We start from the raw sequence: 144,179 nt of genomic DNA, 5'->3' as shown, positions 1-144,179 counted from the left end.
TTGTGAGTTCGAATCCCGCACTCCTCTTCGCTTCTCAGTAGTGATTATGTGTTACCTGCCCCCAACAATCCCTAAAACGCCTAATAGGCCAAAGGTGGCGGCTTAGGCAGCAGCTACTCGGCGCCTCCTGACGAAGGCTCCTCACCTTCCTCCTTCTTCAGAAGCAAGTCCATCTCGATCCGTCAGTAATTTCTGATGTATCAACCGAAATATCTTCTTTCTGTCTTTCTTTCCTTCTCTCTTTATCTCTTCTTTCTTTCATTCTCTCTTTCTCTCTCCTTTTATTTCTCTCTCTTTCTCTCTTCTTTTATTTCTCTCTTTTTCTCTCTCTTTTTCTTTCTTCCTTTATTTCTCTATTTCTTTCTCCTTTTCTCTTTTTTTATCTCTCTTTTTATTTTTTCTGTCTCTCTTTTGATATTTTTCTCTGTGTGGCCTAACAGTGGTAATTTCTATAATACTATAGTCTATGGTACCTCTTACATATCATGTGACCTTTGATAGGCACTGTTGCCAAGACAGTGTTGTTATATATGTCAACCACTTGGAACACACACAACACACACACACGCACACACGCACACACACACACACATAGGCCTACACACAACACACACACACACACACACACACACACACACACATTTGTTAATTTATTATACAAAACGACGGTAACATATTAGTGGACACTTTTATATCCCAAAAATTTAATACTATTTGGAACACACACACACACACACACACACACACACACACACACACACACACACACACACACACACACACACACACACACACACACACACACACACACACACACACACACACACACACACACACACACACACACACACACACACACACACACACACGAACTTTTCACAGCAAATAAGCAATCACAGAATCTTCATTGCACAAGCCCCGAAACTTCAGAAAGTCGGTGGCGGCATTCTCTTTTCATGAATTTCAGGTAAGAGTCGGACAGCTATCGTTAACGCCTTCAGCGTTTCAGGGCACTAATTGGTTTCTGAAGTGAGGTTACTTGTCGCCGCCTTCGCTGCCGTTGTCGTAGTCAGCTCTTTCCCTCGAGAGACCCGAGGTGGAGAGAGACAGAGAGAGAGAGAGTGGAGGTAATAGAGGCGTGGGAAAAGACATCAGAATGGTGGTCCACAGTTGTACAATGGTGAAAGAAGAAGAGGAAGAGGGAGAGAGAAGGAGAAGGAGGAGGAGGAGGAGAATACGAAGAAGAAAGAGGAGAAGAAAAAGGAGAGGAAGAGGGAGGAGAAAAGGAAGAAGAGGAGGAAAAAGGAGAAGACGAAGAAGTGGAAGGAGATGAAGGAGAGGAAGAAGGGGAAGAAAAAAAGGAGAAGAAACAGAAAAAGAAGGAGGAGGAGAAAAAGAAAAAGAAAGAGAAGTATGGTGAGGAGCCTACGCCAGGAGGAGCTGATTAGCTGCGGCCGAAACCGTCACCTTTGCCCTAAGGTGCGCTTGGGGCACGTGATTGGCAGTTTCTGCTGAGAATCAGAGATTACTGCGGGATTCGAACCCACAACTAGTCAAATGTGAGACCAACTCTCTTCCGATGACGCCACTTGGATGTGGTGGGGTGGAATGGGAAGGTGTTAATTTGAACCATGGATACAATGGGGTAGAATGGGTGACACTGATGAATCGTTGAGGCCTATAGGAGACCTTTTGGTCCATATCGTTCTTCAGGGGATAGAACAGCGGTTCTGCAGCAGACCAAAATGACTGGCCTTATAGCTCGCCCGGTGTTAACCAGTCCGAGCTTAACTCCTTAGTTACCAAAGAGGTTAATAACCCAACATGTCTGAAATAGACAAGTTAACCTCCATACTAAAGGGTTCATGTATAAACGTAATAAAATAGCCTGACGGCAGCTGAAATCAAGGGACAAGAACCACTCGGTACGGAGGGGGCTCTATTCATTTATTTGTTTATTCTATATATCTTATTTTGTTCTTCTATTTATTCTGTTTATTTATCTATTTTATTTATTGGTATTTAATTTACGGAGGGAGGGTGGAGTGCTGGTTTACTAATAGGGTGGTCGACGAATGGAATAAACTTAGTAACCATGTAGCAAGCGCTGAAACTATCAGTTGTTTTAAGAAACGATTAGACAATTTTATGGATGGGGATGACAGGTGGTGATGGATACGGAGCTGCCTAGTGTAGGCCTTATGGTCTCTTGCAGTCTCCTTCATTCTTATGTTCTTAAAGAATCTGATTGGTGAAAGGGTGGAGGAGGAGAAAATTCTAATTGATCCACGAATGTGAGATCACGCCCTTTCGAAAGGATCTTAGATATAAAGTTAAAGATCATCGGACTAAAGAAATGACTACGTCACTGCAAAGCTCACGTAGGGTTTTGTATACGTGCTCTCACGTGAATCCTTAGAAAAATCTCGGGGAGTACGTTGTGTATTTTTAATTAGACTGAACAGAAGAAAGATATAGAAATAGCTAGAATTTAATTCTCCTAGACAGGAAACTTTAGTGAAGTGAAAGGCAAAAGCCTATCAATGAAGAGATCCAATTAAAAAATATTAGTCGCGACAACAGTGGTGGAAGCGGTGAAACTGCGAGGGATATAACACACGCAACTAAACGTCTCCGAAAAGAAGCAGTCAACACACGCAACTAAACGTCTCCAAAGAGAAGCACTCACGCAACCAAAGAAGGCTGCACCTAAAAAAGATAGTGCGAAAATACGTGCTTACACATGTAAAGAGATTTGGTGCAGCCAAGTATTCGTCTCACGCAACGTCTGTGAAGAAACAAAACAAGATACTACGACTGAAAAAAACGCAAGCAACTACTCACGAACTCCAAGCAACATACGGGACCACGTAGTGCACGCAAATCCCCACGCTAGTACGAGGACGAGCTAGTGAAAGAGAGGGATGACTACAAGGACAAGGATGGTGTGTTGCTGAAGTGTGCACCCATACGTACTGAGGGACGACTACAAGTTGAAGAAAGGAGTATATTCAAATCGAGAAGGTAGAAATTCACATGTATTGTAATTAAAAATAAATGTGATAGAAAAGCGAATTAGGATGGCCACGGATGTTCTCCGTCATGTGGTTATTACCTCGCAGTCAGATGTCCCAAAGTTTTCGGGGAAGAAAATGAAATAGGGAAAAATAGATTCTTTAATTTAATCAATACACTAATTATGACAAAAAACATACTAGATAAGAAAAAATAGAGACATTAAAGCATAATGTAGATCCTGAAAAGGGTAGGCCTAGGCTTATAATAAATTTCCAGCAAGTGGAAAATATTAGCACATGTGAAGACTACAAGAAATCAATCATTAAATACTTTAGATCAAAGTGTGATCAGGATACCATCAGGTCTTTGGTTAGAATGAAAAAGACAACAAAAACAAATTAAAGAAACATGGAATATTTAGCAAAAATCGACAGATGGTCTAGGGAGATGATTTATGTGTTGAAGGATTCAGATTGGACAGAAGGTAGATCTAGTGACAAGTTAAAAATTTCTAAGGCTACTAAGTTAATAGCATTTGCACTATTGGTATACAACAGTGACAAGGCGACTGCAGAAGAGCTACACAGGGATCTTAAAGAAACAATGGACTTAGGGGAGGTAAATTATCTTTTACAAGGTTATCAAGAAAATTAGTTTATATGTAATGACATTAGGAACGCAACAGAAAAAAACTAGGAACTCTAGGAGTGATTACAGAAACAGAGGATCCAAACATAGAGTTAGAAGCACTTTAAGGAATACTAGACTTAAGTGCTATAATTGCGGGAAACTGGGACATACAGCACGAGAGTGCTACTATGAGATTATTTGTAGGAACTGCAAATATGAAGGCCATGGTGAATATCATTGTAGAAACCCACCTTTCTGTTTGTATCACAATAGAGTAGGACATAGAACACGGGATTGTAGAGGAATGTCAAACATTCGCATTCACCCAGAAACAAGAGGAAACCCCTAGTCACAGAATGAAACAACACTATGGAGCTAACTCTAGAGCGGCAGACATTAAAGTGTACTGGATAGTGATGAAAAAGAGAACAACACAAGAGAAAATTTAGAATTTACTATTACAATTCGAAGGAATTCTGTAAGACCCATCATTGCGGATAAAGTATCCAATAGACCTATTCAAATATCGATACGGTTTCTGTTGTAACTATTATAAACAGTAAAGTTTTAAACCAGTTGAAACTGTGAGTGAAAATCTTGGAACCAATTCATTACTCATTGCAAGGAGTAACAGGAAGTCAGTTAAAAAATTAAGTAAGACAGAGTTAGATGTTATTTTACATAAAAATTAGTACTTTCATATTCCGGTAATAGTGGTAGAAGAATATGTCTTCCCAGGGGATTTACTGACAGGACTTACAACAACGAGAAAAGAGGGCATGATCATATGTTCGGGTGAGTTAGGGATTTTGTGAAATCACAGTTAATCTCATTTTTAAAGCAACCAGATTTAGAGCCAGTATCGACATAAGAGAACTTATTGAAATAGATGGGGAAGATAACAATGCTAGATTGAATACTAGCGGGGCAGAGCGGTCTATTAAAGAACAGATAATTTTAACACAAGAGAAAGAAAAAGACACTCATAGTGAACACAACTCAGATGCTCAAGAAATTAATCAGAAATTATTAACTCCAAATGAAGTTTTGCTAATGGTGGAATGTGGTGTCATAAAATCGACAATATTGCACTCCAAAGCAATTAACAGAGTAGAAGTGAATTTGAAAGGAGTCACTGTAGAATCTGAAAATTTAACCATCCCAGAATCAATTAGGATAAAAGGTTTAAAATTGGACTAAGGGATTTATCAAACACACAAGAAGGTAAAAATATTAGTGATTAGTACCCTGAATAAAGACATAGCCTTAAGAAAAGGTACACAAATAGGATGTTTTCAAATCTGTCAAAGATCCATTAAGATTTTAAATGAGAGTCCTCAAGAGGTGGAATCATCAATTTCATAAATATATTCAATTCAAAAAGAAGCAGATTTTGGGGAGAAATATAAGTGTCAGCTAGGGCCTACTTGATGCCTTGTGTTAGAATCAAATTTAATTTCATTGCTAGTGAAGCACAATAAAACAATTGCTTTGCCGGAGGACGCCCTGGGCAAAATAAGTGTTTTAAAACATCAAGTCAAATCAAAACCAGGGACTCAACCTATTTATATACCTGCCTACAGACTTCCACATTCCAAGCTAGCCATTGTAGGTAAATTGATCACTGAAATGTTATCGCAGGATATCACAGAACCCAAAGTGAATGGAACTTCCCATTGATTCTGTTGCAAAAATCAGATGGTATCATGCGTCCAGTTATTGACTATTGGGAATTGAATAAACAGACAATACCTGGTCGACTACCGTTACAGGTCACACCAAATATACTTCGTAGTTTGGGAACCGAGAATTGGTATTTTAACACTATAGATATCAAATCAGTTTTTTGGCAAATAGAGTTGTATGAAGATTCTCATCATTATACAGCATTTTCTACAACAATGGGACACTTAACGTTCAAGCGAATGCCATTTGGGTTATGTAACAGTCCATTAACTTATAAGGTATTAATGAATACAATACTAAATGGGTTGGTAGGAAACACAGTCAGTGTATGTCTAGATGATATTTTAACAGTTTCCCAAACAGCAATGCACCTTAAGAAATTAGATTTGGTATTCTCAAGACTATTTGAAGCAGGATTGCATGTGAAAAGCGAAAAGTGTAAGATTTTGCAGGACATTGTAATTTACTTGGAACATAAGATAGATAGACATGGACTTAGTACAGTGAACTCAAAGGTAAAAGCAGTAAAGAACTATCTAGTATTGAACAATGTAGAGGAAGCTAGAATTTTCTTGGAATTGACAGAATATCATAGGAAGTTTATTAAGGGATATATAGACATAGCTAATCCATTAAGTTCTCTGTTAAGGAAAGATAAAAGTTCACTTGGGAACCTGAACAACAACAAGCTTTTGACAAGTTGAAAGATAAACTTACTAATTCTCCAGTTCTCATTTTTCCTAAATATGATAAAGCGTTCATTCTTTGTACTGGTGCGTCAGACACGGGGTTAGGAGGCATATTGATGCAAGACAGAGATGGAAAATTGGAATTGATAGCTTTCACATCGAGACTTTATAATAATGCAGAGAGAAATTATTCCATTACAGAAAGGGAAACATTAGCAATGATATATTCACTGGAGAGTTTTAGAGATATGATACTGGGATATACGATCAGAATGTTGACTGATAATACAGCTATTCAGAACTTATTCAAGCATAAGAATCTTAGAGGCAGATTAGCCAGGTGGTTTACTACACTTCAATGTTACGAGGTTAAGTTTGAATACATTCCAGGTAGGAAGAACGTTGCAGCAGATGCACTATCTAGGAATATTAGCCAACCAACGACAGGGTTCATCAATCTAATCTGGAGTATTAATGAACTAGTAGCATTAGATGAAGAAATGATAATATGAGTTCAAAGAAAAGATCAGACTTGGTCAAAAATAGCCCAGAACTTCATGAGCCCGCGAGGTATTCCTCCAAAACTTCCAAAGGGGTATAATATAGAAGAATTTAATTTAAGTAATGGACTTTTGTGTAAAAAACAGTTGTAAGTGGGAAGGATATTTCTAGGAGCCCAGTGAATCAGTTGGTGATTCCAAAAGTCTTGTACCAGAGGTATTAGAATTATTTTATGACAGTAATTATAGTTGTCTTCTAGGAAAAGATAAAACTTATACACAAGCTCAACTTAAATACTTTTGGCCAGATAAGAATAAAGATATTTACTTACATATTGGTAATTGATTGAAATGTGCTGAGGTAAAAGGAAATGCACATAAGCTTGCTCCTATGCTATTATATCCCATACTACAAAAACCTTGGGAAAGAGTTCACTTGGATACACTGGAGCTATCTATGTCTGAAATTTGACAAAAGTATTTGTTGGCATTGATTATCTGTCAAGTTTTTGTATTTTTAAACGCATTCCAAACAAGAGAGCTGAAACAATCGCTTCAGTAATATATAAACAAATCATCTGTATATTCAATACTCCCAAGCTCTTAGTTTCAAACAATGGTAATTAACTTAATAACAAAATCTTGGAGGAATTATGTAGGATATTCAAGAAAAACAAGAATAATATTCATGGCTAGTTCATGAGTAGGCAGTGCGGGGAGCTACAGACAATACGGGTCAGAGCGCTCGAACAAGTTGGCTTACAAACGATAGCTATAAATATATGGAATATACAAGATATGTAACGAGTAAAAGTATAATGAATGACCTATCCATGTGACAGCTCCAGTATAAATGATGGTCGCCCCCATGTGAATGAGTTCACGATTTGCTAGTAGTTATAAGAGTATATATTTTGTTCAGTAAAGTAATCAAATGTGTTGCATTATGAAGATGAAGTTATGGTCAAATATCATGTATGTTAGATATAAAGTATAAGTACATGATTAACTAATACTGCATGACATTATATAAAAATTACAGCCATTACCATTACCAACACGAAAGTTGTAAAACCAACTTGGAAAGAACTGATCAGGGTCTACTGAAACCATTAGTAAAATATATTAAAAGCTCGAAGTCCATGGCAGTTATTTCCAGTCTCCTTTGGTGGATTCTATTTTAACAAAAAAAAAAAAAAATTGCAGAGGAAAGAAGGATTTCCTCAAACATCACTTTCGTGGTTGACAAACACCAAGCAACATTTACACATTTATTATTATTTATTGTTATTATTATCGTTTTACTATTATTGTCATGTACATATATATATATATATATATATATATATATATATATATATATATATATATACATCATATATATATATATATATATATATATATATATATATATAATTTGCGAGAAAAAAAAACACTCCATTAACAGTTCGAGAAAAGAATTTCACCTATGGCTATCTTATCATATAAGATGCTATGAGTTTTGCCGCCAAATCGGAGTTGGTAACGAAGTGTGGCTCAGTATTGCCATAATCTTCAAAATGTAAACACGCTTTTATTTATTGCAGTAAATGTATCGAATGGTGACTTAAAACACTATTTAACCAGTGTGAAGGTGCCTTTCATTGCTACCCAACACATTTGGTGCCACGCGGTAAAGTCAATTTTTGCATATTTTGAACATTTGAACGTTGTCAAGTGATATGTACTTTGGCTGGCCATCATATGCGTGTGCTTGCGTGTTTTTTCTCATTTTCAGCTAGTTTTTCTAGTGATACAGTAACTTTGGGAATTATATAAACGTTGGTGCTCATGAATAGTGTATTCTACGAGTAAAAGTGCGCCGTATTATCATTATGAGCGCCATATGGACTGTAAGAAGCTCGTAGATAAAGGTAGAAAGAGGGGTTATATTTTTATTGCATCGGCTGTTTTGTAGACAAGTGATCGAAGGTGATAAGCCGGAGAATTTTATTACTTCACTCCCAGCATTATGTTTATAAACAAGTCTTGGGGACTCAATTTTATTGATTTATGTAAGTTTTACTTTTGCTGATGTACACTAAGTCAGTGTGCAGTGAATTCGAGATTGCCTGAGTAAGCAACATTGCATGTAGAGCTGTAACGGCGGATCTATTTGGAAAAGGAGTGGAGGTGGAGAAAATTCAATTGGTTCACGATTGTAGGATAACGCCATTAGGTGAGGTTCTTAAATATGAAATTAATGATCATAATGATCTGAGGCATGGGGCCTACAGACTAAAAATGTGACTAATATATATATATATATATATATATATATATATATATATATATATAGATAGATAGATAGATAGATATCACAGTGAGAAACAATGACAGCTGTGTAAATTGGGAGAAAGTAAAGAAGAGGAGGTGAAAGGACTTTTGGTAATAATCATTGTCTTCTGCATTGATGGAACGTTCGCTTATTGTTGCTTAGTGGCAACTCTTCTGGAGCCTAGATGTGGAAGGGTTATTATTCCAGTCTAGTTTGTGTGAAGAATTTGCCTGCGTGATTGTCGGATTTCAGTACGTCGCCTCGGAAAGACTGGTTATGTGGATTGTTGGTTGTCAATCTTGTGAATATTTTTTTATTTACGCATGCCAGTAATTATATTTGAAGTATTGTGGTTCAATTTTTTTGTGGTTTTCAAATAGTTATTATCCAGGCAGTCATATTCCTTACGTCATAGATAGCCATGTTACCTATGTCACAGGCAGCCATATTGGAACGTCATTCTCTTAGCCATCTTGCTTTCACTTAGTTATTGTATGGTTATCCCTTTGTGGTGGCGTTTTCTTTAATTATCTCTATTTAAGAGAATTGGTGTCATTGCTTACTCTTTTTTAGGCATTTCCCGAGTGTTGTATTCATTTTACAACCGACAGCCTAGATGGGTTTATCTTAAACCTTAAAGGGGCACGTGTTTTTGTAAGCGGTCGCAATAATTAATGTATTAAGATTTTCTTATTGAATTTCCCATTATTGTTACTTCAGAGTGCTACACAATTCTCTAGCCGTCCTTTAACTATGTCTTCTAAACAGAAGTTGACATCATTTATCAGCAGCTAAACTTCGCCTTAGACCATGCCTAATACTACATTTACCCTTTTGAATCAAGACCCTTCCATAGTTAAATTCTCAGCTCAGGACCCTCATTATTCAGCGGCTGCCTTCCTCCAACAATATGAGGACAGCATAGTGAATATTAATGAAATTAATGGTTCTGAAAAAATCTCATTCGTGAAATCTCAACCTGTTCCTAATTCAATGGCAGTTGAAATGATGTCAGCCTCATGTCTTAAACCCAAAACATTAAACTATGATTATGATACTTTTAGAGCTAACTTCCTTAAATTTTTCGAAAATTCTACTGTAGGTGATGTTTTTCAATTGTGTTTCCATTTAGCTGATGTGCTTACATCCCATTTGGGAACACTGAACTCTATGCGTGCTCAAGCTAAGGTCAGCAAAATTGCTTTAAAGGCCTTCAAGTCATTGTTTCAATCAGATTAGGTAGATAGAGATACTATCACTTTGGATGGGTTCCGCCTTATTTTGGAATATCTTTTTTATATCTTGTTGCTGGTGCCTTTTGAGAGAAGAGTAGCATCTTCTCTCAGCTATAAGACGGGTGAGTCCCTATTGTCTTTTGTAACAAGGCTTTCAAGAAAACCAATGGAAGTGTCCTGTGTTTCTTTGTGTATTAGCAATGCACAACAACATACGGATATTCCTAGTTCTCCTTCTCCATTCCTTCAGTCATTAGTACCTACACAAAGCACGCCTTCGTCTATATTATCACCACCTGTACTCACATGTACCTATTGTAACAAATCAGGTCACACAAATAGTTTTTGCTTTCGCCGTAAGCGTCACGAGCACGTAGAAACTTCTCTGATACCTCTTCTAACATGACACATGACCTCTCTAGAATAAAGCTTCAGGATAAACTTTGTTACTGGCATGTCCATGGCCAATGTAAGCATTCAACTGAACAGTGTTTAAAGCTTCTGGAACTTAAATCAGAAACCTCTTCAACTCTTGGGCAAATTCAGCCCCATTTTCACCAGCGCCAAGGGATTGATCAGTAATAACCTGTCTCAGATAATCCATTTGGTGTCTGCTGAGTCTTCTCAATTACTCACCTTCCAATTTCTTACGGAGAACACACCTATCTTCATAACAGTAGATACTGGAGCAGAATGTAGTCTTATAGGTAAAACGCCATATTATGCTCTCAAGCAATTGTACAATGTGCCTTTATCTCCTTTTTGTAAAGGATTGCATTCTGTACAAGGTTCTCCCTTGCCTATTCTTGGGCTTATTTGCATTCCCTTGAGATTTTCTTCCCATGCTACCGCTTTCCATGTTACTTTTGTTGTAGTTTCTAGAATTGCTTTCATGTGTGATTCTCTCTTGGGCATTGATACTCTTACAGCTAATGGCATAGATATATCTCCTAGACGCCGTGTAGTGACTTTTCACAATTCTGTTATTCCTGCATCGGATAAGCCACTTTTGTGCATGATCAAACCATACCGTTATCTTCAAATAGTTCTAATCATCTAGGCTCTCCTATTGTTTCTTGTGCTGCTGTTGTTGTTGTAGGCGAGCATTATATTGGGCCTTCAAGTGCAGTTTGACTCCCGGTGCGCATATCAGGCGCTTGAATTGGTGCTGACTCTGTTCGTGTTCGTCGTCTAGCATTGGAAGGAACTCTCTCCCCTGTTCGTGAGGATCATGTTACCACAGCTATGGTAACCAACGTTACTGGTGCTCCCATCACACTCTCTTCTGGCAGTCATTTAGATTTCTTTGAAGTTGTTGGCGTTGACAGTGTCTAGGATTCGCCTCATACCATAGCAGCTTTCTGTGTTTCGGTCTTCACAAACAACTGACGCAGCTCACTTGGCCTCTAAGTATGTAACGTATGTAGGTGAGATTGATTTTCCTGAAGTGACACCTCGGCTCATTGACCTGTTAGTGCCATCATCAAGGTTCGGCCTTACCTGGTGATCCATAAGGAGTTACGGACCGCATTGTCCAAAGCATTGATCTTAAGCCAGGTGTTCGTCCTGTTTACATACCCTCTTACAGGTTGCCTCACTCTCATCAGCTTTTAGCATAGTCCTTGGTTGACGACTTGTTAAGTGAAGGCGTTGTTCAAAAGTCTCACTCAGAGTGGAACTCGCCGCTCCTCCTGGTGCCTAAGAAAGATGGATCTTTCCGTCCTGTTATAGATTATAGGCGAGTCAATGAGGTCACAATTCCAGACCATTACCCTTTGCCTGTGTTAAGTGATCTTCTCCAGTCCATAGGAACAGGTAACACGGTGTTCACCACCTTAGACTTAAAGGCTGGCTTTTGGCAGATTCCCTTGGAGGAGAAGTCTCGTAAGATCACGACCTTCTCGACTCCATCAGGTCCTTATGGGGTTACGGAATGCTCCCTTGACATACCAACGGCTGTTTAACTCGATTTTTCATGGCCTAGTAGGAAACGGACTTTTTGTTTACCTGGACGACTTAATCTTAGTCTCCAAGGATGTGAAAAGCCACTTCTATAAGTTGTCCCTGAACTTGCAACGTTCTGCTGAAGCTAGATTGAAGCTCAATTTGACCAAGTGTTCATTTTTAAATCTAGCATCCAATTCCTAGGTCATGTTGTAGACAAACATGGTATTCACACCACAGATGATAAAGTCAAAGCTGTTAGGAACTTCCCTACACCTAAGTCAATAGACCATGTACGTTCCTTCCTTGGGCTGGCAGGATACTATCGTGCATTTATTAAGAATTTTACTTCAATTGCATCTCCCCTTACACGTCTCCTCAAGAAGGATACTTCCTTCCATTGGCGTGATGTTCATCAGGAAAGTTTTGATTCATTGAAGCATGCACTTACTGAAGCGCCTCTATTGGCATTCCGAGATTATAGTCTTCCCTTTACTATTTGTATAGATACTTTTGGTACAGGCATTGCAGATGTATTTATGCAGCAAGTAGATAGTTGTAGGCCATATGTTATTGTATATGCTAATCGCATATTTAACAAGCCTGAGTCTCGTTATTCTGTCACGCATTTGGAGGCACTAGCAGTGGTGTGGGCTTTAAAGCATTTTCTTGATATCATTTTTGGATATCCTATTACAGTCAATACGGACCACACTGCTGTCACACAACTTTTCAAAGGCAAAAATCTTTTAGGCCGCCTAGCCAGATGGTTCCTTAATATTGAAGAATTTAACACGATCCTTAAGCCTAGTTCGGGACGTGCAAACAATGTTGCTGATGCACTTTCATGTAATGTACCTGTAGCCGCAGTTGCAGTGATTGACAACTTCTCCCTGCAAGATCTGACCGAAGCTCAACGAGAGGACCCTGTTTGGTCTGCTGTCATTTATGCTTTAGAATCTAGTGATGATACCACCTTACCAGATTTACCCCTACCCCTGTCCCAATTTTTTCTATTGGACAATGTTCTCATTCGTAATGTGGAAGTGTGTGAGCAGGGTGTAGCACAGTTAGTGATCCTTGGGTCTCTATTCCCTGTTGTTCTGTCTCTTGCTCATGATACCTCTCAAGCTGGTCACCCAGGTCATGACAAAACTCTGGCTATGGCTCACAAGAAATATTATTGGCCTAGAATACGACTGGACATTACCACTGATGTAGCCCATTGTAGTTCTTGTACCCAGAACAAAGACCGTGTATGTTAAATACAGATTGGACATTTTTAGAAGCTCTTCTAAAAATGTTCAATCTGTCTTTAACATACACAACTTGTCGGAGGGCTTGGATGAAAATGAGACTAGATCTTCTGATGTTACGTGAAGCCTGGTCGGGGACTTGTACAGTCCTTTTGAGCCATCACATGTAGCACGGTTGCTAGCGTCTTGACCTCGTGATTATGGACGCACGGGTCAGGATTCGAATCCCATGGCAGAGCTCCTAAAAATGTTCAATCTGTCTTTAACATACACAACTTGTCGGAGGGCTCGCCTAATACGCGGATTGGATGAAAATTAGACTAGATCTTCTGATGTTACGTGAAGCCTGGTCGGGGACTTGTACAGTCCTTTTGAACCATCACATGTAGCACGGTTGCTGGCGTCTTGACCTCATGATTATGGACGCACGGGTCAGGGATCGAACCCCATGGCAGAGCTTCTAAAAATGTTCAATCTGTCTTTAACATACACAACTTGTCGGAGGGCTCGCCTAATACGCGGATTGGATGAAAATGAGACTAGATCTTCTGATGTTACGTGAAGCCTGGTCGGGGACTTGTACAGTCCTTTTGAATCATCACATGTAGCACGGTTGCTAGCGTCTTGACCTCGTGATTATGGACGCATGGGTCAGGATTCGAATCCCATGGCAGAGATTCTAAAAATGTTCAATCTGTCTTTAACATACACACACACACACACATATATATATATGTGTGTGTGTGTGTGTGTGTGTGTGTGTGTGTGTGTGTGTGTGTGTGTGTGTGTGTGTGTGTGTGTGTGTGTGTGTGTGTGTGTGTATTTACTTAGTTGTATTATACGGGAAGGGAGCTATGCTCATGGTGACCCGTCTCACACTGTGTGTGTGTGTGTGTGTGTGTGTGTGTGTGTGTGTGTGTGTGTGTGTGTGTGTGTGTGTGTGTGTGTGTGTGTGTGTGTGTGTGTGTGTGTGTGTGTGTGTGTGTGTATTTACTTAGTTGTATTATACGGGAAGGGAGCTATGTTCATGGTGACCCGTCTCACACTGTTTCTTTGTCTAATTTGTTCCAAGTATCTATCACTCTGTGTGGGAAGCTTTTTTTTTCAGATCTCTTCTGTAATTATCTTTTTTCTTTTTTGTGTCCTCTTGTTTTTCCATTGTCCCATTTCAATAAGTCATTCTTATCTAAGATTTCCATTCCCTTCATAATTCTATAGATAGTTAGTAATTCTCCTCTTTCCCTTCTTTGTTCCAGAGTTGGTCATTCTAATTTGGATAGTCTTTGTCCATATGTCATTTTGGAAAGAGTTTGTGCCAGTTTTGCTGTTGCTCTTTGTATTCTTTCGAACTTCTTTATATTCTTTTTGGTACTGGGTGTCCATAGTGTTGCTGCGTACTCGAATTTTGGTCTTATTAGTGTAGTTAAAAAAAAATTATCATTTCCTCGTCCAAATAGACAAATGCCACTTTTATTGACCTCAACAAATTATAGGTTTCTCCGACTATTTTATTAATATGTTTATCCGGTGTCATCTCTTTGGTGATCATCACTCCAAGGTCTTTTTCCGAGTTTACTTTTTTTACCTCTTCTCCACCAATTTTATAATTTCTCGATATTCTGCTTTTACTTTTTCCAAATTCCATTATACTACATTTCTTGATATTGAATTTCACTTCCCACTTTTGAGTCCATTTCCAGATCTTGTCCAAGTCTTGTTGTAATGAGTTGCAATCCTCCTCCGTATGTGTGTGTTTGTGTGTGTGTGTGTTTGTGTGTGTGTGTGTGTGTGTGTGTGTGTGTGTGTGTGTGTGTGTGTGTGTGTGTGTGTGTGTGTGTGTGTGTGTGTGTGTGTGTGTGTGTGTGTGTGTGTATTTACCTAGTTGTATTTACCTAGTTGTATTTTACGGGAAGGGGAGCTATGCTCGTGGTGTCCCGTGTTCATATCTCATTTTATCTAAACTATTTTTAAATTCATGTATTGTTTTTGCACACACCACTTTCTCATCTAACTTGTTCCAACTGTCTATTACTCTGTGAGGAAAGCTGTTCTTTTTCAAATCTCTTCTATAGCTGTCTTTTTTTATTTTCTTTCCGAGTCCTCTTGTATTTCTGTCATCCCATTTTATCAGATTCTCTCTATCAGTAATTTCTATGCCTTTCATGATTCTGTAAATAGCTATCAAATCTCCTCTCTCTCTTCTTTGCTCTAGTGTCTGTAGTTCAAGTTTTTCTAGTCTCTCTTCATATGATAGTTTTGAGAGTGTTGGTGCCAGTTTTGTAATTGCTCTTTGTATTCTTTCAAGTTTTTTTTTATACATTTTTTTGTACTTGGTGACCATATCGTTGCTGCATATTCCAATCTTGGTCTTATCAGGGTGATTAGGATTTTCTTCACCATTTCTTCATCCAGGTATGTAAATGCAACTTTGATTGTTCTTATTAAATTATAAGTTTCTCCAAAAATCTTATTTATATGTTTCTCAGGTGACATATTATTCATAACAATGACTCCCAGGTCCTTCTCATTTTCTACTTTTTTTATTCCTTCTTCTCCCAATTTATATGCTCCTGTTATTCTGTTTTTGCTTCTTCCAAATTCCATTATACTACACTTTTTTGTATTGAACTCCATCTCCCACTTCCTACTCCATTCTTGTACTTTATTTAGATCTCTCTGTAGTGATTCACAATCTTCTTCAGTTTTCACTCTTTTCAGTAGTTTTGCATCATCTGCAAAGAAGCTCATATAGCTTTCAATTCCTTCATCCATATCATCAATATATATAGCAAACATTATTGGGGCCAGAACTGTTCCCTGCGGAACACCGCTTATTACTTCATCCCATTTTGAGTGCTGGTTTCTTATCACTACTCTCATTTTTCTTTCTTGCAAAAAGTCCTCCATCCAATTTAGTAGTTTGCCCTGTATTCCTCCTTCAGTTTCTAATTTCTTAAGCAACTTCTTATGTGGTACTTTGTCAAGAGCTTTCTTTAGATCTAAAAATGCACAGTCCGCCCATCCATCTCTTTCTTGTATTATATCTATTAGCCTTGAATAGAAACATATTAAATTGGTGACGCATGATCGTCCTTGTCTGAATCCAAATTGCCTTGGATTTAACACTTTGTTTTTTTTCTAAATATTTTACCCATCTACTTTTGATCATTCTTTCACAAATTTTTGCTATTGTACTTGTTAGAGAGACTGGTCTATAGTTGGTAGGTTCTTCTTTATTTCCTCCTTTATATATAGGTACTATATTTGCTTTTTTCCAATCTTCTGGAACTTTTCCTTCTTTCAAGGAACTATTTAGTATGCTATGTATTTTGTCTGCCAGTTCATTCCTGCATTCTTTCAGTATCCAGTTTGCTATTTCATCTGGTCCATGCGATTTTCTGACATCAAGATTACTCAAGTGTGTTAATATTTCATTCTTTGTTACTTCTATTTCTTCCATAGGGGGGACTTTCTCTTTCCATTCGTTCTCTTCAGGTTGTATGTTCTCCCTTGTAAACACTGATTTAAAATGTTTGTTCATAATTTCCGCCATTTCCATTTCCTCAGTGTATTCAACTCCCTCCTGTCTTAATTTCTCCAAGTCTTGTTTGTTTTTCAGTTTATTGTTTACAAATCTGTAGAATAGTTTTGGTTGATCTTTACACTTTTCTATGATATCTTTTTCATATTTTCTCTTTTCCTCTCTGCACATTTGTACATATTTATTTCTATAACAGGTATATATTTTCCATTTTTCAGGTCTTCTGTCTTTTTTCCATCTGGTCCAGGCTTTGTCTCTTTTGTCTTTTAACTCCTTACAGCTTTTGTTGTACCAGCATTTTACATATTCTTTTTCTTGTTTTTGTCTTGGGACATACTTTTCCACTCCTTTTTTGTAAATTTTTGTCAAAATATTCCATTTCTCTTCTACTGTTGTTTCTTCTTTGTATATTTCTTCCAAGTTTTCCTTTTGTAAGAATTCTCTTATTTTATCAAAGTTTGTTGTTTCATACATCATTCTTCGTTTTCTATATTGCTCATTTCTTTTCATGTATTTTTCTTCATTAAGTTCCAGTTCAATCAATATGTGGTCACTTTTACTTATTGGTGTTTTATATTCAATTTTGTCCACTATTCTAGGTTCGGATGTAATTATTAGGTCTAGTCTCGATGGCTCTTCTTCATTTCTATACCTAGTGTTCTCCTGTATCCATTGTGTCATTGTATGGTCAGTAACCATCTCAAGTAGAGCGTTTCCCCATGAGCCGTCTCCACCCTTTACTGTCATTTCTTCCCAGCAGATTTCTTTGCAATTAAAGTCGCCCATCATAACTATTTTTCCTCCCTCTTCCATTATCTTGTTTAATGCTATCTTTGTGTCCTCCATACTTTTATGTTCACTCTCTTCCCATGAGGCTGTTTTCGGGGGCACATAATTTATCACAAACTTTCTGCTCTTCTTATCTCTGTCTTCTACTTCCATCATTATCATATCTACTGTATTCTTTCCATATGTGACACACTTCACGTTTATATCCTTCTTAGTCAGGAACATAACTCCACCCCCTTCCTTTTTCACTCTGTTTCTAATCCAATAATTATATGCATCATGTCCTACACTGTTGGGTGGTAGTGGACCTTTTAATTTTGTTTCTACAATTCCCATTATGTCTGGTTCTTTTTCTTTCAAATAATCATTCAGCTCATTCAATCCTGTTATTAATCCATCTATATTTGTGTAAGACACTCTTAGTTTTCTGCCACTTCCATTGTGTTCTCTGTTTCCCTTTTGTTTTTCTCTTGTATGTCGACTTTCTTTAGTTTCATATTCACTACTCTCCAATAGAATCTCTCTTTTTCTGACTCCGTTCTTATCTCGTTTTTTTCCTTTGCTTCAAGTCTTTTCTGTTTTTCTTCCTCACTTTCCTCTTTATTCATTTCCCTTTTTATCCATACCTTTTTATATTGTTCATTTGTTGCTAGTTTCCCTGTTTTGGATAAGATATTCTCAGCCGTAGTTTGTGACCTGAATTTAATCTTAATTGGTCTGGTCTTGTCTGTACTATATTTCCCGAGCCTGAATTTCTCTTCGATTTGTTTCATTATTTCTGGTTCATCTTCCTGAACTAATTCTAGTAAATTTCTTACTTTTTCATTTTCCTCCTTGATTCTTGTGGTTCTATCTGGGTTATGTTTCTCTTCCATTCCTAATATAATTATAAATTTCTTTCTGTCTGCTAAGTCTCTTACTATATTCTCCTTCTGTCTCATCACTTTAATAACTGAGTTTTCAGTTTGTTCATTCATTTGCTGTCTGATTATGTCAGTGAATGCAACTTTGCTATTTTCTTGAATTTTTTTCCAACCCTCCTTGTTCTCCGTATTATTGTCCGTTAAGACTTTATTCTCATCTTTTACTTCTTTTAACTGTTTTTTTAATTCTTCAATTTCCTTAGTTAAGTTTTTGTTCGCCTTCTCTAGTTCTTCCAATTTTTCAACTCTCCGTATAATGTTGTTAACATGACCGAACCTACGCTCCAAGTCCTCGATCATCTTATCGACCTTCTCTTCTAGTCTTGTCAGTCGGGGGGGGGGGGGTTTTGTCCCCCCCACCCTCTTTAAATCCCTGGAAAATATTCTCATCACTTTCTACTGTATTGCTCTTATCTATACTTCTAATCTTTACATTTTTATTAGACATTTCATCGTCGCTCAGCTGGTCGGGGGGTCGTTTGTTTACCTTTCGCCTGTCTGCCTGGGCCAAGTCCTCTCCTTCCTCATTTCCTTCCATTTCCCTCAGCAATCCCTCCCCTTCTCTTTCCCTACTTTCCCACTACCCCACGAGCAATTTCCCCCCACCCTGTAAATACAATAGGCACTTCTCTTTGCGTTGGGATCCACGTAACTTCAATTTTCTTCAGAACGTCTTCTAAGCCGTCCGTTCGTTGAAGTGTGTGTGTGTGTGTGTGTGTGTGTGTGTGTGTGTGTGTGTGTGTGTGTGTGTGTGTGTGTGTGTGTGTGTGTGTGTATTTACCTAGTATTCACCTAGTTGTATTATATGGGAAGGGAGCTATGCTCATGGTGACCCGTCTTTGTATCTTTCAGCATAAAGTTTATTCTTAAAATCGTGAATAGTATTTGCACACACTGTTTTTTTATGTAAGTTATTCCATATATCCAGCATTCTGTGTAGGAAGCTATTATTTTTCCTATCTCTTCTATAGTTGTCCCTTTTGAGTTTCTTTTCTTGACCTTTTTTTTCCATTGTCATTTTCTAGTAAATCTTTTCTGTCAAGGATTTCCATTCCTTTCACGATTCTATAAATAGTCAGTAGATTACCTCTTTCTCTTCTTTGCTCTAGTGTTGGTAGTTCTAGCTTCGTTAATCTTTGTTCGTATGTTAATTTGGAAGGGGCTGGTGCCAACTTTGTTGTTGCTCTCTGTATTCTTTCTAGTTTCCTTATATTCTTTTTAGTACTGGGTGTCCATAGTGTCGCTGCATATTTAAGTTTTGGTCTAATCAATGTGACTAATATTTTTTTTATCATTTCTTCATCCAAGTATTCAAATCCCACTTTCAATTACTTTAGTAGGTTGCAAGTTTCACCTACTGTTTTGTTTATATGTCTGTCCGGTGTCATGTTGTCATATTTTAAGGGTTCAGATGATTCAAATGAGAATGACTCGGTATGAATATATATGTACGTGTACATATATAAAAGAGAGGCGAGAGAAAAACACATCAACACAGATGGGTTTATTGGATAACAAACATCATAACTGTTCTATCTCAACAATGAAAAGAAAAGTAACACCAACACAGGGACCAGTGTGATGGCCTAACAAAACAAATAGTAGTATAAATACTAGATACTTTCCTTTGGCGGCTGACTGAAGAGTCCTGCTCCAGACGGCGTCCTCCCACCGAACTTCTTGCTGCAATGGCGTGGCGTCCTCCCACAGGATCCTCTTCCTGCAATGGCGTGGCGTCCTCCCACAGAATCCTCTTCACTGGATTTCCTGCTGGGTCAAGTGCCGAATCCTCCTCCAGAATCCTCTTCCACTGCAATGGCGTGGCGTCCTCCCACAGAATCCTCTTCACTGGATTTCCTGCTGGGTCAAGTGCCGAGTCCTCCAGAATCCTCTTCCCGCCATGGCGTGGCGTCCTCCCACAGAATCCTCTTCACTGGATTTCCTGCTGGGTCAAGTGCCGAGTCCTCCTCCAGAATCCTCTCCCACTGCAATGGCGTGGCGTCCTCCCACAGAATCCTCTTCACTGGATTTCCTGCTGGGTCAAGCGCTGAGTCCTCCTCCAGAATCCTCTTCCTGCACTGGCGTGGCGTCCTCCTACAGAATCCTCTGCACTGGATTTCCTGCTGGGTCAAGTGCCGAATCCTCTTCACTGCAATGGCGTGGCGTCCTCCCACAGAATCCTCTTCCCTGGATTTCCTGCTGGGTCAAGCGTCGAATCCTCTTCCTGCAATGGCGTGGCGTCCTCCCACAGAATCCTCTTCACTGGATTTCCTGTTGGGCTGGGAGGAGGAGGAGAAGTGGACCGCCACGGAGGCGGCCGACGGAAAAGTGTCCTCGAAATCCTCTGCGCCCTCCCTCTGTAGATCGGGAAGGGGGAGGAGAATCGAAGAGGGGCTATACTGCGCATGCGTGGGCACTCACGTGACATCTTCCATAGGCCTGGGCACTGTCCTGCGGTCAAGAATTTTCCCACGCCGCGCGTCCTCTTCTTCCAACTGTCAGCCCGCTTGGCACCGCGTGGCACCTGTGGTTAGCTTGTGAGCGCGCGGGTCGCCGTGACAAAGAATCGCGTCCTGGTCAAGGCGGCCCTCCTTGGGGAACTGGACCACATGGTACAGCTTGGTGTGCGTATTGGCGGCATTTCGTGATGCTTCTCTGGGTAGGCCCACGTGGTACAGCTGAACTCGGGGACCACGTGGTTAGCTTGGTGTAGGGGCCGTGTCATTATATGACAGTCTTCCATTGACGATCAGCTCGCAGCCTGTCGCGAGCTAAAGAAAAAGTGTGCCCTATTTAGCCCTTGCTGTCTCAAACTCAGGAGTGAGTGGAAAAAAACCTCCTTGAGGGAAAAAACTCTTCCCTGAGTTTGAGGGCTCTGGCTTTCTCTGGCCAAAAACGGCATGACATACAATGTCGAATGTACCTGTGTGTGTGTGTATGTACAAGTGTACTTGTATGCCTAAACGCTGTCCTATTCCTCTGGATCTGGGGACAAAAAGATACAGCAGTTATACGTTCACAACAGGGTTCCCAGTCTGGACAATAAGTCTACCCCCACACTCTCACTTCCTTAATGTTTCCACTTTTATATTCACTGCTGAAGGTATAATCCTCACCTGGTGAGCCTGGCGTTGGCCATCTTGAACGGTTTAGATATGACCGTATCCAAGACGAACTTACCTTCGTGAGGGTAGAAGTGGAATTCTTCATTCCATCTACCAACCAATTACTCACGTCCGTTAGTGCTGTAGTTCCTCTCTCCGCTGCCCACAACTTCCTGATGCGATGAGCTACCGGGTGCATCCATCCGTCCTCCTGGAGTACTGCTCCGACGGCGTTCTGGGTATGTCTTCCCGTAGCGTAAGGAATTGCTGGGATCGGGGGAACTGCACAGACCTACTACACTCATGGAATGCACTCCTCTTTAAAAGGTTATGCAACGGAAACGCTGCCGTAGCGTAATCTGTCAACTCTCCTATCTGAATCCTATGACTGGAACTTCTCTGGTTCCGCTAACTGTCCAAAGCCGGAATCCTTCCTTGGCTCTGCAGGACTCGAACGGTGGGTCTCTACACCCTATCTTGAAAAAAACTGGGTTCGAATAGCTCACTGGCTGAATCCCTAGTCACTCTCTACAGCTCTCTAACTAGAAACTGTCTCTCTCTACAGCTCTCTCTCTAACTAGAAACTGCCTCTCTCTCTACAGCTCTCTCTAACTAGAACTGTCTCTCTCTCTACAGCTCTCTCTAACTAGAAACTGTCTCTCTCTAACTGAACTCTCCTACAGCTCTCTCTAGCTGAACTCTCCTACAGCTCTCTCTAGCTGAAACCTCCTACAGCTCTCTCTAGCTGAACTCTCCTACAGCTCTCTCTAGCTGAAACCTCCTACAGCTCTCACTAGCTGAACTCTCCTACAGCTCTCACTAGCTGAAACTCTCCTACAGCTCTCACTAGCTGAACTCTCCTACAGCTCTCACTAGCTGAAACTCTCCTACAGCTCTCACTAGCTGAACTCTCCTACAGCTCTCACTAGCTGAAACTCTCCTACAGCTCTCACTAGCTGAACTCTCCTGCAGCTCTCACTAGCTGAAACTCTCCTACAGCTCTCACTAGCTGAAACTCTCACTCCTACACATCTGACTGCCTACGGCTCACGCTAGCTGAAACTAGACAATCTCTACAGCTTCACTAGGCTGGAACTAAGCACTCCTACAGCTGACTGCCTACAGCTCACACTAGCTGAACTAAGCACAGATGGCTCTTCACCCTACCTTGAACTACTCGTCACACTCTGACTGTTCAACGGCGACCCGTGTCTCACCTGCTTGACCTGTACTGATGCCGGCTAAGTCCTGCCTATACCGCTCTGGTTAATCCAACAACTGCGTGGACGTACTTAATACTAATCATGCACACTTCACTTGTCCAGCAGTTTCTGTGTTTCTCTCTCTCTTTCTCAACCGAGTCCCTGTTCGGGCGCCAATGTCATATTTTAAGGGTTCAGATGATTCAAATGAGAATGACTCGGTATGAATATATATGTACGTGTACATATATAAAAGAGAGGCGAGAGAAAAACACATCAACACAGATGGGTTTATTGGATAACAAACATCATAACTGTTCTATCTCAACAATGAAAAGAAAAGTAACACCAACACAGGGACCAGTGTGATGGCCTAACAAAACAAATAGTAGTATAAATACTAGATACTTTCCTGTTGGGGCGACTGAAGAGTCCTGCTCCAGACGGCGTCCTCCCACCGAACTTCTTGCTGCAATGGCGTGGCGTCCTCCCACAGGATCCTCTTCCTGCAATGGCGTGGCGTCCTCCCACAGAATCCTCTTCACTGGATTTCCTGCTGGGTCAAGTGCCGAGTCCTCCTCCAGAATCCTCTTCCTGCAATGGCGTGGCGTCCTCCCACAGAATCCTCTTCACTGGATTTCCTGCTGGGTCAAGTGCCGAGTCCTCCAGAATCCTCTTCCTGCAATGGCGTGGCGTCCTCCCACAGAATCCTCTTCACTGGATTTCCTGCTGGGTCAAGTGCCGAGTCCTCCTCCAGAATCCTCTCCCACTGCAATGGCGTGGCGTCCTCCCACAGAATCCTCTTCACTGGATTTCCTGCTGGGTCAAGTGCCGAGTCCTCCTCCAGAATCCTCTTCCTGCAATGGCGTGGCGTCCTCCCACAGAATCCTCTTCACTGGATTTCCTGCTGGGTCAAGTGCCGAATCCTCTTCACTGCAATGGCGTGGCGTCCTCCCACAGAATCCTCTTCCCTGGATTTCCTGCTGGGTCAAGCGTCGAGTCCTCCAGAATCCTCTTCCTGCAATGGCGTGGCGTCCTCCCACAGAATCCTCTTCACTGGATTTCCTGTTGGGCTGGGAGGAGGAGGAGAAGTGGACCGCCACGGAGGCGGCCGACGGAAAAGTGTCCTCGAAATCCTCTGCGCCCTCCCTCTGTAGATCGGGGAGGGGGAGGAGAATCGAAGAGGGGCTGTACTGCGCATGCGTGGGCACTCACGTGACATCTTCCATAGGCCTGGGCACTGGCCTGCGGTCAAGAATTTTCCCACGCCGCGCGTCCTCTTCTTCCAACTGTCAGCCCGCTTGGCACCGCGTGGCACCTGTGGTTAGCTTGTGAGCGCGCGGGTCGCCGTGACAAAGAATCGCGTCCTGGTCAAGGCGGCCCTCCTTGGGGAACTGGACCACATGGTACAGCTTGGTGTGCGTCTTGGCGGGCATTTCGTGATGCTTCTCTGGGTAGGCCCACGTGGTACAGCTGAACTCGGGGACCACGTGGTTAGCTTGGTGTAGGGGCCGTGTCATTATATGACACATGTCATTGCTGATTATCACTCCAAAGTCCCTTTCCGAGTGCACTTTTTTTATTTCATTTTCACCAATTTTGTAATTTTTCTAAATTCTGTTTTTGCTTTTACCAAACTCTATTATGCTACACTTCTTGATATTAAAGTTCACCTCCCACTTTTGAGTCCATTTCCAGATTGTGTCCAGGTCTGATTGTAATGAGTCACAGTCCTCATTTGTTGATACTTTCTTTAATATTTTTGCATCATCTGCGAAGAAATTCATATAACATTCAACTCCTTCGTCCATGTCGTTTACAAATGGTAAATATGGTTGGAACCAGTACTGACCCTTGTGGAACACCACTTATCATTTCTTCCCATTTCGAGTATTTCTCTCTAAACTACCCTCATTTTTCTACCAGTCAGGAAATCTTCCATCCATTTTAATAAATTACCTGCAATGCCACCTATTGATTCTAATTTTCCTATTAATTCTTTTATCTGCCTTTTGTAGATCTAGATAGGCACAGTCTGCCCATCCATCTCTCTCGTCTATTATATCTATTTTTCTCGAATAGAAGCAGATTAGATTTGTTGTACATGATCTTCCTTCTCTAAATCCAAATTGGCTTGGGTTTAGTATAGATTTTTCTTCCAAATGTTTAACCCATCTACTTTTAATCACTTTTTCACATATTTTGGCTACTGTGCTTATAAGGGAGACCGGTCTGTAGTTAATTGGATCTTCCTTACTTCCTTCTTTATATATTGGTACAATGTTTGCACTTTTACAGTCTTGTGGTACTTTTCCTTCTTTGAGCGAGTACTTCATTATAGTATGTATTTTATCTACGAGTTCCTCCACGCATTCCTACAGTATCCAATTTCCAATTCCATCCGGACCATGCGATTTTCTAACATCTAGGATTTTTATTTTGTCACTTATTTCCTTTTTTTGTTACGTGTGTGTGTGTGTGTGTGTGTGTGTGTGTGTGTGTGTGTGTGTGTGTGTGTGTGTGTGTGTGTGTGTGTGTGTGTGTGTGTGTGTGTGTGTATTTGTTGTATTTACCTAGTTGTGTGTGTATTTACCTAGTTGTATTTACCTAGTTGTATATTACGGGAAGGGGAGCTATGCTCGTGGAGTCCCGTCTTCATTTCTCATTTTATCTAAACAATTTTTAAATTCATGTATTGTTTTTGCACACACCACTTTCTCATCTAACTTGTTCCAACTGTCTATTACTCTGTGTGGAAAGCTGTTCTTTTTCAAATCTCTTCTATAGCTGTCTTTTTTTATTTTCTTTCCGTGTCCTCTTGTATTTCTGTCATCCCATTTTATCAGATTCTCTCTATCAGTAATTTCTATGCCTTTCATGATTCTGTAAATAGCTATCAAATCTCCTCTCTCTCTTCTTTGCTCTAGTTTCTGTAGTTCAAGTTTTTGTAGTCTCTCTTCATATGATAGTTTTGAGAGTGTTGGTGCCAGTTTTGTAATTGCTCTTTGTATTCTTTCAAGTTTTTTTATACATTTTTTTGTACTTGGTGACCATATTGTTGCTGCATATTCTAATCTTGGTCTTATCAGGGTGATTAGGATTTTCCTCACCATTTCTTCATCCAGGTATGTAAATGCCACTTTGATTGTTCTTATTAGATTATAAGTTTCTCCAAAAATCTTATTTATATGTTTTTCAGGTGACATATTATTCAGAACAATGACTCCCAGGTCCTTTTCATTTTCTACTTTTTTTATTCCCTCTTCTCCTAAATTATATGATCCTGTTATTCTGTTTTTACTTTTTCCAAATTCCATTATACTGCACTTTTTTGTATTGAACTCCATCTCCCACTTCTTACTCCATTCCTGTACTTTATTTAGATCTCTCTGTAGTGATTCACAATCTTCTTCAGTTTTCACTCTTTTCAGTAGTTTTGCATCGTCTGCAAAGAAGCTCATATAGCTTTCAATTCCTTCATCCATATCATTAATATATATATAGCAAACATTATTGGGGCCAGGACTGTTCCCTGCGGGACACCGCTTATTACTTCATTCCATTTTGAGTGCTGGTTTCTTATCACTACTCTCATTTTTCTTTCTTGCAAAAAGTCTTCCATCCAATTTAGTAATTTACCTTGTATTCCTCCTTCAGATTCTAGTTTCTTAAGCAACTTCTTATGTGGTACTTTGTCAAAAGCTTTTTTTAGGTCTAGAAATGCACAATCAGCCCATCCATCTCTTTCTTGTATTATATCTATTAGCCTTGAATAGAAGCATATTAAATTGGTGACGCATGATCGTCCTTGTCTGAATCCAAATTGCCTTGGATTTAGTACGTTGTTTTTTTCCAAGTATTTTACCCATCTATTTTTGATAATTCTTTCACAAATTTTTGCTATTGTACTTGTTAGAGAGACTGGTCTATAGTTGGTAGGTTCTTCTTTATTTCCTCCTTTATATATAGGTACTATATTTGCTTTTTTCCAATCTTCTGGAACTTTTCCTTCTTTCAAGGAACTGCTTATTATGCTATGTATTTTGTCTGCCAGTTCATTCCTGCATTCTTTCAGAATCCAGTTTGCTATTTCATCTGGTCCATGTGATTTTCTGACATCAAGATTACTCAATTGTATCAATATTTCATTCTTTGTTACTTCTATTTCTTCCATAGGGGGGACTTTCTCTTTCCATTCAATCTCTTCAGGTTGTATGTTCTCCCTTGTAAACACTGATTTAAAATGTTTGTTCATAATTTCCGCCATTTCCATTTCCTCAGTGTATTCAACTCCCACTTGTCTTAATTTCTCCAAGTCCTGTTTGTTTTTCAGTTTATTGTTTACAAATCTGTAGAATAGTTTTGGTTGATCTTTACATTTTTCTATGACGTCTTTTTCATATTTTCTCTTTTCCTCTCTGCATGTTTGTACATATTCATTTCTATAACTGGTATATATTTTCCATTTTTCAGGTTTTCTGTCTTTTTTCCATCTGGTCCAGGCTTTGTCTCTTTTGTCTTTTAACTCCCTACAGCTTTTGTTGTACCAGCATTTTACATATTCTTTTTCTTGTTTTTGTCTTGGGACATACTTTTCCACTCCTTTTTTGTAATTTTTTGTCAAAATATTCCATTTCTTTTCCACTGATGTTTCTTCTTTGTATATTTCTTCCCAGTTTTCTTGTTGAAAGAATTCTCTTATTTTATCAAAGTTTGTTTTTTCATACATCATTCTTCCTTTTCTATATTGTTCATTTCTTTTGATATATTTTTCTTCATTAAGTTCCAGTTCAATCAATATGTGGTCACTTTTACCTATTGGTGTTTTATATTCAATCTTGTCCACTATTCTAGGTTCAGATGTAATTAATAAGTCTAGTCTCGATGGTTCTTCTTCATTTCTATACCTAGTGTTCTCCTGTATCCATTGTGTCATTGTGTGGTCAATAATCATCTCAAGTAGAGCGTTTCCCCATGAGTCATCTCCACCCTTTACTGTCATTTCTTCCCAGCAGATTTCTTTGCAATTAAAGTCGCCCATCATAACTATTCTTCCTCCATCTTCCATTATTTTATTTAATGTTATCTTTGTGTCCTCTAACATACTTTTATGTTCACTCTCCTCCCATGAGGCTGTTTTTGGAGGCACATAATTTATCACAAATTTTCTGCTCTTCTTATCTCTGTCTTCCACTTCTATCATAATCATCTCTACTGTATTCTTTCCATATATGACACCTTTCACGTTTATATCCTTCTTTGTCAGGAACATAACTCCACCCCCTTGCTTTTTCTCTCTGTTTCTAATCCAATAATTGTATGCATTATGTCCTACACTGTTGGGTGGTAGTGGGCCTTTTAATTTTGTTTCTACAATTCCCATTATGTCTGGTTCTTTTTCTTTCAAATAATCATTCAGCTCATTCAATCCTGTTATTAATCCATCTATATTTGTGTAAGACACTCTTAGTTTTCTGCCACTTCCATTGTGTTCTCTGTTTCCCTTATGTTTTTCTTTTGTATGTCGAACTTCCTTAGTTTCATGTTCACTACTCTCCAATAGAATCTCTCTTTCTCTGACTCCGTTCTGTTCTCGTTTTTTGCCTTAGCTTCCAGTCTTTTCTGCTTTTCTTCCTCTCTTTCCTCTTTATTCATTTCTCTTTTTATCCATATCTTTTTGTATTGTTCACTTATTGCTAGTTTCCCTGTTTTGGATAAGATATTCTCTGCCGTTGTTTGTGACTTGAATTTAATCTTAATTGGTCTGGTCTTGTCTGTGCTATACTTTCCGAGTCTAAATTTCTCTTCGATTTGTTTCATAATTTCTGGTTCATCTTCCTGAACTGATTCTAGTAATTGGCTTACTTTTTCATTTTCCTCTTTGATTCTTGTGGTTCTATCTGTGTTGTGTTTCTCTTCCATTCCTAATATAATTATACATTTCTTTTTGTCTGCTAAGTCTCTTACTATATTCTCCTTCTGTCTCATCACTTTAATAACTGAGTTTTCAGTTTGTTCATTCATTTGCTGTCTGATTATGTCAGTGAATGCAACCTTGCTATTTTCTTGAATTTTTTTCCAACCCTCCTTGTTCTCCATATTATTCTCCTTTAAGACTTTATTCTCATCTTTTACTTCTTTTAACTGTTGTTTTAATTCTTCAATTTCCTTAGTTAAGTTTTTGTTCGCCCTCTCTAGTTCTTCCAATTTTTCAATTCTTCGTATTATACTGTCAACATTACCGAACCTACGCTCCAAGTCCTCGTTCATCTTATCGACCTTCTCTTCTAGTCTTGTCAGTCGGGGGGGGGGGGGGTTGTGTCCCCCCCACCCTCTTTAAATCCCTTGAAAATATTCTCATCACTTTCTACTATATTGCTCCTATCTATACCTCTAATCTTCACATTCCTATTAGACATGTCATCATCCAGCTCGTCTTGCGGTCGTTTGTCTACCTTTCGGCGGCCCGTCAGGGCCAATTCCTCCACCTCCTCATTACCTTCCATTTCCCCAGCAATCCCTCCCCCTCTCCTCTTTCCTTACTTTCCCACTACCCCACGAGCAATTTCCCCCCACCCTGCAAATACAAAAAGGCACTTCTCTTTGCGTTGGGATCCACAATCTGCACTTTTCTTCAGAACGTTCTTCAAGCCGTCCGTTCGTTGAAAGTGTGTGTGTGTGTGTGTGTGTGTGTGTGTGTGTGTGTGTGTGTGTGTGTGTGTGTGTGTGTGTGTGTGTGTGTGTGTGTGTGTGTGTGTGTGTGTGTGTGTGTGTGTGCGTGTGTGTGTGTAATCACTAACAAAATAATATATACATACATACATACATACATATACCAAAGGCTTTTTCCCCCTACATGGGGGGTAGCCAAAAAGGAAAAGGCATAGAAATCACTCCCACCCCTTCCATTTCCTATATATTCCACCCCCTCCACCCTCCTCCCTCCCTCCCATCTTGGCACCTCCTGGATGACGGGTCATCCCTCCATCCTATCCACTGCCCTGGATCAGAAGCAGTGTCGCAAGACACAGCACATCCACAGCAAGGCCGCTTTATAGATTCGGCGACCCCCACTCTCCGTCCCCTCATGCAGAAAAGGAGAAGACGGGGAGAAATCCCTTCGGGCTGCGTCATTTTTTTTTTTTTTTTCTCATACATACTTCCTTACCCCCCATCCCCCACCCACTCCCCCTCATGCATCACAGCATCATCTATACACAACCCCTCTCCATTCACCCCTATCCTCTGTCCTCTCCCATCCTTCCTCCACAGACATTCCTCTCTTTTGTAATGCCCCTTTCACCCCATCCATCCATCTCATCCTTGGACGCCCCCTCATATTCACTCCTTCCACCTTTGCCTTCCACACTTCTTTTGCTAATCTTTCTTCACTCATTCTTTCCATGTGTCCAAACCATCCTAATACCCTATCATCAACCCTATCTCCCAGTTCCCTTTCCACCCCTGTTCTCCTCCTCACCTCCTCATTTCTCACTCTATCTAGCCTAGTAACCCCTATCATACTTCTCAGACATTTCATCTCAGACATATTCAATCTCCTTCTCTCTTCCTCTCTCATGTTCCATGTTTCTGCCCTGTACAATGCTGTTGGCACAATCATTCCTTCATATAACCTCCTCTTAGCATCCATTCCCAGATGTCTATTTCTCATTACACTTTTCAGTCCACCAAGGCATTTACTCGCTTCTCTCAATCTACATTCTACCTCTATCCACTTCCTCCAGTCTCTCTCCCTTAATGCTCACTTCCAGCCTGCTGTCACTCTTTCCCCTTGTACATCTCATCACCTTACTTTTACCCACATTCATCTTCAGCTTCCTTCTTTCACACACCTTCTCAAACTCTGTCACTAACTTCATCAATCCCTCCTCTGATCCTGCTACAAGCGCAGTGTCGTCAGCAAACAACAGCTGGCTCACCTCCCACTTTTCTCCCTTTTCTTTAATCATCTCCAACCCCTGACCCACTACCCTTGCATTCACCTCTCGCACCACCCCATCCATGTAAAGATTGAATAGCCAGGGCGACATAACACATCCCTGACGAAGTCCCACCTTTACCTCAAACCATTCACTCTCTCCATTTCTAATCCTAACACAAGCTCTACTACTCTCGTAAAAACTCTTGACTGCTTTTAACAGCTTTCCTCCTATCCCATATATCTGCAGTACCTCCTACAGTGCCTTCCTATCTACACTCTCATAAGACTTTTCCAGATCCATAAAAGCCCAAAAAACATCCTTACCTTTTCCAATAGCTTTCTCACATATCTGTCTTACCACAAAAATATGATCTACACATCCCCTACCTGTCCTAAAACCACACTGTTCCTCACCAATTACTACTTCTCTTCCTCTCCTAATCCTCTCAATCAAGACCCTCCCATAAGCTTTCCCAACTACATTCAACAAGCTGATCCCTCTGAAACTACTACACTCACACTTGTACCCCTTTCCTTTGTAAAGCGGAACTATACAGGCACTCCTCCAGTCCTCCTGCACTCTACCTCTCTCAAACAAACATTAAACAACCTCACCAGCCAGTCCACCATAACTGTACCTCCTTTCTTCAGACATTCTGCATGGCATCCATCCAGACCAGGTGCCTTACCTGCTCTCATCATCTTAACAGCTGCTTTCACTACATCCTTCCCTATTTCTCCTTCATTTTCCTCACTCATCACTCTCATTTTCTTAGCGTTTCCCACTGCAACTACCTTTCCCTCCCTATCCTCCTTCACATTTAGCAACTCCCTAAAATACTCTGCCCACCTACCTCTCACTGCCTTCTCTTCCATTATCATCTCTCCATCTGTACCTTTTACCTTTTCTTCTCTACTTGATTCGCCTCCTTTTTCTCTTTTAATTTCCTTCCAAAACATATTTTTATTACTTTCAAAATTTTCTGTCATACTCTTACCCCATTTCACATCTGCTCTCCTCTTTGCTTCCTTTATCTTATGTTTAGCTTCCCTTCTCTTTACTTTGTACCTCTCATACGATTCCCTCGTCCTAATTTGCAGCCAATCTATGAATGCCTGCTTCTTCTCTTCTACACCCTTCTTTGCTTCCTCATCCCACCACTCACTACCCTTCCTTCTTTTTCCTCCCGCTCTCCTTGTTCCACACACCATTTTTGCACACCTTATGACTCCCTCCTTGAACCATACCCATTCCTCCTCCACTCCTAGTTCTACTCTATCCTTTACTCCCTCCCACTCCTCTTTCAGTTTCTTCTTAAACTCACTCTCCCTTTTTTCCTCATTTAAGTAGTTCACTCTAAGTACCTCCCTACCTTCTGCCCTTTTCCTCTTTCTCCACCTATTCTCCACTCTCATTTTACCTTCCACCAGAAAATTATCTGATATTCCCCCACTCTCTCCCCTTAGAACATGTACATCCTTAACTCTTCCTACCATACTCCTGGTCACCACTATATAGTCCATTAACGCTCTATTTGCCACCCTTCCATCCACCACCGTCTCCTATGTGTACTTATGCTTGACTTTCTTCTTAAACACTATATTTGATATCATCAACTCTCTTTCAAGACACATCTCCACCATCATTTCTCCACTACGATTTTTACCTGGAACTCCATACTTCCCAATCACTCCGTCTATTGGCTCATTTCCTACCCGAGCATTAAGGTCTCCCAATACAACTACATTGGCATTTCTCCCTAATCCCTCTATGCACTCATTTATATCAACCCAAAAAGCCTCCCTTTCCTCTACGCTCTTTTCACTACTAGGTCCATACGCACTTACAAAAACCCACATCTCCCTTCCCAGCTTCACCTTCATCCACATTAACCTTGATGAAACCTCCTTCCACTCCACTACCCGCTTACTTATCTCTTCACTTACTAGTATAGCCACCCCTTGTCTCCCTCGTCCCCTCTTCACTCCTGAGTACCTCCCAGCTGCACTCCCAAACTCACAGTTGCCTTTTCCTTTCATTTTAGTTTCACTCACAGCCAACACATCCATCTTTCTTCTCACAAACATACTGCCTATCTCTTCTCTTCTACTCTCATCTGTATCACATCCACGCACATTAAAAGACCCAAACCTTAGGGTACTGCTTGGAAAACTCCCAGACCCTCTTATGCCTTTTCTTTTGCTTCCTCATCCCACCACCTCATCCTTTCGGGGCTACAGGTAGTAGGACTCAATCCCATCCCCGTCCTGTTTTTTGTCGCCTTTTACGACTCAAGTGGAAAGACTTTGTGGTAGCAGTCTCTTCCCCTATCACAGGGTCGGCGAAAACAGAAAATGAATACTCAGAGAAATGGTACAGGACAGCAACAAGGGGTTTGGGGGACAGCATAACGGAGGGACAGTCGTAGTATAAAAGTGTCATCATTTCTCTATGAATAGAGTTTTCCTCTATCATAGACAAAATTATGTGTGGCTCTGGTCCGTAGGGGCGCCCCATATAGACCCTAAAGTATCAACTGCATGCTACTTTGCCACAATAACATGCAGCCAATACCCCAGACGGGGTGTTGTTGACTGGAGTTTGTCAGCCACTAAAGTAATGTCTGAGAAAATCCTTCTTTCCTCGACAATTGGTTTGTTAAAATAAGATCCACCAAAGGAGACTGGAAATAACTGCCATGGATTTAGAGCTTTTAATATTTACTATTGGTTTCGGTACACTTTGCTCAGGTCTTTCCAAGTCGGTTTTACACCTTTCATGTTGGTAATGACAATGGTTGTGAATATCGTGCAGTATTAGTTAATCGTGTACTCATACTTTATATCTAATATACATGGGAGTTGGCCGTAACTTCATCTTCATAATGCAACGCATTTGATTTCTATACTTAACAAAATATATATAACTACTAGCAACTCGTGAACTCATTCACAGGGGTGCGACCACTGATCTATATAACACCTGGATAGCGTATACGGGCCGTGGGCTGCCCCAGGAGTGAGGCCGGCAGGCGGGACATGGCCGCCATAATGGAAGTACCAAAACAGCTAGTGTGAACCGCTCCGCCGGTCATTATAACACCATTTTTAGATCAGTGTCATGGGAGCTGTCGTGTTACTCTCGTGGCCTGTGATCCAAGCATGATTGGGTATATAATGGCCACACAATTCGTCGCTGCTGGGCCCTCCATATACATACATACATACATACGTACGTACATACATATACAAGGTGTATATCAAAATAGCATCATCACAATAAAACAATATATTGATATTTATTACCTCTAGCAGAAATAACCATTTATATACATAAACTTGTGCATGTATATGGATGAGTTGGCACTGACAAATTATAATTCCAGTATATATTATAACTTCAAGGGAATGTTACACAGACAACAAATGGGATAATGATATATAGTCAAAATATTATAGGGATAATAATAGATCTATACTAGCATTTAACGGAATAAATATCCCTATAACATTTGATTACTGTACTGCTTATCGTTATTGGTGCTTGAATAAAACAAGTTTTGATAACTCCTTCCTCACTTTGACACCGGTTACTTTTTGAGAATATAATTTGGAGATATGATGGAGCCTGATTTTGCAGAAGCACGTGACGATACACTTGATCAAATTGACGATGTGGTTAGAATCCGGGGTTGTGTCGAACATGTGGAAAGATAGAGAAATTGTCATATCTATGATCTAAATTGTTTCAAATAGTAAAATATCGCATTAAAGTGGTGAACATGTAAGGGGCCATTCAAAGAGTATGTAACGCTGGGGGGGGGTGCATGGTAGATGCGATGCGTTACGAGGATGTGGGGGTGTTTTCAACAGCGCTACGCAACGCTAATAATGGTTATTTATATTCATTTATTAATTTATGCCATAAATTATGCACTGAAATAGCATATCCTTAACAGATCGAGCAATAAATATCGAGCAAAAAATCCAAAAACATCATACCATGTTTCATTCTTTGATGCAATCGTAAACAATTTCACACATGACAAATAAAAATGAGTATGTTTTGGTGAGAAGTCAAGGGGGAGGGGTGTTTGGCGGATCTGGCCTACACTTGATGGGGGTGCCGAGTTGTAATTAGTTGTAATCAGTGTTATGTAATACAGGGAGATGTAACACCCAGTGTTACGCAATGTTACATGAGGTGGGGGGTGTCGAATTTCACCAGAAAAAACGTTACATAATTTTTGAACGGGCCCCGAATAGTAATTCAGCCCATCTAATATGAATTCCTCACACTTCACAATATAGAAAAAGCCTACACATGTAATCAGGAAGAACAACTGGTTCTATACACCTACACAGCTCTGGACAGCGTTTGAGCCTTATAAGATATTTTTAAATGATAAATATCTATCCTGCTATTGCCACGATTACATTCGTGACAAATGGGTTGCTGCTAGATCTCTATTTCTTACGATAATAAATACAAAGCATTAACATGACAACAATTAACAAAACAGTTGGTGGGCAACATTTTATGGCTCCTGATGGCCGCATCATTTGTTGATGGGTATCGGGATGTTTTGGGTAATAAAACTTTAATTTACTTACGAGTGGAAGGACTGCTCACATCCACCTTTTCTCCGGTTGGTGCAGTTGAATGCAGCACAAGTTGGCATTGTAAAATGATCGTTGAATATGTATATGGGAGCGAAAGCTGCCGAGAACTGTAATTGTATCAGATCAGTGATCGCGTGGCGCGACTTTGTTTTGGTACTAACATCATGGCTGCCGCCGACCTCATAATCTCGACAGCGATCCGTGATCCAGTTATATCTAGATCAGTGGGTGCGACCATCGTTTATATTGGAGCTATCACATGCCGTAATATACTGTAGGTTATTCATTATACTTTTACTCATTATATATCATGTGTATTCCATACATAAAGCTATGTTTTGCAATTATGATATCAGAAAGAGTGGGCCGAAACAATTAGTGATTTGGGAATCCCAGACCTGCATACCTAACTACCGAATAATCGCTCACTGAGGAGTGACCACGTTGAGAGGGGCGTGGTAAGTCAACTTGTTCGAGCGCTCTGCCCCATATTGGCTGTAGCTCACCGCACTGCCTAACCACGAACTTTCAGCCATAGCTGTACTTTAAACACTTCGCCTCCACCTTTTCGGTGTAATATTGTCCCCAATTATAGAGGCGCTGGTTATTGTCGACAAAATACAAACACCTCTCATCTCACACCGTCCAGTCACCCTTTGCTTCATCTCTCATTCTCCTTTTTGCTTACCTTTCCTGCTCAATTCTACTTCCATTCCTTTGCTACATCTGCAATATATTTCACTCCAGTCTGCTCCCTCTCTCTCACCCACCTCATACCAATAACAAGCCTCGAATTCAAATCTTTCAGGCAAGAGGTGCGACTGTGTTCATTGGTATGTATATTGTGTGCGTGCGTGTGTACTGTGTTCATGTGCATGTGTTCATGTATTTGTATTTACCTAGTTGTATTTTACGGGAAGGGAAGCTATGCTCGTGGTATCCCGTAAATGTGTGCACATGTGTGTTTGTATGTGTATATTTGTATCTGCCTTTTCAATTTTTCAATTTCAATTTAACAGTTTCTTCAACAAAATATCACACATTATATTTTCATGTTGAAGATGTACAGATACATACATACATATACCAAAGGCTTTTTCCCCCTTACACGGGGGGGTAGCCAAAAAGAAAAAGGCATAGAAATCACTCTCACACATTTCATTTCCCATATATTCCACTCCCCTCCCTCCCTCCTATCTTGGCACCTCCTGGATGACGGGTCATCCCTGCATCCTGTCCACTGCCCTGGGTCAGAAGCAGAGTCGCAAGACACAGCACATCCACAGCAAGGCCGCTTCATAAATTCGGCGACTCCCCTTCTCCGTCCCCTCATGCAGGAAAGGAGAAGACGGGGAGAAATCCCTTCGGGCTACGTCAAATTTTTTCTCATACATACTTCCTCACCCCCCATCCCCCACCCACTCCCCCTCATGCATCACAGCATCATCTATACACAACCCTTCTCCATTCACCCCTATCTTCTGTCCTCTCCCATCCTTCCTCTACAGACATTCCTCTCTTTTGTAAAGCTCCTTTCACCCCATCCAGGGTGACATAACACATCCCTGACGAAGTCTCACATTCACTCTCTCCATTTCTAATCCTAACACAAGCTCTACTACTTTCATAAAAACTCTTGACTGCTCTTCACAGCTTTCCTCCTATCCCATATATCTGCAGTACCTCCTACAGTGCCTTCCTGTCTACCCTGTTGTAAGCCTTTTCCAGATCCATAAAAGCCCAAAAAACATCCTTACCTTTTCCTATAGCTTTCTCACATATCTGTCTTACCACAAAGATTTGATCTACACATCCCCTACCTGTCCTAAAACCACTGTTCCTCTCCTAATCCTCTCAATCAAGACCCTCCCATAAGCCTTCCCAACTACACTCAACAAGCTGATCCCTCTGTAACTACTACACTCACACTTGTACCCCTTTCCTTTGTAAAGCAGAACTATACAGGCACTCCTCCAGTCCTCCTGCACTCTACCCTCTCTTAAACAAACATTAAATAACCTCACCAGCCAGTCCACCATAACTGTACCTCCTTTCTTCAGACATTCTGCATGGCATCCATCCAACCCAGGTGCCTTACCTGCTCTCATCATCTTAACAGCTGCTTTCACTTCATCCTTCCCTATTTCTCCTCCATTTTCCTCACTCATCACTCTCATTTTCTTAGCGTTTCTCACTGCAACTACCTTTCCCTCCCTATCCTCCTTCACATTTAGCAACTCGCTAAAATACTCTGCCCACCTACCTCTCACTACCTTCTCTTCCATTATCATCTCTCCATCTGCTCCTTTTACCTTTTCTTCTCTACATACATTTAAATATTAATTTGTTGAAAAGGAGAGAGCGGAAATAACAGGCCATATAATTATGAACTCTGAGCTCTCATTCAGAAGTGTATTTGCTGTCACACACAAGTCCAACACGATCCAAGACCGTGGTGAAACACCAGCTCCTCCTTGAGGAGATCAAAGATCATAATGGCACTGTGGCGTAAGGTGATAGGTGTGGGTCAGTGAGCAGTTTTGCGGTAAATATGTAAGGATGATAGTACTTACTTATACCAAGGCTTTTTCCCCCTTACAAGGGAGGTAGCCAAAAAAGAAAAAGGCATAAAATCATTCCCACCCATTCCATCCCTGAAAACACTCCACACCCCTCCACCCTCCCTCTTATCTTAGCACCTCCTGGATGACGGGTCATCCCTGCACCTTGTCCACTGCCCTGGGTCAGAAGCAGTGCCGCAAGACACAGCACATCCACAGTAAGGCCGCTTCATTAAATCGGCGACCCCCCCTCTCTGTCTCCCCATTGCATAAAATGAGAGGACAGGGAGAAATCCCTTCGGGCTGCATCAAATTTTGCTCACACATACTACCTCACCCCCCATTCCACCTCATGTAATCACATCATCATCCATATACAACCATTCTCCATTCACCCCACAAATCTTTGTGAGGATGATAGTATTCTACTGTATTTACTTAATTGTAGTATACAGGAAAAGAGCAATGCTCATTGGGTCCCATCTCCTATTCTCTAATTTTATAACATACCTAGACTCAAATCAATGTGTAGTTTCAACTTAATCTATATCCTTGATTTCCAATTATCACATTCAGATTTGAACTCATGTATTGAGCTTAAAATGGGGTGTATGGTATAAGGAGGGTTTGAAAAGAGAGCAATATCTTTTGAAGGAGAGCACAGAGAGAAGATAGGGGCAATGGTTCTAAAACAAGATACAATATCCGTGGGAAACAAATGGATGTTGGATGGGTGTATCATCCATTTGTAATCTATACACTTTGTCTCTTGCACACTCTCCATCTTTTCAAGTAACGAAAAGATAGTCCCATTAAGCTGCCTCTGACCCAGGCAGTGGCCAGGAGACTGGGAAGACCCTTCATCCACGAAGAGCTGAAATGAGAGGGAAGCAATGGTTGGTGGATGGGAGTGGGTGTGTGCCTTGGCTGGTGACCTACCTTATAAGAGGGAATAGGCCCGTGGTACATAGATTGATCCTCTATAATTTTCATTTTGGGTGTTAAATGATGATTGGGTTGACAACTACACACACGAACATCTTCCACAGATGAAAAAATACACAAACATCTTGTAAACAGACAGGTTCAATGTAAACACAATCACTGTGCTTCAGAATTTTTTATTTTTCATGTATGTTTCCATAGGATACTTTAATATGATGCATGTATTCATTAATGGGTACAGTAAAATTAAGCAAATGTTCTTATGAATTTGCGTATGATGAAGTTACAAATAAAAAAAGTTCTACATAAATACCTTAACACACAAAATACTAAATACCCAAAAATTCTTTAAAAAAAAAAAAAAAAATCTGGCTAGAATATGTGAATACAAAAAATCAAAATCATAATGTACATATGCTTGACAATCAATAAAAGGTATGTACCAGAGAGCAAAAACACATCTAACCCTTTTCCATGACATTTATTTCCAAAATATAAACAGGATGAAGAAAAAACTGTTCATATTCATCTCTCACAATGATCTTTTGCCAACTCTTTTTAGCCAAGTCTATATTATTCAATGCTTTTGACGTGCAGTTACTCTTCACACACAAGAATATGAAGCAAATCCTGCATGCAAATGAAGTGAATAACATTATTCATAAAAGTTAACATCATTTTGTTAGTAAGTACTGACCAATGCAAGCTGATTTTCATATTCTCCATATTCATTCATGTTAGGTCTACCATCATCTTTATTAGGTCTATCAATGCTTTCACAAAAATACGTAGGCTGTGTTTCTAGCAATGAATATGCCAACTCCTCAAAGTAACCACTCTTCTGATCACAAATTGCATAAGAAAATGCAGAAAATGAGTGAAGTGTAATTACTACGTACACACAAAAAGCTCCAAATCATCTACTTGCTTCAAGGTGCCCATCTGTAACTAACCTTGCTTCAAGGTCCTCCACAAATCAAAATAAGAAACATTTCTGTTACTAGTCTTTGCAAAATCTACATATGGGTAGTCCCCATATAATCAACAAGGATGGGGTAACCTCACATATTGTACATTTTCCGATCACTTTGTAATATTTAACCACTTCATGCAGCAGCCTCCTTAATATATCATTCGAGTAACTGCCTACCAACTTCATTCAACTTATGGAAACCCTTGGCAGGCAAAGGGTTTAAGATAATTGTTTATATATTTCATTCTACCTATTGCCAAACAAAACCAATTGAACAAGGGAAACCATTAGCAAAGGGTCCAGTTCTGCAAATGCAGATATGCTACCAGTTGTGTACATCCTTACACAAGTCATCTTCCAATCCATGTATACTAGCCATGTGCATATCTACACTATATGTATCTTACCAACTAGGCAGTTGCAACTATTCATAGCACCATCTGATAGTTCACAACAAAACTAAGTTCACATGTTCACCTCAATAAACATGTCCATGTTCATGTACGCTCATATGCCTGTGCAACAATTTTGCAAGCCGAAAAAATAATCATACCTGCACTGCAATATCCAATATACACATCCATCTCCCACATGTATGCCTAGAAAACCACCCAACATGTACACACACCAATTTAAAACTCAGACCAGTTCACCTCCTTCAACTTCAAAAACTCCTTTTTATCAAGCTGGTCATGATCTGCATTTCTTTCACTGGAGTTTAGCCATGTTTAGTAGTTTGAAATAATGAAGCACAGGCACCAAACACGAATACAATCACCTTTTCATCCCACCAAACATGAACCAAATACACTCACTCAAGGTTGACTGATGAGGTCAACTAAAATGGTTTGGCTATTCAAGGAGGGGGGTGGGGGAGTTAGTGGGTTAAATAATAGTGACACATCAATATCTCACCAACATTTTATGGTATGTAGATTTAGAATAGTTTCAGCGTTTGAGGCACTATTACACATTATTTGATGCAATTCATTCAATTGCATAATACTGAAAAAATACAGAGGCCAACACAGAAACAGTACCAAAACTTATCTTTCAGTTATGGCAGATTCAAATATGTCGAGTTGTAATTTTACAGTGGGACTAAAGAAACCAAAAGTAACCATTTTGCTATCACAAAACCTATTTCTAAATTGTTCATTAGAAATATACAATGCATTTGTAGTTATACACATATCTGCAATTTAAATTACTGTAAAACAGAATATCAATTATCCTACTTATGGATTATGAGGTAAATGAAAAGTTGGAAATGTAAAACCCGAATATATGCATAACTCATTGTGAGCCCATTCCAGTATATCACAGTCCTCAGTAGGAGAAGCTGCTGGGCACCTTGCAAGGTAAAGCAGGTAATCAATACACTTTTACCATTACAAAGGTAATGATATCAAAGAATAATTGACGGGTACTTGCAAATGGTGGTTCTATAAGACAAACACTGGAGAGAATTATTTACCTGCTGCCAGTCTTCAAAGCCCATCAACACCCTCAACTCCTGAAAGGATGGCATTCTTGTTTACGGAGCCCAGACCTCTCTTTTCCCTCAACTATTTTCCCTAAACCTTTACTTATATGGAGAGCTGACAAGTGATAAATGCTACTCCACTTCCCCAACATTTACATATATGGAGAGCTGACAGCTGGTAACTGTTCCCACTCCTCTTACTAACCAGTAACACAGACCCAAACTAATACAACACAGCAGCCCAATGTTTCTTCCCAGAGATCTGTGAAAGGCCCCAAGGAATATTGCTGGTCATTATGGAGTTGTGGGTTTCCAGTCAAACATGAGACACATTATTATCATTATCAATAGTTCAAGTCCAATCCATTTCAACAGCTGAATAACTAATTCATCCATACAAAAACTGCAAAAAATGTCAAAGGTTGGTAAGACACCAACAAAACAACATTATTCCATTAAGGAATTACAGTTGGCTCTCCAAAATATGGCTAAAGGTAACTGATAGCCATACAAGATTTAGTAATTCCCTGGTTCAGGGAAGCAGAATTTTCATATTGTAACCTCAATGCCCTACATTTTTCTAGATTGATCACTTCTGAGCTTTAAACTTGTGTCAAATTTATATTATGTTAGTAATATGAAACCGTCATATTACACTCATCCAATGATGGTTTAAATTTTAATGAATTGCATGCATCTACATCATGTCCTATTATATTATTTCAATGAGTTTGTGAGGTGGTCCAGATACAAGTGGACAGACTTGTTTATGGTTTCGTCTTGTATGCTTTTGATACAAGGCAATTTTGTGTCATTATTGAAGCTGTACTACATAGAAGGCCCTGTCCATCAAATTTAAGAACAATGTACTGGTGGCATGCTGTACAACATGTTCAAGCACTGCTAAACGCTCAAGATCTTTTCTTCTCAAATCTATTTTTGGAGTACCAGTTTTTGGAATCAAATAATTTCCAAGAATGTATTTTCATTCACATAAATTATGTTCTGTCAATGATATTCACATAATCATTAAATTTCACATTTAATACACCACCAGGCAGAATATCTATACAAATGGATCCTTGAGTAAGGAAAGGTAAAATTTTTGTTATATTCAAAGCATATATTCAGGATTAATGACAATAAGTTACAAAAATAAATAAATCAATCAATCAATCAATCAATCAATCAATCAATCAATCATTCCATTCCATCAGCTTCACCATCCTTCCATTTCTCCAATGTTCTTGAAATTTTTATCTCCCCAATGTTGCATCTTGCCTTTTCATTTTTCCACAAGAAACTGCCTCAAACCTTGCGTTATGTCTAGCGTTTTCATTTTCCCACAAGACACTGTCTCAAGTCCTGCCTTATCTCTGGTGTTCTGCTGTTCCCCCAGTGCTGACTGCCACCATTCTTTGATGCTAGTTTAACATGCCTAACCTATTGACACATGAAAAAGCAATCAAGCTAAAGATGATCCAGCTCATTAACAAAGTGATCATTCCAGAGTCAAGTAAGTTCAACTGTACAAAATCCAACTTGCACATTTCAAAGTTGTGAATCATACTAACAATTAGATAATCTGATATGTACTATGTCAATTTAATCCTGAAGCTAAATTCAACATAACTTATACAAACCCCATTAATCCATAACCTAATCATTGGCTTAAACATTTCTTCATTTTCGGAGGAAAACTTACATAACAAAAAGGATCAGGAATATAAAACTTTATGTCCTGTGATGTTTAACCATCTTGTGTTTGTGTATATACATATACCTATAAAATACATGTATATATCACATGCAAATCCATCCTCTAAGACACCTTTCAAGCACAAAAGCAACAAACTTGGTTAGACAAGTCAATTCACTTCCTTATTTACAGTCTGTATGGCTGGGAGAGGCAAATAAATCAAGGCTGTAGGATATGCAAGATCATAACAGATTTCACAGGCATAATTTAAATTTATTAATGGTATGATGAAGTATGGAATTGTTTATACATGTACAATTATACATTTATCTTAATCACCATCTGAAGAATAAATCTGCCGTTATTCCCCTTTGACCAAGAACTTCAAGCTCAGAGCTCAGCATTATTGGGCTGTTATCTCTGTAAGAAGCTTTTTGCAGTCTTCTTCCAGGTCCTGTGCCAACGTACTAATAGTGTGCGGGTGCTGGGACTGCTGCAGGCGCATGACCTGTTGGCCAAGGAAGACACGCAGGCTGGTGGTGTGCACAGGATCCTGTTGTGCCATGGCCTTGCTTCTTGCACCATGTTCAGTTTCAACCTCATAAGAACTAGGTGACCCGCCTCGTCCACCACCAACCACCTGCAATGGTAATTGTATATATAAATCTGTTGCCTGGGATTTCTCTCATACGAGTATAGCTCCAAGGAATACAATGAAGACCACAATGTTGGCCCATAAACTCCAGTTAGAAATTGGGTTGTCTGTATGTCTGTCTGTGTCTGTTCAATCTATGATGTTGTGTTCAGTATTTTCTGTATGATCATTGTATCTGGGGTAGTTTCTGTGTTCAGGCCTATTCAGAATTGGTACTGTCTTAGTGCTGGATGATGACCTGAACAGTCATGCTTGTGTAGTTCTTGATTCTCTGGGGAGGGATCTTTCTGTGGGACTGTAGCATGGAAAGATTTGATGGAGCAAGGCATTTGGTGGTCAGTCTTGGAGTGCTTGTTTTGTGACCTGTGAATGTGTTTTTGTACTGAAGATCAAGAACGAAGTAGACAGATGGGAGTGATGGAGGTATTGGATCCAAGACAAATGACCGTTGACAAGGAATAGAATTCAAAAGATAAGAGTAAATGGATGAGAGAATGACACAGCCCTAGGGGATGGGATATTCCCATCCACTCCATAAATTCTCAAGTGGAGGAAAGGAAGAGGTCCTTAAAATAAAGCAGTGAGGATAAACCAACTTTGCCAAAAACATCTGTGGGAATTAAAAAGGTAAAAGCAAAAACATTCTCAATTTCTATATCTATATACTAAAAGCCCCCTTCTTTAATAATTGAGGTAGCCTGCTAAGGTACACCCACCCTCCACCTCCATTTCAATATACAGTACTTACCAGTTTATCATCAGTACTATCCTCCAATGTTACATCGAATACAACTTCAGCCACAGCAGTAACTGCTTGTGCCCACACTTTCAACACAGGTGGCCAACCACTGCCACTTAAATATGCTAGCCCTAATGCACACAATTTCTTTCTCTCCTCTGGTGTCACAAGGGACAGATTGTCGGACCACACTGTTACGAGCCGCTGCAGCACCTGCTCTGGATCTTGCTTCAGTTCCATGGCAGCCTTAAATTGAAGAAAGTAAAATGATTAAGGATCTAAATTTTGTACTAAAGTTTATAGCAATCTTCTATTTATACACCAAGAGCTTTTTCCTCCTTATAAGGAAAGTAACAAGTCAAAGGCATGTACTTATTCCCACCCATTCCATTCCCATCCCTTGCCCCTCCCATATTAGTTCCTTATGGATCAGAAACAATGTAGTAAGACACAGTACATCCACAGCAAGCCCACTTCGCTTAATCGGCGACACCCCTCTCAGTACCCTCATGTAGAAAAAGAGAAGACCGGGAGAAATCCCTTTGGGCTGCGTCAAAATATTATTCACACCCCTTAACCCCCACTCCTCCCTTCTTTGCGTAACAGTAGAGATTACAAAGAATTACAATGGTGGAGCATGCCGACAGGAGACCTTTTGGTACATATCTAGGTCCAATGTGAAAAAAATATATAATGATAAATAAATAAATGAACAAATAAAAAAACATAATAATGTAAATAATAATAAAATACATAAATAAATGCATAGGTATAGTTAACAATGAAAATTATTTTTTCGGTTGGAAAAAATAAATAAATAAAATAAAATCAGCAGGTGACATCGTGAGGGATGTGGGGACGTATTGCACCACCCTGCCAGACACTAGAAAATTGTTTTGACATTTAAAAGTCTAAATGTCTACTACCTTATGTGGTGGGGATTTAACTCTGATTACATTCATACTGTTGACTTCTCTTCTTATATCTTCTGCATCTTTTTTATTCAATTTTTTTCGTGGATATATGTACGTATGGTAGTGTACGATATGTTTTCCACCAACACCACTTAGACTCAGAGAGAGAAATGCATGTAGAAAAAATAAATAAATAAATAAATAAATTTTCGTACGAGTGTTTTTGTGTTTTTTTCGTGCTCTGTTATTATCTAGTGCATTTTTCTCATTACATAAAAATGGGAAAACATAAAAATAAGTTTATGGCATGGAGTCAGTTTGCCAAGAAAATGAAATCACGTTGGGATAGAGTAAAGAAGGAACAAAGTGACGAATCGGCACCTCAACCCAGCACTACTAGCATCTTGTGTGTGGAACAGATTCATCAACTATATATACTTCTCTTCGACATCTGAGGCAAGAAAGACAATGAAAATCATGGACAAGGCCAGAATATCCCCATGCCAAGTCAAACTGAAGAAAAGTGCAAGAAAAACCGAGTCTGCAAATTATCAGCCTGGGGGCTTTTGATGCATAGTACATTAGGGCTATCCTGGCAACAAGGAGTTGGGTGGCATCCAATGATACCATCCCCTCTGAGGGATTAGTATTCTGTCTTTTAGAATACATCTGCATTCATTTATGTATTATAAAAGACAAAAGGGGACCAGGTGCCTATATCAACATAGATGTTCCCCACACACCTTCCCCATAAAAGTGACCTGAGGTGACCTGAATGACCTTCCTTGAAAATCTGACCTCTTGACCATTATCAGGTGTAGGGTAAGGAACAAATCATAGTAGTATTGCTCTAAAAAAAAAGTTATTAATGTACTGTGCATGGTCACCTCAACATAAAAATGCATTTTTCTCAAAACTAAAATTTAAAAGTTAAAATTTTTATCTCGACTTCTATTGCTCCAATTTTAAAAATTCTTGTGGCATAAAAAACAGAAAAGAAATCTCTTCAAAAATGCAAATATTCCTTTTTTCTAAATCTTGCAGGATCTGTGATTTCTTATCAATATTTTTTGGAAAAAAAAAAAAAAAAAAAAAATCCTTTTATTGTGTGAACATACTATTCATTGTACACATACATATACCAAGGCTTTTTCCCCCTTACAAGGGAGGTAGCCAAAAAGGAAAAGGCATTAAATCACTCCCACCCATTCCATCCCTGAATACACTCCACACCCCTCCACCCTCCTTTTCTTAGCACCTCCTGGATGAGGGGTCATCCTTGCACCTTGTCCACTGCACATCCACAGCAAGGCCGCTTCATTAAATTGGCAACCCCCCCTCTCTGTCCCCCCATGCATAAAAGGAGAAGATGGGGAGAAATCCCTTCGGGCTGCGTCAAATTTTGCTCACACATACTAACTCTCCCCCCACCCATTCCACCTCATGCATCACATCATCATCCATATACAACCATTTTCCATTCACCCCTGTCTTCTGTCCTCTCCCATCCTTCCTCAACAGACATTCCCCTCTTCCCCAAAGCCCCCTTCACCCCATCCATCCACCTCATCCTAGGATGTCCCCTCATGTTCACTCCCTCCACATCTGCCTTCCATACCTCTTTTACTAGTCTTTCTTCACTCATTCTTTCCATGTGTCCAAACCATCCCAATACTCTTTCATCAACCCTATCTTCCAACTTCTTTTCCATCCCTGTTCTCCTCCTCACCTCCTCATTTCTCACTCTATCTTGCCTAGTAACCCCCATCATACTTCTCAGACACCTCATTTCAAACACATTCAAACTACTTCTCTCTTCCTCTCTAATGTTCCATGTTTCTGCCCCATACAGTGCTGTTGGCACAATCACTCCTTCATACAGTCTCCTCTTAGCATCCATTCCCAAATGTCTATTCCTCATTACACTTTTTAATACACCAATCCATTTACTCACTTCTCTCAATCTACATTTTACCTCCACCTTCACTCCACCTTTTCCTGCCACATTTGCACCCAAGTATCCAAAACTATCCACTTCCTCCGGTTGCTCTCCCTTAATGCTCACTTCCAGTGTACTGCCACTTTCACCCTTTGTACATCTCATCATCTTACTTTTACCCACATTTATCTTCAGCTTTCTTCTATCACACACTCTCCCAAACTCTGTCACCAACTTCCTCAGTCAATCCTCCGATCCTGCCACAAGCGCAGTGTCATCCTCAAACAACAGCTGGCTCACCTCCCACTTTTCTCCATTTTTTTTAAACCATCTCCAATCCCTGACCCACTACCCTTGCATTTACCTCTCGCACTACCCCATCCATGTATAAGTTGAACAGCCAGGGCAACATAACCCATCCTTGACGAAGTCCCACCTTTACCTCGAACCACTCACTCTCTCCATTTCTAATTCTGACACAAGCTCTACTACTCTCATAAAAACTCTTGACAGCTCCTAGAAGCTTTCCTCCTATCCCGTATATCCAGAAAACCTCCCACAGTGCCTTTCAGTCTACCCTGTCATAAGCCTTTTCCAGATCCATAAAAGCCAAAAAAACATCCTTCCCTTTTCCTATAGCTTTCTCACATATCTGTTTTACCACAAAAATCTGATCTACACAACCTCTACCCATCCTAAATCCGCACTGTTCCTCACCAAAATCTATCATCAGAGATGCTATCAAACATCATTTAGAAAGTAAATGATAAATGATAGCCATCATGGTTTCAGACGGAAACATTCTTGCATGACTTACTCGAATTCTATAATACAGTCATCTCGAATTATGTCAAAAGAGACAATATATCTAGACTATGCAAAAGCTTTTGAGACTGTCACCACAAAAGACTACTTACTAAATTAGCTTCACATGGAATAAGTGGTAGCCTATTAAGTTGGACTAGTAAATAGTTGAATGATTGAAAACAGAGTTGTTTTAAATGGAGAAACCTCTAGATGGAAAAATGTTATGAGTGGAGTTCCTCAGGGTTCGTTCTTGGACCACTTCTATTCATAGTATATATGATATAGACCATGGACTAAAATCTATTGTTTCCAAACTTGCTGATGATACAAAACTGTGTGGAATGGCAAACGGTCACTTAAATCAATTAGATATTAAAGAAGATTTAGATAAATTACAGGAATGGTCTGAAAAGTGGCTAATGAAATTTAACACAAATAAATGCAAGGTAATGCATACATACATACATATACCACGGCTTTTTCCCCCTTACAAGGGAGGTAGCCAAAAAGGGAAAGGCATAAAATCATTTCCACCCATTCCATCCCTGAATACACTCCACATTCCTCCACCCTCCCTCTTATCTTAGCACCTCCTGGATGACGGGTCATCCCTGCACCTTGTCCACTGCCCTGGGTCAGAAGCAGTGTTGCAAGACACAGCACATCCACAGCAAGGCTGCTTCATTAAATCGGCGACCCCCCCTCTCCGTCTCCCCATGCATAAAAGGAGAAAATGGGGATCACAACATCATCCATATACAACCATTCTCCATTCACCCCAGTCTTCTGTCCTCTCCCGTCCTTCCTCAACAGACATTCCCCTCTTCCCCAAAGCCCCCTTCACCCCATCCATCCACCTCATCCTAGGATGTCTCTTCATGTTCACTCCCTCCACATTTGCCTTCCATACCTCTTTTACTAGTCTTTCTTCACTCACTCTTTCTATGTGTCCAAACCATCCTAATACTCTTTCATCAACCCTATCTTCCAACTTCTTTTCCACCCCTGTTCTCCTCCTCACTTCCTCATTTCTCACTCTATCTAGCCTAGTAACCCCTATCATACTTCTCAGACACCTCATCTCAAATACATTAATGCACATAGGTAAATATAACAGTAAGTACAATTACAATGCAAGGGTAGTGGGTCAGGGATTGGAGATGGTTAAGGAAAATGGAGAAAAGTGGGAGGTGAGCCAGCTGTTGTTTGCGGACGACACTGCGCTTGTGGCAGGATCGGAGGAGGGATCGAGGAAGCTGATGACAGAAGAAAGCTGAAGATAAATGTGGGTAAAAGTAAGGTCATGAGATGTACAAGGGGTGAAAGTGGCAGTAATCTGGAAGTGAGCATTAAGGGAGCGCAACTGGAAGAAGTGGATAGTTTTAGATATTTGGGTGCAAATGTGGCAGGAAAGGGTGGAGTGAAGGTGGAGGTAGAATGTAGATTGAGAGAAGCGAGTAAATGCCTTGGTGTATTAAAAAGTGTAATGAGGAATAGGAATCTGGGAATGGATGCTAAGAGGAGACTGTATGAAGGAGTGATTGTGCCAACAGCACTGTATGGAGCAGAAACATGGAACATGAGAGAGGAAGAGAGAAGGAACTTGAATGTGTTTGAGATGAAGTGTCTGAGAAGTATGATGGGGGTTACTAGGCTAGATAGAATGAGAAATGAGGAAGTGAGGAGGAGAACAGGGGTGGAAAAGAAGTTGGAAGATAGGGTTGATGAAAGAGTATTGGGATGGTTTGGACACATGGAAAGAATGAGTGAAGACTAGTAAAAGAGGTATGGAAGGCAGATGTGGAGGGAGTGAACATGAGGGGACGTCCTAGGATGAGATGGATGGATGGGGTGAAGGGGGCTTTGGGGAAGAGGGGAATGCCGGTTGAGGAAGGACGGGAGAGGACAGAAGACAGGGGTAAATGGAAAATGGTTGTATATGGAAAATGTTGTGATGCATGAGGTGGATTGGACGGGGGAATGGGGGTGAGGTAGTGTGTGTGAGCAAAAATTTTTGACGCAGCCCGAAGGGATTTCTCCCCGTCCTCTCCTTTATATGGGGGGATGGAGAGGGGGGTCGCCGATTTAATGAAGCGGCCTTGCTGTGGATGTGCTGTGTCCTGCGACACTGCTTCTGACCCAGTGCAGTGGACAGGGTGCAGGGATGACCCGTCATCTAGGAGGTGCTAAGATGGGAGGGAGGGTGGAGGGGTGTGGAGTGTTTTCGGGGATGAAATGGGAGGTAATGTTTTTGTGCCTTGTCCTTTTAGGCTACCCCCCTGGTAAGGGGGAAAAAAGCCTTGGTATATGTATGTATGTACAATTACAAGTTATTTGGAAATTCGTTAACAAAAGTGGATAATGAAAAGGATCTCAGCATAATTAACAGTAACAATCTCAAATCATCAAAGCAGTGTATTTCAGCCTCTGAGAAAGCAAATAAGATTCTAGGACTGATTGCACAATATTCTGACTTCAAAAATCCATCACTCATTAACAAGTGATATAAATCATTAGTTCATCCACATTTGGAATATGCTGTTTCCATATGGTCGCCGAATCTTATTGAAGACGTTGACAGATTGGAAAAAGTACAAAGGCGAGCCACAAAACTGATTTCAAATATAAAAAATAAATTGTATGAAAATTTACTAAAACATATGAATATGTTCTCCCCAAAAAAGCGTAGACTCAGAGGTGACTTGATACAGGTCTTTAAGATTCTAAAAGGAATTGACATCAAAAGTGACAAAATGAATGAGAATTAGACAAGAAACAATGGTCTCAAACTGCCAGGAAATAGATTTAATGTGGAAGTGGGTAGAAACAACTTTGCCAACCATGTAGTTAATGAATGGAATAAACTTCCTGCAGAGGCAGTGCAATGTAGTTCAGTTCGAAGCTTTAAGAATCATTTAGATAAGCACCTAAGCAAGATGCTGTAATGACTGTCATTTATTTTATATTATTTATTTGTTTTGTTATCATTTGTCTGTTTATTATTATTTGCTTGATTTTTATTTATTATTAGTTATATGTCAATTTATTATTATTAACTAATTACCTGTTTGTTTATCATTTAACGACACAAGTCATATTCCCGATTTTCGCCGGACATTTTGCTTTCCTGTGGCCACATTTTTTTGTCTAGACTAATGATTTTTCTACAGCTTAAATACAAAAGTATTATGCACCCTCAAGATTTTTACCTAGGCCTAAAAAATTATATGTTCATTGAAAACTATTCAGAGGAAAAGAATCCCCTTTGTATGAGAGTTAAGACACCAAAAGGAAAAATACTACATATTCTCATTTGTGTACAACAAATTGGCAGTTGTTAAGATGATGAAAGCAGGTAAGGCACCTGGTCTGGATGGATGCCATGCAGAATGTCTAAAAAAAGGAGGTACAGTGATGGTGGACTGGCTGGTGAAGTTATTTAACCACTCCACTCCGGGCCAAAATCTTGCTGGCAGCATTAGCTGCCAGACGTACGATGTTGCATCATAATACTCACATTATAAAAAATAAATTCACGGCTGTATCGATCGTTCTCTCTTTCACCCGTGAATTTTGATAACCATAGAAAATATGATGAAGCCAGTTTACAGAGTATGGGGGTCACGCAGGTACGACTACAATAAATATAATCAAGATGCCGACATCGGCATCCTCACGTACCCACTTGCTCCTCATGACGTCTACGTAGGCGTCACCGTATGGAAGGGGTTAATGTTTGCTGGAGAGAGGGTAGAGTGCCTGAAGACTGGAGGAGTGCCTGTATAGTTCCACTTTACAAGGGAAAAGGGCACAAGTGTGAATGTAGTAGTTTCAAAGGGATTAGCTTGTTAACCTCTTCACTCCGGGCCAAAATCTCGCGGGCAGCATAAGCTGTCAGACGTACGATGTGTCGTAATAATACTCGCATCATAAAATATAGTCACCGCTTATATCGATCGTTCTCTCTTTCACCCGTGAATTTTGATAACCATAGAAAATGTGATGAAGACAGTTTAGAGAGTATGTCATTACGCAGGGGCAACTACAATAAATATAATCAAGACGCCAATATGGCAGCCTCGCGTATGCACTTGCTCCTCATGCAGCCTACGTATGCGGCACCGTATGGAAGGGGTTAAGTGTAGTTGGGAAGGCTTATGGGAGGATCTTGATTGAGAGGATTAGGAGAGGAACAGAGGGAGTAATTGGTGAGGAACAGTTTGGATTTAGGATGGGTAGAGGTAGTGTAGATCAGATTTTTGTGGTAAAACAGATATGTGAGAAAGCTATAGGAAAAGGGAAGGATGTTTTTTGGGCATTTCCCACTGCAGCTATCTTTCCCTCCCTATCCTCCTTCACATTTAGCAACTCCCTAAAATATTCTGCCCATCTTCCCCTTACTGCCTTCTCTTCCATTATCATCTCTCCATCTGCACGTTTTACCTTTTCTTCTCTACTTGATTTGCCTCCTCTTCCATCTCTTAATTTCTTTCCAAAACATCTTTTTATTACTTTCAAAATTTTCTGTCATACTCTTACCCCATTTCACATCTGCTCTCCTCTTTGCAACATTTACCTTTTGTGTTACTTCTCTTTTCTTTTCTTTGTTACTCTCATATGACTCCCTCATCCTATTTTGTAACCAATCTGTGAAAGCTCGCTTCTTCTCTTCTACAACCTTCTTTGTTTCTTCATCCCACCATTCACTACCCTTCCTTCTATTTCCTCCTGTCCTTCTTGTTCCACACACCATCTTTGCACACTTTGTGATGCTCTCCTTGAACCATCCCCATTCCTCCTCCACACCTAGCTCTATTCTATCCTTCACTCCCTCCCACTCCTCCTTTAGCTTCTATTTGTACTCCTTCTCCTTTTCATTCAAAGAGTTCACTCTAAGCAACTCCCTACCTTTTGTCCCTTTCCTCTTTCTCCATCTATCCTCCACTCTCAACTTACCTTCCACCAAAAATTATCTGATATTCCCCCACCCTCTCCCCTTAGCACATGTACATCCTTAACTCTTCCTATCATAATCCTATTTAACACCACATAATCCATTAACGCTCTATCTACCACCCTTCCATCCACCACCCTCTCCCATGTGTACTTATGCTTGACTTTCTTCCGAAACACTGTATTTGCTATCATCAACTCTCTTTCTAGACACATTTCCACCATCAACTCTCCACTACGATTCTTTCCTGGAACTCCATATTTCCCAACCACTCCATCAATTAGACCATTTCCTACCCTAGCATTAAGGTCTCCCAGTACTATTACATTGACATTTCTTCCTAAATCCTCTATGCACTCATTTAAATCTATCCAAAAGGCCTCTCTTTCTTCTACACTCTTCTCACTGCCAGGCCCATATGCACTTACAAAGACCCACATCTCCTTTCCCAGTTTCACCTTCATCCACATTATCCTTGAGGAAACCTCCTTCCACTCCACTACATGTTTACCTATCTCTTCACTTACTAGAATAGCCACCCCTTCCCTCCCTCGCCCTTCTCTTCACTCCTGATAACCTCCCACTTACATTCCCAAACTTACACACACCCTTCCCTTTCAACTTAGTTTCACTCAAAGCCAACACATCCATCTTTCTTCTCACAAACATACTACCTATCTCTTCCCTTTTACTCTCATCTGTACCACATCCACGCACATTAAAAGACCCAAACCTTAGGGTGCTGGTCGGAAAACTCCCAGACCCTCTTATGCCTTTACTTTTTCTTTTAGGTATGTCCCCTGTGGGGCTACAAGGAGAAGGATGCCTAGTCCCAATCCCCGTCCCTTTCTTCTCGCCTCTTACGATCCAAGTGGGAATACTTGGTGGCAGTATTCTTTTCCCCCACCACAGGGAAATTCACCCACCAAAGAAAAAGAATACTCAGAAAAATGGTACAGGACAGCAACAAGGGGTTGGGGGACAGCATAACGGAGGGACAGTCGTTGTATAAAAGTGTCATTTCTCTATGAACAGAGTTTTCCTCTATCATAGACAAAATGATGTGTGGCTCTGGTCCGTAGGGGCACCCCATATAGACCCTAAAGTATCAACTGCATGCTACTTTGCCACAATAAAAAGCAGCCAATACCCCAGCCTAGTAACCCCTATCATACTTCTCAGGCACCTCATCTCAAACACAATCAAATTCCTCCTCTCTTCCTCTCCTATGTTCCATACTCATACTTCCGCCCTACACAAAGCTGTCAGCACAATCACTCCTTCATACAATCTCCTCTTAGCATCCATTCCCAAATGTCTACCTCCCATTACACTTTTCAATCTTCCAAGGCACTCATTCACTTCTCTCAATCCACACCCCACCACCTCCACTTCTCTTTCCCACCACATTCACACCCAAGTATCCAAAATTATCCACTTCCTCCAGTCTCTCTCTCCCAATACTTACCTCCAGTTTGCTGCCACCCTCTCCTCTTGTACATCATCACCTTACTTTCACCTACATCCATCCCCAACCCCCCCTTGCACACCCTCCCAAACTCCATCACCAACTTCCTCAATCCCTCCTCTGATCCTGCTACAAGTGCAGTGTCATCAGCAAACAACAACTGGCTTATCTCATACTTTTCTCCATTTTCTTTAAACATCTCCAATCCCTGACCCACCACCCTTGCATTTACTTCTCGCACCACCCCATCCATGTATGAATTGAACAGCCAGGGTGACACAACACATCCCTGACAAAGTTCCACCTGTACCTCAAACCACTCACTCTCTCCACTTCCAATCCCAACACACTCTACTACTCTTGTAAAAAATCCCGACTGCTCTTAACAGCCCTCCTCCCATCCCATACATCTGCAACACCTCCCACAGCACCTTCCCTATCCACCCTGTCATAAGCCCTTTCCAGATCCATAAAAGCCCAAAAATAATCCTAACCCCCTCCCACAACTAGGTAAATACTTAACCCAAAAACACCCCTCTCTTTCAATTTAGTTTCACTTAATGCCAGCACATCCATTTTCTTCCTCACAAACATTCTGGCTATCTCTGTACCACACCCAAGCACATTAAAAGACCCAAACCTCTGAGTTCTGGTTGGAAAACTCCTCCCAGACCCTCTTATGCCTTGACCTCTCACAGGAATGTACCCATAGGGCTACAGAGAGCAGGATGCCTAGTCCCATTGTGGCAGCCTTTACAACCCAAGTGGGATGACTGTGGCAGAATTCTTTCTTCCCACTACCACTGGAGAAAGGCAAAAATGGAAATATATACTCAAGGTAATGGTACAAGACAGTATATTAAACATAAAAACTAGGATAATTTAAATTTTTACAACATTACACCTGACACCCATTTCACGCTCATCCAATACCGTTTTTGTCACACACACACCCTTCCCCACAATTTTACCACATTGGGCATGAAGAGTCATCCCTGTCCCTCATTACATTACTCTGGTCAAAGGCAATGCAATGAGAGACCATTTCCACAGCTGGGTCTGACAGCTCATGCTAGTTTAACTGAAATCATTTCATTATACAGTGATACCCTTCCTCATTCCTCAACATAATCTACAACAAAGATGATGAGACTATTCCTTTGGGTCACTTCATTCTTGGTCTTCCTCTCATGTTCATTCTATCCACTTCGGTTTTCCACACTTTTTTGTTGGTCTGCTTATTACATACCTACATACATATACCAAATGGCCCTTTCTCCCTTAAAAAGGAGGTGTCTGAATCAAAGCATAGACCCACCCTTCACCCATCCAAAATCAACTTGTTGTCTTTTGTATCTTAGCTCCTTGTGGATAAAGGGTCATCCCTATTTTTTTTTAATTAGCCATGGGGGTATGGGGTTGGGAAACTGAAGATCCTGCAGATTAGCAGTGAAGTTAACAACAAATTTCACTCTTCTTGATAAACATGAGTACTGAAAGAAAGTACATCTATCTGTATATCAACAGGCTTCTTCCTCCTTATAAGAAAGGCAGCCAGCCAAGGCATGCTCCTACGATCATTCCTAAGGAATTCAGCACTCCAATAAACCCTGCATTTCTGTAGGATCTTCCAACAAGTACTAACAATTACATCTTTGTTGAACATTATTCATAATTAGAAAGGCTCCTCCACCTACCTGATTGATGGCCCATTTAAATACTGGTTCAGCATACAAGATAAGCCTGGCCACGACAGACAAGTACATGGACATAACCATTGGATACTGTTCTCCCTCCAGAACAACTCGGACTATGCCAGGCAATAGAGGCTGGATCAATGTGGCAGCCTCAGATGGAAGAGCTCTCAACATCATTTCCACTGTTCTCAGGATCAACACTAAACCTTCACTCTTCATGTCAGTTAACAATGACTTGAAAAGCTCCACAAGAGAATTCCCATACCTGGAATACAAATAAAACTGTATATACTACAACAATTATGATGCATAAAGAATTCCTTCACTCTTAGGTGTTTTCGACATTAACATGTTCTTGTTAAATGTAGAACAGAAGTGGGAAATCTGTAAATCCAATAATTTTCTTTATCTTCATGTCATTTTTACCAACCATTGCCAAGGTATTCAAAATGATATCCACAGATATGGTTTAGAGACCATTGGCTAGAGATTGACTAATTGTCAACCATGATTTATAAACAACAGTATGAAAATATAATCTCATACAATATCCAAAGTGCCTCTTCCGCCTTACAAGGTGGGTAGTCAAGTATACATCTATATCTTTATACTACATATCTACACTATATACGGAGATGAGGAGGGGGAGGGGTCACCAATTAAGTGAACCAGCCTTGCTGTGGATGTACTGTGTCTTGCTACATCATTTCTGACCCAGGGCAGGGTGGGATACAGGGATGACCCATCATCCATGAGGAGTTAAGATGAGAGTGGGGAAAGTGTTGTGGACGGGAGTGGAATGGATGAGAGTAGGTACGTACCTTTGACTTGGCTACCTCCCTTATATGGGGGAAAAAGCTATTCATATATAGAATATACTATGTATATGTTATCTATCTATAAGGCTTCTTCCCCCTTATAAGGCAAGTAGCCAGCCAAGGAATGCACCCACTACACCCAATTCCATTTCCATCCATCACCAAGATCTTCTTCCTCCTTAAAAGAGAGGTAACCAAGTTAAAGGCACCCACTCCTTCCCACCACCCCTGCACCCCCACTTCGTCTTAGCTCCTCATGGATGAAGGGTCATCCATCTCCTGTCCACTGCTTGGGTCAAAAGCAAAACAGTAAAACACAGCACATCTACAGCAAGGCCATTTCACTTGCACAGTGACCTCCCTTCTCTGTCCCCTAATATGGAAATTGGAGAAGATGGGAAGGAATCCCTTCAGGCTGCATCAAAATATCATCCACACACAACCACTCCCCATTCCTCCCCATCCCCACCTTTTCCCTTTCTTGACAGAAAAGAGAAGACTTGAAGAAAATCCCTTTGCACTGCATCAAAACATCATCCATACACATTCTCCACTCAACCCTATCCCATCCCTTCTCCTTTCTTTGCTCAAGAGACATTCCCCTCTTGTTCAAACCCTCTTCACTCAATCCACCTCTGCCTTCCACACCTCTTTTGCTCATCTGTCTTCACTCATTATTTCCAATAATTTTTCATCAGCCCTATCTGCCAGCTCCTTTTCCACTCCTGCTCTCCTCAGCACATACATACATATGTTAAAAGGCCTTTGCCCCTTTATATTAGGCTTGGCCAAGTTATAATATCCACCCACTCTGCCCTCATTTCCCAAGTCATCATCTAAGTCAGTGGTTCTTAACCTGTGGGGAATTCCCCACTGGTGGGGAATGGCGGAGTTGCCAAGTGGGGAATGACCGGTCGGACAGAAGAACCACTGTCTTTTTTTTTTTTTTATTGATGTGTTTTTGTTTCTTTTTGTTTGTTTCTGGTGTCTTCTTGTTGTCACCGATGCTGTGGTGGGAGATGGAGAGTTGGCTCACTAAAAAGTGGGGAATTGGAGAAAAAAGGTTAAGAACCCCTGATCTAAGTAGTGGGAGGGGAGTAGCTCTTAGCTGTCAGTTCTTTTTGTGTTTAAAGATGGAGGATATATTACTATGACAGAGAGAGATCTTGCACCTGGTTCAAAGATTAATCATCAGTCCCTTGGGGTTATACTTCCAAATGGAAGTTAGGAAGTTGATAATTGCTGGATGGCAGATAGGTCCTTCTTGCAGGGCCATCTCATGAAGGTACATGTCATCAATCCCTGAATCTGTTTATCTATGATGGCTTCTTCCCCCTTATAAGGGAGGTAGCCAAGTTAAAGGCAGACATCCACTCCTATCCACCACCCTGATTTCCCTCTCATCTTAGCTCCTCTTGGATGAAGGTTCATCCCTGCCTCCTGTGCACTGCCTGAGAGAAGCCATGCAGGATGACACAGCAGATCCACAGCAAGTCACTTCACTTACACATCAACCCCCCTCTCCATCCCTTCATGTGGAAATTAGAGAAGACAGGGAGAATTCCTTCCATCTACATCAAAATATCATCCACACACAACCATTTCCCCCAGCCCCACCTTCTCCCTTCCTTGTTCTTCAGACATACAATTATATTCCAGGGCTGATTTTTTCTACCAATCCCTGAATACAATTATAATAAAATAAAACAAATAAAATAGCACATGAGCTTACTTTGCTAAAAACTGCTGAGGGCAGAGAAGAACATAGGCCATTGTAATCTGCAAACACAGGCGAAGATTATCCACAGACATCTCGAGCAGTGGAAGCATATTAGCATACAAATTCAGGAGAGCATCATGAGCCTGTGCTGTGTTCTCCAATGTCGTTAGCCACAGTTGCAATCCATCCTCCAGTAGGTAAACATGGCAGTCCTCTCGCACATCCGTGGAGATGTTTATTATGCTGATCAGGAACTCATGCAAGCTTTCACTGCTCCTCTGAAAATTTATTAAAATGGTATAAAATGTTTGCCTCCACTAGTAACATGGTTTTGATCTGGAAAATAATGCATACCATTCTCCAACTAAACAGAATTGAAATATTCATGCACAGACACTATCCATCTATATACTAATAGGCTTCTTCCCCTTTGTCAGGGAGGTAGGTATGCACCTACTCCTACCCATCATCCATTTCCCTTTTATCTTAGCTCCTTGTGGATAAAGGATAATCTCCACCCAAGTCCACTGCTCAGGTCAAATAAAGAGAGACCTTGGTCCCAGTCTGGAAACAGTGTGTCAGACCCTCTGGGTTGCAGTTCTTGGTGGAAGTGAGGCCTAATCATTATTTCTTTCCAATCAATCTGTTGCCCTTGGTCTCTCTTACATAAGACATGCAGCCTCCAGAAAAAAGGGGCCAAAGATCTTTGGGGAGGTGGGGATTCTTGATGTTTGTACATAGACATAAACATAGACATAGACATAGAAGGGTCCCGGAAGAGGCTATTGAGCCTGTGACTCCGGCTCTAAATAACTAATACTTAGGCCATCTGGGGTCTAGTGGTCACTGTGGTCTAGGTGTTTGTTATTTATTTGAGCTGTGTAATCGAATATTTGATCTTGATGTTTCCATACACTATCCAATCTCTTTTCAAAACTCACAACTGAATTTGCATTCACAACATGATCAGGAAGACTATTCCAGTTGTTCACAACACGACTGCAGAAAGTGAATTTCCTGATGTCCAATCTTGGGGGCTGCTTGTAGATCCTCTTGGTGTGTCCTCGAGTCACCGAACCAGCAAGTTCAATAAATAATCCCCTGCTCACTTCACTATCATATAAATTATTCACAATTTTAAAGGTTTCTATCATGTCCCCTCTTGATCTACGGTATGATAGTGTAGGAAGGTCTAATTTCCACAATCGTTCAGGGTAAGGCAAATCCTTCAGGCTAGGGACTAACTTTGTTGCTCTTCTTTGAACTGCTTCTACAGCCTCAATTTCCTTTTTCTTGTATGGACACCATACCTGATTAGCGTATTCCAAATGTGGTCGGACTAGTGCAGTGTATAATGACTTGAACATGGTCTCGTTCAATGTTACAAAAGTTCTTCTTATTAGCCTATACTAGGCAGTTCCATGTCCATTACTACCTACTATTTCCATCTCCATAAAGTTGTCTAATCTTGCTTGTGGACCTCTCTGGCAGCATATTTTTTAATCAATTTTCTCTCTAGAGAGAGGTTGGTTTCCCCTTCACACTATTTGAGGGTTCCACTAGTGCAGCCTCTTGTAGGCTGGGCACAGAAGCATCTTGCTTCTTTCCATAATGTACTAAGCAACCATACGCTGAACCTGAGCAAATGCTAGTATGGAAGTCTATCTATATACAAAGAGCTTTTCTCCCCCAATAAGGGAGGTGACCAAGTCACAGGCATGTACCCACTTCCACCCATTCCACTCCCCTCCCTTCCACCACCCTTTCCTCCCTCTTATCTTAGCTCCTCATGGATGGTCATCCCTGTATCCCACCTACTGCCCTGGGTCAGAAGCAAGGTAGCAAGATGCAAGATTATGGAAGTACACACAATAAACAGGGTTACATACCATTAGTCCCCAGACCATATGCACTAGGGTAGTAAGAATAGCACACCGAAGCATATTGTGATCTGCTGACTCATTCCACAGGTCTGGCAGGTACTGGGCTAATGGGGCTGCATGGGGTTGGATGCCCACACCAACTACTTCAATCATGAATGACATTATATGAAGTACCTGTAAAAACAAAGAACAAGTCTGTAGTATTTTCACATGTGACAATCTCAAGTTGTATATCTAAAATCTAACAATGTAAACTTGTGCCAATCAACCTATTATTATTTCTCCTTCAACAAAGATTAAGTTTCAATTATTTTTCTTAACCCCTTGAGTACCAGATGTGTGTTTTGTGACACCTGTGTGTCACGGCTGAGTGCACCCGCCAGGAACCGAGCGTGCTCCTCGTGACATGCACGTGTCACAGTTATAAGCTGTGTATATTGAGGGCTCTCAAGGCCTTGGTTTCTGAGTTATTTCTACCCACATGGTGGCAAGTGTCTGTTTACAAACATAAGGCTCCAGCCATTCGTGGGACGGTTTGAAACGTTTGTTTATGTAAGGTTGACGGGTCGGTAGCGAAGGGTTTAAATAAATTCACAAATCTGAAATTAGATCTGGCAGACCAACACCTTACCCAGGCCCCTATTTCTAGACTCAATATCTTAAAAGACAATATACAATCCCATAGTATACCTTACCTGCATTTTGGTATCACATTCATGGGCTTCTTTGAGCAAGTTGAAAAGCAGTCCAAAGATGGTGGGCAAGTATGGCATGAACTGTGATGGATCAAACTCAAAGTCATCCACAGAATGCTTCAGGGTCATCGCAGCACTCAACCTTACTACAAAGTCTTCATTGGCATCCAGAAGGTGAATGCAAGCTTCATAGAGTGTAGGCCTGTATTCAGGAGAAAACTTAACACTGCTCCACTGGCCAATCAACCAAATCACTCGTCTCCTTATGATGCGGTAGTTGGAGCTCTTCTCGTTCAGCTCCTGAATGAGTGAAGAGGTGAACCATTGGTCAAAATCTATGTCATCAAACAATTCAAAGGCAGCCAGACCAACGGCATTATACACAGCATCCTTTTGGAGAATACCAGCATAGTCTGATGGTTCTACTGGTTTATGGGAAGATCTAACCATCTCCATTAACACTGGAGTGAGGGCAGTCCTGTACTCATGGAACAGGGATACAAACAAGGTCTCCGTGCATGGCCGAAGACTGTATTTCCAAGATTCTCCACCTTCCACCTCCATACAAAACCCTTCTGGGTCAGAATCCCAAACATCAAGATCTTCTTGTGTAAGTAGAAAGTAATGGGATATGAGTTTATGACACATGCCAGCTAGGACTGAGTCGGTAAAAAACTCTGTCTTTATTTTGTAAGCCTCAACAGTTTCTGGTTCCTTGGTCTCCTCTATAACCTTGCATGGCTTGTACTCTGGACAAAGTAGAATAGCCTTGATCAAGTTTAGACACTGAACAATAAACCGCTCAAAGAGCAAGCCATCCCCTGCTGGAGTGAAGACATAAAATGTGGTAAGATCTAGACTGGGTTTGATGAATTTTAGATAGGCAAAGGGGAAGTTCTCCAGCATGTCCATTAGCACCTTCATAAGTAGCATCACATACTTCTCACTCATCACTTTAACGTGATCATCACTTTCATGCTGCTTGCGGAATGTCAGCAAGACCTTGATCCTGTCAAATATGGACTCCAGAAAGAGCACAACATCTGTACATTGATGTGGCTTCTTAAATCCATGTATGACCAGTTTGCGGAGAACCTTGAGTGCTAGGTGGGATCGTTCCAAACTCTTTACCATAACATCGTTGTTGTTTCCACTAGCAGCAAGAAATGATTCTGTCTGTGATCTCCAGAGTTCCAGAAGAAAGGTGAACATCTGGCCTGTCAAATCCTGAAAAGGAAAATTAAATAATAATAATAAAAAAATATATATATACAAACAAGGTCTGTAACCTTGCTGCTCAGCCAGCGAGGTTACATTAGAATAAGAACATTGTGAAACATGTTTTGTACATACATATACCAAAGGCTTTTTCCCCCTTACAAGGTAAGCAGCCAAAGTCAAAAGGCATAAATCCACTCCTACCCATTTCATGCCCACACACTCCACTCCCATTCATCACCCCTCCCTCCTTTCCTCTTTTCTTGGCTCCTCCAGAATGATGGGTTATCCCTGCATCTCACCCATTGCCCTGAGTCAGAAGCAATGCAGCAAGATGCAGCACATCCACAGCAAGGCCACTTCATTTAATTGGCAACCCCCCTCTCCATCCCTTCATGCAGTAAAAGAGAAGACTGGGAGAAATAAACATGTTTTGTACAAAACTTGAAAAATTTTGCTCCTCTCAAGACAAACATCTATATACAGTGCTCGACAAGGAAGTACGAACGGTTAGCGAGAATGAGTGATGAGAATGAATGAGTCATAAATCAATAAACAAAATTTCACTTCGTACCTCTAATACAGGAGTCCCTCAAATAATGCGGGGGTTAGGTTCCTGAAATTACCACGTATGACCAAATCCGCGTATGCTGACTTTCCATATTAAGTACCGAGAACCGTATGTATGTGTATGTGTGCGTGTGTGTGTGTGTGTGCGTATGTGTGTATGCACACGTGTATGTGGTGTATGTATGTGGCGTATGTATGTGTTTGTGCGTATATACATGTGTGTGTATGTGGCGTATATGCATATGTGTATGTGGCGTATATACATATGTGTGTGTATGTGGCGTATACACGTGTGTGTGTGTATGTGGCATATGTATATGTGTGTGTATGTGGCATATGTATATGTGTGTGTATGTGGCGTATGTATGTGTGTGTGGCATGTGTGTGTGTGTGCATGCGTGCATGTATGTGTCTGTGTTCACATGTACAAGTAAGCATGTATGTGCGTGTGTCTGTGTTCGTATTTGTGTGTACACGCACGCGCATTCACAACATACACTGGTTGTCTAACACGTGTCTACGTGTGCGTGTCTACACGTGTGTAAGCGTGTATATGTCTGTTTTTGATCTCCCAAACCACCACTGCCAGTAACAACAAGAACCTCATGAGAGAAATTAAGACATGACAAGTGCAGTCATTATCAGACTTATTAGTTGTGTTCCAAACAAAAGAAACATTACACTTCAATAGGTTAGGGCGGTAAAATTTCACGACAGCACGCCGCAGGTGGTGGAAGCGACAAGCTAAAGCTTGTTGGCTACCCCCCTACCACCCCCTCTCCTCCCCTCCCTCCCTCCTGAATCAGTACCCGGAGGTTGACACATAACCGCAGGCAGCCACCCACGGCTATCCCCTCACCCCACACCCTTGTTTGAGTATATGGTAAAATAGAAAGCAGTCACCACAAATGTTTGCGATGTTGCCGCGTGTGTGCATATGCGTGCCCGACTCGGCGCGAATTTTAAAACGGGTCTCTACATTTGAGATGGTTTTGAAATAAAATCCGCATATGATTGAATCTGTGTTATTCGAATCCCCGTTATTTGAGGGACTCCTGTACTTTGATGGGTGGCCTTTATGTGCAATGATCTCACGAAGGCAGTTTGGAATGGAAGTGGCGTACTTGGCAAGATGTGCAGGGGTTATACTAGCCCAGGATTGGCAAATGGCTGCCTCGAGCTTGGGCACAGAGCTCGTATCTTTACCCTGCAGGTCTTGTTTAATGTGGTTCCACAGGTTTTCTATTGGGTTTATGTCAGGACTATTGCCTGGCCAGTCTGCTATGTAAGGTATATGACAGTCTTTAAGCCACTGAGTAACATTACGAGCAGTGTGGGCTGGGGCATGATCTTGTTGAAAGATGTTAGCACCTGAGCTATTAAAAGAATCCTCCAGGGGGGTAAATGATATGGACAAGGAAGTGTGAACGGACAAGAGGACGGAGCTAAGGGTAGGGTTTATGACGCATGCTATCAATCATCCCTCAGTTGCCTCTTAGCCTTCGTGGGGAGGCTTTTTGTTCCGTGAGTGTTCTGACACCACCTAGGCGGTCAGTGTTTTCTGCAGACAGAGGTGCTTTCTAGCCTTAATATGGGCAAGAACAAGTATTTATCACAAGAGACAATAACCCAGATAATAGCTTTACATAAATCTGATCACCAAACAAAGGAAACAATAGAGCAGGTTGGGGTTGGCAAGACGTCTGTGTGCAAGTGGGTTGCAATTTTTAAGAAGGAAGGTGGCTGTGACACACCCGGTTACAAACCAAGGAAAAAGTACCCCAAAATGACATCCCCTCATGCTACTAATGTTATCAAGAGACAGAGCATAATCCACATGTTACCGCCAGAAAAATAAAAGAAAGTAACCCAGGGCTCTTTGGGGAGGTTAGTGTGCGAACAGTTAGCCCCTGCATTCACGACCTTGGGTACAGAAGCCACCGCCAGGTGAAGAAGCCTCTTCTCACTCTAAACCAGAGGCGTCGTAGGGTTGAGTTTTGCAAGAAATATCTTCAGTGGGATGATGACAAGTGGCTGGATATTCTCTGGACCAATGAGTCCACCTTTACTGTGACTGGCAATTGGGGTGGAAACGTGTAACAGCATGCAGGTAGCAACCCTCTTGACCCCCAGTACGTTCAACAAACAGTGAAACACCCTGATTTTCTCATGGTATGGGGAAGTTTTAGTGGAAGAGGACTTGGGAGCCTTGTTGTATGCTACTACCGAAAAATGTAAAAGTGAACCAATATGTTTATTATGAACTCTTAAATGACCACCTGGAGGATTCTTTCAATAGCTCAGGTGCTAACATCTTTCAAGAAGATCACACCCCAGCCCACACTGCTCGTATTATTACTCAGTGGCTTAAAGACTGTCATATACCATACATAGCAGACTGGCCAGGCAATAGTCCTGACATAAACCCAATAGAAAACCTGTGGAACCACATTAAACAAGACCTGCAGGGTAAAGATACGAGCTCTGTGCCCAAGCTCGAGGCAGCCATTTGCCAATCCTGGGCTAGTATAACCCCTGCACATCTTGCCAAGTACGCCACTTCCATTCCAAACTGCCTTCGTGAGATCATTGCACGTAAAGGCCACCTATCAAAGTTTTAGAGGTACAAAGTGAGCTTTTGTTTATTGATTTATGGCTCATTCATTCTCACTCATTCTCGCTAACCATTTGTACTTCCTTGTTGAGCACTGTACATATACCAAGGTCCTCTTCCCTCATATTAGTGAGATAGCTAGACAAGGCACACACCCATTCTCATCCACCACTCACTGCTTTCTACACATCTTAGTTCAGTGGTTCTTAACCTTTTTCCTTATTCACACTCCTTTCAAATCACAAACCAGTTCTAGCACCCTTCTAAAATTGATCAAAAGTAGCAACATTGATTATGTGTAAATGACAAAAATATCATGTTCAACCAACATGTGTGTATGAAAGTGGCAGTTGCAGACAAGTCTATCAAAATAAACACCATGCAAGGATGGAGCCTTTATTAGTACAACATTTCACTTGTTACAGCTTTTTAAGTAAATACCGTATATACTCATGTACAGGTCGCACTTTTTTAAACTAAATATTTTGCCAAAATCAGGGGTGAGACCTATCCACTCGACACTAATGAGGGGCAACACTACTGTCACTGAAGTCACAACAATTGGCAATTTCAATGTGACAATGACATGGAATTTCAGTGGTGTTCTTACAATATGCATCAGAAAGTTTTTCAAGCCTTTTGTATGCATAAAATATATATATCAAAGGTTCCTACCAACTTGCTGCTTTAAACTGAACTATCGCTGCTAGAAAATCATATATCAATTACAATAAATCATAAAATATTCCCTTTTCCAACACTTTCGTATGTTTTATAGTGTTTATAAGCAATGCTACTTTGACCCTTTGTTTACTGTACATTACTGTACATCACCCGTTTCACTTGTGACTGCGTTTCTATGATATGTGTGCAAATTATGTTTTTGTAGCAAAACATAACATCTCGTAATGTAACTTAAATAAATTTATGATTTTCATAATAAAAAAAATTATTTTTGTAAACTTTCATTAGGCCTACCATACTGTTAGATCTATGGTAGAGCGCACAGATTTTTAGGCCTAATAACTGCAAACCCTAATCATGAGTACCAGTAAGAGAGAGAGTTATGACGTAGGTTTTAAGCTGAAAGTGGTGGATTATGCAGAACATGGAAACAGATCTGCAGAAAGGGAGTTTGGGGTTTCAGAAAAGGTAATGAGGGGATGGAGAAAACATGAAGATGAGATTAAAGAAATGCCGAAATCCAAGAGAGCAGCAAGGTTTTCAGTATCTCCATACCAAAGTCTTGAAAAAGAATTATTTGATTGGGTTGTAGACCTTAGAAATAATGGCAAGGCCGCTTCACCAAATCGGCAACACCCCTCTCCATCCCCTTATGCAGAAAAGGAGAAGACAGGGAGAAATCCCTTCGGGCTGCGTCAAATTTTTCTCACACATACTACCTTACCCACCATCCCCCCACCCATTCCACCTCATACATCATAGCATCATCCATATACAACCATTCTCCATTCACCCCTATCTTCTGTCCTCTCCTGTCCGTTCTCAACAGACATTCCCCTCTTCCCCAAAGCCCCTTTCACCCCATCCATCCACCTCATCCTAGGTCACCCCATCCATCCACCTCATCCTAGGTCACCCCCTCACGTTCACTCCCTCCATATCTGCCTTCCATACCTTTTACTAGTCTTTCTTCACTCATCCTTTCCATGTGTCCAAACCATCCTAATACTCTTTCATCAACCCTATCTCCCAACTCCCTTACCACCCCTGTTCTCCTCACTTCCTCATTTCTCACTCTATCCAGCCTAGTAACCCCTATCATACTTCTCAGACACCTCATCTCAAACACATTCAAACTCCTTCTCTATTCCTCTCTTATGTTCCATGTTTCTGCCCCAAACAGTGCTGTTGCCACAATCACTCCATACAATCTCCTCTTAGCATCCATTCCCAAATGTCTATTCCTCATTACACTTTTTAATCGCTTCTCAATCTACATTCTACCTCCACCTCCACAACACCCTTTCCTGCAACATTCACACCCAAGTATCTAAAACTATCCACTTCCTCCAGTTGCTCTCCCTTAATGCTCACTTCCAGTCTGCTGCCACTTTCACCCCTTGTACATCTCATCACCTTATCTTTACCCACATTTATCTTCAACTTTCTTGACAGCTCCTAGAAGCTTTCCTCGTATTCTGTATATCTGCAAAACCTCCACCTCCAACAGTGCCTTCCTATCTACCCTGTCATAACCCTTTTCCAGATCCCATAAAAGCCCAAAAAACATCCTTAACTTTTCCTATAGCTTTCTCACATATCTCTCTTGCCACAAAAATCTGATCTACACAACCTCTACCTGTCCTAAATCCACACTGTTCTTCACCAATTACTCCCTCTGTTCCTCTCCTAATCCTCACAATCAAGATCTTCCTATAAGCCTTCCCAACTACACTCAACAAACTGATCCCTCAGAAACTAATACACTCACACTTGTCCCCTTTTCCCTTGTAAAGTAGAACTATACAGGCACTACTCCAGTCCTTCAGCACCCTACCCTTTCTCCAGCAAACATTAAATAACCTCACCAGCCAGTCCACCATAACTGTACCTCCTTTTTTTAGACATTTTGCATGGCATCCATCCAGACCAGGTGCCTTACCTGCTCTCATCATCTTAACAACTGCCTTCACTTCATCCTTATTTCTCCTCCATTTTCCTCACTCATCACAGTCATTTTCTTAGCACTTCCCACTGCAACTATCTTTCCCTCCCTATCCTCCTTCACATTTAGCAACTCCCTAAAATACTCTGCCCATCTTCCCTTTACTACCTTCTCTTCCATTATCATCTCTCCATCTGCACCTTTTACCTTTTCTTCTCTACTTGACTTGACTCCTCTTTCCAAAACATCTTTTTTTTACATAATTATACCAATAGCTTTTTCCTCCTTACATGGGGGGGGTTTTTTTTTGCCAAAAAGAAAAAGTCATAGAAATCACTACATATTCCACTCCCCTCCACCCTCCCATCTTGGCACCTCCTGGAGGATGGGCCATCCCTGCATCCTGTCCACTGCCCTGGGTCAGAAGCAGTGTCGCAAGACACAGCACATCCACAGCAAGGCCACTTCATTAATTCGGTGACCCCACTCTCCATCCCCTCATGAAGAAAAGGAGAAGACGGGGAGAAATCCCTTCGGGCTGAATCAAATTATTTCTCATACATACTACCTCACCCCCCATCCCCCACCTGCTCCCCCTCATGCATCACAGCATCATCCATACACAACCCTTCTCCATTCACCCCATCTTCTGTCCTCTCCCGTCCTTCCTCAACAAACATTCCTCTCTTTTGTAATGCCCCTTTTATCCCATCCATCCATCTCATCCTAGGACGCCCCCTCATATTCACTCCTTCCAACTCTGCCTTCCATAAACCTCTTTCACTATTCTTTCTTCACTCATTATTTCCATGTGTCCAAACCATCCTAATACTCTTTCATCCACCCCTCATCTCCCAACTCCCTTTCCACCCCTGTTCTCCTCACCTCCTCATTTCTCACTCTATCCAGCCTAGTAACCCCTATCATACTTCTCAGACATTTCATCTCAAACACATTCAAACTCCTTCTCTCTTCCTCTCTTATGCTCCAAGGCATTTACTCACTTCTCTCAATCTACATTCTACCTTCACCCCCACTTCTCCTTTCCTGCCACATTCGCACCCAAGTATCTAAAACTATCCACTTCCTCCAGTCTCTCTCCATTAATGCTCACTTCCAGCCTCCTGTCACTCTCTCCCCTTGTACATCTCATCACCTCACTTTTACCCATATTTATCTTCAGCTTCCTTCTTTCACACACCTTCTCAAACTGTCACTAACCTCCTCAATCCCTCCTCTGATCCTGCCACAATCGCAATGTTGTCAGCAAACAACAACTGGCTTATTTCCCGCTGTTCTCCATTTTCTTTAACCATCTCCAACCCCTGACCCACCACCCTTGCATTCACCTCTCGCACCACCCCATCCATGTATAGATTCAACAGCCTGGGCAACATAACACATCCCTGACGAAGTCCCACCTTTACCTCAAAACATTCACTCTCTCCATTTCTAATCCTAACACAAGCTCTAGTATTCTCATAAAAACTCTTGACTGCACTTAACAGCCTTCCTCCTATCCCATATATCTGCAGTACTACCCTGTCATAAGCCTTTTCCATATCCATAAAAGCCCAAAAAACATCCTTACCTTTTCCTATAGCTTTCTCACATATCTGTCTTATCACAAAAATCTGATCTACACATCCCCTACCTCTCCTAAAACCACACTGCTCCTTACCAATTACTCCCTCTCTTCCTCTCCTAATCCACTCAATCAAGATCCTCCTATAAGCCTTCCCAACTATACTCACACTTGTACCCCTTTCCCTTGTAAAGCAGAACGATACAGACTCCAGTCCTCCAGCACACTTCCCTCTCTTAAACAAACAAATAACCTCACCAACCAGTCCACCACAACTGTGCCTTTCTTCAGACATTCTACATGGCATCCATCCAACCCAGGTGCCTTACCTGCTCTCATCATCTTAACAGCCGCTTTCACTTCATATTTCCCTATTTCTCCTCCATTTTCCTGTCTCATCACTCTCATTTTCTTAGCGCTTCCCACTGCAACTATCTTTCCCTCCCTATCCTCCTTCACATTAGCAACTCCCTAAAATACTCTGCCCATCTTCCTCTGACTGCCTTCTCTTCCATTATCATCTCTCCATCTGCATCTTTTACTTTCTCTTCTCTACTAGATTCGCCTCCTCTTCCTATTTTAATTTCTTTCCAAAACATCTTTTTATTACTTTCAAAATTTTCTGTCATACTCTTACCCCATTTCACATCTGGTCTCCTCTTTGCCTCCTTTACCTTTTGCTGTACTTCTCTTTTCTTTGTACCTCTCATATGACTCCCTCGTCCTATCTTGTAACCAATCTGTGAAAGCTCGCTTCTTCTCTTCTACAACCTTCTTTGTTTCCTCATCCCACCATTCACTACCCTTCCTTCTATTTCCTCCTGTCCTTGTTCCACACACCATCTTTGCACACTTTGTGACTCCCTCCTTGAACCATCCCCATTCCTCCTCCACACCTAGCTCCACTCTATCCTTCACTCCCTCCCACTCCTCCTTCAGCTTCTTTTTGTACTCCTTCTCCTTTTCCTTTTCATTTAAAGAGTTCACTCAAAGCACCTCCCTACCTTTTGTCCCTTTCCTCTTTCTCCATCTATCCTCCACTCTCAACTTACCTTCCACCAAAAAATGATCTGATATTCCCCCACCCTCTCCCCTTAGCACATGTACATCCTTAACTCTTCCTATCATAATCCTATTTACCACTACATAGTCCATTAATGCTCTATCTACCACCCTTCCCTCCACCACCCTCTCCCAAGTAGAGAAGAAAAGGTAAAAGGTGCAGATGGAGAGATGATAATGGAAGAGAAGGTAGTAAGGGGAAGATGGGCAGAGTATTTTAGGGAGTTGCTAAATGTGAAGGAGGATAGAGAGGGAAAGATAGCTGCAGTGGGAAATGCTAAGAAAATGACAGTGAGGAGTGAGGAAAATGGAGGAGAAATAAGGAAGGATGAAGTAAAGGCAGTTGTTAAGATGATGAAAGCAGGTAAGGCACCTGGTCTGGATGGATGCCATGCAGAATGTCTAAAAAAAAGGAGGTACAGTGATGATGGGCTGGCTGGTGAGGTTATTTAATGTTTGTTTAAGAGAGGGTAGAGTGCTGGAGGACTGGAGGAGTGCCTGTATAGTTCCACTTTACAAGGGAAAAGGGGACAAGTGTGAGTGTAGTAGTTTCAGAGGGATTAGCTTGTTAAGTGTAGTTGGGAAGGCTTATGGGAGGATCTTAATTGAGAGGATTAGGAGAGGAACAGAGGGAGTAATTGGTGAGGAACAGTGTGGATTTAGGACAGGTAGAGGTTGCATAGATCAGATTTCTGTGGTAAGACAGATATGTGAGAAAGCTATAGGAAAGGGGAAGGATGTTTTTTAGGCCTTTATGGATCTGGAAAAGGCTTATGACAGGGTAGACAGAAAGGCACTGTGGGAGGTTTTGCGGATATACAGGATAGGAGGAAAGCTTCTAGGAGCTGTCAAGAGTTTTTACGAGAGTAGTAGAGCTTGAGGCAAGATTAGAAATGGAGAGAGTGAGTGGTTCGAGGTAAAGGTTGGGACTTCGTCAAGGATGCGTTATGTCACCCTGGCTGTTCAACTTATACATGGATGGGGTAGTGCGAGAGGTAAATGCAAGGGTGGTGGGTCAGGGATTGGAGATGGTTAAAGAAAATGGAGAAAAGTGGGAGGTGAGCCAGCTGTTGTTTGTGGACAACACTGCACTTGTGGCAGGATCGAAGGAGGGACTGAGGAAGTTGGTGACAGAGTTTGGGTGTGTGTGTGAAAGAAGAAAGTTAAAGATAAATGTGGGTAAAAGTAAGGTGATGAGATGTACAAGGGCTGAAAGTGGCAGCAGACTGGAAGTGAGCATTAAGGGAGAGTGACTGGAGGAAGTGGATAGTTTTAGATACTTGGGTGTGAATGTGACAGGAAAGGGAGGAGTGGAGGTGGAGATAGAATGTAGATTGAGAGAAGCGAGTAAATGCCTTGGTGTATTAAAAAGTGTAATGAGGAATAGACATTTGGGAATGGATGCTAAGAGGAGATTGTATGAAGGAGTGATTGTGCCAACAGCACTGTATGGGGTGGAAACATGGAACATAAGAGAGGAAGAGAGAAGGAGTTTGAATGTGTTTGAGATGAGGTGTCTGAGAAGTATGATAGGGGTTGCTAGGCTGGATAGAGTGAGAAATGAGGAAGTGAGGAGGAGAACATGGGTAGTAAGGGAGTTGGAAGATAGGGCTGATGAAAGATTATTGGGATGGTTTGGACACATGGAAAGGACGAGTGAAGAAAGACTAGTAAAAGAGGTATGGAAGGTAGATGTGGAGGGAGTGAACATGAGGGGGCGACCTAGGATGAGATGGATGGATGGGGTGAAAGGGGCTTTGGGGAAGAGGGGAATGTCTGTTGGGGAAGGACGGGAGAGGACAGCAGACAGGGGTGAATGAAGAATGGTTGTATATGGATGATGTTGTGATGCATGAGGTGGAATGGGTGGGGGGATGGGGGTGAGGTAGTGTGTGAAAAATTTCTCGCCGTCTTCTCCTTTTCTGCATGAGGGGACGGAGAGGGAGGGTTGCCGATTTAATGAAGAGGCCTTGCTGTGGATGTGCTGTGTCCTGCAACACTGCTTCTGACCCAGGGCAGTGGACAAGATACAGGGATGACCCATCATCCTGGAGGTGTCAAGATAAGAGGGAAGGTAGAGGGTAGAGGGTAATAGAGTGTATTAGGAATGGAATGGGTAGGAATGGTTTTTATGCCTTTGTTTTTTGGCTACCTCCCTTGTGAGGGGGAAAAAGCCTTAGGTATATGTAACTAGGGATAGCTTAAGATTTTGTTGGCAAACAGGATCAGTAGCAACCACTTGATGGACTGAGAAAATGCATTACTTCTGGTACATGAATCCAACAAGATCCATAGAAAATGTTTGGAAGCAGCCATCATACAAGGAACCAACACTGTTGAACAAAATAGGGGCATGTTCGATACCTCACCCCAGCTAATTCCTTTAATACCCACTGCCAACAAAATTTTAAGCTATTCATGGTTGTCCTCCAAAATCCCCTTTTTTCCTCTCAAAGTCATTGTCAACCCTCAGTAGACAATTGCTCACCCTTCTTATTTTCTTCTTCCTTTTGCTCCTTGGTTGTGAGCTAATGTCCTTCACCCAGCCAATTGTTCCATCTTATCCTTATCTTTCCTTGTATTTAGTAATAAAGGCTCCATCTTCACATGGTGTTTATTTTGATTCAACCAATATCAAATGTAAATAGATAACACTTCAAACTACCATAGCCTCACCTGGAAGGTCCTTCTGTCTCCTGCAAGCCTCTTAGAAGCCAACTGTTTAACAACATGATGCAAGGTAAGCAGAGCCCTGTGTTGCACCAACTCATCCCCAGTCTTGACGGCTTCAAAGAGTGCTGGTAGTAACTCTGGCCATTCTCTAGGGCAGTCTACCCGTCCAATTTTAGCAATGAGGACTGCTAACTGTGTAGCCACCTGGGGAACAGGCTCCCGCAGGTTCTGCATCAAACCACACCTGATACATGCCTGAGGAGCAAAGAAACAGAAGCAATTAAAAAATAAAAAATATTTACAAACATTCAACATCAAATTCATAATAGTAATACAGAAGAATTGACACTATGGACATTGAAAAAATGGATTTCAGTAACTACCCATCTGGAGTTTTAGCTACATGTTATTGTAGGGTTAAAAGCTGATCAGTAGCATGCAGCTGATACATTAGGGTCTATATGGGGCACCCCTACAGACCAGAGCCATGCATCTTTTTTGTCCGTGATAGAGGAAACTTTATTCATAGAAATTATGATACTTTAATATACTGCAACTGTCCCTCAGTTATGCTGTCTCCCCAGTTTTAATGCTGTCCTTACCACTTCTCTGAATGTTCATTTCTTTTTTTCACTTAACCCAGGGTGCAGAAGAATACAGCCACCAAGTGTTCCCACTTCAGTTGTAAAAGGTGACTACTCTCTGTAGCCACAAAGGGGACATTACTAAAAAAAGCAATGGCATAAAAGGGTCTGGGAGTTTTCCAACCAGAACCCTAAGGTTTGGGTCTTATAATATCCATGGATGTGGTACAGATGAGAGTAAATTGGAAAAGGTAGGCAGTATGTTTGTGAAAAGAAAGATGGATGTGTTGACACTGAGCGAAACGAAGTTGAAAGGGAGGGGTGAGTTTGGGAGTATAGTTGGGTGGGTGTCAGAAGTGGAGGGAACGAGGAAGAGAAGGGGTGGTTATACTAGTAAATGAAGAGATAGGTAAACATGTGGTGGAGTTGAAAGAGGCTTCTTCAAGGTTAAACTGGTGAGATATAGGATTTTTTAAGTGCATAAGGGCCTGGTAGCGAGAAAAGAGTAGAGCAAAGGGAGGCTTTTTGGATAGATTTAAATGAGTGCATACTGGGTTTAGTGAGAAATGTCAATGTAGTGTTATTGGGAAATTTCAATGCTAGGGTAGGAAATGAAGCAATAGTGGTTGGGAAGTGTGGAGTTCCAGGAAAAAATCATAGTGGAGAGCTGATGGTGGAGATGTGCCTAGAAACATAACTGATAATAGCAAATACAGTGTTTCGGAAGTCAAGCATAAGAACACATGGGAGAGGATGGTGGATAGATGGGTGGTAGATAGGGCTTTAATGACTTATACAGTGGCAACCAGAAGAGTAGGAAGAGTTTTGGATGTACATGTTCTAAGGGTAGAGAGTGGGGGATTATCAGACCATTTTTTGGTAAAAGGTAAGTTGAGAGTGGAGGATAAATGGAGAAAGAGGAAAAGGACAGACAGAAAGTAGGGAGGTGCTTGAAGTGTACTGCTTAAATGAGAAAGAAATGGAGTACAAGAAGAAGCCGAGAGAGGAGAGAGGGAGTGAAGGTTAGAGTAGAACTAGGAGTGGAGGAGTATGGATGACTCAAGGAAGGAGTCACAAGGTGTGCAAAGTTGGTGTGTGGAACAAAGAGGACAGGAGGAAATAGAAGAAAGGGTAATGAATGGTGGGATGATGACGCAAAGAAGGTTGTAGAGAAGAAGCATTCACAGATTGGTTACAAAATAGGACGAGGGAATCATATGAGAGGTATAAAGAAAAGATAATTAAAGCATAAGATAAAGGAGGCAAAAATTTTAAAGTAATAAAAAAAAATTTGGAGGGAAATTAAGAGAGGAAGAGAAGGTGAATCAAGTAGAGAAGAAAAGGTAAAAAGTGCAAATGGAGAGATGATAATGGAAGAGAAGGCAGTAAGAGAATGATGGGCAGAGTATTTTACGGAGTTGCTAAATGTGAAAGGAGGGAAAGGTAGTTGCAGTGGGAAGCACTAAGAAAATGACAGTGATGAATGAGGAAAATGGAGAAATAAGGAAGGATGAGGTGAAAGCAGTCATCAAAATGATGAAAGCTGATAAGGCTCCTGGGTTGTTGTTGTTGCTGTTGTTCCCTAGACTGTCTGAGCAGTCCTGTCTCCCCAAGGAATGCCACGGCCAAAACAGGGTTTTCCCACAAATCCTTTATGGAGTGTATGTTGTGTTGTTTGCATGCGTGATTGTGTATAATGCAGTCTTCCATGACATGTTGAATAGTATGGGGTGAAGTGTTACATCCTGGGTATTTGTCCACAATGCAGTCATCCAGTCTCTTCTGGTAGCTTAGAAGGGCTGGGTGGTGGCCACATCGCAGTCTGGCCAGGTGGACTCTGTTCTTTCATGGGAGAGAGGATTCAGAGGGATGGATATCAGGGGTGGCATGCAGCAATGTGTTGTCTTTTAGTGTGTTAATGGAGCAGTGAGTGATGTGATTACATGTTTCCAGAGAATGGTATTTGGTGGTTTCGGAGGAAGAGAAGAGAGTATTAGTGTGTGATATAGATTATTATTTTTTTTTTTTTTTCCTTGGTGTGTGTGGGTGTTCTGCTATGTAGTGTAGTGGGTGTGCTGCATTTGTGGAGGCTGCAGCAAATGTTTGTGTGCCTCTCATGTCAAGGTGATCTTCGACTTTGAGGACTTTTGTTTCATAGCATAGGTGGTCTGTTGTTGTTGTTGTCGTTCCCTAGACTGTCTGTCCGAGCAGTCCCGTCTCCCCAAGGAAGGCCACAGCCGAAACTGGGTTTTCCCACAAATCCTTTATAGAGTGTATGTTGTGTTGTTCGCGTGCATGATTGTGTATAATGCAGTCTTCCAATATGTGTTGTATGGTATGGGGTGAAGTGTTACATCCTGGGCAGCTGTTCACAACACGGTCGTCCAGCCTCTTCTGGTAGCTTAGAAGTGCTGGGTGGTGACCGCATCGCAGTCTGGCCAAGTGGACTCTGTCCTTACGTGGGAGAGAGGATTCAGAAGGGTGGATATCAGGGGGTCTGGCATGCAGCAGTGTGTTGTCTTTCAGTGTGTTAATGGAGCGGTGAGTGATATGATTATGAATATGTTTCCGGAGGCTGGTATTCGGTGGTTGTGGAGGAAGAGAAGAGAGTATCTGTGTGTAATAAAGGACTTTGGGTGTAGTTTTAATGTTTCTTGGTGTGTGTGGGTGTTCTGCTATGTAGTGTAGCGGGTGTGATGTGTTTGTGGTGGCTGCAGCAAGTGTTTGTGTGCCTCTCATGTCGAGGTGGTCTTTGACTTTGAGGACTTTTGTTTCATGGTGTAAATGGTCTGTAGGTGATGTATTTGTGCAGCCTGTAATTGTTTTTAGGGCTTTGTTTTGTATGATTTGAAGGGTGTTGTGGTGTGTCTCACTGAGATTAGGAGCCCATGCAGGACTCGCATAATTCATCACTGAGCGTATGCATTGTTTGTATATTGTTATATTAGTTTCTTTGTTTTGTCCAAATGTTGTTCCAGTGATTGACTTAAGTGCGTTAAGTCTGGGTGTGCATTTGTTTTTTATGGTTGTGAGGTGTTGTTTGAAAGACATGGATGTATCGTATGTTACACCAAGAATTTTCGGTGTGTTTGTGTGTGGTATTAGAGTGTTGTTGATGTAGAGATGAGGTATGTATTTGTGTTCTTTTGTCCAGTTGGTGAGAAGTGTTGCTGTAGATTTGGTTGGAGCTATTTTGAGTCTGTTTGTGATGATGAACCATGTTTTGAGTGTGTCAAGGTAAGGCTGGATTATTTCTGCAGCTTTGTCTGTGTTACGATGTGTGCATGTGATTGTTATGTCGTCTGCGTAGGAAGAGATTTGTATTTCTGAGGTGTCTGGCGTGGGTAAGTCATGCATGTATAGATTAAATAATGTGGGGGATAGAACCGAGCCCTGTGGTACTCCGTTCTTAATGTTTCTGATGTGCGATGATTGGCCATTATATGACACATGAGCATTCCTGCCTGCCAGATAATTGGCCAGCCATCTTTTGGTGTTATTGTGCATGTCTGTGTTATATATTTTATTTGTTAGGTTGTGGCGGGGGATAGCATCAAAAGCTTTACTAATGTCCAATGTTATAAGAAGTGTTCTGTGGTGGGGCCTATCTGAATTGATGCCATCTAAAATTCTTTGTGTGAGGTTTGTCAGAAGAGTGTTTGTGGAGTGTAGTGGCCTAAAACCGTGTTGTGAGTCAGCAAGGGGAATATATGGTGTGACAAGTTTAAGTATTAGGCGTTCAATGACTTTAGAGGGGGTGCAGAGAAGTGTGATTGGGCGGTGCGATGTTGGGATTGTTGGGTCTTTGTTCGGTTTTGGAATGGTGATTATTTTACCATGCTTCCAGATGTCGGGTATTGTGTTGTGTGAATAGCTGTAGTTTGCAATGTTTGTGAGTGCGTGTATACCTTGTGGTCCAATGTGTTTTAGGTGTATGTTGCTTATGTTATCAGGGCCACAGGCAGATGAGTGCTTGAGACTATGCAATATGAGTTTTGTCTGACTGTCTATGAAGGGTGTATAGTCTGAGTCTGTGGGAAAGTCTTTCTTACGTCGAATGGTGCGTCGGTCGTCAGGGTGAGATGTAAGATGGCTCGTCTGTGCAAAATGACGTATGAGTGCGTTTGCTTGTTGTCTGTTTGAGGGTAGGTTATCTGTTGTTGTGATTATTGCTGCGTGAGAGCGTGTAGTGTTAGTGTTGGATAGTGTGATGCTGTTGAGTGTTTTGTACAATTTGCTGGTGTTTGTTTTGTGATCAAGTGTATTGATAAAGTTTTGCCAATTTTGTGTTTTTTGTTCATGTATTTTATTGGCAATCACAGTGTTTAGTGTTTGTATTTGGTCTGCTATGTTTTGAGGGATAGGTGTGGGGGTATCGTGTTTAAGTGTGTCACGTTGTCTGATGAGGCCTTGGATTTCTGGTGTGAAGTTGGGGTTGTGTGATTTTCTGTTGCCTCTAGGGATGTATCTCTTGTCTGCGTTTTGTATGATTGTATTAAAAGCGTGCACAGCATTGTTTATGTTTGTGATTGGTGTACTGTTAAGTGTTTCAAAATGTTGTTCTGTCTCTTCATTAAAGGCTTCCCAGTTAGCTCTCTTGTAATTGGTGTAAGTGTGTCTGTGGCCAGCTGGGGTGCATCTTGTTTTGGTGGTGATGATGATTGGAAGGTGGTCAGAACCAAGGGCTCCGACCACTCTCCATGATGTTGTTGGGGTTAGGCAGGGGGAGCAAAAGGTGATATCAGGAGAGGAGGGAGTGTAGAGGGCTTGGTATGGGATATGTGTATGATTATGCGTGTTGTTCATGATAGTCAATGAGTCGAATTGAGTCTGTATATCAAGCCCTCTGTCTGTGTCAGGGTTGTCGACAAACCAGGCAGACGACTTGGCGTTGAAGTCACCACCCATGATCAGGTTGGGGATTGAGGTTAGTTGGCTGAGTTGAGGTCTGAAGGTGTTTGGAACTGTGGGGGATGATTGGGGGGGAATGTACATGTTAACTATTGTTAGTGTTGAATTGTTGCCTGTGCGGATACGAATGGATTGGGTTTCTGTTGTGTTATCTGTGGTAGGGAGGAGAATTTTGGTTGTGGCACTTGTGTCCACAAAACAGATGGAATGGTGGATCAGGGTGATGAGTCCACCGCCATTGCCGTCAGTCCGGTCTTGTCTGATGGTGGTGTAATTATGAAATGATGGTGTTTTGTGTGAGTGTCTTAATTTTGTTTCTTGTAGAATTGCAATGTGTATGTTGTGTTGTTTAAGAAAGTGTTCAAGTTCATGTTTTTTAGTGTTTATACCGTCAATGTTGTGTTGTAATATGTTGATGTTGTGTGTTTTGTATGTGTTGTATGTTGCCGTTTGGGGTTGAGGTTGGGGTGGTAGTGGGGAAGGTGTAGGATCTGGGTCAGAGGGGGGGAAAGGAGAGATCGGGGACAAAGGAAGGGGAGTACTAATCGGGGGTAAGGGCAAAGGGAAATTGTGAGTGGGTAAGGGTGTTGGCTGTGGTTGGGGAGGTGGGATTGGGGTTACTGGAGGGCAGGTAGAACATGTCCAAGTGTTTGTGTATTGGTTTGTGTCAGCAAGTGTTGTACAAGTGAGGTGGGCCCAGTTTTTGCACATATTGCACTGAACTGAGCCCTTTGTCTGTCTGCTCGAAGTAATGGGTTTAGAGCATGTTGGGCATGTGTATTTTGTGGTGGGCCCAGGATTGCTCTCTACATCTCCGGCTAAAAGTAGAAGAAGAGGGGTGATCGCCGGAAAATGGCCCCTCAGTGCAGAAAAAACGTAACATTGTGTGTTGGAAAAAAAGGATTGTGGTACTCCCCCAGGTAGGCGTAGCTCCTCCTTGGGGATCGGTGCCATCTGCGTAGAGCTGATGGCCAGGGGTAGATGCTGCTGTTTGGCCCCCAACTCTTGGGGTTGGGGGGTGGTCCCACGACGTAGACGTTGCAGCAACAACACCTACAGGTGGTCTGTAGGTGTTGTATATGTGCAGCCTGTAATTGTTTTTAATGCTTTGTTTTGTATGGTCTGAAGGGTGTTGAGGTGTGTCTCACTGATATTAGGTGCCCATGCTGGACTCTCATAATTCATCACTGAGCATATGCATTGTTTGTATATTGTAGCATTAGTTTCTTTGTTTTGTCCAATGTTGTTCCAGTGATTGATTTAAGTGCATTGAGTCTAGGCATGCATTTATTTTATATGTTTGTGATGTGCTGTTTAAATGACATGGATGTATCTTATGTTACACCAAGAATTTTTGGGGTGTGTGTGTGGTATTAGAGTGTTGATAAAGAGTTGAGAAATGTATTTGTGTTCTTTTGCCCAGTTGGTAAGAAGTGTTGCTGTAGATTTGGCTGGGGCTATATTGAGTCTGTAATAAACCATGTGTTGAGTGTATCAAGGTATGGCTGTATTATTTCTGCGGCTTTGTATGTGTTACAATGTGTACATGTGACTGTTATGTCATCTGCATAGGAAGAGATTTGTATTTCTGAGGTGTCTGGTGTGGGTATATCATGCATGTATAGATTAAAGTGTGTGGGGGATAGAACAGAGCCCTGTGATACTCCATTCTTGATGTTTCTGATGTACAATGATTGGCCATTATATGACACATAAGCATTTCTGCCTGCCAGATATAATTAGCACCTGGGTTGGATGGGTGTCATGCAGAGTCTAAAAAAGGGAGATACAGAGATGGTGGACTGGCTGGTGAGGCTGTTTAACATTTGTCTAAAAGAGAGTACAGTGCCGGAGGACTGGAGGAGTGCCTGTATAGTTGCACTTTACAAGGGAAAAAGGGACAAGTGTGAGTGTCATAGCTTCAGAGGGATCAGTTTGTTGAGTGTAGTTGGGAAGGTTTATGGGAGGGTTTTGAATGAGAGAATTAGGAGAGGAACGGAGGTGTAATTGGTGAGGAACAGTGTGGATTTAGGACAGATAGAAGTTGCATGGATCAGATTTTTGTGGTAAGGAAGATATGTGAGAAAGCTAGGAAAAGGTAAGGATGTTTTTTGGGCCTTTATGGATTTGAAAAAGGTAGACAGGAAGGCACTGTGGGAGGTACTGAAGATATATGGGATAGGAGGAAAGTTGTTAACCCCTTCACTCCGGGCCAAAATATCGCGGGCAGCATTAGCTGCCAGACGTGCGATGTTGCGCCATAATACTCGCATTATAAAAAATAAAGTCACCGCTGTATTAATCGTTTTCTCTTTCACCCGTGAATTTTGATAACCATAGAAAATATGATGAAGCCAGTTTACAGAGTATGGGGGTCACGCAGGTACAACTACAATAAATATAATCAAGACGCTGACATCGGCATCCTCGCATACCCACTTGCTCCTCATGACGCCTACGTAGGCGTCACCGTATGGAAGGGGTTAAGAGCAGTCAAGAGTTTTTACAAGAGTAGTAGAGCTTGTGTTAGAAATAGAAATGGAGAGAGGGAATGGTTTGAGGTAAAGGTGGGACTTCGGCAGTGATGTGTTACGTTGCCTTGGCTGTTCAATTTATACGTGGATGGGGAGGTATGAGAGGTAAATGCAAGGGTAATGGGCCAGGGTTTGGAGAAGGTTAAAGGAAATGGAGAAAAGTGGGTGATAAGCCAGTTGTTGTTTGCTGACGACACTGCGCTTGTGGCAGGATCTGAGGGATTAAGGAAGTTAGTGGCAGTTTGGGAAGGCATGCAAAAGGAAGTTGAAGATAAATGTAGGTAAAAGTAAGGCAATGAGATATACAAGGGGAGAATAGCAAATTGGAAGCGAGTACAACCACTCCTCGTTTAACGACGACAATTCGGACCAGCGTCGCCGTCATTAACCGAATTGGTCGTTAAGCTAAAGTGTATACATATACATACATTGGATATTGGTACGTTATAACACATTTATAAAAGTTCACTGTAAACCCACTATCGGAGAAATAATAATGGAAATAAAGAGAAACTGTATATTTCGACTACTATCTGTAGTCCTCTTCATTCTGCTGAAGAGGACTACAGATAGTAGTCGAAATATACAGTTTCTCTTTATTTCCATTATTATTTCTCCGATAGTGGGTTTACAGTGAACATATACGTAAATGTACTGTATGTACAATGTCCAGCAATACATGTATCTTTATTTTCCCTCTTTTATACAGTACATTAAAGCTTTATTTACTGTTTTGATAGTACAGAAAGCCCTCAAATAACGCAGTGGTTAGGTTCCTGAAATTACTGTGTATGACCAAATCCGCGTATGCTGATATTCCATATTAAATACCGGGGTATTCTTTAGTTTCGACCATGGGCGCAATATAGCAAAAGAAAATTAATTATTAATTTTGTAAATTAAAATGTATCAACATAATATGCAATTTTGTGGGCAGAAATGAAAATAAAAAATGCTTTGCTACAAGCAAATATACTAATGAACGAAGTCGGTAGCATAGGATCAGGACACCATCTTGTCGTCTGTCAATTGACGGCCTCGGTACTTCCAACAGTACCTTGCCAGGTACATTTTCTTGAAGGAATGTTATGGAGCGGAGATACATGCATTCCTTCAAGCTGCAAGAACTTTGTATACCCCGCAAGCTGAGAGAGTGGTTGAAAAGCCCGCCAACGTCTCTCACGACAACGACAACGAGGAAGAGCCGGATGACATTTAATTTACGGGTAATGATTTATTAAACACAGGTTAGGTTAGGTTAGTTTAGTTTAGGTTAGACAAATTTATCATCCTTTCATTTCTTCAACGTCGGCATCTATCATAACAAACATGGCGTACCATTCGTCCAACACAACTTCGTTACTTACGAAATCTGTTTTAGCACCTTTTTTGTTTTTTATTTCCACTCACAAAATTGCATATTACGTTGATACATTATAATTTACAAAATTAATAATTAATTTTCTATTGCTATATTGCGCCCATGGTCGAAACTAAAAATTTACCAATACCGGTATATACTGTACCCCAGGTAGTTTTTGCAGCTTGCAGGATGGTAATGTAGACCTAAGCTTCAGAACACTTTACCTCACAGCTAATATCCACCATACAAGTTCATTTATAACATCATACAAATTTGCCTCAGCCAACTTATCGTACACGACATCGTAACTTCGGGAGATTTATGTTAAACGAATATTGGTCTGTCATAAAGCACATCATTACTCCGCGTTGTCGTTAACTGAGTAGGTCGTTAAACAAGGAGTGGTTGTAGGGAGAGAGACTGGAGGAAGTGGATGGTGTTACATACTTGGGTGCAAAAGGCACAGGGAAGGGAGAAGTGGAGGTGGAGGTAGAATGTAAATTGAGAGAAGCAAGTAAATGCCTTATAAGATTAAAAAGTGTAATGAGAAATAGACATTTGGTAATGGATGGTAAGAGGAGATTGTATGAAGGAGTGATTGTGCCAACAGCACTATATGGGGCAGAAACATGGAACATAAGTGTAGAAGAAAGAAGGAATTTGAACGTGCTTGAGATGAAATGTCTGAGAAGTATGGTAAGTGATAGGTTGGATAGAGCAAGAAACAAAGTAAGGAGGAGAACTGGGGTGGAAAGGGAGTTGGGAGATAGGGTTGATGAAAGAGTATTGGGATGGTTTGGACACATGGAAAGAATAAGTGAAGATTAGTAGAAGAGGTGTGGAAGGCAGAAGTAGGAATTAACCCCTTCCATATGGTGCCGCCTACATAGGCGGCATGAGGAGCAAGTGGATACGCGAGGCTGCCATATCGGCGTCTTGATTATATTTATTGTAGTTGCCCCTGCATAATGACATACTCTCTAAACTGTCTTCATCACATTTCTATGGTTATCAAAATTCACGGGTGAAAGAGAGAACAATCGATATAAACGGTGACTATTTTTTATGATGCGAGTATCATTTTGAAACATCGTATGTCTGGCAGCTAATGCTGCCCGCGAGATTTTGGCCCGCAGTGAAGTGGTTAACATGAAGGGGCAACCAAGGATAAGATGGATGGATGGGGTAAAAGTGGTATTAGGAAAGAGGGCAATATCTGTTGAGAAAGGAAGAGAGAAGACATAAGATAGGGGTGAGTGGAGAATGGTTGTGTTTTTACCTAGTTGTATTTACCTAGTTGTATTATATGGGAAGGGGAGCTATGCTCGTGGTGACCCGTTATTGTATCTCACAAGATCAAGTTTGTTCTTAAATTGTTGTATTGTGTTTGCACACACTATTTCTTCATCCAATTTCTTCCATATATCTATCACTCTGTGGGAAGCTGTTCTTTTTCAGGTCTCTTCTGTAGTTATCCTTTTTGAGTTTCATTGTCTTGTTTTAATAGGTCCTCTCTATCAAGGCACTCTTTTCCTTTCATAATTCTGTAGATGGTTATTAGGTCCCCTCATTCTCTTCTTTGTTCCAGGGTGGGCAATTCCAGTTCGGTCAGTCTTTGTTTATATATTAGGTTTGCAAATGTTGGGACCAACTCTGTTGTTGCTCTTTGTATTCTTTCTAATTTTCTTATATTCTTTTTTGTACTGGGTCACCATATCAGCACTGCATATTCCAGTTTTGGCGTTATTAGTGTTTGTAATATTTTCTTGATCATTTCCTTATCCAGGTATTTAAAGGCCACCTTTATTGATCTCAACAAATTGTACGTTTCTCCGACTATTTTATTTATATGTTTATCAGGTGACATGTCTTTGGTGATTACTCCTAGGTCCCTTTCAGAATTCCCTTTCTTTACTTCTTTTCCATCAATTTTATACTGTCCTGTTATTCTTTTCTTGCTTTTACCAAATTCAATTATACTGCACTTCTTGATGCCAAATTCTACCTCCATTTTCTTGCTCCACTCTGAGACTTTGTTCAGATCCCTCTGCAATGAGTCACAGTCTATTTTGGAGTTTATTCTCTTTAATAACTTTGCATCATCCACAAAGCAGTTCATGTAACTTTCAATGCCTTCGTCCATGTCATTTACACATATACATACATATACCAAAGGCTTTTCCCCCCTTACACAGGGGGTAGCCAAAAAGAAACAGGCATAGAAACCACTCCCACCCATTCCATTTCCTATAAATTCCACTCCCCTCCAACCTCCTCCCTCCCTCTTATCTTGGCATCTCCTACAAACATTATTGGAGCTTGTACCAATCCCTGTGGGATGCCACTACTCATTTCTTCTCATTTTGAATATTTCTCTCATCCCAAGACCCAAACCTTATGGTCCTGGTTGGAAAACTCCCAGACCCTTTTATGCCTTGAGTGTATTTAGGAATATACCCTTTAGGGCTACAGAGAGTAGGATGCTTAGTCCTATCCTTCATCCCATTTTAGTTGTGTTTTACAACTTAAGTGGGAACGCTCGATGGCAGTATTATTTCTCACCTGGCACAGGGTTTGGCAAAAATGATAATGTATTTTCAGAGAAGCGTTACAGGACAGTATTAATCTCTTCAATACAAGTCAAATTCTTGCATGCATCATCAGATGCCTCATGTATGATTATGTATCACAGTACATACATATACCAAGGCTTCTTCCCCCTTACAAGGGAGGTAGCCAAAAAGGAAAAGGCATAAAATCATTCCCACCCATTCCATCCCTAAATACACTCCACACCCCTTCACCCTCCCTCTTATCTTAGCACCTCCTGGATGACGGGTCATCCCTGCACCTCGTCCACTGCCCTGGGTCAGAAGCAGTGTCGCAAGACACAGCACATCCACAGCAAGGCTGCTTCATTAAATTGGCGACCCCCCCCTCTCCGTCCCCTCATTGCATAAAAGGAGAAGACGGAGAGAAATCCCTTTGGGCTGCATCAAATTTTGCTCACACATACTACCTCACCCCCCATCCCACCGCCCATTCCACCTCATGCATCACAACGTCATCCATATACAACCATTCTCCATTCACCCCTATCTTCTGTCCTCCCGTCCTTCCTCAACAGACATTCCCCTCTTCCCCAAAGCCCCCTTCACCCCATCCATCCACCTCATCCTAGGACGTCCCTTCATGTTCACTCCCTCCACATCTGCCTTCCATACCTCTTTTACTAGTCTTTCTTCACTCATTCTTTCCATGTGTCCAAACCATCCTAATACTCTTTCATCAACCCTATCTCCCAGCTCCCTTTCCATCCCCGTTCTCCTCCTCACCTCCTCATTTCTCACTCTATCTAGCCTAGTAACCCCCATCATACTTCTCAGACACCTCATCTCAAACACATTCAAACTCCTTCTCTCTTCCTCTCTTATGTTCCATGTTTCCACCCCATACAGTGCTGTTGGCACAATCACTCCTTCATACAGTCTCCTCTTAGCATCCATTCCCAAATGTCTATTCCTCATTACACTCTTTAATCCACCAAGGCATTTACTCGCTTCTCACAGTACTCACAATATAAAATATAAAGTCACACCTGTATTACTCATTCTCTTTCACTCTGAATATTAATAACTACAGAAAATACAATCAATCCAGTTCACAGAATACAGGGGTCATTCAGCTACACCTATAACATAAATATAATCAAGATGCCAATGCTGGCAACCTTGAATACCCACTCACACCTATGATACCTACAATGGAGTCATCATATGGACAAGGTTAAAAGTGAGAGGGACAGTCACAGTATAACAGAGTAGCATAATTTCTCTATGAGTAGATATTTCCTCTAACATGGACAAAATGATGTGTGGCTCTGGTCCATAGGGACACCCCATATAGACCCTTAAGTATCAACTGCATTTATACACAATCCCAAAATATTACATTCCTTTCATTCTCAGAAATACATTAATACACAATGCAGAAACTTACCTTCTCCTCCTCTGACAAAGCTTTGGGAGCAGACTTCCTCCAATACCTATCCACTCCATTTTTGAAGTACAACACAGCAAGCCAACGCACATTTACTTCAATGGCATGATCTGAGAATATCTGAAAATAAAAAAAAAGTGGTGAAAAAGTGTAAAAATGAGGTAGGCTAGGTATATTAGGTGACAAAACAACATACAGTAGGGGATACTTTGAAATGGTATTACAACAAACTAAGAAATCCATCACTGAAACCTATTGGCAATGCAGCCTTGGAGGAAGAAGAGTAAAGAATTGCAGCACATGCCGTAGTAAGGACATGAGCACATTTAAAGTTTTCAATATCTCCAAATCCAACCAAATGAATTTCATCTAGTTTACACCATTGTATAGGGTATTTATCTCATACTTATCCCAAAATTATTTAATCATTTTGCTTGATGACTGCTGTAGCATAAAATGTTTATGGTACTAAACTGAAAACTCACTGGTGTTTCAGGTCTCACTAGACCATAAAATATGCAGAGGGGCATATATTACCTACTATTGGATAGAGGAAGATGTAAGGAAAAATGCCTGATATCTTGGACCTCAGCACAGTGGCATTTATGACCTTATTATGGTGTATTTGGGAAATGTAGGGGTTGCATGGATCAGATTATTTTGGTAAGGCAGATAAGAGTGAAAACTTTACAGAAAAGGCAAGGATGTTTTTTGGGCCTTTATGGATTTGGAAAAGGGTTATGACAGGGTAGACATGAAGGCAAAGTGGGAGGTATTATAGATATATAGGATAAGAGGAAAGCTGTTAAGAGCAGTCAAGAGTTTTTACAAGAGTAGTAGAACCTGTGTTAGAAATAGAAATAAAGTGAGTGGTTTGATACAAAGATATGACTTTGCCAGGGATGTTATGATGCCATGGCTGTTCAATTTATACTTGGATGGGATGGTGAGAGAGTACGTGCAAGGGTAATGGGTTAGGGATTGGAGATGGTTAAGGAAAGTGGAGAAAAATGAGAAACAAGCCAGTTGTTGTTTGCTGACAACACTGCTTGTAGCAGGATCAGAGAAGGGATTATGGAAGTCAGTGAGTTTGGGAAAGTAGGCAAAAGAAGGAAGTTGAAGATAAATGAGAGTAAAAGTAAGAAAGAAGAAAAGTATTACATGTAGAAGCTCAGAGAGGAGTGGGAGTGAACGATTGAGTAGAACTAGGAGTGGAGGAGGAATGAGGATGGTTCAAGTAGAGAGTCACAAGGTGTGCAAAGTTGGTGTGTGGAACAAGGAGAACAAGATGAAATAGAAGGAAGGGTAGCGAGTGGTGAGATAAGGAAGCAAAGAAGGTTGTGGAAGAGAAGAAGCAAGCATTCACAGATTGGTTACAAAATAGGAGATAATCATATGAGAGGTACAAAGAAGAGAAGTAAAGCATAAGATAAAGGAGGCAAAGAGGAAAGCAGACAAGAAATGGGATAAGAGTAGGACAGAAAATTTTGAAGTAATAAAAAGATGTTTTGGAAGGAAATTAAGGATGAGGAGCTGAATCAAGTAGAGAGGAAAATATAATCTGCAGATGGAGAAATAATAATAGAAGAGAAGGCACTAAGAGGAAGATAGGCAGAGTATTTGAAGTAGTTGCTAAATGTGAAGGAGGATAGCGAGGTGGAAGATAGTTGCAATGGGAAACACTAAGAAAGCAAGTGATGAGTGAGAAAAATGGAGGAGAAATAAGGAAAGGTGAGGTGAAAGCAGTTGTTAAGATGATGAGAAATGGTAATGCATGTGGGTTGGATGGGTGTCATGCAGTGTATAAAAAAGGGAAGTAGAGTGATGGTGGACAAGTTGGTGAGGTTTTTATTGCTTGTTTGAAAGAGGGTAGCATGCTGGAGGACTGGAGGGGCACCTGTATATTTCCAATTTACAAGGGAACAGGACACGTGTGAATGTAGTAGTTTCAGAGGGATCAGTTTGTTGAGTGTAGTTGGGAAGGTTCATGCGAGGATTTTGATGGAGAAGATTAGGAGAGGAACAGAAGGAGTAATTGGTGAGGAACAGCGTGGGTTTAGGACAGGTAGGGGTTGCGTGGATCAGATTTTTGTGGCAAGGCAGATTTTAAAGAAAGCTTTAGGAAAAGAAAAGGAGTTTTTTTTGGGCTTTTATGGATTTGGAAAAGGCTTATGGCAGGGTAGACGGGAAGGCACTGGGAGGTATTACATATATGGGATAGGAGGAAAGCTGTTAGGAGCCATCAAAAGTTTTTACGATAGTTGTAGAGCCTGTGCTAGAATCAGAAATAGAGAGAGTGTGTGGTTTGAGGTAAAGGTGGGACTTTGCCAGGGATGTGTTATGTCATCTTGGCTGTTCAATTCATACATGGATGGGGTGGTGCGAGAGGTAAATGCAAGGGTAATGGGCCAGACAATTGGAGATGGTTAAAGAAAATGGAGAAAAGTGGAAGATAAGCCAGTTGTTGTTTGCTGACAACACTGTGCTTGTGGCAGGACCAGAGAAGGGATTAAGGAAGTCAGTGACAGAGTTTGGGAATGTGCAAAAGAAGTAAGTTGAAGATAAATGTGGATAAAAGTAAGGTGATGAAATATACAAGGGGAGAAAGTGGCAGCAAATTGAAAGTGAGTATTAAGGGCAAGAGACTGGATAGCTTTAGATAATTGGTTGCATATGTGACGGGAAAGGGAGGAGTGGGGGTGGAGGTAGAATATAAATTGAGAGAAGCAAGTAAGTGCCTTAGGGGATGAAAAAGTGTAATGAGAAACTGACATTTGGGAATGGATGCTAAGAGGAGATTTTATGAAGGAGTGACTGACACAACAACACTGTATGGGGCAGAAATATTGAACATAAGAGAGGAAGAGAGGAGTTTGAATGTGTTTGAGATGAGGTGCCTGAGAAATATGATAGGGGTTACTAGGCTGCATAGAGTGAGAAATGAAGAGGTGAGGAGGAGAACAACGGTGGAAAGGAAGTTAGATAGGATATATGAGAGTATTATGATGGTTTGAACTCATGAAAAGAATTAGTGAAGAAAGATTAGTAAACAAGGTTTGGAAGGCAGAGGTGGATGGAGTGAACATGAGAAGACAACCAAGGATGAGATGGATGGATGGGATAAGAGGGGTATTGGGAAAGAGGGGAATGTCTGTTGAGGAAGGAAGGGAGCAGACAGAAGATAAGGGTGAATGGAGAAAGGTTTTGTATGGATGATGTTGTGATGCATGGAAGGGAATGGGTGGGAGATGTGGGGTCAGGGAGTATGTGTGAATGATATTTTGATGCAGCCCAAAGGGATTTTTCCCAGTCTTCTCTTTTTCTGCATGAGGGGACAGACAAAGGGAATTGCCGATTAAATGAAGCAGCCTTGCTCTGGATGCGCCATGTCTTGTGACATTGCTTCTGACCCAGGGCAGTGGGCGAGACAGAGGGATGACCCATCATCCAGGAGGAGCTATGATAAGAGGGAGGAATGGGGGTGAATGGGAGTGGAGTATGTGGGGATGGAATGGGTGGGAGTGGAATTTATGCCAATGTTTTTTTTAGCTACCTCCCTTGTATGGAGGAAATAATCATTGGTATATATGTATTGTATGTATGCATGCATGGAAAAGTAAGGTGATGAGATGTATAGGGGCAGGGATTGGCAGCAAATAGGAAACGAGTATCAACCACTTCGGTATGACGACGCCTACATAGGCGTCATGAGGCGTGAGTGGGTACACGAGGGTACAGGTGTCAGCGTCTTGATTATATATTTTTTGTAGTTGTACATGAGTTACCCCCAGATTCTGTGAACTGGTCTGATCATGTTTTCTGTGTTTATTATTACTCAGAGTAAAAGAGAATGAGTAATACAGCAGTGACTTTATATTTTATACTGCGAGTAGTGTAATGCAAATTACATAAGGCAACCGATTCTGCATATGAGAATTTGAGTTGTACTGAAGTGGTTAAAGGAGAGAGGCTGGAGGAAGTGGATGGCTTTAGATACTTGGGGGCGAATGTGGTGGGAAAAGGAGGACTGGAGGTAGAATGTAGATTGAGGGAAGCAAGTAAATGCCTTGGGGTATAAAAGAGTGCAATGAGAAATAGACATTTGGGGATGGATGCAATGAGGAGATTGTATGAAGGGTTCATTAAGCTGACAGCACTGTATGGGGCAGAGACATGGAATATAAGAGAGGATGAAATGTCCAAGAAGTATGGTAGGGATTACTAGGCTGGATAAAGTGAGAAACAAGTAGGTGAGGAGGAGAACAGGGGTGGAAAGGGAGTTGGGAGATAGGGTTAATGAAAGAGTATTGGAATAGTTTGAACTCATGGAAAGAATGAGTGAAGAAAGATTAGTAAAAGAGATGTGGAAGGCAGAGGTGGATGGAGTGAACATGAGGGGGTGGCCAAGGATGAGATGGATGGATGGGGTGAAAGAGGCACTGGGAAAGAGTTGAAGATGGGAGAAGACAAAAGATAGGGGTGAGTGGAGAATGACTGTATGGATGATGCTGTGATGCACAGAAGGGAGTGGGTGGGGGATGGGGGGTTAGGGAGCATGTGTGAATAATATTTTTCAACATAGCCAGAAGGGATTTCTACCAGTCTTCTCTTTTCTGCATGAGGGGACAGAGAGGGGGGGGGTCACTGATTAAATGAAGCAGCCTTGCTGTGGATGTGTTGTGTCTTGCTGCGTGGCTTCTGACCCAAGGTAGTGGGCAAGATGCAGGGATGACCTGTCCCTTTCACCACCCCTCTCTACCGCTTTTCTTGGCTCCTGGATAACTTTAGCTACCTCCCTCATAAGAAAGAAAAAATCCTTTGGTGTATATATATATGTACCGTATTATTAAAAGTGAAAGGCAGAGATGGAAGGAGTGAACATGAGGGGGTGACCAAGGATGAGATGAATGGATGGGGATAAAAGGGGCACTAAGAAAGAGGGGGAAGAAAGGAATGAGTGGAGAATGGTTGTGTATGGATGATGCTGTGATGTATGGGAATGGGTGAGGGATGGGGGGAGGGAGCATGTGTGAACGATATTTTGACGCAGCCCAAAGATATTTCTCCCAGTCTTCTCTTTTGCTGCATGAGGGGATGGAGAGGTGGGAGTTGCCAATTAAATGAAGCAACCTTGCTGTGGATGGGCTGTGCCTTGCTCCATTGCTTCTGACCCAGGGCAGTGGGCAAGATGCTAGGATGACATGTCATCCAGGAGGACTCCTAATCCTATCCCCCATCCTGTTTTTTGTCGCCTCTTATGACTCAAGTGGGAATACTTGGTGGTTGCATTCTTTTCCCCCACCACAGAGTAGGCGAAAAAAGGAATTGAATATTAAGAGAAATGGTACAGGACAGTAACAAGGGGTTGGGGGACAGCATAATGGAGGGACAGTCATAGTATAGTGTCATCATTTCTCTATGAACAGAGTCTTCCTCTATCACAGACAAAATGATGTGTGGCTCTGGTCTGTAGGGGCACCCCATATAGACCCTAAAGTATCAACTGCATGCTACTTTACCACAATAACATGCAGCCAATACCCCAGACGGGGACAAGCTCTACTACTTTCATCAAAACTCAACTGCTTTTAACAGCTTTCTTCCTATTCCATATATTTGCAATACCTCCCAGTGCCTTCCTGTCTACCCTGTCATAAGACTTTTCCAGATCCATAAAAGCCCAAAATACATCCTTAGCTTTTCCAATAGCTTTCTCACATATCTTACCACAAAAATCTGATCTACACAACCTCTACCTGTCCTAAAACCACACTGTTCCTCACCAATTACTCCCTCTGTTCCTCTCCTAATCCTCTCAATCAAGACCCTCCCATAAGCCTTCCCAACTACACTTAAACTGATCCCTCTGAAACAACTACACTCACACTTGTCCCCTTTTCCCTTGTAAAGTGGAACTATACAGGCACTCCTCCAGTCCTCCGGCACTCTACCCTCTCTTAAACAAACATTAAATAGCCTCACCAACCAGTCCACCATAACTGTACCTCCTTTTTTCAGACATTCTGCATGGCATCCATCCAACCCAGGTGCCTTACCTGCTCTCATCATAACAGCTGCCTTCACTTCATCTTTCCTTATTTCTCCTCCATTTTCTTCACTCATCAGTCATTTCTTAGTGCTTCCCATTGCAACTAACTTTCCCTCACTATCCTCCTTCACATTTAGAAACTTCCTAAAATACTCTGCCCTTCTTCCTCTCACTACCTTCTCTTCCATTATCATCTCACCATCAGCACCTTTATACCTTTTCTTCTCTACTTGATTTGCCTCCTCTTCCTCTTTTAATTTCTTTCCAAAACATTTTTTCATTACTTTCAAAATTTTCTGCCATACTCCTACCCCATTTCACATCTGCTCTCCTCTTTGCCTCCTTTATCTTATGCTTTACTTCTCTTTTTACTTTGTACCTTTCATACGATGTTCTCATCCTAATTTGTAACCAATCTATGAAAGCCTGCTTCTTCTCTTCTACACCCTTCTTTGCTTCCTCATCCCACCATTCACTACCCTTCCTTCTATTTCCTCCCACCCTCCTTGTTCCACAAACCATCTTTGCACACCTTATGACTCCCTCCTTGAACCATCCCCATTCCTCCTCCACTCCTAGTTCTACTCTATCCTTCACTCCCTCCCACTCCTCTCTCAGCTTCTTCTTATACTCATTCTCCTTTTCTTTTTTTATTCAAGCAGTTCACTCTAAGTACCTCTCTACCTTCTGAACTTTTCCTTTCTCCATCTATCCTCCACTCTCAACTTCACTTCTACCAAAAATTGATCCGATATTCCCCTACTCTCTCCCCTTAGAACATGCACATCCTTAAATCTTCCTACTATACTCCCCGTTACCACTATATAGTCCATTAATGCTCTATCTACCACCCTCTCCCATGTGTACTTATGCTTGACTTTCTTCTTAAACACTGTATTTGCTATCATCAACTCTCTTTTGAGACACATCTCCACCATCAACTCTCCACTATGATTTTTTCCCGGAACTCCACACTTCCCAATCACTCTGTCTATTGGTTCATTTCCTACCCTAGCATTAAGGTCTCCCAATACAGCTACATTGACATTTCTCCCTAATCCCTCTATGCATTCATTTAAACCCATCCAAAAGCCTCCCTTTCTTCTACACTCTTCTCACTACCAGGCCCATATGCACTTACAAAAACCCACATCTCTCTTCCCAGCTTCACCTTCATCTACATTAACCTTGAAGAAACCTCCTTCCACTACACTACACTTTTACCTATCTCTTCACTTACTAGTATAGCCACCCCTTGTCTCCCTCGTCCTCTCTTCACTCCTGAGATTCTCCCAACTACTCCCAAACTCACATTCGCCCCTCCCTTTCAACATTGTTTCACTCAATGCCAACACATTCACCTTTCATCTAACAAACGTACTGCCTATCTCTTCCCTTTTACTCATATCTGTACCACATCCACGCAAATTAAAAAACCCAAACCTTAGGGTACTAGTTGGAAAACTCCTAGACCCTCTTATGCCTAAACTTTTTTGAGGAATGTCCCCTTTGGGGCTACAGGTAGCAGGATTCCTAGTTCTAGAACTGAATATTCAGAGAAATGGTACAGGACATTAACAAGGGGTGGGGGGACAGTATAACAGAGGGACAGTCACAGTATAATAAAAGGGTCATCATTTCTCTATGAACTGAGATTTCCTCTATCACAGACAAAATTATGTGTGGCTCTGGTCCATAGGGGTGCCCCATATAGACCCTAAAGTATCAGCTGCATGCTAGTTTGCCACAACATGCAGCAAATACATATACCAAAGTCTTTTTCCCGTTTACCACAGAGGTAGCCAAAAAACAAAGGCATAAAAACCATTCCCAACCATTCCATCCCCAATACACTCCACTACCCTCCACCCTCTTACCTCCCTCTTATTTTGGCATCTCCTGGATGACAGGTCATCCCTGTATCTTGTCCACTGCCCTGGGTCAGAAGCAGTGTCAAAAGGCACAGCACATCTATAGCAACGTCACTTCATTAAATCGGCGACTCCCCCTTTCTGCCCCTCATGCAGAAAAGGAGAAGACATGGAGAAATCCCTTCGGGCTGCATCAAATTTTTCTCACACATACTACCTCAACCCCCATCCCCCACCCATTCCAACTTATGCATCACAAAATCATCCATATACAACAATTTTCCATTCACCTGTCTTCTGTCCTCTCCCATTCTTCCTAAACAGACATTCCCCTCTTCCCCAAAGCCTCTTTCACCCCATCCATCCTCATCAAATACCCCTGACTTAAATCATCACAGGACTCAATTTCATTGTCTGAACTCTGTGAAGTTGGTGCATAAACCTGAACTACTTTTACACTGCCTAATCACAATCCAAGCTACCCTGTCTAATAAACTACTAAACTTGACTATGTTACTAGCAACCTCTCAGTTTATCAAGAATCCTACTCCACAAGATCTTTCTTTGTCCTTACCTCTAATATTTTCTATTGCTATATCACATAGGTAAGCACTTCTAAAAACACCCAATTCACTGCCACCCTATTCCCTTGTACATCTTTACTTTCAGCTTTCTCTTCCCACATATCCTCCTAAACTGCCACTAACTCCCTTAGTGCATCCTCTGTCTCAGCCACATGTGCAATGTCATCTGTAAACAATAACTGGCTCACCTTCAACTTCCTTTCATTCTCATTTACCATCTCCAAACTACCTCTCATCACCTTTGCAGTTATCTCCCACATCTATGTTCATGTAGAATAACCATGGGAACATTATACAACCTTGGTGCAACCCCACCTTCACCTTAAACCCCAAACTCTCCATTATCTTAATACAATCTCTATTACTCGCATAAAATCTTTAGACTGTCCTCAACAGTTTTCACCCTATCCCATGCATCTGTAAAACATCTTACAATGCCTCCCTGTCAAATGTGCCATATTCTTTCTCCAGATCTATAAAAGCCCAAAAGATATACTTATCTTTTGCCAAAAACTTCTTCCATATCTACCTTACTACTAACATCTGATGAATGCATCCTCTTCCTTTACGAAACCCAGTTATTTCCCAATTACTTTCTCTGTTCCCTTCTTAACACTTTCAACCAAAGGCTTCTCCATTTTATTTCCACTCTTACTTTCCCTTCCTCCAGCAAGGAAGGGAAGGGGGGACGGAGAGGGGGGGGGTCGCCGATTAAATGAAGCAGCTTTGCTGTGGATGTGCTGTGTCTTGCGACACTGCTTCTGACCCAGGGCGGTGGGCAGGGTGCAGGGATGACCCGTCATCCAGGAGGTGCTCAGATGAGAGGGAGGGTGGGAGGGGTGTGGAGTGTATTTAGGGATGAAATGGGTGGGAGTGTTTTTATGCCTTTCCCTTTTTGGCTACCTCCCTTGGAAGGGGGAAAAAGCCTTGGTATATGTATGTATGTACTTTCCCTTCCACCAGACCAAAATTCACATTCCAAAATATGGTCAAATACAATAATTTTTCTAGTTGTGACGGTCATAAAAAAGAACAGATACTAACCTCAACCAAAGTTGAATAGAATCCAGGCTCTGCTTCCCATCCTTGGAGACTTTGTTCAGCCGGTTTCAGCACTTCAGCCTGTTGGCTTGTAGCCTGCCGCAAGGCTTCCAAAACCAGGTCCCTTCCTCCACTCATCCTCTTCACCTTACCACTTCACCTCAACCAATATCACTGACTTTCACAATATACACAAACTGTTGCACTTAAATGTTCATTTGAATTCTTTAGGCACTAAAAGTTTTGCATTTCCATGCAAAACAGTCTTCTCACCATCAACAGAGCAGACAAAGTCCACTTTAGCAATTTTTCTCAGGCTGCGAAGGGTGACTGTAATCTGGACCTCTTCACCCACCAAGCACGCTGCAGGAAAATGCAACTGCTGCTCCAACACTAACGTGCCTGGTCCAGGCAACCGTGTGCCAATCACAGATGATACAAATGCATTGAGCAAAGCCCCATGTACAATACACCCTTCTAAGTTAGTCTTTTCACTCACAAAGTACTTGTTAATGTGTACTGGGTTAGTGTCACCACTCAACTGTGCAAAAGCTTTCACATCCTCGATTGTGACCTTCCTGCAAACTTGCACACAGTCCCCAGCCTGGAAGGCCAGGCTCCTAGTGGTACTTGCAACACTGATGACTGGTAAACAAGAGCTTGCTGTGCTCCTCAAACAAGTCAACAAAGACTGCATGGGTGGATCTGGGTCAAGCCTTCACTTTGACTCCACACCAACACCTACCCACTTCATCTGTCACTTGAGACACTGGACACTCCTGAGACACTTTCCACTTGTTCTGGGGAACAGTAGTCCTGCAGAAAAATCAGGGCCAGATTTTTAAGGCGAACATTGGAGCTTGTCGAGAACTTTAGCATGCAATCAATGACTGCTGGCTTTGTTATGTCTGCAAAAAATAAGTGAAAAAATCAGGGCTAGAATACATATACCAAAAGGCCCTTTCCTCCTTGTTTGGGAGGTGGCCAGCCAAGACATGCACCCACCCTTCACCCATCCAACCATCCATCCGATTTCCCTATTAAGCACCTTTAGGATGAAGGGCAATCCCAGTCCATGTCCACTGCCTGGGTCAGGAGCAATGCAGCAAGACACAGCACCTCCACAGCAGGGCCCAAATGCCAAAGCTGGTTTACCCCCATTGCTTCACTACATGGTGACTCCTCGAATCCAAAGAGTAGGTGAGAAGAAATCCCTTTGGGCCGTGTCACCACTCTCCACTTCAACATGAAATAAAAATGTACTTCTATATGGATACAATATACAAACCTTGCTTTGACTGTGGAGTAACAAGGTACATGAGCGTAGTTATTGCTGACAGGACTGTAGATTCGTCCTCAGAAGACAAACACCCAATCACATGAGTGACACCATCCTGGCTTAGAATGTAGGACTTGTTGCTAGGATCTGTAAGTTATAGTAAAGCGTTTGTACTTCAAAGTTATAAATGGTTGCAAGACTACTATTTTGTCACTGAACTGTGATCAGCCCTAATAAACAATTAAACCTATTTGTATAAGCCCATTTGTATGTCAATACATCTACAAAGGTATCAAATGACCAGAACCAAGCTCCTCCCTTAATATTAACATTTTCCACCACTTTTCCACATTTTCATATATGTTAAGATGACAACTACTCTCTCTCCTCCAGCAGCCAATGAAAAATAAACGACCCCACACCAACAAAATAAGTATAGTAAAATTTTCTCTATATAAAAATCTAGTGGAGGATCCATATACTGGGAAAAATAAACTATCTATAAACCAAAGGCTTCTTCCCCCTTACAAGGGAAGTTGCCAAGTCAAAGCCACACACCCACTCCCATCCACCACCTTTGTTTCATCCTCATGGATGAAGGGTCATGCCTGTCTCCTGCATGGGTCAGAAGCTATGCTGCAAGACACAGCATATCCACAGCTTCACTTTCATGTTGACCCCTACCCCATCCCATCAATCAGAAAATAGAGAAGATGGGGTAGAAATCTCTTTGGGCTGCATCAATATATCATCCATACATGACCATCCTCCATTCACCCCATCCCCTGCCTTCTCACTTCCTTGCTCAATAGATATTCCCTTCTTGCTCAAAGCCCCCTTTCACCCCATCCATCCATCTCATCCTCAGTCATCCCCTCAAGTTCACTCCATCCACCTCTGCTTTCTACACCTCTTTTGCTTGTCTTTCTTCACTCATTCTTTCTATAAGTCCAAACCATCCCAATAATCTTTCATCAGCCCATCTACCAGCTCCCTTTCCACCACTGCTCTCCTCCTCACCTCCTCATTTCCCACTCTATCCAACCTTGTAGCCCCTACCATACTTCTCAGACACTTCATCTCAAACACATTCAAAATTCTCATTTCTGTTATATAAATAAAATAAACACTTACCAAGAGATATGTTACAAAGTCCAGCTATGGCAAACTTTTTAAGTGTTGTGGAGGTGCTGGAGAGATGATCAAGGAAAAGATCCAAAACTCCAAGTTGACGCAACCATGCGTAATTAACTGGATCATATGAAAAGTTGGCCAAATTGGCCAAAATTTGTTCTTTGCATTCTGGAATACAGACAAAATTTTGTAAATGCAGAATAGGGTGTTAATAATAATTTTCTTCAACTATACTTATTTACTTTCACAAAATGGCAAGTTGAAAAATTTAAGATGAGGTGCCTGTGAAGTATGATAGGGGTTAGGCTGGATAGAGAAATGAGGTGAGGAAGAGAACAGGGGTGGAAAAGCAGTTGGAAGACAGGGTTGATGAAAGAGTATTGGGATGGTTTGGACACATGGAAAGAATGAGTGAAGAAAGATTAGTAAAAGAGGTGTGGAAGGCAGAGGCAGGAGTAAACATGAGGGGCAACCAAGGATGAGATGGATGAATGGGGTAAATGGGGCTTTGGGAAAGCGGGGAATGTATGTTGACATAGGGCAGTAGAAGACAGAAGATAGGGGAGAATGGTTGGGTATGGATGATACTATGATGCATGAAAGAGTGGGTGGGGGATGGGGGGGTTGAGAGAGTACGTGTGAAAAATAATTTGACACAGCCTGAAGGGATTTCTCTAGATCTTCTCTTTTTCCGCATGAGGGGCCTGTGATGGGGGTCCAAGAAATTTCGAGACGAAGGAAGTGACATCATTCCTACTCAAAAGCATCGCTCTGGTCGGCCAAGGAAGATATCAAATCGTACTTCTACGGTTCTAACTGCCTCCTACGGTTATTAGGAGGCAGTTAGAACCATAGAAGTACGATTTGATATCTTCCTTGGCCGACCAGAGCGATGCTTTTGAGTAGGAATGATGTCACTTCCTTCGTCTCGAAATTTCTTGGTCCACTTTTGCACTTGACGCACTCCAATTCCCACACGAGTAGCAATATCTTTACACTTATAACCCTCCTTATAGAGGGTTATGATTGTAACAACTGTGTCTCTTTCCAGCTCTTTACCACTTCCCATTACGGAGATATCAAGGCACAAAAACAGAGACCACCGCAAAAAAAAGACTACTCTCCGTGAGAGATGTTTAGAAAGTGACTCCATGTGACATCGAGTGCGCCTAAACAGAGTTGCCAAATAGTGTGTATTGTCTCGGCTAAATACGGGTACAAACGCTAGCATTGAAAAATAGCGAAAAGTTTGGGTGGAAAGTTGTATTTTTCGCATGTTTTGAGTTTAGGGGAAAGTTGGGGCGCCTATAATTTTGCGCCCAAACTTTTCGCGGTCACTATATATATATTAACAACCACAATGCACTTTAATTCTAAGCCATCAAAGGCTGACATGCAGAAATTGAAATGTGGTACTGCCAAGGACTCGAACCCAGCATCTTCATGACAAGTGCGGTAGTGACTTACCAACTAGGCTATCAAGAGAGATACAAGTTGAGCACAATTTTTCTTATATATTTTTATGCTTGAGTTACATAGACATACATGAAACTTTGCGTTCAACCCATCTCCACAATGATAGTACAATTGGAAGTATACAAGCGCGGGAAGGAATTTGTACAACACTGAATGGGTCCCAGTGATTAGAGATACATTTTAACAACCACATTGCACTTTAATTCTAAGCCATCAAAGGCAGACATGAAGAAATTGAAATGCGGTACTGCCAAGGACTCAAACCCAGCATCCTCATGACAAGTGCAGTAGTGACTTACCAACTAGGCTATCAAGAGAGATATAAGTTGAGCGCAATTTTTCTTATATATTCGTATCTCTAATCAATGGGACCCATTCAAGAGAGATATAAGTTGAGCAAGCACGCTCGATTCAAATCCATCGGGTTAAAAAAAAAGAGTCTGATACTTTTCCAACAGACCTCATATACATATATGTGTATATATATATATATATATATATATATATATATACATATATATGTATATATATATATATATATATATATATATATATATATATATATATATATACCAAAGGCTTTTTCTCCCTTATATGGGAGGTAGCCAAAAGACAAAGGCATAGAAACCACTCCCTCCCATTCCATCCCCGACATACTCAACTCCCCTCTTCCATCCCTCTTATCTTGGCTCCTCCTGGATGATGGGTCATCCCTACATCTTGTCCACTGCCCTGGGTCAGAAGCAGTGTTGCAAGATACAGCACATCCAGAACAAGGCCGCTTCATTAAATCAGCAACCCCCTCTCCATCCCCTTATGCAGGAAAGGAGAAGACTGAGAGAAATCCCTTTGGGCTGCGTCAATTTATTTCTCATACATACTCCCTCACCCCCCATACCCGACCCACTTCCCCCGTCATGCATCACATCATCATCCATACACAACCATTTTCCATTAACCTCTACCTTCTGTCCTCTCCTGTCATTCCTCAATACAATATACGAGGCGTGTTTTTTATTTAAGTACCGTTTTGAAATTCCGCTGTTGTAGCGCTGAGGTCGGCACTTGACACATGCATGTTGTGTACCACTACCTCTTGGCTAGCCACAGCCGCCATTACTGAATCATCTGACCGTGTTAAGTTTGTTTGTATTTGAAATGCCTCCTCTGATTGAGAATGCAACCGACTGTGAAATATGCACTGTGATTCGTTTTCTTACCGTTAAAGGCGTGAAAGTGGCTGAAATTCATCATCAGATCAGTGAAGTGTATGAAGAAAACATTACAAGTGATGGGATGGTGTGGAAATGGGTGAGAGCTTTTAAAGATGGCCGTACAAATGTGCTCATCCACACACAGCCACTCAAACAAGATGTGATCAGATCATTTGGCTGGGAACAATTTGATTACCCTCCATACAGCCCTGACCTATCGCCCAGTGACTACCACGTCTTCCTGCATTTGAAGAAGCATCTGGGTGGTCAGCAGCACGATGAAGATGAAGATGTCAAAATAGCCATGTTGCAGTGGTTCGGTGGCAGCTTTCTATGAGGATGGTATTCAAAAGCTGGTTGTATAATAAGATAAATGCCTTAATATTGGTGGAAATTATGTTGAAAAGTAGATTACAGTACAGGCTTTCATGTAAATAAAATTGTTACAAAAACTTTACTGGTTTCATTTTTATTTCAAAACGGTACTTACTTAAAAAACACACTTTATATATATACACACAGACACACACACATATATACAGACATACATATAGCAAATAGACCTAAGAAGAAATGAGAAACATATAATAGGAAGACTAATGTACAACAAAATGAATTTTGAGAAAACTTAAAAAATTCTTTCGTAATGCAAACTGGGAAAAATTCCTAAATGAAGAAACAAGGATGGAAGAGAAATGGAATATACAAAAAGAAATTTATAATGAGGGTGTGATCAAATATGTACAACAAAAGCAAGAAAGAACATACATAAAGAACGGGTACAACAAAAAATGTAGTGAAGCTAAAGATAAAAGAGACAAAGCCTAGAAAAAATGGAGAAAAAACAAACAAAAAAACAGCAAGTGGTAAATATACATCAAACTAAGAAACAATTATGTAAAAATATGCAGAGAAGAAAAGAGAAGTTATGAAAAGGAAATAATAGAAAAATGCAAGGAACAACCGAAACTATTTTACAGATGGTAAACTAAAAAACTAACAAGAAATAGAAAAGCTGCGCCAAGGAAGTCATGATATACAGAAGAACAAGAAATGGCAGAAGTTAATGAGCAACCACTTCAAATCGGTATTCACAATTAAGAACACACCTGTGAGGGAATAGAAACAAAAATTCCCCCAATGAAAGAAATAACTGTAACAAAGAAGGAAATCAGCAACCAAATAAAAAACCTTGATATCAGAAAATCGCATGGTCCAGATGGAATTGCAAATTGGATACTGAAAGAATGCATAGAAGAATTAACAGACAAAATACACACTATAATCAAATGCTCGCTCAAAGAAGGAAAGGTACCACAAGACTGGAAAAATGCAAACTAACTACAGACCAGTCTCCCTTACAAGCACAGTAACTAAAATATGTGAAAAAGTGATCAAAATTAGATGGATTAAACACCTGGAAGAAAAATATATACTAAACCCAAAACAATTTGGATTTAGAGAAGGAAGATCATGTACAACAAACCTGATCTGCTTCTACTTGAGATTAATAGACATAATACAAGGGAGGGATGGATGGGTAGACTGTGCCTATATCGACCTACAAAAGGCATTTGACAAAGTACCACACAAGAAATCAATAAGAAAATTAGAATCAATAGGTGGCATTGCTGGTAAATTATTAGAATGGATGGAAGACCTCCTGACTGGGAGAAAAATGAGGGTAGTAATTAGAGACAAATACTCGAAATGGGAAGAAATGATAAATTGTGTTCCACAAGGGTTACTGGCTCCAATCATGTTTGCCATATACATAAATGACATGGATGAAGGAGTTGAATGTTATATGAATTTCTTCGCAGATGATGCAAAAATATTGAAAAAAAGTAAGAACAGAAGAGGACTGTGATTCATTACAATCTGACCTGGACAAAATCTGGAAATGGACTCAAAAGTGGGAAGTGAACTTCAATATCAAGAAATGTAGCATAATGGAGTTTGGAAAAAGTAAAAACAGAATTTCAAAAAATTATAAAATTCGTGAAGAAGAAATAAAAAAAAGGGGACCTTGGAGTAATAATCAGCTAAGACATGACACCGGAATCATATAAACAAAATAGTCGGAGAAACCTTCAACCTATTAAGGTCAATGAAAGTGGCATTTGATTACTTGGATGAAGAAATGATAGAAAAATATTAGTTACATTGATTAGACCAAAGCTGGAATACGCAGCAACACTATGGTCACCCATTACTAAAAACAATACAAGGAAACTAGAAAGAATACAAAGAGCAATGACAAAGTTGGCACCACCTCTTTCCAAATTAACACACAAAGATTATCGAAATTGGAATTACTAACACTGGAGCAGAGAAGAGAAAGAGGTGATCTACTGACTATATTTAGAATCCTGAAAGGAATGGAAATCCTTAACAGGAATGATTTACTAAAAATGACAATGAAAAAACAAGAGGTCATGAAAAGAAACTCAAAAAGGATAACTAAAGAAGAGATCAGAAAAAGAATAGCTTCTCACACTGAGTGCTGGATATCTGGAATAACTTAGATAAAGAAACATTGTGTGCAAATACTATTCAAGATTTTAAGAAAAAACTTGGTGCTGAAAGATACAAAGACGGGTCACCACGAGCATAGCTCCCTTTCCGTGTAATACAACTAGGTAAATAAACATATATATATATATATATATATATATATACAAACACACACACACGTACATCAGATTCACGGCAAAGATTGGAACTCCAGAAAAGAAGTGCAATTTTCGTGGATCTCAACGATGAGGGAGTACCTTTGTTGTATTAGTAGGGAAGGGAAAAGCTTGTGTAGAGGGAAGGTGAAGAAAAAAGAGAAAGGGAGGGATTACTGAGGGAAATGGAAGGAAATGAGGAGGGAGACGAATGGGCTCCCCCGGACATCAGAAGAAATGTCAACAAGAGGGCTGCAGACGATGCAGGTGAAATCGAAAATATCAGCAAAAGCATTAAATTTAGAAATATAGATAAGAACAACACAATAGAAAGTGGAATTATAATTTCCATGGATCTAATGAGGGGGGAGGGGGATGCCAACCTCCCCAAATTAGCAAGTCTAGAGGAAAAACTAGAGAAAATGACCGAACATTGGGAGGTTAGGTTCAGCCAACTTACACGGATTACGCAAAGAGTTGATAAATTGGAAGAACTAAAGAAGGAGAACCAAAACCTAACTAAAGAAATAGAAGAATTAAAGAGACAGTTAAAAGAAGTAAAAGATGAGAATGAGGAATTAAAGAAGAATAACAGAGAGAATAAGGAGTCCATAGCAAAAGTACAGGGTTGGAAAAGTCCAAGAGAACTACAAAATTGTATTTAACCCCTTCCATACGGTGCCGCATACGTAGGCGGCATGAGGAGCAAGTGGATACGTGAGGCTGCCATATCGGCGTCTTGATTATATTTATTGTAATTGCCCCTGCGTAATGACATACTCTCTAAACTCTCTTCATCATATTTTCTATGGTTATCAAAATTCACAGGTGAAAGAGAGAACGATCAATATAAGCGGTGACTATATTTTATGATGGGAGTATTATTACGACACATCGTACGTCTGGCAGCTAATGCTGCCCGCGAGATTTTGGCCCGTACTGAAGAGGTTAAAGATATAGTGACACAACAGATGAAAGAACAAACTAAGGACACAGTGATGAGAGAGGAGAATATAGTAAGAGACTTAGCGGACAAAAAGAAATGTATAATTGTATTAGGGATGGAAGAGAAGCATAATCCAAATAGGACTACAAGAGTAAACTAGAAGGAAAAGGTAAACAAGATATTAGTAGTTCAAGAGGATGAACAAGAAACACGGAAAGAAATTGAAGAAATATATAGAATAGGGAAATACAATACAGATAAGACCAGACCAATTAAGGTTAAATTCAGGTCACAAACGACAGCAGAGAATATCTTAGCAAAAACAGGGAAACTAGCAAAAAGTGATCAGTATAAACAGGTATGGATAAAAAGAGAAATGAATAAAGAGGAAAGAGAGGATGAGAAAACAAAAAGACTAGAAGCTAAGGGAAAAAATGAGAAAAGAACACAGTCAAAGAGAAATTCTATTGGATAGTGGATATGAAAGTGAGGAAATGGTTCATAGCAGAGAAAAACAGAAGGGAAACAGAAAACATGATGGAATTAGCAGAAAATTAAAAATGTCTTACACAAATATAGTTGGCTTAATAACAGGCTTGAATGAACTGAATTACCTGAAGGAAAAAGAACTGGACATAATGGGAATTGTAGAGACAAAATTGAAAGGTCCACTGCCACCCAACAGTGTAGGACATGGTGCATATAATTATTGGATTAGAAACTGAGGTAAAACGAGGGGGTGGAGCTATGTTCCTGACTAAGTAGGATATAAATGTGATGAATGTCACATATGGAAAGAATAGTGAAGAGATGATTATGATGGAAGTGGAGGACAGGGATGGGAAGAGCAGGAAGTTTGTAGTAAATTAGGTGCCTCCAAAAATGGCTTTGTGGGAAGAGAGATAATACAAAAATATGTTACAAGACACAAGGATAAAACTAAATAAGATAATGGAAGATGGAGGAAGAATAGTTGTAATGGATGACTTTAATTGTAAAGAAGTCTGCTGGGAAGAGATCACAGTGAAGGGTGGAGAAAACCTATGGGGAAATGTACTACTTGATATGATTATAGAAAATACAATGACGCAATGGATACAAGAGAATACTAGGTATAGAAACGAGGAAGAACCATCGAGATTGGACCTAATAATCACACCAGAACCCAAAAGTGTACAAGATTAAATATAAGACACCAATAAGTAAAAGTGACCATATATTGGTTGAACTGGAACTACATGAGGAAAAATACATGGAAAAAACAAACAAAATAGAAAGGGAAGATTGATGTATGGAAAAACAAATTTTTATAAAAAGAATTCTTTCAAAAAGCTGACTGGGAAAGGATACACAAGGAGGAAACAACAGTAGAAGAGAAATGGACTATTTTGACAAAAATTTATAAAGGAGTGGGAAAGTTTGTCCCAAGACAAAAACAAGAAAAAGGATATGTAAAGTGTTGGCACAACAAAAGTTGTAGGGAGTTAAAAGACAAAAGGGATAAAGCTTGGATAAAATGGAAAAAATACAAAAGACCTGAAAATGGAAAATATATACTAATTATAGAAATGAATATGTACAAGTGTCCAGAGAAGAAAGGAGAAAATACAAAAAAGATGTCATAGAAGAATGTAAAGATCAACCAAAACTATTTTACAGATTTGTAAACAACAAACTGAAAAACAAACAAGAAATAGAGAAACTACAAGGAGTTGAATACACAGAGGAAATAGAAATGGCAGAATTTATGAACAAGCATTTTAAATTGGTGTTTATGAGGGAGAACATACAACTTAAGAGATATCAAGTGGGAGGAGAAAGCACTCCCTATGAAAGAGATAGAAGTAACAAGGAATGAAATAATAAATCACTTGAGTAACCTCGATGTCAGAAAATCGCATGGACCAGATGAAATGGCAAACTGGATTTTGAAAGAATGTAGGAATGAACAGACAAAATACATAGTCTAATAAACAGTTCACTGAAAGAAGGAAAAGTTCCAGAAGATTGGAAAAGAGCAAATATAGTACCAATATATAAAGGGGGAAACAAGAAAGACCCTACTAACTATAGACCGGTCTCTTACAAGTACGATACCTAATTTTTTTTAAAGAATTATCAAAATTAGATGGGTAAGGCATTTGGAAAAAACAACATACTAAATCCAAGGCAATTTGGATTTAGACAAGGACAGTCATGAGTCACAAACTTAATGCGTTTCTATTCAAGGCTAATAGATGTAATACTGGAAAGAGATGGATGGGCTGATTGTGCATTTCTATACCTGAAAAAAGCTTTTGATAAGGTGCCACATAAGAAATTGCTAAAGAAATTAGAAACTGTAAGAGGAATACAGGGTAAACTGCTGAAGTGGATGGAAGGCTTCTTGCATGAAAGAAAAATGAGTGGTGATAAGAGACAAACACTATAATTGGGATGAAGTGATTAGTGAAGTTCCACAAGGCACAGTTCTGGCTATATATATTAATGATGTGGATAAAGGAATTGAAAGTTATACGAGTTTCTTTGCGGACGATGCAAAATTGTTGAAAAAAGTGAACACTGTAGAAGATTGTGAGTCACTGCAGTATGGGAATGGAGTAGGAAGTGGGAGATGGAATTCAATATTAAGAAGTGTAGTATAATGGAATTTGGAAGAAGCAAAAAAAGAATAGTGGGATCATATAAATTGGGAGAGGAAGAAATTAAAAAAGTAGAAAATGAGAAGGACCTGGGAGTCATTATAATGAATAATATGTCCCCTGAGAAACATATAAATAAGATTTTTGGAGAAACTTATAATTCAATAAGAACAATCAAAGTGGCATTTACATACCTGGACAAAGAAATGGTGAAGAAAATACTAGTCACTTTGATAAGACCAAGATTGGAGTATGCAGCGACGACGTGGTCACCAAGTACAAAAAAATGTATAACAAAACTTGAAAGAATACAAAGAGCAATTACAAAATTGGCACCAACACTCTCAGAACTATCATATGATGATAGACTAGCAAAACTTGAGCTACAGACATTACAGCAAAGAAGAGAGAGAGGAGACTTGATAACTATTTATAGAATCATGAAAGGCATAGAAACTACTGATGGAGAGGATCTAATAAAATGGGATAGTAGAGATACAAGATGACAGAAAGAAAATCAAGAAAGACAGTTATAGATGAAACCTGAAACAGAACAGCTTTCTCCAAAGGGTAATAGACATTTGGAACAAGTTTGATGAGAATGTGGTGTGTGCAAAATCAATACATGAATTTAAAAACAGTCTAGATAAAATGAGATATGAAGACTGGATACCATGAGCATAGCTCCCCTTCCTGTAAAATACAACTGGGTAAATACACACACACAATGTAGTGGTATTGGGAGAGCTCAATGCTAAGGTAGGAGATAAACCAGTATACACAATGATTGGGAAGTGTGGAGTGCCAGGAAAAAATTGTAATGGATATTTTTCTAGAGGTGATGATAGCAAATACTGTACAGTGTTTAGGAAGAAATTCAAGCATAAGTACACATGGGAGAGGGTGGTGGATGGAAGGGTGCTAGATAGAATGTTAATGGAATATACTGTGGTAACCAGGAGAAGAGTAGGAAGAGTTTTGGAAGTGCATGTTCTAAGGGGAGAGAGTGGGATGTTAAATTGTGAGTGGAGGATAGATGGAAAAAGAGCAAAAGGACAGAAGGTAGGGAGGTACGTAGAGTAAACTGCTTAAATGGAAAAGAAAGGGAGGAGTACAAGAAGCTGAGAGAAGAGTGGGAGGGAGTAAATGATAGAGAAGAACTAGGAGTAGAGGAATGGGGATGTTTCAAGGAGTCACAAGGTGTGCAAAGATGGTGTGTGGAACAAGGAGGCCAGGAGGAAATGGTAGTGAATGGTGGAATGAAGCAAAGAAGGTTGTAGATGAGAAGTGAGCTTTCACAGGTTGGTTACATCCAGAATGTCTAAAAAAAAAAAAAAAAAAAAAGGAGTTAGTGATGGTGGGCTGGCTGGTGAGGTTATTTAATATTTAAGAGAGGGTAGAGTGCTAGAGGACTGGAGGAGTGCCTGTATAGTTTCACTTTACGAGGGAAAAGGGGACAAGTGTAAGTGTAGTAGTTTCAAAGGGATCAGTTTGTTAAGTGTTGTTGGAAAGGCTTATGGGAGTCTTCATTGGGAGGATTAGGAGAGGAACAGAGCGAGTAATTGGTGAGGAACAGTGTGGGTTGAGGAACAGTGTGGGTTTAGGACAGGTAGGATTTCTGTGGATCAGATTTTTGTGGTAAGACAGTTATGTGAGAAAGCTTTAGGAAAAGGTATGGATGTTTTTTTTTTACCATTATGGATTTGGAAACGGCTTATGACAGGGTAAACAGGAAGGCACTGTGGGAGGTATTACAGATGTATGGGATAGGAGGAACACTTTTTAGAGCAGCCAAGTTTTTATGAGAGTAGTAGAGCTTGTGTTAGAATCAGAAATGGAGAGAGTGGTTTAAGGTAAAGGTGGGACTTCAGCAGGGATATGATGTGTCACCTTGGCTGTTCAATTTATACATGGATGGGGTGGTGCAAGAGGTAAATGCAAGGGTAATGGATTGGGGATTAGAGATGGTTAAAGAAAATGGAGAAAAGTAGGAGATAAGCCAGTTGTTGTTTACTGACGACACAGCGCCTGTAGCAACATCAGAGCAGAGATTGAGGAAGTTAGTGACAGTTTGGGAAGGTGTGCAAATGAAGGAAGTTAAAGATAAATGTGGGTAAATGTAAAGTGATGAGATGTACAAGGGGAGAGAGTGGCAGCAGACTGGAAGTGAGTATTATGGGAGAATGACTGGAGAAAGTGGATAGTTTTAGATACTTTGGCTACCTCCCTTGGAAGGGGGAAAAAGCCTTGGTATATGTATGTATGTATGTATGGATGCAAATGTAGCAGGAAAGGGAGGAGTAGAGGTTGACATAGAATGTAGATTGACTGAAGTAAGTAATGTCTAGGGGGATTAAAAAGTGTAATGAAAAATGACATTTGGGAATGGATGCTAAGATGATATTGTAAGGAGTGATTGTGCCCACTATATGGGACAGAAACATGGAACATAAGAAAAAGTTTAAATGTTTGAGATGAAATGCCCATGAAGTATGGTAGGGGTTTTACGTTGGATAGAGTGATAAACAAGGAGGTGAAGGTGAAGAGCAGGGGTGAAAAAGGAGTCAGGAGATAGGGTTGATGAAAGAGTATTGGGATGGTTTGAACACATAGAAAGAATGAATGAAGACAGATTAGTAAAAGAGGTGTCGAAGGCAGAGGTGGAGGGAATGAACATGAGGGGACAACCAAGGATGAGATTTATGGATGGGGTAAAAAGAGCATTGGGCAAGAGGGGATTGTCTGTTGTGGAAGGAAGGGAGAAGACAGAAAATAGGGATGAGTGGAGAATGGTTGTGTATGGATGATGCTGTGATGCATGGAAGGGAGTGGGTGTGGAGGGGGGTTGAGGGAGTATGTGTGAATGATATTTTGACACAGCCTGAAGGAATTGCTCCACATCTTCTCTTTTTCTACATGAGGTGACAGAGCATGAGGTCACTAATTCAATGAAGCAATCGTGCTGTGGAAGTGGTGTCTTGCTACGCTGCTTTTTACCCAGGGCAGGAAGGGGTGGTGAATCAGAGATGAAATGGGTGGGAGTGGATTTATGCCTTTGACTTTGGCTACCTCCCTTTTAAGGGGAAGAAAGCCATTGGTATATGTATCTAGTTTAGTTTGTACACAGTTACTAAGCACAGTTTATTAAACAATAACAATAATTTTGTAACATTGTGGTAATGTGCATCTGATTGCACATACATTGTACATCACCTTAGTTTTACCCACATTTATCTTCAACTTCCTTTTTTTGCACATCTTCCCAAACTCCACTAACTTCCTTAATCCCTCCTCTGATCCTGCCACAAGTGCAGTGTATTCAGCAAACAACAACTGGCTTATCTCCAACTTTTCTCCATTTTCTTTAACTATCTCCAATCCCCAGCCCATTACATTTGTGTTTACCTCTCTCACCACCCCATCCATATATAAATTGAACAGCCAAGGCAACATAACACATCCATGGGAAAGTTCCACCTTTACCTCAAACCACCCCCTCCCTCCATTTCTAATTCTAGCACAGGCTCTACTACTCTCATAAAAACTCTTGCCTGCTCTTAACAGCTTTCCTCCTATCCCATATACCTGCAATACCTCCCACAGTGCCTTCCTGTTTACCCTGTCATAAGCCTTTTCCAAATCCTTAAAGCACCAAAAAACATCCTTACCTTTTCCTAAAGCTTTCTCACATATCTACTCTACCACAAAAATCTGTCCTAAATCCACACTGTTCTTCACCAATTACTCCCTTTGTTCCTCTCCTAATCCTCTCAATCAAAACCCTCCCATATTGAAAGTTAGATAACACTTCAAACTCAAATACAGTTCTTACACTCATCAAATTATAACATTCAAAGTGATTACATATTCCAACTTCCATGATAACTTCTGTGATGTATATCAAAACAGTTTCACTAGATTCCAGCAAAGTCCATCCAACCACTCCTTTCCTACAGCACATCAAGTACCCTTGACAAGAATTCCAACATATTGGAAACACATGATCTAAGCCAAAATGATTATCCACTAACATTTTTTTCATCTTCTAAATACTTTGACTATCTGTAATTCAAAATTCTTTGAAATATTTTTGCTACCACACTGGCCAAAGATGTTAGTCTACAATTCAGAAGAACCTCTTTGCCACATTTATAAACTGATACAACACAGCCAATTTCCAATCACATGGTATTTTTTCTTCTCTTAGTGTACACAAACTTCATGACCTTATCTACAAAGACAACTAACAAACTAAAAACAGAGCATTAAAATAAATATACCAAAATAACTAACCAGTGTTTTCAGTAGAACTAAATTCTGTCACAAGTTGCTGAAGATACTTAGGACGATCTACATTGTTCTTTCCTGTTCGGCGTTTGAGCCTCTCTCGGCTGCTCAGCATTGCCCATCCTGCAAGATAATTGTCCATCATTACAGAACTTCAAATTCCACTTATATGTATGTACATACATGTCCAAATACCAAATGACCTTTCCCTCTTCTAACAATTGGCCAAGTCAAAGCATACACCTACCCTTCACCCATACCACACTTGTCCAAATTCCATGTGTCCCTCCCATCTTAGCTCCTGGTGGATTAAGGATCATACTCATCCACTGCCCTTTGCTCAAATCAGAGGCAATGCAACAAGATGCACCTCCACAGTATACAAGAGGAATGGAAGAGAGTAGAAACAAAATATATGATGGAGGAACATTTGTAAAGTGGGGTACATGTTTGATAAAGGATGTTGAAAATGTCATATTTTTCACATATGAGGGGGTGCTGAAAAGTTCCTGGCTTTAAGGGTATCGTGAAAGGGTAGAGCTGTTACTTTTACAAGGGAGGTAGGACAACTATTTAGTAGAATATAGGCAAAAAAGCATGATGGTATACAATATATTTTTTTCCTTTTTGCAGGTTCAACGCATGATGGCAGCGTCTAGTGGATTTTGGTAAAATTGAAACACAGGCAGTCATGAAGTTCCTCTTCTTGCAAGGCAAATGGGTGGCAGAAATCCATGGTGAGATGAAGGAAGTCTTGAAGGATGACTGCCCATCATACTCTACAGTAAAAATAAGGGTGTCAAGGTTTCGGACTGGTCATTTCAAGGTCACAGATGAACCCCGGTCAAGACGGCCTACTTTCACAACCAGAGGAGAAAGCAGACACTGTGCACATCATGATTCTTGAGGACCACCAGATTTCAGCTAAAGTCATAGCTGAGATTTCCCACGAAAGAGTTGGCCACATCATCCACAACATTCTGAACATCAGAAAGCTTTCCACAAAATGGGTGCAGAAATTCCTGAACATAGATCAGAAGAGCATCAGAGTGACAACATCAAAGGCGATTTTGGACCGGTCTGCAGCAGGGATGGCCAATGTTATGGCTCATTTAGTCACCATGGATGAAACTTGGCTTCATCACTATGATCCCCTGACCAAGCAGCAATCAATGGAATGGCAACACAGCGGTTCACCAAGTCCCAAGAAGTTTCGGACTCAGAAGTCAGCTGGAAAGGTACTGGCTTCAGTGTCCTGGGACAAAGATGGAGTACTCCTCATAAAATACCTGTCAAAGGATCACACCATAAACACAGAATACTACATGTCTATGTTGGATGAATTGTGTGAAGCTCTGAAGCAGAAACGCCGTGGAATGCTGAGCCATGGTGTCCTCTTTTTGCAGGACAATGCACCAGCACACACAGCACATGAAACTCTATGGAAAATATGCGACTTTGGCTTCGAATTGGTAGACCACCTGCCTTACTCCCCAGACCTGGCCCCCTCCGACTATCACCTCTTTCCACAACTGAAGAAACATCTCAATGGGACGAAATTTCACTCCGATTTGGAAGTTATCGCTGCTACAGAGGCCTGGTTGGAGGCTCAACCTTCAGAGTTCTTTTTTCAGGGCTTAGAAAAACTGAAGGACCATTGTGATAAGTGTGTGAATCTGAGAGGGGCACATGTTGAATAAAATCATAATTAACTGATCTTCCTGTATTTTCTTTTACCCAAAGCCAGGAACTTTTCAGCACCCCCTCATATAGGGAAGAGTGGGTCCATATAATGATCTTATCTACATACCAACAGGCTTCTTTCCCTTAAAAGGGAGGTAGCCAACCAAGATATGCACCCACCCTGCACTCATCCCACACCTATTAGTTTCCCCCCTTTCCATCTTAGATCTTAGCTCCTTGTGGATGAAGGACAATTCCTGTCCTCCCCCCCACCACCACCAACTGCCCAAGATGAAACAAAGATCCAATAAGGAATAGCAATAATTACCCTTAAATACTGTAACATCACCAAATAAGAAAGATGAACTACTGCCTTCATCCCAGCTTACAATACTGCATGAAAATATTTTGAGTGCAACATGATCCAGGGTCTCAAGTAATGCACACCAAGACTCCAGTATCAGTTGTTCTCATTGCTGGCTAATATATGATTGTAGTTTTAGTAGCAGTATATGGTTGGTGGAGGTTATATAGTGGTGGTGGATAGTGATGATGTTGGTAACGGTGATTGTGGTGGTACAGGTTGTTGTTGTTGTTCCCTAGATTGTCTGTCCAAGCAGTCCCGTGATGGTATAGGTTGATAGGGTAGGTAAGGGAATCAGTGATGGTAAGGGGGAAGTGGGGTGATGGGGTGGTAATGGTGATGGGAGTGATAAGAGTGATGTTGGTGGTAAAGATGATGATAGTGGTAAGGATGATGTTGGTTGGAAGAGTGATGGCAGTGGTAAGGGTGATGGTGGTAGTAAAGGTGAAAATAGTGGTAAGGGTGATGGTGAGATGATGATAGTGGTCAAAGTAATGATGGTGGTGGCAAGGGTTATGATGATGGTCGTGGTATGGGTGATGATGATGGTGGTGGTAGGGTAGTCAAAGATAATGATGATAGTAGTCATGGCAGTAGTACTGCGATGGTTATTATGGTACAGTTTCTACCTCCGATGATGTTCAACAGCTAACTGTATGCTTGAAAGAGTACACACCACTCTGTGAATGAAAAACTCAACACCAAACAAAAGACCTGAGAGTGAAGACAAAGAAACTGAACATACTTTGAATAAGTGTAGACACAGAATTTTGACAGCTGTAAGAAATACAAATCACGGTATCCACACCATAGTACATAAGAATTAAAACAAAGAAATTGTAAACTACACAAAATGAAGCCTCAAGAGCAATAGCTGACCATGCTAAAATCACCAGTCAATATCCAAGTTCAGAAACCAAAATCCTTCCCAAAGAATAGCACATGAGAATGAGTGACATAATTCTATGCAAGAATCCTTGAACCTACATGCCAATTATATCACAGGAATGAACTAAATGACCATCTAGAAATAGAAAAACCTGACATTATGGGAATTGTAGAGACAAAACTGAAAGGACCTCTATCAACAAGCATAGTGGGACAAGGTCTATACAACCACTGGGTGAAAAATAGAACAGACAAGCAGGGAGGTGTCATGATATTGACCAAAAAGGATCTAAATGTGACAAAGATTAATGAAGGCCAAGGCAATGTAGAATTAATTATGATCAAAATTGTAAACACAAAGATGAAAAGCAGAAGATTTGAAGCAGTGTGTACCACCAAAAACACAGGCTTGGTCGGATAGCGATTATTCTAAATTACTGGAAGACACAATCAATGTGCTAAACAAGTTACTGAATGAGGGTGGAAACATAGTAATCATGAGCGATTTTAATGCAAAGGATATAATCTGGGAAGAAATGATAATTAAAGGGAGAGAACAACTTTGGAGCAACATTCTACTGGATATGACCATTGAATACACCCTAACACAATGGGTTATGGAAAATACTAGATGTAGAAACAATGACAAACCGTAGAAACTAGACTTAATATTAACTTCTGAACCAGATATTGTGAACAAAATGGAGTATAAAACACCAATTGGAAAGAGTGACCATATACTAATAGAGTTTGAATTAAGAACAGAACAATGTGGGTAGGAATGATAAACATAGAGAAGGAAGATTAATTTACAACAAAACGGATTTTATAAAACTAATAGAAAAAATTCCAAAACACAAACTGGGATAAATTCTCTAAAGAGGAAACAAAGATGGAAGACAAATGGAACATATTCAAAGAAAAGTACAAGGAAGGAATTGACAAACATGTACAAAAAAGAAACAAACAGATTTATATAGTGTTGGTATAACAAAAGGTGTAGTGAGGCCAGAGACAGAAGAGACAAAGCCTAGAAAAAATGGAAAAAAGACAAAAAAAACAAAAAACATCCAAATGGCAAACATATAAAACTAAAGACAAATATGTGAATATACCCAGGAAAGAAAAAAAAATTATAGACAAATGTAAGGATCAACCTAAACTCTTTTACAGATATATAAATGAAAAACTAAAGGATAAACATAAATTGTGAAATTGCGTGAAGAAGATAAAGAATATATAGATGACACAGAAATAGCAGAAGTTATGATCAGACATGTCAGGTCTGTTTTTAAAATTGAGAGCTCACAATTTTGGGAAGATGGACAACAAGAAAGATCACTCAAAATGAAAGAAATAAAGGTAACACAAAAAGAAATAAGAGACCAAATAAAAAATCTAGATGTCAGGAAATCACATGGACCGGATAGAATTGCATATTGGATACTGAAAGAGTGTATAGATGAAATGACAGACAAATTATACAACATAATAGAGTTTTCACTCAAAGAAGGAAAGGTACCACAAGATTGGAAAGATGCAAACATAGTACCAATATATACATACATACATACATACATACATACATACATATACCAAGGCTTTTTCCCCCTTCCAAGGGAGGTAGCCACAAAAGGAAAGGCATAAAAACACTCCCACCCATTTCATCCCTAAATACACTCCACACCCCTCCCACCCTTCCTCTCATCTGAGCACCTCCTGGATGACGGGTCATCCCTGAACCCTGCCCACCGCCCTGGGTCAGAAGCAGTGTCGCAAGACACAGTACATCCACAGCAAGGCCGCTTCATTTAATCGGCGACCCCCCCTCTCCGTCCCCCTTTGCATATAAGGAGAGGACGGGGAGAAATCCCTTCGGGCTGCGTCAAAATTTACTCACACATACTACCCCACCCCCCACCCCCCCCGCCTATTCCTCCTCATGTCGTCACAACATCATCCATATACAACCATTCTCCACTCACCTCTGTCTTCCGTCCTCTCCCTTCCTTCCTCAACAGACATTCCCCTCTTCCCCAAAGCCCCCTTCACCCCATCCATCCACCTCATCCTAGGACGTCCCCTCATGTTCACTCCCTCCACATCTGCCTTCCATACCTCTTTTACTAGTCTTTCGTCACTCATTCTTTCCATGTGTCCAAACCATCCTAATATTCTTTCATCAACCCTCTCTCCCAAATCCTTTTTCACCCCTGTTCTCCTCCTCACCTCCTCATTTCTCACTCTATCTAGCCTAGTAACCCCCACCATACTTCTCAGACACCTCATCTCAAACACATTCAAACTCCTTCTCTCTTCTTCTCTTATGTTCCACGTTTCTGCCCCATACAGTGCTGTTGGCACAATCACTCCTTCATACAGTCTCCTCTTCGCATCCATTCCCAAATGTCTATTTCTCATTACACTCTTTAAACCACCAAGGCATTTACTCGCTTCTCTCAATCTACATTCTACCTCCACCTTCACTCCACCTTTTCCTGCTACACTTGCACCCAAGTATCTAAAAACTATCCACTTCCTCCAGTCGCTCTCCCTTAATGTTCACTTCCAGTCTACTGCCACTTTCACCCCTTGTACATCTCATCACCTTACTTTTACCCACATTTATCTTTAGCTTTCTTCTATCACATACTCTCCCAAACTCTGCCACCAGCTTCCTCAATCCCTCCTCTGACCCTGCCACAAGTGCAGTGTCGTCCGCAAACAACAGCTGGCTCACCTCCCACTTTTCTCCATTTTCTTTAACCATCTCCAATCCCTGACTCACTACCCTAGCATTCACCTCTCGCACCACCCCATCCATGTATAAGTTGAACAGCCAGGGCGACATAACGCATCCTTGACATAAAGGACGAATTAGGGAAGATCTTACAAACTTCAGACCAGTATCCCTTACAAGCACAGTAGCAAAAAATATGCAAAAAAAGTCATCAAAAACAAATTGACCAAACACTTGGAAGAAAATAAAATAGTAAACCCCAAACAATTTGGCTTTAGAAGTGGAAGATCGTGTACCACAAACTTAATTTGCTTTTACTCGAGATTGAGATAATACGAGAAAGAGATGGCTGGGCAAAAGGCATTTGACAAAGTACCACATAAAAATTAATAAGAAAAATTGAAATAATAGGAGGAATACATGGTAAGCTGCTGGAATGGATAAAGAATTTCTTAATTGGGAGAAAAATGAGTGGTACTTAAGAGACAAAAATTCGAACTGGGAAGATATGAAGAGTGGCATCCTGCAAGGCTCTGTATGGGCTCCATTAATGTTTGCCATATATATAAATGATATGGATGAGGGAGTAAATCGTTACATGAACTTCTTTGCTGACAATGCCAAATTACTCAAGAGAGTAAGAACAGAAGAAGATTACAGATCGCTACAAGACCAAGACAAAATATGGGAATGGAGTCACAGATGTGAGATGAACTTCAACATTAAGAAATGTAGCATAATGGAATTTAGAAAAAGCAAAAATAGAGTATCGGGTCAATATAAAATTGGAAATAAGGATGTCAAAAAATTCAATTCAGAAAGGGACCTTGGAGTAATCATCTCAAGTGACTTGACACCTGATAAACATGTCAATAAATTATTTGGAGAGACTTAACTTTAGATAAATGAAAGTGGCCTTCGACTACATGGATGAGGAGATGGTTGAAAAAAATAGTGGTTACACTGATAAGACCTAAACTAGAATATACTACAACACTGTGGGCACCTAGCACAAAGAACACACGAGAAAATTAGAAAGAATTCAAAGAGCAGCAACAAAAATGGCACCTACACTGTCAAATCTGTCATATGAATAAAGATTGGAGAAATTACATCTATCAACACTGGAACAGAGAAAGAGGTGATTTTATGACCATTTAAAGAATTATGAAAAGGATGGAAATTCTCAATAGAGACGACTTATTAAAGTGGGACAGAAGATAAAAGAGACACAAAAAGAGGCTAAAGAAGGACAGTTACAAAAGAGACCTGAAAAAGAATAGCTTCCCACATTGAGTGATTGGTGTCTGGAACAAACTAAACAGACAAACAGGGAGTGCCAAAAATATACATACATATACCAAGGCTTTTTACCCCTTACAAGGGAGATAGCCAAAAAGGAAAAGGCATAAAATCATTCCCACCCATTCCATCCCTGAATACACTCCACACCCCTCCACCCTCTCTCTTATCTTAGCACCTCCCGGACGACGGGCCATCCCTGCACCCTGTCCACTGTCCTGGGTCAGAGGCAGTGTCACAAGACACAGCACATCCACAGCAAGGCCGCTTCATTAAATCGGCAACCCCCCATGCATAAAGGAGAAGACAGGGAGAAATCCCTTCGGGCTGCGTCAAAATTTGCTCACACATACTACCTCACCCCCCATCCCCCTGCCCATTCCACCTCATGCATCACATCATCCATATACAACCATTCTCCATTCACCCGTCTTCTGTCCTCTCCCGTCCTTCCTCAACAGACATTCCCCTCTTCCCCAAAGCCCCCTTCACCCCATCCATCCACCTCATCCTAGGACGTCCCTTCATGTTCACTCCCTCCACATCTGTCTTCCATACTTCTTTTACTAGTCTTTCTTCACTCATTCTTTCCATGTGTCCAAACCATCCTAATACTCTTTCATCAACCCTATCTCCCAACCCCCTTTCCACCCCTGTTCTCACCTCCTCATTTCTCACTCTATCCAGCCTAGTAACCCCCATCATACTTCTCAGACACCTCATCTCAAACACATTCAAACTCCTCTCTTATGTTCCATGTTTCTGCCCCATACAGTGCTGTTGGCACAATCACTCCTTCATATAGTCTCCTCTTAGCATCCATTCCCAAATGTCTATTCCTCATTACACTTTTTAATCCACCAAGGAATTTACTCATTTCTCTCAATCTACATTCTACCTCCACCTTTCTCTGTGGTGGGGGAAAAGAATACTGCCACCAAGTAATTCCACTTGGATCATAAGAGGCGAGAAGAAAGGGACGGGGATTGGGACTAAGCATCCTTCTCCTTGTAGCCCCACAGGGGACATTCCCAAAAGAAAAAGCATAAGAAAAAAAATATATACACGATTTTAAGAATAAACTGGATGCGGAGAGATACGAAAACGGGTCACTATGTGCATAGCTCTCATCCCGTAAAATACAACTAGGTAAATATACCATCAAAACGAACTCCAGCAGTATTCTGTTCAAACATCTACAACACCCTACCCCAAGTATTCAACAATATGTCCATACAAATACACATACACCCTCACATCATAAAGCAAACCTTCATTATAGACTACCCAACTATACTTCTCCACTCTCCACAAATCACTCCAAAAACAAGCAAAAATTGAACTGGCACAACTACATTCTGGCCACCACTGTGCACTATGAGTACAAGCAAAGAATCAGCCTGCAAACTTCAAATGCAACACCCACACAGAAGACATACAAACATAATACATTGTCATACACTTACTCTTTCTAAAGAACAAAAATATCTGCATTGAGTGACTTATACCTGTAGGCTAAACTATGGCCACAGCTAGTTTCCTGAAGAATGGGGTCTTTTGCATGGGAGAATTTGGACAAAGGACTAACTGGTTACCAAGTACACATTTCTCCAATTTTTACAATTTCTGGGCACTCCACACTTGTAAATTACAAGTTCAGTAATGTTTTTCTTATTGTAGCCATCACATTTATAATATAAAAGATAAATACTTAAACCCTGTTATGAAATTATGCAGTCATTATGGTGCCCAATGTCTCTTATCAAGAAAAAACACCTTTCCTAAGTTACTGGCAATAGCCACTGGACTGACCTAGAAGTCACTCATGGAAGTGATATTCAGTGCATGCATTTGGTATCAGACTTGTTCGTGTTGGCATTTTCTGTTTACTGGGCAGTGACACAAACAATCATGTTAGTGTCATTCTTGCTTTTCATGGGAAAGATTTTTCTGTTGGTCAACTGTCTGAAGGGGTTTGATGGACTAGGGTGTTTGGTGGATTGTCTTGAAGTGTTCATTTCATAGTCTGAGTGTGAATGTTTCTGTGTGGTTGACAGACTGTTGCAGTTCTTTCAGGTTCTGTGTAAAGGTGTTCTATTGGAGTGGTTTTGGTGCATCTCAAGGCTTTATTACACACTGTTTGTTGAAGGTGCGTTAATGTTTACCCAATAGTTTATTATGCTGTGGAAATATAGTCAAGTGTGGCTCTCAAGAATTATTTGTGGACTTGTAGACTCTACTTCTGCTGTACAAAGCCTGTGCTTCCAAATAATTCTAGCATGTCCATTCTCTTGATTTTCATCAATGTTTATGATATATAGATTGAAGATAATTTAAAGTATAAAAAAAAGTGGCCTAGAATTTTTCTTTTTCAACATAAGGGTTTGGCAATTAAATTCTACTACTAGATATTTCTTTGATTAAGGATTATCCAAAATGAGCAATGTTACTGACAATTTTAGAGGTAAGGCTTCTGTTTTGTTTCTAAGTCATTGTTCTAGTTTGTCTAGATAAGCTTGGGTGTTCTTCACTATTTTGTAGTTGCTAAGCTCAATTATCATCAGGTCATCTGAAATTATGCAAGTATTATGGATGACAATGATATCCATTATCCAAACAAATAGATCTGGGATGGGTGAATGATGTGCAGTGATGTCTTTGGCTCATGATCAGTAGTGTCAGGCATGATAAAACAGCATTACCAAAGACTAATCCAGAATTCTTTAAAGATAAGATTTCTTCTGCTGAAAGGTACTAGTAATTCTTCAATGATAACCACCACTTTTACTCTTACGACAGAATCATGAAATTGGTAAAGGAGATATTTACGGAACAAAATACACACACGTGCAGTAGCAGAAAACAACAATGATAAACATCTTATGTGTGTGAAGATTAGCCTTATAAAAGAATAGTGCGAGACTACTTACAATGTGTCAAGTCGATTTTATTGGATGTATTTTATCTTGTGCTGTCAATATTTCATAAAGCATTGATAATTGTTTTCTCCAGTTCCACTGACTGGAATCTGTCACACAGTGGTGTGGTTGGCAACAGTCCTTAGGCCCTCCTCTGATTTCATTTGCAAGAAATTTTGAATTTATGTTTGTGTTGCATTAGTGTGGACCTCTCTCAACCACAGACTAAATACATCAGAAGGGAAGCAGTTACCAGTTGTCAGCTCTCCTTATGTGGTAAGGTAGAGGACATATGGTTCAAGTTTACAGAGATCGTCTGCCCAGTCTGGAGAGTACCAGCTCTTCACATCAGCACCTTCAAGTGGTGGTGAGGGAGGTCAAGTTTTGAAAAAGGGCAGCAAAGTCCCTAAGTCATCTGTCTTACAGGACCATCACTAACAGCTACCCATCACTCATCCCTACTTATTGGCTTCAGGTGATAGGCTAAGTGGCACGGCCTACACCCCAAAGCTATGGTCACAAGTTTGGTTTGGTACATAACATTGTATACATCTGAGAAACAAATATTTTGGTTAGAATAAATTTCACTATCTAGCTAAAAACAAATATAAAAAGTAACTCAAGGTGTCATGAGATGCAAGTGGGTACACAAGGATGCTGTCATTGGCATCTTTATTATACGTATTTTTTTGTACTTGTACACTTGTTACCCCCAGATTCTGCAAACTGGTCTGATCATGTTTTCTGTGTTTATTATTGCTCAGAGTAAAAGAGAACAAGTAATACAACAAGAACATCGTATTTTATAATGCAAGTAGCGTGATGTATCGTTCATATGGCAGCCAATGCCACACATGAGAATTTGACTCATACTTAAGTGGTTAAATCTATGAATATGAACATTCCCACTTATAATCCTGTACAACCCATCAAACCATTTTGAGGTAATTCTTCAATTATCATGTCACTTTTAATTGTTTCCTACTACAATTTTAATTCAGAAAATGTATAAATTTCATTTGAAAAGGCAGATTGAAATTTTTTACATTTTTACCCCGCTATGGTGGTCAGTACATCTCGCTATTTCTCAAATTCCAAAGAAACAAACTTTATTGAGAATTCATAAACATGAGCTATTCCATTGCATAATGCTTAAAGCAAATAAGAGTAATGAAATAAATTAACAAAAAAGTACTGCTGGCAACCAAATTTTTCCTTACAATGAAATGCAATACAATAACAATACAAGAGGAAATTCCAGTTATAGGATCAGGGTGGATCTCATTACCACATTCCTGCATTTAGATACACAATTTCTGCTAAAATATTGTCCAGTAAATCATTAAATGACCCATATAATCCTATTTAGTCTAAATACTGTCCATGTTACATCATATAGAACCTACAAAATCAAGAAGTTTCTAACATATGTATCTACAAGACCAGTGCCCTGAGGAAAAAAAATCACGTTATTTAAACAAACATTAGTACACCATAAACGACTTATATTGAATTACGGAATTCAGTAAATCATCCAATTTAATCCGATTAAGACGAAAATGTGACAGTTTGCCCGATTATATCATAAAAAGCAATACAAAAAGTAAGCGAACGTACGCTAGGCATCTGTGTCCAGAAATCCTTAACAGCTTTCTTCCCTATAACCCCTCTTCATTCCCTAAAATTGATTAAAATAGTGTTCTACTAAATACACATTATAGCCCATATTCTATCAAGTAAAATAAGGACAGACACTAACCAAAATATACATGCAAACACAAGTTATCTTGGCAACATTCGGGTGCAATTGTACCAAATCATCAAAGGAAAAGTCGGCAACATATAATGGAGTCTTTTATGGATTACCATAGAGTGACGCACCTTCTATTGCTGGACTAAGTTGGCAGTAAACACAGTTTTATAGTTTCCCAATCTGGAAATAAAGTCTCCTCTGTTGTGGTTCGATATATTTCTTCCCCAGTTGTGTAGCTTCACGAACCGCTTGCTTCCACGGCCTGACCTTGACAAGCATGAACAACTTGGGAAAATATGAGAAAATGATAAGTCACAATAACTTCTAAAAATATAATAAAATTTTATCAAATTACCTTTGCTAGTAAGATGAACGAATCAAATCAAATGAAGTGGTCACATGGATTAATTATTCATATAAAACTGTCTTCCATTATGGCCTCTCCACCTTGAATCACAATCTAGTTCTGATACACTACCCTGTTCGTAATGCACAACTTAGTTGCCCGGACTGACAAATAACTTCCGTTGGTTGTACAATGAAATGAAACCATCATGTTTATATTCAGATTATAATCATAGTTTCCCCGAAAGATTGTTTAAAGTACATGTGTATTTGTATGTAGCTTTCATATTACTTAAGTTTCCACTCCCACATTTAACTGATGATAATATTTACGTAAATATACAAACAATGGGTGCAATTTCTTCTGGTCATACTCATTACCATTTGCCTTCATGTGAAATAAAACTGAAACAAAGTTTTAGGGCTAGAAATAATTCAGATTAGAAAAATCAAACCGTGTAAAAGAACAGAAGTACGATAATGATTATTTGGGCTTGGTTCGAGGTCTAAGTATTAGATAACTAATTACCAAAATAAATTATCGTTATCGCTGAGGTGTAGTATATAGGTAGCTTGTTTTGTGATTTGGGCATTTCCCTTCCTTTTCGAATATTCAAGAATTCTGCAGATTGATTTTCTTAGAGATTCCCGTATCAGCGTGTTGTGTAATAACAATGTTGCACTTTTCATTTCTGAATTGATTAAACAGGATTCTTGCCGTAATTACACACACACACACACACACACACACACACACACATATATATATATATATATATACATATATATATATATACATATATATATATATATATATATATATATATATATATATATATATGTGTGTGTGTGTGATTCACCATGGTCTTGGATTATGTGTTGGACTCGTGATCGACAGCTATTTCCCTCCCGTAAGAGAGCTCAGAGCTCATATATAACCGATCTATGGGTAATGTTGTGACGTTACACGCACACACACCCCAACTCCCCGCCCACGAGTTGGAGTAACAACTCGCAGCGCAGCGATACTGAAATTATTTCAGCCCTGTGTGTGTGTATTTACCTGTATTTACCTAGTTGTATTGTATGGGAAGGGGAGCTATGCTCATAGTGACCCGTCTTTGTATCTCTCAGCATCTAGTTTGTTCTTAAATTCTTGTATGGTGTTTGCACACACTATTATTTCGTCCAATTTGTTCCAGATATCCACCAGCCTGTGTGGAAAAACTTTTTTTCAGATCTCTTCTATAACTATCCTTTTTCAGTTTCTTTCCATGTCCTCTTGTTTTTCTTTTATCCCCTTTAATAAGTCTTCTCTGTCAATGACTTCCATGCCTTTCATGTTTCTGTATAGCCAGTAGATCTATTTCTCTTCTTTGTTCCAGCGTTGGTAGTTCCAGTTTCGCCAATCTTTGTTCATATGTCAATTTTGAAAGGGTTGGTGCCATCTTTGTCGTTGTTCTTTGGATTCTGTCTAATATATATATATATATATATATATATATATATATATATATATATATATATATATATATATATATTGTGCTGGATGTCCATCGTGTCGCAGCGTATATCTTGGTCTTATCAGTGTGACTAATATATATATATATATTTTACCATTACTTCATCTAAGTAATTAAAAGCCAGATGAAAATCCATGTGAACAAGTTGTATAGACACGGTAAAGGAAACATGGACTGGAGGTGAAGCTTTATTCCTGACGTTAGACGAAACGTCAGGAATAAAGCTTCACCTCCAGTCCATGTTTCCTTTACCGTGTCTATACAATTAAAAGCCACCTTTATTGATCTTAGTAAATTGTAGGTTTCTCTGATTATTTTGTTTACAGACTTGTCTGGTGCCATGTCTTTGTTAATAATTACTCCGAGGTCCTTTTCAGAGCTACCTTTTTTTTTTCTTTTTACTTCCTCTGCACCAATTTTATATAGTCCTGATATTTTTCCAAACTCCATTATACTACATTTCTTGATGCTGAAGATCATTTCCCACTTTTGGCCCCATTCCCAGACCTTGTTCAGGTCTCTCTGCATCGATTCACAGTCTTTTTCCATACTTTCTTTTGTAGTTTTGCATCATCTGCAAAGACGTTCATATAACATTCCACGCTTTCATCCATGTCATTTATATATATATATATATATATATATATATATATATATATATATATATATATATATATATATATATATATATATATATATATATATTTATATAGCAAACATCAGAACTAATAAAGAACCTTGTGGGACTCCACTTATAATTTCTTCCCAGGTCGAGTTTTTATCTCTAAATACCACTCTCATTTTTCTCCCGTGCAAGAAATCTTCCATTTCAATAAATTTCCTCGTACACCTCCTATTATTTCGAGTTTTCTTAATAGCTTTTTGTGTGGTACTTTGTCAAGTACCTTTTGTAAATCCAGGAAAGCACAATCTGCCCATCCGTCCCTTTCTTGCATTATATCTATTAACCTTGAAAAAAAAAATCAAGCTTGTGGCACATGATCTTCCTTGTCTAAAGCCAAATTATTTTGGATTCAGTATATTGTTTTCTTCCAAATGTATAGTCCATCTACTTTTGATAACTTTTTCACATATTTTAGCTATTGTGCTTGTAAGGGAGACTGGTCTATAGTTTGTTGGGTCTTCTTTATCTCCCACTGTGTATATTGGTATAATATTTGCATTTTTCCACTCTTGTTATATCTTTCCTTTCATGAATGAGCAATCTGTTATCTATTTTGTCCGTTAGTTCATCAATACATTCTTTTGGTATCCAGTTTGCAATTCCGTCCGGGCCGTGTGATTTTCTGACATCAAGATGTAATTGGTCCCTCATTTCTTTCTGTGTCACAATTATTTCTTTCATTGGGGAGGATCTTTCTCCCTTTCCTTCATCCCAGTTTTGTGTATTTTCCTTTGTGAATACAGATTTAAAATGTTTGTTCATAATTTCAGCCATTTCTACATCTTCTATATATTCAGCATTCCCTTACCGGAGTTTCATTATTTCCTGTTTATTTTTTTAATTTACCATTTACATATCTGTAGAATAATTTAGGTTAATCCTTACATTTATCTATTATGTCTTTTTCATGGTTGTTTTCTTCCCTGTGTAGGCTATTTTTACATGTTCATTTCTTAGTTTGATATATATTTGCCACTTAACAATTTTTCTATCTCTTCCAAGCTTTGTCTTTTCTATCTTTTGCCTCACTACATTTTTGTTGTACCAGCATTGTACACCTTTTCCTGTTTTCTGTTGTGTGTGTGTGTGTGTGTGTGTGTGTTTACGTGTGTATTTAGCTATAGGCCAGTCAATAGAGGAGTAAAAAAAGGCGAATAAGGAAAAAAATCAGGGAAAGCTGCAATAAGCTTTAATGTGTTTATAATACCTTACTTAACATATTAATTTTGCACCCCTCTACCCCCCCGGATTTGGCCGCCATAATGAAAAAATGGCGACCAAAAACAGATTTTTTTTCCAAATATCTCACTAGAAACTCATTATAACGAAAAATGTATCGAAACAAAAGTTATTCTAAATAAAATTTTCTACAAAGGTTATTTTATTCAATTTTGTGATATACCTCACTGTTTTTGCGCTAAATGTGCGAAAAGATTGTGTTTATCTTTATTTGATACCTACAGTGCACAAAGATCATATAATAATTTCCTTTGTATGCTATACTGAATAAAATATCTAAGTTCCTAACTTGATTATAGTCTTTCTTTTGTTTCAGAACTATTAAAATAGATAGTTAAAGCTTCAGTGAAACCCCAGGCAGTTGTTGGTGCAAAATGTCTTCATTGGGGAAATGTTTAATATGCGATGGACAGCTTTCTGTGGGTGAGACTAGAGAAGTTAAAGAGAAAGGAATAAAGACACTGATTGATTATAGCATTAAGTGGAAAGACGGAAAACATTCTCTGTTAGAAGGACTAAAAAGTGTGAAAGTGCATGAAAAATGTTGAAAAGTGTATACAAAAGAACGGAGAGCTGAAACTTTCCAAGCAAGGCAGAAAACCTCGCAAGTGCCGACAACGTCACTGAGAAGTCAAGAATTACAGTTTGATTTTCTTCATGATTGTCTCTTTTGTGGAAAAGATGCATCAAGTGACTTTTTGAAAAAAGAAAGCAAAAAATATTTAGGTGATCGTGAATCTGTGCACTGTATAGAGATGCTGCATGTTAAGGATACTATTTTGAAAGCTGGTGAAATGAGAAAAGATGAATGGGGCAAAGAAGTATGTACTCGTATATGTAACGTAGTGGATTTAGTTGCTGCTGAGGCAAGGTACCATTCAGCCTGCATGAAAAAATTCTACCAAACATCTTCTGGTATGAAACGTGGTCGTCCCAAAAGCTCTACGGTTTCTGAGGCAATGAGTCATGCTTTTAACTACTTGGAGGAAAATCGAGAGGAATGCCAGTTTACTTTCAGTGAGATTTTTTCAGAATATGAGGGTGAGCTACCAACTGATAAAACCATAAAATCTGAATTGATAGAGAGATATGGACATGATATTATTGTTTCTGTGAACAAAAATAGAAAACCAGTGATCTGTTTCCGTGACACAGGAAACAAACATTTGACTGACGCTTGGTACGAAAATCATAGAAGTCATGACGAGAAGGAAGAACGGCTTCGGATTGTAAAGACTGCCGCCAGAATAATTGCTGAAGATATAAGATCGCAGATGTACGAAGCAGATCAGTATCCACCACCAGAAAATTTCCTAGAAGAATTGGATTCACTTATTCCAGAAACTCTCCAGTGCCTTGTTAAGACAATAGTCTTAAAAAACAAGAAAGGAAATCAAAGAAAATGGAATAGGAAATGTACAGCAATTTCACATGCTATCCTTACAGCAGCTAGACCAAATTCTTTCATATCTCCTCTACAAATAGGACTTGCTGTTCACTTAAGTCAGAAGTATGGCTCTAAGCATCTACTGAACGTGCTCTCTGCGTTGGGATTATGTGCGTCCTATGCTGAGGCAGCACTCTTTCAAGTATCTGCTTTGCAACATCCAGCCAAGGAACCTCCGAATGATTCATTTGCACAGTTTGTATTCGACAATGCAGATGTGAACATCTCTACTATTGATGGATTTAACACATTCCACAGTATGGGAGGAATTCAGTGTGTTACTCCTCAGAATAATATTACTTCAGATCAGCCAATCACTAGATTAACGAAGATCCCTAGTGCATCGTTTGTTGGGCAGTTTGGTCATAATCCTATTAAAACCTTTGAAAGTAAAAGTGTAAAAGGACTCTTGAATATAAAAGTCAGGGATTTGGCAAGTATCAATCCAGTGTCCACTACTGTATCAATAACAACAACAGAGCTTTTATGGCTACTTGGAAAATGGCAAAAAAAATGCAGTGCCCAGGTTGGAATGGTTACATGGAGAAATGTACAGCACACTTCCCATATGATGTGTCCCAGATCTCATATCTTCCCTTTACAAATGCTCCACCTACCAATCATGACACCATATACACAGTACTTAACCAAGATGTAGAGATATTCGAGACTAAACTCGGAAATGGAAAGTATAAAATATTATATGTGAATCTTTCCACAGCTCTAGCGCAAAAACGGTGCAACCTATGGAAAACATGACATGGACAAATATTATAGGAAATTTTATGTAGATTATTTTTTGTTTCGACTACTTTCTCTGTAAAATGCATTTCAAGCGAGATATTTGGAAAAAAATGTTTTTCTCCGCCATTTTTTCAAAATGGCGGCTAAATCCGGGAAAGTAGAGGGGTGCAAAATTAATACATTATTAAGAACCACATTAGGAAGAAAATAAAGCATATTGCAGCTTTCCTTAATTTTTTTCCTTATTCAACCCCCTATTGACTGGCCTACTAGTTGTATTTACCTAGTTGTTATTATACGGGAAGGGGAGCTATGCTCGTGCATCCAATTCGTTCCATATATCTATCACTCTGTGTGGGAAGCTGTTCTTTTTCAGGTCTCTCCTGTAGTTATCCTTTTTGAGTTTCATTGCATGTCCTCTTGTTTTTCCTCTGTCCCGTTTTAATAAGTCCTCTCTATCAAGGCATTCTTTTCCTTTCTTAATTCTTTAGATGGTTATTAGGTCCCCTCGTTCTCTTCTTAGTTCCAGGGTTGGCAATTCCAGTTGGGCCAGTCTTTGTTCTTATGTCAGGTTTGCAAATGTTGGGACCAACTTTGTCGTTGCTCTTTGTATTCTTTCTATTTTTCTTATATTCTTTTTTGTACTGGGTGACCATATCAGCGCTGCATATTCCAGTTTTGGCCTTATCAGTGTTTGTAATGTTTTCTTGATCATTTCCTTATCCAGGTATTTAAAGGCCACCTTTATTGATCTCAACAAATTGTATGTTTCTCCGACTATTCTATTTATATGTTTTTTTCTGGCGACATGTCTTTGGTGATGATTTTTGGGTCCCTCTCAAAATTTAATTTCTTTACTTCTTTTCCATCAATTTTATACTGTCCTGTTATTCTGTTCTTACTTTTTCCAAATTCAATTATACTGCACTTCTTGATGTTGAATTCTAACTCCCATCTCTAGCTCCACTCTGAGACTTTGTTCAGATCCCTCTGCAATGAGTCACAGTCTATTTCGGAGTTTATTCTCTTAATTTTGCGTCATCTCCATACAGTTCATGTAACTTTCAATGCCTTCGTGTTTATATATACACATATGCATATATATGTTTTTTTATCAATTATATACCGTTTGATCACAATATATATCGCCTTCTAGGTTCCTGATTGCATCCTCTTGTAGGCTTGATTTTTTTTTTATTTTTTATAATTCGGCTTCTAAGTGCATTTCAGAATAACCGAAGCCATACTTTTAAGAAATTCACAAAAAAATGTGAGAATCTACTCCAACCCTGCAGTTAGCAGTGACAACTAATTAATAGCTTACTTTTCCGAATAGTCTCTGCAAGTAATAATTATGTAATGATACAATATGATCCATCTTTCTCTCTTTTCTTATTTCTGTTTTTTAATGTTGTTAATGTTATTGATAGGTCTGCCCACTGCAGTTCTGTCTCATTTATCCTGATTTCAATCTGCATATAACATTTGTTATAATACATGATACATGTTTTTCTTCCTCATCTTTCTCTTCCATTGATAAATTTCTCCACATCGGCTCTATCCCATCATGGTCCTTCTGCTTGATCCTTCTTATTTACATAAGATTTAAAGTGTTTTCCTCCCGTGTACCTCCTTTTCCGTTGATTTCCCCAATGATATTCGTTAAGTTGCATTTCTCAACCTAATCTATGTCCTCGTTATTTCTATGTGTTTAATTCTGTTAACTAATGACAATCCATTGTTATTATCCTTTATTTTATCAAGGCTTATTTTCTTGTTAAAAACCTTCCTCAGTTCAGAATGAATTCAGCCTTGCAATGAACCACACTGTGGGCCCTACTTATATATACTTTATCTACAATAATATTGCTAACGTCGGTGATCTTACCTTCCAATATGAAATCTATTTCATTCTTTGAAGTCCCATTTCGACTTGTCAGAATCTAAACTGAAGGAATTTTGGGGCATCAAGTCAGGCCTGCTTGACATGAGATTGTTATAGTTTGAAAACAAGATTCGTTTTTTGAGAGAAAATGTGGAGAGATGACGTGGGTGAAGGTGAAACTGGGATGGAAGATATGGGTTTTTCTGAGTGCATACTTTTTAGTAATATAGCCTAAATGTAGTGGTGTCGGGAAATCTCAATGTTAGAGGAGGGGATGAGCCGATAGATGGAGTAGTGGGGAGGTTTGAGGATAATTTGGTGTCATTCGGGGTGTCTCACAATGGGAGGAACTATTATGGTTTAATGTGCGCCTAAGGGAGGGAAGTGTACCGGAGGACTGGAGGAATGTTTGTATAATTCCGCTTTATAAAGGAAAAGGGGGAAATATAGATAAAATAGTTACAGAGGTATCAGTCTGTTGAGTGTAGTTGGATGGACATATGGGAGGACACTACTTGAGAGAATTGGGAGAGGAATATAAGTAGTTGATTAAGAACAGTGTGGGCTTAGTACAGGTAGAGAATGCATAGTTTTTTATAGTAGGAAGATATATGAGAAATTTTTATCAAAAAAGTAAGAATTTTTGGGAGGGGTCTTTCGTGAGTCTAGAGAGGGCTTATGACAAAGTCCACAGAAAGGCATTGTGAGAGGTGTTGCAGAGAGTTGAGGGCAGTCTTTTTATTTATCTATCTATCTATTTATTTATTTATTTATTTATTTATTTATTTATCTATCTATTTATTTATTTATTTATTTATTTATTTATTTATTTATTTATTTATTTATTTATTTATTCATTTATTTATTTTTACGTGGGGAGTAGAGGTTGTGGTTGGGTTGGAAATTATGAGTGGGTGAAGGTGGGGCTGCGCCAGGTTTGTGTACTCGTAATGTCACTATGGTTGTTCAACGTGTATATATGGATGGAGTAGCATCGGAAGTCAGAGGACTGAAGATGATTAATGAGGGTGGAGAGAAATGGAAGGTGAACCAGTTGTTTGCTGATGGCGCTGCACTTATGGTTGGATCAGAGGGTAGTCTAAGACAACTATAGACTGTGCGCCTCAATGATTCCATTCAGGGTGTGCATATGTCGTGCCAAATCAACCTTAGTACATGCATCTCTTTCTTTTATTTCCCATCTATGTGCTATTTGATTCTTTTAAATGTATATTCTGTAGGAAGCTGTGTAGTACGATGAGTATAACTTTTTAGGATCATAACAACGATTACCTATGCCCTATCCCACTTGTCTCCCCTGTGACACCTCGGCGTGGCAACATGGCGGAGAAAAAGCTCTGCCATGTGTCAGAATTTATTCAAATTGTTGTTAGACCTAAAAAGTGATACTCATTGTACTAAACAACTTTCTTTACTATATACGACATATATGAATAATAAAATACCACATGAATGGAAAATAAGAAAGAGAGGCATGTATCAAGGTTGATTTGGATGAATGTCTTGTGGTAAATCATGACGTATGCCACACCCTGAACGGACTCCTTGGAGCGCACAGGTTATATTGGCGGAGTTCGGGAGGGCACATGAAAGGAGAAAGTTGGAAGTAAATATGATTAGACGTACAAGGGGTGAGGGTGGCAGTGAGTTGGTGGTAAGTCTTAAAGGAGAGAGGTTAGAAGTGGATAATCTAAAGTATTTAGGGAATGGAGGAGTCGGGGTGGAGGTAAAATGTAGAGTAAAGGAAGTACTCGTAAGTGTCTTGGGGGAATGAAATTTGTTATATGAAAAAGTGATTGTGCCTAAGAAATTGTATGGGACAGCGACTTGGAATGTAAGAGAGGCAGAACGGAAGAATTTGAATATGTTTGAGATGAAGTGTTTGAGAAGTATGGTTTGGGTTACAAGGGTGGATAGAGTGAGAAATTAGGAGATGAGGCAGAGAGCGGAGGTGGAGGAAATGGCAGGGCACATGGAGATAATGAGTAAGGAAAGACTAACAAAATGAGTATGATAGGCAAAGGTGGATGGAGTAAGCTTGATGGGAAGACCGAAAATGAGATGGAAGGATGGAGTGGAGGGAGCCTTGAGTAAAAGGGGAAAGTTTGTTGAGCAGGAAAGGGAGAGGGTAAGAGGTAGGTATAAGTAGAGAACGTGAATGGACTATAAATTGAAGCGGCCCGAGGGTGGGGTCCTCGTCTTCTCTATTTACTCATGTGTGCACGATGTAAGAGGCTCGTAGATAAAGATAGAAAGAGGAGTAGTTGGTGAGGATTTAATTTCTATGAGTTGGCTGTTTAATAAACAACAGTTCGCTCTCAAAGTTATGTTTTTAAACAGGGGCTTGGGAGACTCGATTTTTTTACTTTGTGTTTTGCCCATGTATACAATATGTAAACCAAGTCAGTGTGCAGTGAATTCGAGGTTGCTTGAGTAAGCAGTATTGCATGCGGAGTTGTAATGACGGATCTGATTGGAGAAAGGGTGGAGGAAGAGAAAATTCAATTGGTTCACGATTGTAAAATCACGCCCTCAGGGGAGGTTCTTAAATCTAAAATTAAAAATGATTGGACTAAAGAAATCATGACGTCATTGCAGAACCGACCTAGAACTCAATTGAGTGTTCTCGACGGGAGTCCCCTGATGTACCTAAGAGAATTACGTTGTAGAAGAATTCGTGAAGGAAAATCAAGGAGAAATATCCGCCGTTTAATTCCCCCTCTCCTATACATAAGATAATAATAATAGGAAGATATGTGATGTGCTATATCTTATACTAAGTCGGATGAACAGAGGCACGGGGCCTACCGACTAAAATTGTAAGCGACTGTCGTACGTAACAAAGAGAGTAGTGAAAGGAGAGTAGAAAGTGAAAGACGTACTAAACGAAAGTAAAATCACGAAAGAAAGACAGCACATAGGGGCGGTAACAGAGTGGTGACAGACTGTCACACACGAGGAGGAAGGGTTGCCATGTAATAAAGCGAGAGAGGTAAACTAATTTTGGCTGCCGGGCTCTGCTGTTGTCATAGCGTGTCTTACTGCAATGTTTGAGTCAGGTAGTGGACGGGGTAAAAGGATGGTTCTTCATCCACGAGGAGCTAAGACAAAAAGGAAAACGAATAAGTGTGGAATAGGTGAAGAGGCCTTTTGATATTTAGGGAGATCACAAAAGGCAAGCCAAGGGAGAGACTCATTGGTCATGAATTAAAAAAATATACAGCATTCCCCGGATGTGGACGCAAATAGCCGAAGTACTGTTTACTGATTATAGCAAAATATGTAAGTTGTAGTTTAAAAAAAAATCGTAAACGTTAACGGTTTTATCAGCCATGAGGACGCTTTTAGTAGTCTCATCTATATGAGTACCTCTCAACCATTTTGGGTGAACTTGCATCCACATTACAAATGCATTGTATGCTTAGCTGTCTGCCATGGTATCAAGCAAAACCATTTTTCACTTTTTTAACATTAAACCTCCATAAGCTTGTCAAGATTGTCTACATTTATTTTTGTTGCATTACAGAATTTATTTTTTTAGGGTTCAAATCTCACGTTAAATTCCTTTCGATTCTGCCGGAATCCCAACAAATTTTTTTTGCGTGCAATCAATTTCCGATCCAAGAATAAGCTTCAGACGTTGTAACCAGTAACCTTTTAATCCATTTGTTGAGTTGCAGTGTTGCATTTACCATGTTCTTGTTCTACTGGTTCACATCCGGTTTGATCAAGGTACACTTCCACATTCCACAGTCATCTTGTTTCAGCATCACATGCTGCCCATATCTTTATTTCTTATATGTGTCTTAAGAAGTATATACTGTCTGAAAGGCAATTCCCCTTGAATAGAACAAACACACCGTCTACTGTACGGCTGGCGACACTGAACATCAGTATCTTCCAAGTCAAGTATCAAATTATTTCGATGGCTGTCGGTGTCATTGCGTCTGGTGAAGTTTCGAGTCTTTGAAAGAGAACATAGTTTGGAATATTGAATATTTTTCTTTTTCTGGGGACGTTATTGCGCGAAATGTTGGTCATCTATAACCACGTGCCATTCCCCCAACTTTTTTTTAAGAAGCTCAGCACGAGACAATCCGGCAGGGAGGATAAAAAATATATTCCGCCATGTTGATATATTGAGATGCACGTAGCCTATAGGCAGTTCACCCAAAGAATCTCAGTCGATCCTGTGTTTTCGGTTGGCAGCCCAGCTCACCCTTCGCTACGATGCAACTCATGAACTTTTTCATATCTACATATTTCAATATCCGATCTGAGTGTCACTCTTCCGACCATATACGTTGGTACAACCGTATTCAAAGACTCAAGAAGATAATGAATAACCATGAGCGGTATGTACTCAAGTAATGTTCAATTTTGACTCATGAGATCGATTGGGGTGGAGGGAGGGAGCAAGACGCTGTGCATCCCGCCACCCTTCCAGTATCAAAATATAATCACATAAACCTTTCGTTTTCTCTTTTATGTGTCACTTAATGGGATACGTGAAAACACAGTCATATTTATGACTATTTTATATCACAGAAGACATGTTATATTTTACAGCCAGCCTCATATTGGACACAGAGATAAGTAAAATGCTGTATAAACATTAAGATTATATTCCTTATCTTATACTCGCTATTATTACCTTTTTTTTTTGTACTACCGAGATGGAAAGCTTTGGAATAGATGAACAAGGACTGCTTCATTCATAGATGTAGATGAAATTCGTGTAACCGTATAGTAACTGAGCTAAGTGAAGAAATGTGAAAATATTTTAAGGGAGGGTTCAGGTTTCAGTCAGCTCAGCGGGGGAAGGGTGAGCAGGGCTGCCAACCGAAAACGCAGGATCGACTGAGATTCTTTGAGTGAATTGCCTATAGTCGATTTATATATACAGTCCCAGAATAATATAAATTTCAATAAACAATCTAATGTATGTCGCAATATAGTTTTTGTTGCTGCAGTGAGAAATGTCAAAATTTTTATATATCAAATTCTAGCACCTCGTCTAATTTATATGTTTTATTTTCAAGCCTAAGTATGACTTCATTATAGGACGTAAAGTCACAGTATGGGAAGCGCTAATTACCTTCGAAAAGAATTTGACCACCCTTAGACTCACTACTGAGCCCATTTTTTACTGAAAATTGATAAATTTCACAATTGACAGTGTCTGCATGTAAATGATCGTTTTCATTTTGTTAATATTAAAAAAAAAACTAACAGCTAGAAATAATGTACTCTGAAAAATAATTAGAAAAACTTAGGATATATATTTAAAGTAATTTCAGTAGATTTACATCTATTGACAGATTACGTTTGTCTAAAGGTGTCATCATAAAGTGTATATTCAGTATATAAGCTTTTACATAAGCCTCTGTCGTTTTCTATAATTACTTCCGCGCTAGGAGAACATTCATGGTTGAATGAAAAATCAAGAAATAAACAAAATATTTTTGCATTGCCATGGAAAATTACAGAGAACATGTTTTATAACTATTGTCAAACGAATGAAATAAATATAAAACTTGGAAGAAAAAAAAATAATTGCCTACTCACTTTCCAGTAATAACAACAGAACACTGACTAGGATAAGTTAGAGCGTATAATTTCCCCCACAAAATGGAAATATTAATATACAGTTTTGAAGGATAAAAAGTTACCTACACGAGACTAATTCGGAATCAAGATAACCGTGATGGCATATACTTCTCGTGCCCATAATCCTAACTGATATACGAAAATCTTATCCTACGGTTTTAAAAGGACTAAACTATTATATATGTAGTTTTACCTCTTCCTCATATTCTGCAATGCTACTCTTGAGAATAAATATATATATATACATATACATATATATATACATATATATACACACACACACACACATATATATATATATATATATATATATATATATATATATATACATATATATACACATATAAATATATATATATATCAATCATATCAGCCATCTTGAGTCCATTACTGAACAAAGGCCTCCATACCTTCATAACATTTCATGATTACCACCTAAGATTTGCGGATGACATTATTCTTATTTCAGAAAGAGCAGAAAACTTGCAAGATTTGCCGAGTGATCTGGTCAAGAAAAGTCAATCTCAAAGTAGGTTTAAAAATGAATAAGAGAAAAAACAAAGTAATGTTCAACATGAAAGTTCAAAGTTGAAGAGTATAATTATTTAGGCCAGATGGTGAAAATAACCAAATATCGATCATATACTTACATACATATATATATATATATATATATATATATTCTGTGTGTGTATATGAGTGTGTGTTTGTGTGTGTGCGTGTGTGTGTTTACCTAGTTGTATTTACATAGTTGTATTATACGGGAAGGGAGCTATCCTCGTGGTGACCCGTCTTTGTATCTTTCAGCATCAAGTTTATTCTTAAAATCGTGAATAGTATTTGCACACATTGTTGTTTTCATTTAAGTTATTCCAGTGTGTGTGTGTATTCACCTTGGTCTTTGGATCGCGTGTTGGACTCGTGATCGACAGCTATTTCCCTCCCGGAAGAGAGCTCAGAGCTCGTATGACCGGTCTATGGGTAATGCTATGACCTTACACACACACACACACACCCAACTCCCCGCCCACGAGAGTCAGAGTAACGACCCGAAGCGCAGCGATACCGAAATAATTTCGGCCCTGGGCAGGATTCGAACCAGGTACTGCCGCACCTCCGTACTGGCAGTCCAGTACTCTATCAACCGCGCCACCGAGAGAGAGAGAGAGAGAGAGAGAGAGAGAGAGAGAGAGAGAGAGAGAGAGAGAGTGTGTGTGTGTGTGTGTGTGTGTGTGTGTGTGTGTGAGTCAAATCAGCCATACTGAGTCCATTGCTGAACAAAGGCCTCCTTTATAGCATTCCATGATCCACATGACCGCGCCAACCACTGCCATGTCACTCTTGCAAACTTCTCAATCTCGTCTCTCCACTTTCTGTCTGATCTCCCTCTTCCACGTTTCACATCTCACGGTGTCCACTCAGTAACACACTTGCTCCATTGCTCATCAGTCGTTCGCACTAACTTACCTGCCCAATTCCACTTCCTCTCTTTTACCGCCTCCACAATATCTTTCACTCTAATCTGCTCTCTCACGGTCTCTCAACATTCTTTTTCTTTCCATTGCCTTCGTCAGTTTCCAAGTCTCACACCCGTAGATTATTGCTGGCAGAATGCATGAATTGTAAAATTTACGTTTCAAAAATAAAGGCAGGGAGCCTCTCAGGATTTTATTATATTTACCAAACACTTTCCATGATCTTTCGTCACTTTCACCATCTGTCCTAAATAATTATATTCATCAACTTCTTCAAGACTCTCACCATCGATTATAATCTCTTTACTTTGAACTTCCGTGTTGAACATTACTTTGGTTTTAGACTCTTATTCATTATTAAACCTAATTTGAGACTTTCCTTGTTCAGATCATTCAGCATATATTGCAAGTCTTCTGCTCTTTCTGAAATAAGAATTATGTCATCCGCAAATTTTAGGTGGTCCTAATATTCACCATTAATCTTCAAACCTTTCTCTTCCCAACTCAATCTTCCGAAAATATCCTCCAAACAAGCTGTAAATAATTTCAGTGAAATTGTATCGCCTTGCCGTACTCTTTTTCCGATCGTGATCTTTTCTGCATCTTCATGTGGTCGAATTATAGCGGTACCTTTCGTATAAATCTTTTCTAAAACTCTTACGATCTGTTCGTTTGCACCCTGATTGCGAAGCGAGTTTAGTATTGCTATTTGTTCTACCGAATCATAGGTCTTCTCGCAATCTAGAAAAGCTAAACAAAGAGGTATATTCTGTCGTTTTCTAGATTAATTGGTTCATCGCCTGCAAGTGATCTCGAATCGAATATCCGGTCCTAAAGCCCGCCTGTTCTCTCGATTGGTCTTCATATAAAATTTCACTTAGTCTTTTTGTAAGGATCTTGGAGAATACTTTATATACATTTGATAGCAAGCTAATTGGTCTATAGCTGCAAAGGTTCTTCTGGTCTTTTTTTATGAAGCAAAATCACTATAACATTGCTCCAGGATTCAGGAACGCTTTCTTGACGTAGGCACTGGGTGTACAACTGAGCTAACTTAATATGATCTTCTTTCCCTGCGTCTTTCAACAGATCTATCGATATATCATCTTCCCCAGGTGCTATTCTCGTTTCATATTTTTAGAGTAAATACTACTTCCTTTGTAATCTCTGGTACGCTACTAACGTCTACAGATAAATTTACTGACTCAACTACGGTCTTCGACGGGTAAAGCTCTTGGTAAAATTATCCTACTCTCTTTACCATTCTGTCTCTGCATTTAATAATTTCTTCATTTCCATATTTCAAACATATCATTTGCTGCCTTCCTAAAGCATGTCTGCGCTCGGTCCCTTTAATACTTTTGCCTTTCCAAATAGTTCCTCGATTTCATCCATGTTTCTCTTTCTTTTCTCTGATCTCTGCCTTTTGTTGATAAGCTTGTTTAGTTCAACTCTATTTCGTCTCTCCTGCTTTTAATCTGCATGGTCCTTCTTCTTTTAATTAGGCCTTTTTGTGGCTTTGGAGTATTTGTTTTCTCTAATACTTTTTGTACTTCCTACTTTCTCTGCCGATTTCCTATTGATGTTCACTAAATTCAATTTCATATCTTCAACGGTGTCCTCGTTAGTTTTTAGAGCTTCGAATCTGTTTTTAATTTCTAACTGAATTTTCTTATTATTATCCCTAACCTTTGCAAGGCTTACTTTCTTTTTTAAAACTAATTTATTTCTCTCGGCTCTGAAATTGAATTTATGTGTGCATCCTACCATTCTATGGTCACTACCTATGTTGACTTTATTTATGAGAGTGACATTGCTAACGCTCTCGCTCTCATCTCCTAATAATGAAGTCTACTTCATTCTTTGTTGTTCCATTTGCACTTCTCCAGGTCCATTTACGACCTACACGTTTTTGGAGGAGTGTTAATTATCCTCATGTTGTAGTTCTCTGCAAAATTGACTAACATCTCGCCTCTGTCATTTCTTTCACTTACTCCAAACTTCCCAATGCACGACTCATTTCCCATGATGGGTGTCCCATCCAGGCATGATAATGGGTAAAAAAAAAAAAAAAAAAAAAAAATATATATATATATATATATCTATATATATATATATATATATATATATATATATATATATGTATGTATGTATCTTCATTGGCCGGGGGTCCAGGAGCAGAGTCCCCGGTGGGGGTCAGGGGCCGTAGGCCTAGGCTGAGTCCCTGGTCTCAATTGCTGGTAAACAAATGCATGCAAGCTGTTCCGTTGATGGTGCTATCGATATAATTCGACCAAAATAAAATCTACCCGTCATCACCTTGCTATACGTACACGTGCGCACCACACCACGCCATGCTACACAAAACCACACTTGCGGGCCACCACAAAATAAACCGCTTACACACAGGTACAGCCAACATACGAATCGCCCAAAACTTCACATCAACCAAAAATCATTCGAACACAACAAAATTGTTTTGTTTTTTTTAACAGGATCGTTTATCAAATCGGGAATTAATAAAAAAAAAATCGAGATCATTCTCAGGAAAAGAAAAAAATTGGAATTCCGATTTAAATCGGAAGAATATCATGCCTGGTCCATCTTCTTCCCCACTTTAGCATTTAAGTCGCCTGTTACCAACGTGTACTTACTTTTTTCTTGATTCATTACCTGGCTTAAGTCATTATAGAAGGAATATATATATGTATATATATATGTACTTTCCTGAAGAGGGCTACAGTTGATAGCCGAAATATAGGATTCTTCTTTATTCGAAGTTTATTTTCTCCGACTGTGGGTTTCCTGTATGTCATATACAGTATATATATATATATATATATATATATATATATATATATATATATATATATATATATATATATATATATATATACACAAACATATGTGTGTGTGTGTGCTCACCTTGGTCTTTGGATCACGTGCTGGACTCGTGATCGACAGCTATTTCCCTCCCGGAATAGAGCTCAGAGCTCGTCTAACCGATCTATGGGTAATGCTGTGACCTTACACGCACACACACACCCAACTCCCCGCCCACGGGAGTTGGAATAACGACTCGAAGCGCAGCGATACTGGAATTATTTCAGCCCTGGGCAGGATTCGAACTCGGACCGTCGTAGGGACAGTCGGGGACTCTACCAACCGCGCCACAGAGTCGTGTATACGTGTATTTACCTAGTTGTATTTTGCGGAAGAAGAGCTATGTTCGTAGGAATCCGCAGTTGTATCTTTCCGCATCCAGTTCTTTCTTAAAGTCGTGTACAGTTTTAGCACTCATTGTTTTCTCTTTCAATTTATTCCATGTATCTATCACTCTATGTGGAAAGCTATTCTTTTTCAGATCTCTTCTGTAACTGTCCTCCTTAAGTTTCTCCTTGTATTTCTATTGTCCCATTTAAGTAGATCATCCCTGTTAAGGATTTCCATCCCTTTCATAATTCTATATATGGATATCAATCTTTGTTCATATGTCAACATGCTGAGTGTTGGTGCCATCTTTGTTAGTGCTCTTTGAATTCTTTCTAGTTTATTAATTAATTTATTTTTGTACTGGGTGTCCATAGTGACGCTACATACTCTAATTTTGGTCTTATCAGTGTAACTAGGATTTTCTTCACCATTTCCTTGTCCATGTAGTCAAAGGCCACTTTCATTGATCTTATTAAAAGTTGTCATGTCATTTGAAATTATCACTCCTAGGTCTCTTTTGTAACTTCTTTTGTTCCAATTTTGTATTTACCGGATATTCTATTTTTGCTTTTTCCAAATTCCATTTTACTACATTTTTCAATGTTGAAATTCACTTCGTTCTTTTTACTCCAGTTCCAGACTTTGTCCAGATTTCCCTGAAAAGATTTAGTCTTCTTCGTTACTCACTCTCTTCAATAGTTTTGCATCATCTGCAAAGAAGTTTATGTAGCATTATTTCCTTCGTCCATGTCGTTTATGTAAATAGCAAACATTATCGGAGCCAATACAGAGCCTTGGGGTACTCCACTTATCATGTCTACCCATTTTGAGTTTTTTTCTCTAAGTATCACTCTCATTTTTCTTCCTTTCAAGAAGTCTTCCATACATTCCAATAATTTTCCTTGTATTCCACCTATTGGTTCAATATTTTTTTTCTTTTCTTTTTTGTGGTACTTTGTCGAAAGCCTTTTGTAGGTCCAGGAAGGCACAATCTGTCCAGCCATCTCTTTCTTGTATTATGTTTAGCAATCTTGAGTAAAAGAATATTAAGTTTGTAGTACATGATTTTCCACTTCTAAATCCAAATTGGTTGGGATTTAATAGTTTGTTCTTTTCCAAAGTCCATTTGTTTTTAATAACTCTTTCGCATATTTTTGCAATGGTGCTTGTAAAGGATACTGGTCTATAATTTGTTGGATTTTCTTTATTTCCTCCCTTATATATTGGTACAATATTAGCATTCTTCCAGTCTTGTGGTACTTTTCCTTCTTTGAGTGAGAAGTCAATTATCTTGTGTATTTTGTCTGTGAGTTCGTCTATACATTCTTTTAATATCCAGTTCACTATTCCGTCTGGCCCATGTGATTTTCTGACATAGAATTTCTGTATTTGGTCCCTTATTTCTTTCTGTGTCACCATTATTTCTTCCATTTTAGAGGATCCTTCCTGGTGACTATCATCCCACAATTGTGTGTGTGTGTGTGTGTGTGTAATTAACACAAAAGTGGAAACAAAACTAGGTGTTGGTTGGTTTAGATCAGTCATTCTTCTCACGACATCTCGCGTTGAAAACTAACAACATTGATTTTTACTTTCTCAGGAAAACCAAACACATGAGGAAAATTGACTACCGTGACCGTAGCTTAGAAATGAATCTGGTCAGAACCATGTGGTCCAAAGTTGCGCAACCTTCTTCACTCATGCTAAATATAACCATTCAACTTGACATGTACCTCATGTTACCAGTTATATTTAAGTTTGAAATATTATGTACACCATTATTTAAAGTCGATGAATTAAAATGTCAATTTTGTCTTATTTTCCCAAAGTGGTAGTGGCAGAAAAGCAATAAAGTACAAAATTATAACTGCGAATGGCATCAGAATTTCCTTATATTCACACTCACAAAATATGGATCAGTTCTACAGTACTAAATAACTAAAACAATTAGTTAGGCATGTAGTTGTATTAGTCTTTATATACTTTTCAGTCGTAATTTGAAAATAAATCAACTCATTATACTTGCCACATGCACACAGAAGAACTATTAATTTT

At 40.2% G+C, this 144,179-nt stretch overlaps 3 protein-coding genes across 8 annotated transcripts; all 3 read right to left on the bottom strand.

Moving 5' to 3' along the window:
* Positions 1 to 39,065: 39,065 nt before the first annotated feature.
* On the bottom strand, positions 39,066 to 97,038 carry Impbeta11 (importin beta11). Its single transcript, XM_076191740.1, has 9 exons — positions 96,643 to 97,038; positions 87,095 to 87,214; positions 73,707 to 73,958; positions 61,353 to 62,579; positions 60,664 to 60,831; positions 58,787 to 59,052; positions 56,237 to 56,501; positions 44,467 to 44,703; positions 39,066 to 43,703 (listed from the first exon to the last, which is right to left on the bottom strand). The coding sequence occupies exons 1-9, from the start codon at positions 96,775 to 96,777 to the stop codon at positions 43,467 to 43,469; spliced, it is 2,907 nt and encodes a 968-aa protein (XP_076047855.1). The 5' UTR covers positions 96,778 to 97,038; the 3' UTR covers positions 39,066 to 43,466.
* On the bottom strand, positions 96,854 to 97,336 carry LOC143028880 (hydroxyacyl-thioester dehydratase type 2, mitochondrial-like). The gene has a single exon (XM_076191238.1). The coding sequence runs from the start codon at positions 97,334 to 97,336 to the stop codon at positions 96,854 to 96,856; it is 483 nt and encodes a 160-aa protein (XP_076047353.1).
* On the bottom strand, positions 97,201 to 124,446 carry LOC143029193 (armadillo repeat-containing protein 7-like). 6 transcript variants are annotated; one of them, XM_076191746.1, is made up of 5 exons: positions 124,066 to 124,223; positions 112,296 to 112,412; positions 99,053 to 99,220; positions 97,928 to 98,065; positions 97,201 to 97,455 (listed from the first exon to the last, which is right to left on the bottom strand). In XM_076191746.1, the coding sequence occupies exons 2-5, from the start codon at positions 112,402 to 112,404 to the stop codon at positions 97,397 to 97,399; spliced, it is 474 nt and encodes a 157-aa protein (XP_076047861.1). In that variant the 5' UTR covers positions 112,405 to 112,412; positions 124,066 to 124,223; the 3' UTR covers positions 97,201 to 97,396. The 6 variants fall into 6 exon arrangements, with proteins under 6 accessions (XP_076047861.1, XP_076047857.1, XP_076047856.1 ...); XM_076191742.1 differs by lacking the exon at positions 124,066 to 124,223 and adding an exon at positions 124,293 to 124,446 and having other exon boundaries at positions 97,255 to 97,547; XM_076191741.1 differs by having other exon boundaries at positions 97,255 to 97,547.
* Between the last annotated feature and the right edge of the window lie 19,733 nt (positions 124,447 to 144,179).

This window comes from Oratosquilla oratoria, chromosome 10, assembly GCF_046742065.1.
Source record: "Oratosquilla oratoria isolate Oo_2021 chromosome 10, ASM4674206v1, whole genome shotgun sequence".
Taxonomy (NCBI): domain Eukaryota; kingdom Metazoa; phylum Arthropoda; class Malacostraca; order Stomatopoda; family Squillidae; genus Oratosquilla; species Oratosquilla oratoria.
Note: the sequence above shows the minus strand (reverse complement) of the source record. Positions and strands in the feature narration are given on the sequence as shown.

What these genes read in the sequence shown, in the direction of transcription:
- LOC143029193 (XM_076191742.1), bottom strand. Translation starts at nt 112,404, where the DNA reads ATGCTGAGCAGCCGAGAGAGGCTCAAACGCCGAACAGGAAAGAACAAT. An exon ending in ACTTTGTAACATATCTCTTG is followed by an intron (nt 98,066 to 99,052) that starts GTAAGTGTTTAT and finishes TATAACTTACAG; the next exon opens with ATCCTAGCAACAAGTCCTAC. An exon ending in TACTCCACAGTCAAAGCAAG is followed by an intron (nt 97,548 to 97,927) that starts GTTTGTATATTG and finishes TATTTTTTGCAG; the next exon opens with ACATAACAAAGCCAGCAGTC.
- LOC143028880 (XM_076191238.1), bottom strand. Translation starts at nt 97,336, where the DNA reads ATGCAGTCTTTGTTGACTTGTTTGAGGAGCACAGCAAGCTCTTGTTTA.
- Impbeta11 (XM_076191740.1), bottom strand. Translation starts at nt 96,777, where the DNA reads ATGAGTGGAGGAAGGGACCTGGTTTTGGAAGCCTTGCGGCAGGCTACA. An exon ending in GAGACAGAAGGACCTTCCAG is followed by an intron (nt 62,580 to 73,706) that starts GTGAGGCTATGG and finishes TTTCCTTTTCAG; the next exon opens with GATTTGACAGGCCAGATGTT. An exon ending in TTAAATGGGCCATCAATCAG is followed by an intron (nt 44,704 to 56,236) that starts GTAGGTGGAGGA and finishes CTTCAATTTAAG; the next exon opens with GCTGCCATGGAACTGAAGCA.